At 47.7% G+C, this 114,658-nt stretch overlaps 1 protein-coding gene across 1 annotated transcript; it reads left to right on the plus strand.

Moving 5' to 3' along the window:
• Positions 1–35,568: 35,568 nt before the first annotated feature.
• Positions 35,569–77,277, plus strand: Ky (kyphoscoliosis peptidase). The gene is made up of 11 exons (XM_015997378.3): positions 35,569–35,833; positions 38,707–38,769; positions 42,906–42,968; positions 51,578–51,652; positions 53,620–53,682; positions 55,656–55,738; positions 56,947–57,055; positions 58,159–58,276; positions 68,998–69,186; positions 70,415–70,605; positions 73,089–77,277. The coding sequence occupies exons 1-11, from the start codon at positions 35,698–35,700 to the stop codon at positions 73,982–73,984; spliced, it is 1,986 nt and encodes a 661-aa protein (XP_015852864.3). The 5' UTR covers positions 35,569–35,697; the 3' UTR covers positions 73,985–77,277.
• The last annotated feature ends 37,381 nt before the right edge of the window (positions 77,278–114,658 follow it).

Here is a 114,658-nt window from a genome sequence, read left to right on the forward strand (position 1 = left end):
TCGGGGTGAGATAAGGGGATCTTGAAGGCCCAGAACAGACCCACATCCCCTGCCAGCTAGAAGCTCTTGGCAGATTAAGACCTGAGCCTGCCAAGGACACTGCTGACCCCAGCCCAGGTCAGAAGTGTGCTCACTTGAGCTTCAGAGCTTTCCAGCCTGTCCGACACAGAACATTGGGTGTATGAGTGTGCTCAGTAACTTGAGCCTACCTTTGGAGGCTTCAGAAATTGAGAGAGGACAGACAGCTCTTTCTTCAGACAACCACAACACCAATAAACAAGTTTTCAGGGAGACTGGGGCCAACTCCAGACTCAGCAGGGCTGGCTGTCCTTTTAGGGAGTCCTGAACCTATTTTCGGTAGAGGCAGCGGTGACAGCGGTGTTACCACCATTCCTGATGGGCCCATGAGCCAGCTCCTTCCCATTTCTCACTCTCACAGGAGCAGAGTGGTTGTTCAAAGTTCCAACACTGAGGTCAGATGTGCCCAGGCTGGGGCCTTGGCCCCACCACAGGCTTCCTGCTGACCTTGAGCAAGCTGGCTAATCTGGGCCTTTTGAGAAGTAAGTGGGGGATCTATGGTAACATTAGCAGCCCAGAGCTTGGCAAGGAGTAAGTATCAGCGAGTGACAGAGCATTGTCCCTCCCTGACCCACGAGGACACTGGAGCCCACTCTGGCCAAAATCACACTCTAATCCATCACCCCACCACCATCACAACCCTGCACTTCTCTCCTGCCCCTCCAGGGAAGCCTTAGAGCAGTGGTTCTCAACCTTCCTAATGCTGCAGCCCTTTAATACAGTTTCTCATGTTGTGGTGACCCCCAACCATAAAATTATTTCATTACTATTTCATAACCGTAATTGTACCAATGCTATGAATTGCAATGTAAATATCTGGTGTGCAATCAGTGTGGGGGTTGCGACACACAGGTTGAGAACTGCTGTCCTAAAGTGAGACACATATGTCGCTCTCTTTGTTCAACTGCCTATCCAAGCAATGTGCCTCAAAGAGTAAAAATTTCCCCTCAGGAATCCCGTGCTGAGAGCAAGGAAGGGCTGAAAGCTTGCCATTTGTCTCCCAGGAAGAGATTTCACACAGATCTGGAAGCTTCTCTCATAGTTAGATTAATATATGCACATTCACTGGCTTTTGTTTTGTCTACTCTGCCAAAGTATAACACTGCTACCAAAAAAAAATCAAAAGAAAACTAGATACCATTGTGTCCGGTTTAGCCAACCTGTAAATAAATCCATTTTCCTTTACTGATTTCCGTTCCCTAATGTCTGTGCTGCAGGTTTCCAAGCCCAAGTGCCCTGAAAGAGAAAAGTCCACAGTAGAAACTGGAGTAACCCTCTGCTCCAAGGATCCAGCCAAGACAAGGAAGGCACCAGCTATGACAGGGCAACAATGTCTGTCAGGCAAGCTCTTCCTTTTGGCCCCATCAAAGCAGAACATTCTCTCTGCATAGCTAAGGATGGCCTTGAGTTTCTGATCCTCCTTCCTATACCTCCAGAGTTCTGGGATTACAGGAGCATGCCACCATGCTTGTTTTTCAGTGTTGTGATCAATCCCGGAGCTTTGTACATGCTAAGCAAGTATTCTACCAACTGAGCTGTGTCCTCAGCCCAAGAGCATTCTTCAGAAAGGGCTAAAGATCTAAAGATGAGCCTGTAGAGATGCACCTTCGTGTTGTCTTATTCTAAACACAGACCAGAATCAATAGTCAGAGCCAGAGCTCACATGTCTGTGCCCAGACTCTGAGATAAAGAGTAAAGGTTAAAAAATAAATGAGAATACACACACGGGATGTGATGAGCACCCCAGAGGCCGCCCGGCAATGGGTACTCTCTGGGATGTTGTGCACTAATATGGTGCTACCCACAGCTATGTGTGTGTTCCAATGATCACAGCTCCCCAAACAAAACCTCAATGATGTCACTCACTGCTTTTTCTCGGCACAGTTTAAATTGGTATAAACACATTTATAAATAAACTGTTTGGCATGAAGCTATGAATTTACTTCATTCAGGCAAGTTTATACATAATGTTTACAGAATGATTTTGATTCACAAGGGTCTACTTAACCCACAATATGTTGGCAAGTCTGTCTTTTAGGGAAAAACATTTGTAATAGAACACATTACAACCCAAATAAACATAGTCTAAGGTCTGCCCAGCATCTGATCTCTCTTCCCGCCTCCATTCAGGCCATGAGACTGCAAGGACCAGTCCTAGAAGGTTGTGATTAGTAGGGCAATCATGATAAGCACATCTCTCAACAGTGTCATGCTCAGGGATAACATTGTCACCTGGTGTCACTGTGGACTCTTGAGGTCCAGGAACAGATGAGACCTAAGTTGGTTCTGTTAGACAGAGGATGAACATCCATTCATCCTGTGAATAAAAGAAAGATCTGCTTACTGTCTCACTTAAAAATAATATAGAAACACGCTGCCCCTGTTGCTGTCAGAGAACATCTTACATGCACAGCTGAGATCTGCCTGAAGATCATCTCCCTGGTAGATGATCAAAAGGCCAGGCAAGCCAATGGTGGCTGCACTGAACCACGACCTGCTCATTTCACCTCTGGACTTCCTGTTTTACAACATGATTAATCTGTGTTAAATGTGGAAGAGTTTTCTGTTATTCTAGGAAGAAGGAATCTGTTTTGCTGGCAGGAACGGAAGAGAAATGACTCCTGAGGTAACAGCCAGACACAGCAGTGCAGGACATAATCCCAGCACTGAATTAAGTCAGGGGAATGGTTAAGTTGGTGGCTATTATGGACCTATACAGTAAAAACCTAACTCAAAAAAAAATAAAGAGTGAAAGAAATTGAGTAGGTAATAGAAGAAGGCAGTAATGAAAGAGCCGATGCTTAAGCAATAAGGTCGTTTGCCTACAGCAATCATGAAAGAGAAAGCCTGTTGAAACAGAGATACTGGCTGCTGAACCACAAACTCAGCCCACAGCATCATGGTCCTCGTTGTTGAGAAACAGAGGCAGAAGGGGTCAAGACAAGTGAACTACGGGAGAAGATGCCTGGGGGACTGTGGTGAGCTGACCATGAGTACAGAAAGCTCATGAACTCAAAGCTCTCTAGAGTGTGAAAGAACTGCCTGGAGTCCCTAGAAATGAGTCCTTTTTGGAACTAAAGCCCTTGTAGGAAGCTTGCTTCCTCTCCCAGGAACTTCCTTCCAACCTCGGATGCACACTGATCTTTTTACTTTCTCCTCAAACTAATAGATGTTCTTAGTACTTCCTCCCGGTCTCAACTAATGTGGATCCCCTTCCACAACAAAATCCAAATGAGAAGGGAAAATGTCAAGACTGTGATCCTGAAACCTCATCACAGCACACATCTGTTGCCATCCATTCCTGCTTCTGGTAACAGCACCCATTATACCTGAGGCAATGTGGACTACAACGGTTCTGACTCTACCCCTGATCCACAGTAGCACGGAGCTCAAGTCTAACTAGTGTCGTTCCCTCATTATTTTAGATAGTTACATCTAGCTCGTTATGTACCATGAGGAAAGAGAGAGACAACACTTATGGGTCCCAAAGATTTTAATAATTCACTGCATAAGCGGGTCACTGATCGATCAGGGCTGCAGGAGAAAGTCTCAGGAGCCTTGTTTCTCCTGGCAGCCCTGAGCAGGAACAGAAAGCGGGGTTTATAAGCATAAAATTCACAAATATTTGTTGCCAAGTTACAGTTATAGTTTTCACCAATCAGGATTTAGAGATTAGGGGCTGTCGTGTGTGATCCATCACTGTCAACTGAAGTACAATAGAAGCCTTTCAGTCCAGCCAATCAGATTCATTTGTTCCTTCTGTGGTTAGGAACAGCAGTAATGTTTCTAGAGAGCCAAAGACGCATAATGACTATTTCTATGGTTTAGGGAGGAATGGTGGATCAGCCATTGGAAAGTTCTCAGCTCCCCTAGGGCTTGGGAACCTAAACTTTATTTCACCCTACAAGTAAAATGGAGTGTGAAGTCAAAGTGGCAGAACTTAGGCCAAAGTGCTTTTACCTGCTCCCTTCAATACAGAATATAGGCAGAGGAACCCCAACTAAGTCTAACAAAATGAATGAATTAGTTTTGGGGGATGGGGGACTAGGTTTGCCAAAAGCAGGAAGATGTGAGCCTTTGGGTAGTTACCGGGACCACGTTGGTAGTTTATGAGAAGAGCCTTTCTAATAATGAAGCAAAGTTAGAAAGGGGCAGGCAGAGTAAGAGAAAGACTGCCCTGCTCACATCATTTGAGCCCCATTCCCTTTGTCTAAATCCAGCACCCTGCATCTTTCACTTCGATGAATTGATGTATATATAATATAATTCTTGTCGCGACCACCTCGACCAGCAAGGAAAATGCGACACCGAGCTCTTCTTCAAGCTGTTTATTCAGGCCGTTAGCAAGCGTCTTCTACCCTGGAGGAGCTCCGTCCCAACCTTATATAGATCCTGCTCTACCAACCTCCTTGCGCCACGTGGGGCTATCGAATTGGTACACGTTTGCCTGAGCAAACCATGTCATAATGCCAAGCCAAATATGGAGTTGTTTTTCTCCAACTGTCCCGCCGGCGGGAAGGCGGGGACAGGATGTAAGCGCCATTTTGAGGTGTGGCTGCACGCAGCTCTCTACAAATTCTGACTTAACTGCTATGGTTGATTTTTCTATCACTTGTAACTGATGGAGTCTGGGTTAATAACAATTCTCAGTCTTATAAAAAACATGACATTCCCTCTCTCACTATTCTTGGTTTTATGTAAGAGACCTAGGTTGTTCCTAATGGACATAATTGTCTGACCTTGAACAAGCCACAACCCAGTGTTCTCAACAGCAAATGAGGATGCTCAATCTCCCAGGTTTTTTTCTGTCCTGAAATTGTGTACATCTATGAATAGTCTCTTAGCAACCTTCACCTTCACAGAATTAGATGCAAAGTGACTTTCTTCAAATAAATGGATTCACAATATTAAAATACAATTTTAGTAGTTTAATTACATGCCAGATTTGTAAACTATTGAAGGCCTTTTTGCTTTAGCAAGACACATAATAACTCCACACTCATGTCACACATATGTCATCTCTAATTTCTAATTTCTTATTCGTTTAAAGATTTTGTTTTTATTTTTAATTGTGGGGAGAAGGGCTGTGCACATGAGTGTGTGTACCCATGGAGGCCAAAAGAGACTGTCAAATTCCCAGGAACTGGAGTTACAGGCAATTGTGGGCTGCCTGATGTGGGTGCTGGGAACTAAACTCCGGTCTTCTGCAAGAGCAAGCTGTACTTTTAACCAGAGAAGCATCTCTCCTGGCCCTTGTCTCTCATTTCTGGTACCTGAAAACTTCCACCACCCCTGCCTACTTCTGATGGGCTAATCTTTCTTCTGGTTAACCTGTACACTTCCACATGGTATCGGTTGTCAGTAAACAGCAGAAGTGTCCCAGATAGAAAGTGAACGAGTCCTAAGAGACGACCTTCACACCTAGCTCACCTTCCTGCATCCCCGCCTACTTCTTAGTCCAATACTTAGCCCTTCTTTTGGGAGACTTGGCTATTATCCAACAGGACTGGGACACCTAGGCCATGTTATTTGCAGCTCTTGGTGTGAGTTTGCTCTTCTGGGCGTTTAATGTAAACTTCTCTCAACACAACCACAGATTCATTTCTCAGTACTCTATGTTTTAGACAAAAAGCACCAGGAGCGACCCAGGTGACTCAGAACTCACGTCTCTGGGGCACTCAGAAGTAGCATGATTGGGGAGCCGATTCTTCTGACCTGCTCTTAAATGAAACCAATTGATGCCTTGCCTGGCCCATTCATCAGATGTAATGAGTGAAAACTGGGATGAAACATCCTCTGTAGCATCACTCCAGGGACTTTTTCACAGAGGCCAGTCTACTTGGTCCATGCCCTCAGAGCACAGGATGCTCTCCAGCTGCAGAACAGGAGGAAGGGGCCAGGTGAACATCTACATGCCTTGAAGAGTATGACCCTGTGTGCTCCAGCATGGCAAGACACTGCTCCTGGAAGATCTCTGTGTGTGCTAGTTGGCTCTATACACATTTCTAATTGTGAGTCTCAATGTCTTCTAACGTAAAGTGGGGCCAGGAAACCTGTTGGAGTAACTATGAGATCCAACTGAGGTTATGGGTGTAAAACATCTGCCACATAGTCAAATTTTGGCAACTATACCAGCTTGAGTGTCTTCTAGCCTTGAGAGACGGTGCTGTGCTGGTCAGAAACCACACCAGTCCCAGCTGCCTTGCTCTCCCAGTCTACCCATGGGATAAATAAACTCCATGGAATTTTCACGATAGACCCCGCTGCCTCCCACCACAGCCTTTTCATAGTCCCACTCTTGAGAACTGGAAAGCAATCTCCCCTTAACTATTTTACCTCAGATTATGGCTTCCTTACATTCTTGGGGTCAGATTTATTTAAGAATCTAATGACAGCTCTGTCTCTCAACCTTATTTTTAAAAAAAAAAAAAGGAGCCACACGTTCCTTACAATTTTTCGTGGGACTCATGGATTCCCTGATTAAAATGTCGTCTACCTTAGCTGACCTTCAGCAGCTCCTGGCCATCCCATTTGTCCTCAGGCCAGTGTTCCTGTGGCTCACATGTTCATGGATCACCTGAAGGCACAGGGTAACAGTCCCTCACTTCACAGTTTATAAAGTGGCACAGAGCAAAGTGGCACACTCTTTCTTCAGCAGCAGCCAAAGCCAGTTCCATGCCCCTCAGCCTCCCTTTCCTGGCACCTTCTCAAAAGACATGGTCTCTTGGCTCTCTCAAAATTGGTGACCCCCCACAGAACAGGGGGTCCTGAAGAGGGTCTACTCCCCTACCTTCCCTTTGGGTTCTTTCCAGTCCTTGAGACATGTCCTGCTCCCAGGCCCGCCCCTCCGTGCCCTGAGTGCCACCTGTCCTGTGGCTTCACTAACAAGTGCCACACTCTCCTGTAAAGCTCTTCTGGGCTCAACCTCCAGGGCAAGAGGGGAGAATTAAGACACCAGAGTTGAAAGATGCTGGGCTCCAGAAGCGAGCACTAAGTAGACTTGAATAGCGGAGTGTTTCAAAGGCACCCATGGAAGTCCATGTCCAGCCTCTCTGGATCCCTTTCAGCACCCTGCTCACAGAGCCACTCGCTTTGGATCCTACAAATGAACCAGGGCCTCTATACTTCCACATTTCAATGGGAAAATGTTGCTGGGGACTTTGGGCCTGTCGAGCATACAGAGGTGTCTCCCCAAATCATGAAGCCAGAGATTCCCCTTGGGAAATGATGGCAATTTTGAGCTGGAAGATTAAAGTCATGTGATGCTGAGGGAACTGAGGCTTGGTAAAGTCTACTGCTTTTCCCAGACCCCATGCTGGTGTGGAAGCCAAGCTTTTACACCAAATATCCAGATAAACAGTCTCTTAACAGAAACACTCAGACTGTCCAGAGCTCTTCCTCCTTCATACATCTTATAAGAATGCACACAGGTCCCAACGGCTGACGCCAGTCCACAATGACACACCCATTTCCTCAACGGCTGTTTCTTGCATGGACTTGACAATGCTAAATGGCCCTCCCTCATGACCTCACATTGGCTTAATTCTATAAAGATTATTTCCAAATAAAGTCATATTCTGAGATAGTAGAGGCTTAAGACTTCAAAATATGAACTTGGTGGAGGGGATACATCCCAGCTCCCAACAGTTTGTATATTCACAAAAGAGAAAAATCATAACTCTCTTGGTGAGATAGCATGGGAGGATGGCCTGGTGAATAATTTTTCATAACCGTGTGGGACCAGCCCATCACACCGTGGTGAGGACAGCAGTCCTGTTATGGAGACTCCTCCGTACCAAGGCTGCTTCTGTTACCCGTCAGCAGAATGGGGTTCTGCTGGGTCTGTCCTATAGCACATGGTGTTTAAACACATCAAGCCAATACAGGAAACCCTCAGATAAGCCTAGGTCCTAATGAGCTCAGGGTAACTTACTGATGTCAACATTCAGTTTTCTTGTGCATAAAATGGGGCTAACCTATTCCAACACTTTACAGGAAAATAGGGACTGGAATATAAGACAAGTAATTGGCATTATGTGAACAGTAATTATGCCTAATAAATTAAAGATAGTAAAATGTTGCCCTTTCCTTTAAACAACCATGCCCCCATCTGCATGCACACATATGCACACAAATACAAGCATACAAGCACACAGCATGCCTACACATACACAAACACACAAGTATACACATACAAACATGAATACACACGTATAAACACAAACATGCATGTACACATACATAAATGCAAGCATGTGTACATACATGTGCATGCATAAACACACACACACACACACACACACACGCACATGCACACGCACGCACGCACGCACGCACGCACACCATTTCCAAAGACAGATATTAATAGCAGTGTTTCATAGTGGCCCATTAGATGTGGGCCACTAATTCTGGGTCACTAACTCTGTTTAGTTGAAATCTGAATGACCTTTGAATACAATACTCTTAATTCTGATGAACAGCACATGGAGAGGACTCCCTTGCCACTGCCAGGAGGCTCTGTGGGTCTTATAAGGAGGAAGGGCCTGAGTGGGGTCCTGAACAAGGTAGAGGCAATGGCTGGCCATTGGGTAAAGGGGATATTTGGGTGTGGCAGATCTGCAGAAGCACGGAAGTGTGGTGGTTGTGGGCCATGCTCCTAGAGCTGGGCTTGAATCCAGAGGCACAAACTTGAGGGAGTTACTTAGACTCATTGTACTGGTATCCTCGCCTGCAAAATGGAGCCAATTATGGTGCCAACTTCACAAATTCTGTTGTGGGCTTTATGTGGATTAATTTTTTAAAGAGGTCTTAGAATGATGTCTGGCATGTAGCAAGTTGCCTAAGGCTGTTAACCACTGTGGCTCCCCCAGTTCACTTATGAACATGAACTCATTAGCTGGTATATGCTGAATTCTATGTTAGTTGCACACACAGACCCTTGTCCCCACAGAAGCACACAACAGAGGTACAAAGCCCAGCCTCCCTAGTGTTTTAAGAAGAATTACAAAGACCAGCCCAGAAAATCATGGAAAGCAGCTAACTAGCACGTGATGTGACCTGGATGGAGACCATAGACATAGAGGCAGGTATCCAGGAAAGCACATCACAAGCTGGTTCAGTCTTAAACTAAGAGTAGGCATGTTTGGGGGAGAAAGTAGAAGAGATGTATATGTCTACAGAGGCTCCATGGCAACCAATAAGCCACTCTGGCTTGAAATAACACAGCATGAGCAGTGGGCATAGGAAATACATCTCAGAAGCAGGTGCAAGAGAGAACCTGGTGGCCCCGTGGTTTCTGCTAAGGACTTCAGCTGAATCCCTTATTGTCAGAATCAGAGAGGAGTATACTCAAATTTGTGTTTGAAGCCCAGGTTTGGTAATAGTTGTGAAGGGAGGGTAGAGGAGAACACTGGAGATAAGGTACTGGTCCATTAAGCTGACTGGCATGAGTGGCAATATGAAAGGGATACAGGGAGAGAAGTGGTGTTAGGGATGCTGAAGAGGGGACAGAGCATGACTAGGTGGCAGGATAACCATATGAAGAGTGAGAGGTATTGCAAATGTGAGTGACAGTGTCTACAGGTGCTTCTAAAAGAAAAGGGGGCGGAGGGTGCAACCTAACATTCCAACCATAGGAATTGGGCCACAAGTCCTCAGCAGCCCAAGGTGAGGGAACAGGGAAGAGCAGGGCAGAGCCCGGGGCCTGAGGACAAGTGTCCAGGGGTGACTAGAGAAAACAAGACCCACTGGGAAAGCCAAGGGACACCCAAAGAACTCAGCCACATGGAGTTAGGAATTAACCCTGTCTCCTACCTCAGAGGACCAGAACATGGAGCCCATGCATGCTATCTGGATTTAGCCACCAGGGGGCAATAGAGGGCCCAGGGATGATGGGGGCAAGAACATAGGGGAGGGTTAAGAGGGAGAAGGATGTCATAGAAACAGAAACAGTGGGCAAGGGCGGCCGTCCTTGGCCACTCTTTAGGAAATTGGAGTATCAAGGGGAAGGGAAGATGCATGAAGAAGGAGCCAATAGGCAGAGATGGAAATTCAAAAGGAAACAGTGCTGGCCCCGGGGTAAGTAACAGAATGTCTGCTCCTCTCCTCCCTAATCTGAGAAGCTAAGGTGTCAGGTTGCTTAACTGAAACATTTTGATGTAGCCTGACTTTTGGTAGAACCGGATATAGAGGCTCAGGAAGTAACGGAAGAGCCTCCATCTCATTCCACAAGTCCTGTCCTGATGCCTCACTGTAGATCCTGTTCTCAGAGAGACTCAGCAGTGTTCAGTATATTTCCAAAACGTGATGTTTTTATGATCTTAATGGGTGACTTTTTTCCACAGTTTTTAAAAACTATGTTTTCAAGGTCATGCATCTAGCACAAAATATTTCCAGCATCTCTCCAAAAACTTGCATATAGTAACAGTCACACCCTTATTTCTCTAGTCCCAAATTCTAATCTAACGTTTGATTTTGCACATTTTGAGTCTTTTATAGGAATCCTGCAATATGTTTTGTAACTGAATTCTTTCCACTCAGGATAATGCTTTCAATGTTCATGCATGTTGCAGCACCAGAACTCTGTTCCATTTTCCGCTGGCATAATAACCCATTGCATGGATATGCTGAGTTCTGCTTACTCCTACATTAATGGACATTTGGGGTCACTCTTAATCAAGACAACTATGAATAATGCTGCTACCCATATGTGCATTTTCATGCAAAGATATTTTTCAGTTCGTTTGGAATTATGGAGTCCCATGGTAGCTATATGTTTAACTTTTTAAAGAAAAAAAGTTCAAAGAAATTGTTTTCCCAAGTGGCTCTGCCCTTTTCCATTCCCACCTTCCATGAGTAGGGTTATAATTTTTTTACATCCTTGAAAAAACTTGCTATTGTGTGCCTTTAATTAGAGCCAAGTATTATGGTTTGGGTTTCCATTCCTCTAACGACCAATGTTGCCAAGCGACTTTTAATGTGCTTACTATTCATTGGCAGCACTTTTGAAGATGTGTGTATTCAAACCCTTTGCCTATTGTTTAATTGGGCTGTTCTTTCATTCTTGAGTTGTGTGAGTTCTTTACAGAGTCTACCCAGACATTCCTTAAGAAACAGATGATTTAAAATACTTTACTCCATTCCATGAGTTGTCTTTTCACTTTCTTGATGGTGTCTTCAGCCACACTGACATTTTTATCTTGAAAAAGCCCAGCTTACACACTTTTCTTTGGTTGTCTGGGAAATAATAGCAAACTCTGTGTCCTGGAGATTTATACCTGTGTTTTTTCTTCTAGAGATTTTGTAGTTTGGTTTCTCACATTGACTTCTATCACCCGTTTTAAGTTAATGTTTTGTTTACAGTGTGATACAGGAATCCAAATTTATTTTTTCCATGTGGTTTTCCAGTGAGCCCAGCACCATTTTTAGAAAACAATCTCTTTCCCTACCTTATTGTTTTGATGCTTGTCAAAGACTGAGTAACCATAGATTTATGAGTTTATTTCTAGATACTCAGTTCTACTCCACTGAAATATGTGTCTATCTTTATCCCAAACCACAAAATATTGATAACTGCAGCAATACACTAAGTTTTTAATTTGGAAAGTATGAGTTCTCCAACTTGATTGTTTTTTCCAAGATCATTTAGACTTCCTGGAATTTTTTACTACCATGTTAATTTTAGTCTTAGGTTGTCAATTTCCACCCAAAAAGGCAACTGGAATTTTGATATGGATTGTGTTAAGTATGGAGAACAATTTCAGGAACTTATTATTAAATCCTCTAGTGGATACAGGGTGTCTCTCCATTTTAAGGCCTTTAATTTCTTCAGTGTTTGTTGTTTTCATTGTCAAACTTTATTCTTAAGCATTTCATTCATCTTGATGCTGTTATAAATAGGATCATTTTCTTTATTTCATTTTTGGAATATTCACCCAAGGCTATAGAAATGTGGTTGACTTTTATGTTTTGATCATTATGTTGTTATCTTACTAACTCATTTATCAGATTAAATAGTTTTCTCAGAGACTGCTTGGGATTTTGCATATGTAAGGTCCTGTCACCTTCCAATAATTGGTTTTTGCTCTGGATGCCTTTTATTACTTTTTCTTGGCCAGTTTTCCTGAAGACTACTTCCAGGACAGTCCTGATAAGTGGGGAAGAGTAGATATTCTTTTCTTGTTCTAGACCAGTGATTCTTAACCTGTGTGTCACAACTTGGGGTCAAATGACATTTTCACAGGTGTCACATATCAGATACCCTGCATATCAGATATTTACATTAAGATTCATAACAGTAGCAAAATTAGTTATGAAATAGCAACAAAAACAGTTTTATGGTTGAAGGTCACCACAACATGAGGAACTGTATTAAAGAGTCATAGTATTAGGAAGTGAGAACCGCTGGTCTAGACCTTAGGGTTAACTTTCTGTCTTTAGCCATTAAGTTTATATTAACTGTCATATTTTCATGGATGTGCTTAATCAGGCTGGAAAAGCTTCCTTGTGTTTCTCATCTGTTGTGTATTTGTTGTTAATTAGTGTTGGATTTTTACCTAATTTTTCTTACTATATCATCTTGGGCCTTTCTCAGTAGGTCCTTGTCCTATTGATACAATGTATGACACTAGTCGCTTCCCTTGTATTGAACTAACCTTGCATTCCTAGACTAAACCTCACTTGGTCGTGTTTCATGCTTTCTCTCTATGGTTAGATTTGATTTGTCTGGTTTTGTTGTTATTTGTTTGCTTTAGTTTTGCTAACACAAGCTGTCTATAACAAACAAGGTTTTTCCAGTGAGAAAGAAAGAACATTTCATCCTAACATTATAGCAAAAGTCAGAACCTGACTCATACTGACCCTAAATAACTTATGTATCTCACCATAAACCAATTAATGTGGCCAATGGAATGAGGTTTGCTGATTAGTTTGGACCTGGGCATAGGATCAGTCCCCATAAAAGCTTGATCAGAGTGAGAGGTGGAATACCACCCCCCCCAGAAAAAAATGATAGGGCTTTAGTTTGCCAAAATGATGACTGATAGATGGTGAGTGGCAGAAAGTAATCTGTGTCCACCACAGAACGAAACTAGCCAGTTGAAGGGATGTCTTATGGGAGAAACAGAATGCTGAGTCTGTGCAAAAGTCTATGAGTGATAGACAGAAGAAATGGGAGATGATGTCCCCTGCTGGAGGGATAATGAGGAAAAGTTAAATGGAAAACACAGAAGGAAAGAAAAGATGTAGCTAGAAGGACACGGAAAGTAGAGAGGTGATCTCAGAAGGTCCTGGACCCAAACGTAGGTACTGGACCGTGCCTTGCTGTATCCCCCAGACTGGCTGCAACACTGGGGCTCCTGGGGATGGTGAAAGAGGAGTTTTAATGAAACCTGTGAGCTAGTAAAACAGCCAATCAAATAGGCCAGGAGACATTTTGTAGCCAGCAGAAAGCAGAAGTCACACAGAGCTGATTGACAGGCAGAGGGTGGGACTTTGGGGGTAGAAGTCTTAGGAAAGTCCAGGAGCATCATATGAGGTCAGGAGACATGTGGATGTTGAACTGTGCTGGAGACCTCAGAGGGAGGCTGTTCTAAGGAAGAATGAATGGAAACCACTGCAACTAACAGGGGCCAAGAATAATATAGTACACAATATATTAATAACAATTACTTAATGATGCAGTCTTCAGGTATGGGCAAAGGCAGGGATCTTGCTCCCAAAGATCTCTTGAAGAGTTATGGAGGGAGATGGTCAGCCTCACCAAGTACAGCTTGATCCAAGCACTGGGACAGGGCCTGGAAGGTCATGCCAAGGATTACAGCACCATCTTAAAAGTAGAGGGAAACTATTGGGCCTGTATAAGCCAGGACATGGCAGATTAGAGCTGCATTGCTAAAACACCCCTCCCTCCAAGGAGAATGCATTGGGGAGGAAGCTGCTACATCGTCCTGACAATGGTCAGTTGGAGACTTGAGCCAAATAAAGTATGAAGCACAGCCACAGAGGGCTTGAACGGGTGGGGAGCCAACACAGGAAAGGATACAGCAAGAAGAAGACTGAAAGCCGGTATGGGAGAAGGCAGGGGAAGGGTGATGTAATGGCTAGCATTAACTGTCGATATAATGAGACTTAGAATCATCCAGAAAACAAACCTCCAGGCCTGTCTGTGAGAGCATTTACAGAGGGGTTGAAATGAGGAGAGATGATCTACCCTAAATATAGGCAGCACCATCTCATAGGCTGGGGTCTCAGACTGAACAAAAGGTTAAAGCAAACTGAGTATCAGTACTATCTCTCTCTCTGCTTCTGGACTGTGGATGGAATGTAACCAACTGCCTCATATTCCCACTGCCATGCCTCCCCACCTCGATAAACCAAACCTCCCCTCCCTACAGCACAATGGCAATGGACTACACCCCCCACCATGATGGACTACAACCCCCACCACAACGGACTGCACCCTCCACCGTGATGGACTGCACCCCCTACCATGATGGACTACACCCTCTAATCATGAGCCACAGTCACCCCTTCCTTCCTTGTGTATTTGATACTTTCATCGGGTATTTGAACACAGCCATATGAAAAACAGCCAATCCAAGAAGAAAGAAAAGTATCTTAGGCAGCTCCCAAAATAAGGATGATTCAAAGAGGAGGGGTCTGGCAGTGTGGACAGCCATATTTTACCAGATTTCTGGTGGTCTGCCTTACCATTTTCTTCAAAGGCACAATTCGAAGAGTTAGTACATATCTAACTAGGAAAAAGTTGACATAATCATAATTTGGAATTTAGCAGCCACATCCCCCTTCGCCTTAATTTCAAGTCATACCTGTCATAAGATCTGAGCAACCAAAGGTTCCCTGTCACTCAGAGGTAACAGTGTTCACAGTCACAGTCAGCCAGCTAGAGAAGGCTTGCCCTGCGTCAGAGATGTGCTAAGCATTCCCTATGTGAAATCCCGGGTGTCCCTCAGAAGGGGGGAAAAGAAGAAAGACACTCTTACCATTACATGATTTTAGAGGCAGGAAGAACTCAGAGGTGACACCATAGACAGATGGGAGCTAGTGAGTGACAGTATAGACTGAACCTGATTCTAGTATACAACAATTTAGTCCCTTGTGTATACAGTAGGCTTGGGGCCTTAAGGGGGTAGAGGAATCATTTTCAAAAACGCCTTCTCTCTTTCCAATAAACTGCGGTGAAGGCAGAGCCTTACAGCTGCACAAGGTTCTGAGAAGTGACAGTTGTGTGCTCCAGAAATATTGCTGAAGTTGAGAGGTGGGGACCTTGTTAGAACTGGAAGGTAGGGAGAAGGGCTGCAAGATGCTTCCTCTGCACAGGCCACGGCCTTTGTGATGAACTCTCAACAGCTACAAGTGCCTGCACTGGACTGCATGAGAATGGGCCATTAGCAACCAGGCAAAGATGGAGAAGAAGCGTTGAGGCCCTATCCCTTATTGCTGAATTATTTCCTAAGGAGAGAGTCACAGAGAGAGAGGGAGTCTTGGCCTTCACCTCTGTACCCACTGGTGACCCCACCAGGCTCCAATAGATAATCCCAGTCCAACTGTTTCACAGAAGGCCTTGGTTAAACTAAAAGGATCGCATAACAAAACTAAAAGTCATGAATCTGGGGGAAAGACAGGAAGAGAGAAGGGGAGGGTGGTCGAGGCAGAAGGGAGATGGGAGAGTGGGGAAAGAAAGTAACAAGAATACAGTGTGTGTGAGTGTGTGTGTGTGTGTGTGTGTGTGTGTGTGTCTGTGTGTGTGTGTGTCTGTGTGTGTGTGTGTCTGTGTGTGTCTGTGTGTGTGTCTGTGTGTGTGTCTGTGTGTCTGTGTGTGTCTGTGTGTGTGTCTGTGTGTCTGTGTGTGTCTGTGTGTGTGTCTGTGTGTCTGTGTGTCTGTGTGTCTGTGTCTGTGTGTGTGTCTGTGTCTGTGTATGTCTGTCTGTCTGTGTGTGTGTGTATGTCTGTGTGTGTGTGTGTGTGTGTGTGTGTGTCTATGTGTAATTGTCAAAGAACTTACTTAATATAAAACAAAACCACTTCAGTGGTCCACACTACAGTTTTACTCACTTGACAAGCTGTCTGTCTTTGGAAGTATCTAGGGACATGTCTGACCAGCCAGGTCAGCACTCACCTGAGCAAGTCTGCATTCACAAACAACTTTCCGCAGAGGACAACAGCCCATTCCTCAGATTGCCAAAGATGGTAAACAACAGCATGGGGGAACAAGGGCCCCCCATATCCACAAGAACCAAGGCAAAGGCTCTCAGTTCCATTCCGGAAGCATATGCAAGCTCACTGTACACAGGAGACCCATGCTCAGCTTCTGCCTAAACACTCCCATGGAGGCAGGAGTCTAGATTTTCTTTTTCCTTTGCACACTTACCATTTTCATCATAAAATATTTCAAACACACCAAGAAGTACACTTGATAATATCACAAATACCCATGTGCCCACTGCTGGCATTGAACAAAGGTTAACCTTTTTTTCAATATTTGCTTCAGATCGTTTTTGGAGAAAGTAAAATATTACAGATGTATCGATGATCTCTATGAATCTCTTTTCAATTCCTCCCCTCTCCTTCACCCTCTCCCCAGAGGAATCACTACTTTGAAGTTGTTGCAGGAGATTTGTTTGTGTTGTCTCTCCAAGACCACCAATGGAGTGGACCATAGAGTTTTCTGAAGGACTCAGAGGAAGATAGAGGGACACAGAGATAATAAGGAAGGGCTTAAGGATATGAGGTCTTTTTTGGTCAGGGAAGGTGGAGAATAAGATTAGGTGATCATTTCTCCTTTGCTCTATGGATCAATCAGATTTATTCCCTAATATTTGACTCCTGGTCATTATTTATTAATAAAACAATAAAGGAAGCCACAATATGAAGTAGCATATTCCACTTATTTGTTTTAACTATTCTACAGGTATAAATATCTGTAGACCATGTATAGTATTGTTTTACATATTTTGAAATGTTTTCTAAGTAATATAACACTCCAACATGCTTTCTAACCCTAATTTATTCCTTCAATGTTATATGTTTACAAATATGGGTTCTGTAGATCTGGTTCATCCATGGTAAGTGCTTTATAGTATTCCCATATGGAAGGACACCATGACTTACATAATCACACTGTAATACCTGCTGGACTGTTTGGTTTTTTTTTAAACAACTTGTCACAAGTAGAGTTATCTGGGAAAAGGAACCTCAATTGAGAAAATGTCTCCATCAGATTGCCTATAGGGCATATTCTTGACTAATGATTGATGTGGGAGAGCTGAGCCAGCTGGAGGTGGTGTCACCCCTGAGCAGATGATCCCAGGGTATATAAGAAGGCTGAGCAAACCTGAGGAGCAAGCCAATGGGGAGCACTCCTCCATGCCTTTGCTTCAGTTTCTGAATCCATGTTCCTACATCCAGTCTTGGCCTCCTTCCACGGTGGACTGTGAAATGTAAGCCAAACAAACGCTTCCTGCCCGAGCTGGATTTGCTCAGTGACTTATCTCAGGAATGGAAAGCAAACTAAGACAGTTGTTTTCCAGTTTGTAATCTTCTCAGTTCCAACTTGGTACATGATCTGAGCTGGTAATGGGGTATGAGTGTCTCAACTTTGTTAAAGTTTACCAAATTGCTTTCAGAACTGTTGGTAATGTTCTTATGTTAGTTACTTTTCTCATTGCTTTGACCGTATGCCTGACAAAGGCAACTTCAGGAAGGAAGGGTTCATGTTGGCCCATGGTCTGAGAGTATGGTCCATCACTGCCAGGGTCTGGCGGCAGGAGCAGGAGGTGACTGTTTGCTGTAGGATGGTCTGTATGTCAAATTGCTCTGATTGGTCAATAAATAAAACACTGATTGGCCAGTGGCCAGGCAGGAAGTATAAGGCGGGACTAACAGAGAGGAGAATTGAGAGAAAAGGAAGGCAGAGGGAGACACTGCCAGCTGCCACCATGACAAGCAGCATGTGAAGATGCTGGTAAGCCACGAGCCATGTGGCAAGGTTTAGATTAATAGAAATGGCTTGATTTAAGATATAAGAACAGATAGCAAGAAGCCTGCCACGGTCATACAGTTTGTAAGCAATATAAGTCTCTGTGTTTACTTGGTTGGGTCTGAGCGGCTGTGGGACTGGTGGGTGACAGAGATTTGTCCTGACTGTGGGCCAGGCAGGAAAACTCTAGTTACAACTGCTCACTTTGCATCCAGAGTCAGGAAGCAGATAGAGACTGGTGCTGGTGCTCCATCCACTTTCTCCTTTTCTATCCAATCCAGGGCCAAAGCTATGGGATGGATGTAGCTGAAGTTTTCTCCAGTCCTGCTCAGACCCAAGTAAACACACAGAGACTTACATTACTTATAAACTGTATGGCCACGGCAGGCTTCTTGTTAGCTAGATTTTACATCTTAAATTAACTCATTTCTATTTATCTATAAGTTGCCACATGGCTTGTGGCTTACCGGTACTTTACATCTTACTTCTCATGGCGGCGGCTGGCAGTGTCTCCTGACTCAGCCTTCCACTTCCCAGCATTCTCCTCTCTCTTTGTCCTGCCTATACTTCCTGCCTGGCTACTGGGCAATCAGCACTTTATTTATTAACCAATCAGAGCAACACATTCACCGCATACAGATTTCCACAGCAGATGGGGAAAGTGCCACCTACAATCATGGGTTTTCCTCCTCCTAGGTGATTGCAAACACTGAAGTTTAGCCAACACGACCATCTACTCCCATCAGTCAGATATAGGCAGTCCATTCACCGGTAACAAGCCAAAGTTCACTATCCTGTGAGCTGTGGGAACTTGCTTGTTTCCAACAGCCCCAGCTCTGGTTCCAGGGCCGAGAGTGTCAGGAGTTTTCCTGCACAGGTGAACACTGCCTTGCACTCCCCACTTATCCACACTCTGCTTTCTTCAAATCGGGGGCACAGAAGTGACCATCTAAGATTGGATTTGGGGAGGAGCATGTACATATGAAAAGAAAACAAACCCCGAGATTGCCAGTGCAAATAGCTCCAAGAGTCTGAAAAGTCATATTTGATTAAGATTTTTATCTCAGTTTAGGCTACCATAATACATAACTGTAGACTGGGTGGTTTATAAACAACAGAGGTTTATTTCTCACAGTTCTGAAGGAAGGAAGTCCACAGTTTGACCGACGAGAAATCCAAGACCCAACCTATCTGGGCTCTAATGAGGGCTTCCTTCCAGACTGCAGGCTGCCAGCTTCTCCCTATATTCCTACACAGCAGAAGGAGGCAAGAGATCTTGGGGTTCCTTTTTATAAGAGCACTAATCTCATTGATGACAAATTATCTCCTAAAGCCCCCCATGTCTCTCACACTTTATGACTGTAATGTATGTATGTTACAGGAACGTGATTGGTCTGTCTATAGCAATCATCTTGTTGGTGATTGTTGAAAACCTTTTCTTGTGTTCAGAAATAATTCTCCAGATCCCAAATCCCGTCTTTTTAACAAACACTGGTTCTATTTTTAGCGTAGAGGTTTTTTTTTATTCAATTCTCCAGGCAATTTAACCCCCAGAAGCCACAGAACAATGACTAAGGAACCTTACTTAGCCTTACTGAAATCATCAACCTCATCAATAAGTAACACAAACTGAGTCACAGTTCACCTGGCATAGCTTTGGTGTTATGAGAAATATTTAATCGTCCACATTACACAGAAGCTGATCCATCAGAACAGCACCTGTCAGCAGCCTAGGACAGCTAAACCATGGCAGTCTGATGAAATGCTACCTGGCCGGAGGGCCTGCTGGTTATTGCCACACTGTCAGACAGTGGGATTGTGTGTGCTCAAAGTGTCAGGGCTGGAACAAGTAGAATGTCCAGTTAGGATATCGCCCCAATATGGTGTTTGACCAGAGCCCCAAAAACAGACTGACAAAAAAGAGGGAAGAGGACTTCCCCAAACCTGTGACCCTGTTCCTTTGCCCACACCACTCTGCATCACTTTGTTTCTCACTGTTTGGGTATGGAGGACAAATTGTTTTGGGGTGCAGGTAGTAGGGGTGAGGTGAAGATGACAGAGACGGTACAGGTAGAGGAGATGAAGGTGTTGGTGGTGACAGCAATGGAAGCAGTGGACATGAGTGTCCTGGATAGTTCTATGTCACCTTGACACAAGCTAGAGTCATCTGAATTACCTCCATAAGACTGAGCTGTAGGAAAGCCTGGAGGGTATTTTCTTAATTGGTTGATGGGGGAGGGCCCAGCCCATTGTGGATGGTGCCATCCCTGGTCTGGTGGTCCTGGATTCTATAAGAAAGTAGGCTGAACAAGCCATGGGGAGCAAGCCAGTAAGCAGCACCTCTATATGGCCCCTGCATCAGTTCCTGCCCCCAGGTTCCTGCCCTGTGTGAGCTCCTGTCCTGACTTCCCCTGATGATGAACTGTGATGCAGAAGTATCAGCTAAATAAACCCTTTCCTCCCCAAATTACTTTGGTCATGGTGTTTCATCACAGCAATAGAAACAATGCATCGTAAGTTGTTTTTTGTTGTTGTTGTTGTTGTTGTTTTTCTGGAAACCATCACGTGTAGAGGAAACAGCCTTCCCCCTTAAAGCTGTGGTGAACTTTAGCTCAATACTATGTCTCCTGCTATCTACTTAGTGCCTCATATCCACTGAAAGACAGTTTGTCTGTCTGTCTGTCTGTCTCTGTATCTCTCTGTCTGCCTCTATCTCTGTCTCTATATCTCTCTGTCTGTCTCTGTCTCTGTCTGTCTCTGTCTCTCTCTGTCTCTCTCTGTCTATGTCTCTGTCTATGTCTCTGTCTCTCTCTGTCTCTCTCTGTCTCTCTCTCTCTCTCTCTCTCTCTCTCTGTCTCTCTCTCTCTTCCAGAAGACAGCATCCATCCCTCCATTTCTCTCAGAAAGTTAAGCATAGGAATCTGCCTCAGGGCCTAATGAGGAGGATACCTACAATGTCTAACATCCAGCGGCTCGCAGAACAACTTTAGCGGGGGATTAACAGGAAGGTGACTGCCTGGTCACGATAGCTGGGATTTGGTTCCTAGCCTGGGGTGCAACAGAGCCACTTACAGAGAGACAGAGAAGGGGAAGGGAGCACAGACTTTAGGGTGAGGCGGACCTGAATGCTGCTATTCACTTTCTATGCAATCTTGGACATGTTGCTGGTGATCACTGGACATCATTGCTTCACCTCTAAGATTGAATCAATAACCATCCTTGATCTGCTTAAGAGAATGAAACAAAACAACATTCAGCAGAGCCCAGCAAACATGTGCTATCACTGACCTACTCTGTTCACTGAGGCCCCTCAACTGTACATAGTCCTGGACTGGGTCAAGCCCTCTAAGGCACTGCACCATCTGCCTGTGGGCAGAGAAAGCACCCCCAATCCATTCTGGTGGTTTCAGGCTAATGGAACAAATGATGTAGGAAGCTTCCCAGTGCATAGAGGAAGTGTGGTCAGAAGCCTCATTGCCCTGGCTCCGGCCCGATCCCTCACTACGCAGGGGCCTCACAGAACGGGATGAGAAGGCTAGAGAGAGGAAGAGCCAATGCTGGTGAGCCAGTGAAGTGTGTCTGTGACTGGTGCTATCCCTCCTATAAACCTGCTGGGAACATGTCAGGCATGCAGGATCCTGCCCTTGGCCTGACTGGAGAGTCGGGTTCTAGAACACAGCATGGACACTAGGATAACCCCACAGTGCTGCTGCTGCTGCCCACTGACACCTGACAGCCCCTGCCTGGATGCTGGAGCCACAGGCACAGGAGCCCATGTGACATCTTCCCTCAGGGTCAGGCAGAAGGGATCATCCTTTCCACCAGGGGGCCATGCTGAGAACAGGGCTTTTACCCAGCCCACCCCAGAATGCAGCCCACTGTCTGGTCACCTGTCTCAGAGGATCCTTGGCCTCTCAGTCCTCACTGCCTCCACCTCTCATTCTTAAGACTCTCCCCTAGCTCCATCACCCTCTGTCTCCATGTCTCATTCTCTGATTCTGTCTATCTCTCTCCTTACTCCTCTCTCGGGGACACTATCTCCTCTTTCTCCTCCTGTCTGCTCTCTCTCTCTCTCTCTCTCTCTCTCTCTCTCTCTCTCTCTCTCTCTCATCTTCCTGACCCTATCCATGGATCCGTCTCTCCGCTCTGTGTCTGTCTCTCTCCCTGTGTCCCTGCATCTGCCTCTCTGTCCGTTCCCTGTCTCCTTCCCTGAAGGTTTCCAGGCTGGCAGCTGGGAACAGATGGCTATTAAGCTTTGGCCAGAGACCCGTGTCATCACTGAGGCTCCTCCCTCGGTGGCAGCTTGTCAGAGACCACCTGGGGAGTGCAAACTGTCCTGCCACAAACAAGTCACTGTCACCAGTGATTCAGGGCCTGGCCCTGTCTAATCTGGACCTGCCTCAGGTCACCCTGGGAGCGGCCAGCTCCCTGCCTTAGCTTGCGCAATGGCTGCTTCTGGGGCCAGAAGCCAGGAGTGGGCTAAAGAAGGCCAGTGGGGAGACTTGCACCCAGTAGGCCTTGCCAGGCCCAGAGGAAGCACCTGGAGGCATTGGTCTCTGTGACCTATGGTCACAGTCACTGAGAGGTCCTGGGCCTATATTCTAATGTCACCCTCCCATACCAGAAGATAGAAGTTGAAACCAGGCTGCTCAAAGTACCCTGAGCTCCTGCCTGACTTCTCCTGGACCTGCATGGTGGAGCCAGAGTGGTTTTGTTTAGGTGCCCTGAGGGCAAGCCCAAAAGAGCATTCCAGTGTCCAATGAGAAGCAGATATTCCCACATCCCATGGCCCTACTGAGCCCCACCATTCACCTTCCCTTCCTCCCTCCTTCTGAGGGTCATACCTCAGGCAGCCTGAGGGCATCTCTGCAGTGGGTGAGGTATCCTGGCATCCTTTATTTACTATGTGGGCCACAATCCACACCAGGCCAGAATGAATGTATCGACTTTTCCCCAAGGAAATGTGGGTCCAGAGAAGTAAGATGACTCTTCTAACATTTCAAGCACTCAAAGGACGCTGAAGTTCAGGTAGCCTAACTACACCTGTGTAGGTACACACACACACACACACACACACACACACACACACACACACACACATCACGTGTGCATGCATACACATACATACTCCACAGATGAATGCCCATAAAGCAATACCTAATACATACCAGAAAGTTTTTCTCTAAGACATAAACAGACAGGATAACTTCCAGAAAGCTCCTGGCACAAATACCTGGCACACACTCCTGCACCCTAGTACACCTGAGATACCAATGTGAGATGCTTGTGTGCGGCCTAATTTCATCCCTGCTCTTCCCATGTGGACACAATAGATGCTCTGAGGGTGAGATGAGCAGCTGTAGCTACATACCTGCAGCCTGCCCCAGTTCAGGGACCATCTGATGCTGCCTGTGCCCTATGCAGTACAGAGCAGATGCTCCATGGCCTCCTCTGCCGACTGTCTAGGCAGAGGGTAAGATGGGGAGGCTGAGGCTGAGCCTGGAAGTGCAGGCTCTTCCATCTTGTCATTCCTGGATCATCTTTTAGGTTACAAAGAAAAAAAAACCCTACCGCGAGCCCCCTGATACAGATGAGCAAATGGCTTAGTCAAGAGAACTGGGATGACCCAGCCTTGCAAGTGTGAGTTGCAGGAGGCCAAGCAGGCCAGTATGCAGGCTCCGGAGGGAAGGCTTGAGTCCCACAGCTGCCATGCACCCGCACCCTACAGGCTGCCTGCTCTACAGCAGCCAGAAGCAGTTGGTCCCGGGAGCTCTTCCCAAGCCCTGTCCTCCCCTGTCCCCACCCCGGCCCGCCCCCACCCCTCCTGCTTGGAGGAAGGACAGGATGGCAGGATGCAGTGGGTGCAAGCCCGGCTCATGTTTCCCTCCTCTCTTCCTGGCAGGGATTACATGGTGAGCAAGGAGGACAGCTGAGCTGGCAGGTGGGTGGCCGGCCATGGTGAGGGGCAAGCTGGGGAGGAAGGGCAGGACGGCTGAGGTAACTCAGGCCTGAAGCAGCTTCTCTCCCCGTTCCCACATCTTCCCTCCTGGCTACCCAGAGGGTATTGTACATCAGGGATGAGTCCAAAGATCAAGCACCTGCTTGTGCACAGGGCCCCTCTCTTGCTTTACCCTGGATTCTGCTCCCTGAATAGGGAAACACAAACTACATGGTTTTGTTTTGTTTTGTTTTGTTTTGTTTTGTTTTGTTTTGTTTTGTTTTGTTTTTTTAACAGTCAGGCCTGACCTCAAGAATTGGAGACCCACGAGTTGGAGATGGGTAATAGCAGGCCTGGAGTGGGTGAGAGGTATGGAATTCTAGAATCTCTAGTTAGCATTGACCCTCCTACCTCTCCTAGCCTCTACCATCTGTGCAGCTGTCAGAAGACATCTGTCTGTATAAATGCAGCTGTGCCTCATCCCAGCATGGCCTTCACCCTGCTATGGTCCCAAAGTCCGGAGTACCTGACCATTTGGAAGTACTCAGCTTTAGGACAGAGGTTGTCAACCGATGGCCCTTAGATACTTCCTAGAATGCCTGGAGACAGTGTGGTGGGATCAAGCAATGGAAAATCGCTGTGGACCTAGAAAATACAGGAATGGTGTGTCAGCAGAAAACAGTGACCTGGGCTCAGGTCTGGGTGGAGCCCTGAGGGAAGGCTGAGTGGGTGGGAGGTAGGAGGTGAATCTGTCCTTCTCGTTCCCACCTCACCCACAGGAGGACATCCTAGCAAGGCTGGATATCAAAGCTATTGCATGGACACCCCCAGATCTGCCCCAACATCAGCTGGTAAATTCCAGCCAGAGAGAGTCTAGCTGATCCCTGGAGCTAATGCAACCACCAAGGGGTGCTCCAACGCCATGGCCAACAGGTACAATCTGGCACCAGCCTCCAAGTGCTCTCTAACCTCCCTCTCACACAGTGGTGCCTGACTCTGGGGTTCCTTTCTGCATCTACCTCTGGGCAGCACAGTCCAGATGTTCCTGTTAGGTAGCATTGTTCCATCGGCCCTAGATCCATTTGTTTCAAGCCCTCATTCTGGTATCCTGTATTAGCAAGCCTGTTCAACCCAGTGCTGTTCTTCATACTTTCTGTGTGTGTTTTCCACAGGTGACTTCTCTGACCCCTGGTTCCATGAGTGCACTAAGGTAGCTACATGGAAAGTTTGTTGAAATGATCAACACCACTAAAAGCACCTAGCACAGGGCTCAGCATAGAGTGAGCCCTGGGACATATTTTCTTGTCTTCTATGTTAGTCCATTCTGGCAGCTATAACAAAATACCATTAACTGGGTAGTTTATACATTGGAAGAAAATTCTCATAGTTCTAGAAACTGAGAAGTCAAAGATCAAGACCCCAGAAAATTTAGTATCTGGAAGACCTACTTCTTAGTTTGGAGCTGGTACTTTCTTCCTATGTCCTTATGCAGTCGTCTGAGATAGTTTTATAAAGATGCTAATACCATTCATAACCTAATTACCTCTCAAAGACCCACTTCCTATTACTATCACAATGAAGATTAGGATTTCAATATACGATTAGGGGTGGGAGGAACACAAAAGACCAGGCCATAACTGACACTCTTCCCAAACCTGCCTGCCTGCCTGCCTGACTTTCTCCCTGCATCTCAATCCTTCCAGAGAGTCCCAAGCATCCTAATAGATCTGCATTCATCTCCCTCTGTTTCACTTCTCAGTGAGCCTCTGAGGTTCCTCTAAACTCTGTGGCCTTCCTAAGTGGATCTGCACACGATTTTCTAGGTCAGTTACACAGAGGAACTCATTCATCTTTTGCTCCCACAGCATCCAACACAGGCCTAGAACACAGTGTCCGGTTCCAGATGGAGTAAAGGGGTTATGATTGGGGGGATGGGGGACAGAGGGATGGATGATGAATGGGTAGGTGAATGGACCGTGTGAGAGAGAATGGATGGAAGAGTGGGACTGGCAGATGGGTTGAGAATCAATGTCTATGTAGAGATGCAGGGATGGGTGGATAAACCGCTAAGTGAAATGGATAGCTGTGAATATGTGGTACTCAAGTACTGAAGAGGATAGATAGGCGGATGTACAAACAGATGGCTGCAGTCACATGCCAAGTTGGCTTGGGACCAAGACAAGAAGGCTGCAAGGAACTCTCTTCAGTACTTTCACCCCAATTATTGTTCACATCCTGTCTGCCATTGCTGTCAAACCACAAACATGGGTGGTGGTGACCGGTGTGGTAGTGAGGGCTGAATGTTGCCTCCATTAGCAGTTTCGCCCAAGCCCCAGGCTCATGCACCACCAAGCTCAGAGTGAAGGCATGGGTGGAGAGCACACTGGCCCTTCCCTGGCCACCTGCCCAGCCTCGCCCTCAGAAGTTGCCACGGAGAAGGAGAACTGACCGTACCAGCAGAGATTTTGCTGTCCTCACGCTCGACACCAAAGTCTGGATGCCAGCCAGCCACTCTCCTCCCAGGGCAAGCTTGCGTTCCAGCCACATGGAGGTTCAGCTGGGCTGACACTTCCATGCGGCCCTCAGTAAATCCAGAGCTCCTTGACAGCAGGAGTGGAATCATCCTCACTGCCCAGTCCAATCATACAGCCCTTGACATCAATTTGGCAGAGGAGATGTTTGTAGGCTCGAGAAAATGAACAGGCATCCTAGACACAGCTGGCTGTTGCTATGAGAAAGCAGTGGTAGGCGCCCATCCACACTGAGAAGGTGCACACTAGCTCTGCCTCTGCCCAGATGGGTGACCTTACCCAGTCCCTGGACCTCTTTGACCCCATCTCTTCATCTGTAAACTCACAGTAACGGATGATACCACTCAGCTATTGCTTGTGCTTATTGGAATCACGCCGGGAACTTCTGATGTTGGCCTTTAGAAGGATCCTAGCCTGAACCAACGACCTCCAATAGTTCCTACCCCAGCTCTTCCCAACCAGGGCAGAGCAGCACCTGTATGGATGGGGCTGGTTGGTTGCAGGCAGTGAGCATGCCCCGTTTCCAGGTTTCTGCATCCAGGGCTAGCTATCATCACCCTGACCCCAATCTTTCCATGTGAATTATGTAAAGAGAGTTCTCGAAAAAGCAAGGCCTATGAAAAGTTCCAGTATTCCCTTTCCACCCCTCATGTCAGCTTTCCCAACTTAATAAGGACCATGGCTTATTAGCTGTTCCCATCCAGTTCCTCCTGTCCTGCGCCTGCACACGTGAGACTAAAAATACCCAGGGCTCCTATTAGACACTCTGCCCCAGGGACAGGCCAAGCCTGAGTCTGCACGGACACCGAAAGCTGGCTCTCTCACAGCCCTGGGATCCAGGCCACTGGGCTGTTTTCTCCAGTAGCACCCTCCTGACGGGCCCCTGGGGGTCGGCAGAATTGATCCAAAGGCTGCTGTGGGTTTGTCTGTAGCTCTGTGCGGACTCTCCAAAGCCTTTTCCTCTGCCTGATTCATCCTCCTGTTAGACAACTTCACCCTGCCCAGAAAATGGTTCTTTCTCAAGGAACTGTTGTTACTCTCGGCATTCCCCCAGGCCTAACAGATGTCAGTCTAAACCTCAGCCTTCCCCTGGAAAAGACACGGGGCCCTCTTTTCACTAACAGCATGCAAGAGCAAGCGTGTTTGGCTTAATGGGAAAACCAGGCTTCCCCAGAAGCCATGGAGGAGACCCAAGCTTGCCTCCCTCTCTGTCTCTGTCTCCATCTCTGTGTGTGTGTGTGTGTGTGTGTGTGTGTGTGTGTGTGTGTGTGTGTGTGTGTGTTATATGTGGTTACATGTTGGTGAATGTGTCTACATGTGCATATAGGTGCACATGCATGTTGTGTGCTCATGATTTCTGGAGGTCAGGGGTCAAATCCAGTTGTCTTCCTCATGCCCGTACAGCAAAAACTTTACTGACTGAGCCATCTCCCCAGTCCCCTGAACCAATCTCTTCATCCTTCCTTTTCCTCCCAATAAAATGGACACAAATCCATCAGTCCAAGCGAGACAGGATGGATCCATGGAAATAAGAGCACAAGATCTGAGCTCTAACACAGACCTGATGCTGACACAGGAACAAAGGGTGGATGAGGTCCCTTACTCGCAAGGAACATGCAAGGGACATGTCAATAACTTGGTGATGCATGCTTGGCAAGGCTGGAGAGGTAATCTCTTCTCCGGCTTTCATGTGCTACTGGATCTCTCTCTTGGCATCGACCAAGATATTTTGGAAATGGTGGTGAGAGACAAATTGATTTTCATCGTCTCCATCCCCGGGAAAAGGCCAAGACTGTCACAGAACAGGACTCCAGCAGTCAACGTACTTGAAGTTTGGACCAGAGTGCTTCCCGCATTTGCCCATGAGTGTGTGCAACAAGAGAGGGCTTTCAAGAGCTATGGACAGAAAAAAATACAGAAAGCCAATGAAGGGGTCACGAAAAGTTAGGCTGACATGAGAAGTGGCTAATGGCAGGTGGGGGAGGCAAAAACCAGAAAGGGCCAGAGTGGCAACTAAAAAAAAAAATCCTGCTTGGCTCTTGGCTGCAGCAAGGTGGGGGTGTCTGCAGAGGACTAAGCAGTTCTCTGAATGAAGCTCTCCTCAATCTGTGCTCCAGAAGGTTCTGCCAGCAGCCAAGGAAGGCACCTTTAGAGTCGCCCGTCCTCATTTAACCTCCCTCCCTGTGCCCTGAAGGTCTGTGAGAACGAAGCGGAGGAGCCACTGCTCCGGGAGGCTCGGTGACATCTCCAAGCCGAAGGAGATGGGTCAACTTGTCGGAAGCCCTCGTTCTGGCCAATTTGACTCAAACATTTACTGAGCACCGCCTGCGTGGGGAAAGCAGAAGGCTGAGGAGTGAGTGAGGCAATGGCCTGGTTCTCAGAGAGCTTAAAGGGCTCGGAGGTTTGGCAGGGGCTTCACCAGAGAGTCTACTGTTAAAAAAAGAAAGGGTTTGTGCAGAAGGAAGAGTGTTCTTCCTTCCAACTAGTGTTTCAATGTCTGTGCCATTACAGTAGAAAATAGAAGGAAGAAGATAAGCCTTGAAGTCAATCACACACACACATAAAGCTGGGCTGGGGAGATGGCTCAGCTGGGAAACCTTGCAACAGAGGACTTGAGTTCAATCCTCCGACCTATGTAAAAAAGCTGAGCAAGGTGGCTCAGGCTTGTCAGCGCTGCCCTGAAGAGGCAGGGATGGGTTTGCCAGCTATCTAGCCTGCCTACTTGGTGAGTTCCAGGCCAACGGGAGATTCTATCTCAAAAAACGGAAAAGAAAAAAATGGCCATCCTCTGGCCTCCACATGCATGCCCATAGGCAAGGGTGCACGCACATGCACCTGCACATAAATACACACATGTATGCACATATACAAAGTTTGTTCTTAGAGGTAATAAAAATTCAATTAAAATCTATAACATGCATTAGTTATCCTAATGTTAAAGGCTTATGTAATGACAGCATCCAATGCGTGTGACAGGTGACCGGAGGTTGGCATACACGGCTAGTGAGTTTGTAAGTAGACACAATCTCTTTGGAAAGTCATTTGACATTGTATATACCTCAAGCCTTAAAATAGTCATAACCTTTTGAGTCAGTCATCCCGCTTCCTGGACTCTATTCTAAGGAAGTGGCCAGCTGTGTGGCCAGAGGTGTAGGCACACAGACATTCACCATGGCATCCCTCGGGGGAGAGGCTAATGTGAAACAAAACGAGCTCTTAACACTGGGCCAAGCGGAGACAGTGGTAGTCACCGATTAGCCTTTTAATTGGTTTTGAGGAGGTTCATTGTGTGTCCTGAAGGAGGAAAAATCAAGATACCAAACTACATGATACCAGCCTGCTGTTACTTTTAAGGGGTTTATACTCAATATATTTTATGTTGCCACAATAGCAGCAGAAACACTAAATTACAGAACGCATAAAAGTGATCATGCCTAAATAACAGTATTAGGTGATGAGGTCTCTTTCTTGTCTGGTCTTCTGAATTTTCCATCCATGTCATGAGTTTGGCAGAACTCATGGGCTTTCTGTTGCTAGAAGAGGGGTCGCCTTGCTCTAAGGATTTGGCCTGGTCACCTTGCCTGCTTCCTCTCACTTCCTGTTGCCCTTCCCTGATCCATCCATGGAGACAAGCATGCTGTACTCACAGGTTCCCTGTTAAAAGCCTGCACTGTACCAACTTGTGCCTGAGATCTCTGGGGAAGAGAGAAGTTTTCCTCTTGGAAACCCAAGAGAAGTAAAGGGGTTCAAACTGGAAGACCTAAAGAACTCCTCTTTCTAAGGACAAAGAGCAGCAGTGTGAGGCAGGACATAAGGAAACACTCGTCTCAGGCTGTATGAGAATCTATGGCCAGGAGTAAGCCCCCCACCCCGACTCCCTCTCCAAGGCAGCAGCCCCAGCTCGGAGCCTGGAACTCAGCAGACAACTGACAAATCCACCTTGAAGCAAAGGGGTGGAGGCAGTGTGGGTGACAGCTGGCCATGCCTGTGTGCCAAACTGGGGAAATAAAGTTGACAAGGCTACAGTCATGCATTGTTTGTCACGAGCGCTGTGGTCCGAGAAATAGATTATTAAGTGATTTCATCATTGTATGAGCATCATGCCGCATATTTAACAAACCTAGCTGGAAAAACATTACAAGGCTTCTAAACACTTTCCTCTTGTGACCTCTTTTCATCCAAAAAAAGTTTTGTGCAATTGCAGGTATATAAGTATATAAAATAATACAAGTCAAGCATTCACTGATAATAAACCGTAAAGAAATTTACTTTAAAACAATTCATTGCTATATGTACAATTTTGCCATTTGTTGAAGATGAAGGCAAATTTGTATACTAACAACATGATTGTTATTTATTTTCACATAAAAAATTAAATTGTGTCTGAGTATTTGATACTGCAGGGCCATCTTTAGTGTTTTTCAGAGATGACCAGTGTTTGGGTTTTATAATCATAAATGCTGAGATCACAGCTTTCTTTAAACAGGAAGGACCAAAGAGCAGAAGAACATTTAGGGTTAATTCAGAAATTGCTGGAAAATTTACCCTAATCCCAAACCAAAATTCATTGAGTCATTGTTTAAATAAAATTCATGTCAGCAACCCGAGCAGCAATTTTTAGAATCAAATATTCTGACACAATGCAGTAGAAAGGTAAACTAATTTGATGCTTATGTCCCGGGAGAGAATAGTAAGAAAATATTTTAAAGTTTTTATTTTCCATAAATAAACTGTTATGCTTCTATATGCGCTGACGCTTTCGTACGTACAGTGAAATACTGCAGTTTATAAAGGACAGTGTAGCCTTGGATCTGAGCCAAGGTGTCTAGGACAGCACTGGTGGTGTCTCGTGGTGTGGCAGCATGCACAGGGCTAAGTGTGCATGTCGTGTGTCCAGAACCAAGGCTGCAGTGGAGTCCCACAATGCTTTAAGGGTGAGCACTGCCAGAAACAGCTCAGACTAATTACACATTTGATTTTGAGTTAATTTGGGGTCATTGTGCATTTAGAAACGTTTTCTTGTTGCCAAATTTTTTACAACTCACACATTTGTGGGCTCACCGCCCACTTAAGAAGCTTCAGTGTAGCCTGCTACCTCTTTCAGCTAGATGATATTAATAAACAGATCTGTAAATGCACGAGACTTAGAAAGAGGTACAGGTACATATACAGAGTAGCCTGATGCCTCTAGGGTCGTGGTGAACAAATGAACACAAGGTTGAATCAAACACAGAAAGGAAAAAACGATACAATCAGAAAACATGGTAACGGAGCAAGAATGTTTTGCTTTTTAAAAAAGTATTTACATTAGCATATATAAGATAGCATTATGGCATTTTCAAACAAAGTCGGATTTCTTTTATAGCAAACTCTTTTATATGAATAAGAGTACAGCCTAACAAGAAAAGTATAGTGTAGGGAAGAAAGAGGGTAAGTATAGTGTAAATACATGAATGAGTAAAATGGTTGCCTGCTATCATCAAGTATGTACTTTGCATAAGTATATTGCTATGGTTACTGGCAGATAATAGGTTTGTCTACAGCAGCATCCATAGGAACACGTGTGTGCTGTGCTGTGTCACAGTTATTATAATAGTGATCATGTCCCTAGGGCAGTAGGAGTTTTTCAGCTCCATCATAACCTCTTGAAACCTCCCTCACACATGTGGTTCATCATTCTACAGAAACATTGCTTATTCAATGCGTACTGAATTCTGACTGCTCTGTGCCATTCGAATTCTGAAATTTCCAATTCACTGTAATTGAAATAATTAAGGATTTACCCAAAAACGGAAGTAATCTCTATCTTGCCAGTCCTAAGACAAAAGCATGGATTCACTAGTTAGACTGGAATAAAAATCTCTGGATCGCATAATTCAATATGGTATCTGGATGGATGGGGTACCTTGTAGAGGAAAACCTAATAGCAGAAAGGCCAGGAGTGTTTGAACCTTGTCGGCAATGGTCTGGGCTGCAGTATAGGTGTATATGGCAAGAGGCTGGTCCAAGGTGTGAATTGCAGGCTGGCTTCTTTTGTCTCGAAGGTTCAACTGGAGTCGGGATTGGAGCAGATGGAGTAGAACCCCTGCCTAAGTACTGTGTTGGTAGTTTCAGTCCTTCTCTTCCACTCTCCTCACCCCGTACCCCTCCCCTGATTGATACATCCCAGTGTCTCAGCCACCTCAACTTCTCTATGTGTCCTCCCTCTCTCTCCAAGAACAGGTCACCAGAAAAGGGAACACAATGGAGTCAACCCGGGCCAAGGGATGGGATTCAAGCAGGGAGAGAGAAAAGAACACTTCAGTCCTTCCTCCAAGCTCCAGGCAGGGAGCAGCTTTGCAGCCTACAGGAGCTGGGTCTTGGCACTAAGAACCATGAGGATAGGTCCAAGTGCCTGGTAGCATTGGGATCCAGAGTCAAGGTGACCCTATTTCAGGAGTTCAAGCAAGACTCTCGCTGCGGTTCTGGAAACATTTGTTGATATCTGGATACATTCTAGGCCACCAAGATTGGGGAGGAGATGCTACTGGCATCTCATAGGATGCCTCGAAGTATCCTACAATACATAGGATGGCTTCCTACAGCAAAAAAGTATATGGCCCAAATCTCTAGTCATGAGGGTGAAAGGCAAGCCCTGCTCCAAAGACTTGGATTTCACACACAGACAGCAAGAACACACACACACACACACACACACACACACACACACACGCACGCACGCACGCACGCACGCACGCACGCACGCACACACGCACACACTACCTGGACCTCTGGCTGGTATACTTCAGCTAACCATTCTCCCCAGAAATGGCTCTGGAAGGAGTCATTAAGCTGTGTCCTTAAGAGTAACACTTTGCAGCTTGACAGTGAGGATGTGGTGTGAGAATGTAACCCTAAGCAAAGGGGCTGCAGCATCTCTGTGTCATGCCACTGAACCCCTCTAGCAACAAGGGGAGCTGCTATGAGGGTCTACTCTCAGACAGTACACCTGCAGTAGCTACTTTTCTCATCTCTGGGACAAAATACCTGGCAGAGGCAGTCTAGGGGAAGAAGGATTTGGTTTTGCTCAGTTTCCCGGTGGGAAAAGGATAGCAGAGTTCCCAGCGGTAGGAGGGGCTTCCGCCCCTGGTGTTTAGAGTGTGGCAGCTTGCTCACAGCTCAGTGGCCAAGCGGGACGCTGAGTCTGAGAACTCAGACTGGAAGCAGAGCTGGTTCCAACCAGAGACCTACTTCATCCCCGCCTCCGGAAGGTTCCACAACCTCCTCAAACAGCATCACCTGAGGACCAAGTCTCTCAATGAGCAGGTGGGAGAAGGGGGTGAGTGCAGATCTTCAGGTCCTCGAGTCTGTCTGAACAACTTCCAAGACCCAGACGGTTTGCATAATTCAGTCCTTTCTTCTCCAACGTGTTCTCTCGCTCTCACTCTCTCGCTCTCTCTCTCTCTCTCTCTCTCTCTCTCTCTCTCTCTCTCTCGCTCTCTCGCTCTCTCGCTCTCTCGCTCTCGCTTTCGCTCTGTGTGTATGTGTGTGTGTTGACACACATATAATCAGGAACAGGACTCACTTTAGCAGAATGAAACCTGCCTTGAGCATCATCTATCTCCCCTGCCCATCAAGAGACTCAGCTGTCTAGCAGCACCAGTTCAGCATTGTTGGAAGCTGATGACAAGACACCTAGTTGAAGAGGGGGCAGCGGTGACCCAGTGGGGCATCAACCTCCATACACACCAAACCGTGAGTCACAGACATTGGGGAAGACCTTCAAATTCTAAGGCTGTGACTATATGCTCCCCACAGCACTCTACCTGTGTTTTTCCCCTCCCTTTAGAATGGGATAAGAATGACAGCTCTCATTTGCAGACCGCTTACCGTGTGTCAGGAACCTTCCAGGAACATCATTCTCACAGAAGCCCTGTGAGGCTTTCTATTACCCCAATGACACCCTGGTGGTGAGAAAATGGAGGGAAATGGCTGGTCTAAGGTCACATGGCTAGCAAGAGATGGCACTGCAGCTGGAACACTGCTTGTATGACCGTGGCCTTTGCAAGGACAAGGTGAAGAGGCAAGGCAGGGTTACAGAGCAAGACCTCCCTGCAGAGGTGGCATCTATCACCTGTAGAAACAAAAATTAGGGAATTGTCTCCCACCTGGTCGAAGCACAGTTCCAAAGGCTCCCAGGCAGAAGCCCATGTAAACACTCCTCAGACCTCCAGCCAAACACCCTGTCGCTCTTGGCTGGGCAGGGCAGGCCTGGCTAAAAATAGAAGGGGTTCTCAGGTCCAATTCCCTAACAACCGCAGGCAGCTCCCAGTTCCCTGGCCTCTTCTCTCTCTCTCTCTCTCTCTCTCTCTCTCTCTCTCTCTCTCTCTCTCTCTCTCTCTCTCATTCTCTTTCTTTCTCTCTCTCTTCCTCCTCCTCCTCTTCCTCCTCCTCCTTTCTTCCCCTCAGGCAAGAGCTAGTCTTCCTGAAGGTATGGAGATTTTTAAGACCTCCATCTCAGGCAAAATATGATTGTTAGTTTGATGCCCAGTGGACATGACCTATGAAACAGCCATCAGTGGAAGATGGGGGCCTCATCATAGCACCTCAGCCTATGAAAAGAACTATCAACGTCTGTAGCCCACCCAAGGGAACAAAAGGGGTCAAGGCTAAAAGCGTGGCCAACATCTGCACACCCTGCGATTCAGCCTTCAGCTCTTTGTCTTTCTTTTCCAAAACTAAACCAGTTCTGATTTGAAGTTTCAGGGTTAGCCAGTGGCTTCTCTTAGATGGCGGAGATGAAACAGCACCCGGCCCAGGTGAAGGGAGAACTTTGCTGGAGCCCAGGGCCCGCACTGCCTTTGCTCAGGGAGGGAGGGTCAGAAAGCCTGCGAAGTGTGGCCTGGGTGCATTTCAGGGCCCGGCCCGGGGATTTCCTTTCAAAGGTGACTTAGAGGCACTTCAGGAGGGTAGCGCCCTCCCGGGCGGGTCCTAATGGTAAATTTGGCAGAGTCAGCGAAACGCGGCTCCGGGCGGACCTGGCGGCGGCGGGGCAGCGCCCTCTCCCGCGCCCTCGCCCTCTCCCGCGCCAGGCAGCGGCGAGCACTGGGCCATTTGCAGCGCAGGCAGCCTCGCGAGCAGCCGCGGCGCCGAGCCGGGAGGGAGGCGGCACCATGGAGCTGAAGAAGGACAGCAATGCCGTGGCCATCGACATGCTGCTCATCGTGCACTCCGAGAAGCGGCGCGCGGCCCAAGCCACGCACTTGGACTCTCAGGCGGACCCGGGCGCGCTGCTGCAAAACCGAGGAGGTAACGCGCGCCTGGCCCAGGTCCTCGGGATCCCGGGGCACCTCAGCCACCAAGCCCCGGGGTCTGCCCGCCGGGGGGCGCCCCGAACGAGACCAGCCCAACCCTCTCCCCCACCGCTGCTTGTGCCTGGGCGCCGCAGCACCCGTGTCCCTTGGCAACGCGCAGCGCAGTAGTTGTCCCAGATTGACTCCCCATGCAGGCCTATGGGTGCTCTGTCATATCGGAAGCCCGAGTCCTCCCGTTATTCCCTGAGGGATGCAAAACACGTTGGAAAACGCTCTGCAGGAAGAAGTCAGGGCTTTAGACTGATCACATGCAGCAGAGGCCTAGTTCCCACGCAGCATGCTGCACTCCATAGAGCACCAGGGACCCCCCAGGATCTTTGTATTGAGTCAGACTTTGAGATAACCCAGAACCTCAGTTTCCCTTCTGGCTCCTCTCTTCCAGCCTCCAACAAATATAAGACATGAATGGGTAAAGGGAACATGGGCTGGGGTGTGGTGGAGTGGGGTTTGAAGTCTGACCACACTCGAATTTAGCTTCAATTTTACTTGTTCTGCAGACTTGATGGGAAAATGAAAACCTCCAAATGAATAGAGGCGGAAGGCAGGATCCGCCTCTATTCACCATAGACACAGCTTCAATACGAGTATAAATGGTGACAAATGGAGGTTCAGGAAATCCCTGAGAAGTGTGGGGACCTCACGGTGCTGGTCTTGGGGGAAGCCTCCGACGCTGATTTAAGGGTCTCCGAGGCGAACCCTCCCTTAGGAGAGATGCATGATAGCGATGCAGAGAAAGATGGCCGCGGCCTCAGACTCTCCCTGCAGTCCTGGAGTTCCTCGGGACCCCTGCTGCCTCGTCTTGGCTTTTCTGCCCACAAAGCCACACCACCCACTGTCCATCCACCTGCCCTCCTAGGACGGTGGCTCCGTGGACAGCCTTGACCCACCAGCCCCACAGGCTGGAGCAGTGGCGTGGCTCCTGGGGAGCTGGAGAAGAGGCGCTTAGGAGGAGAAAGGCTGGAGGGTTGAGAGTGTCCTTAGCAGTTAGTGTTTAGTAGAGACTATGGGGACATTAGCTGTTTAGGGTGATCGAATCTATACTTCTTTGTGCTGCCGCGGGAGAAAGGGATAAGACCCACTTAGGGTCTTTGGAGGAGAAGGAAAATGTCCTAGGCTTCTTGATGGAAATGAGATGGCTGCTGTCGCATGTAACACAATCCAAAAGACCGCTCCCCGTGTGCAGCGAGTGAGGCCCACTTCCAAGTCAAGGTAGTCCCCACTGCCCAGTAGAGTCCCTTTGCATCACATCTGTCCTAAAGTCACCAGAGAGTACAGAGAGAAGCCCTGAAGTGTTGGATATCAAAACTGCCCTCCAGGTACCCAAAGCCTATGAAAAACGCCCTTGACTCCAGATCAGTATACATACTTTGGCCCTGACTCAGGAGTAAAGCGCCCCTACTTGAAAGGCACTGGTGTTTTTCAACAAACATTTTCCCAGTGAAGGTTTCTTGAAGATGCTGTGCAGTGGAGAGAGCCTTGTCCCCTATTCCACACCCAAGTGGAAAAGGGTGACGGTGTATAGTCTCCAGGGTCTGCGCCCATGGGAACCCTGGGCTGTACTGACCAGTGTGCACCCACACTTTGGGATACAGCCTGAGGAAGAAAAGTACCAAGTCACACTGCTTGTTCGGAGGCCTTGCACAAATGTACAAGAACCCAAAAGGGCCCTGCATCAGAAGAGATGTCTTTCAGGTGTCTCTTCCTAGCCCCAGCAATCTAGTTCCCCTCTGAGGAGCAGCTGAAGGAAGGCCTGTGCCCTGCATCAGAAGAGAATAAAGCTCAATTATTGTCACAAGGCAGACACGGTGGCCTTGTGGCAGAGAAGAGTCAGAGGGATGCAAAGGCGAGGAGAGTCGCTGAGGATTTAAGGTGCAAGGCTGGCAGTCTCTCTTCTTTTCTCTGGGATTCCAGAATTTTCCCACCTATGTCCTTAAAACAGTACTTCCCACGAAGCAGACTGTGGGGAGACTTTTGTGGAAAAGATCGGGGGAGGGGGGAGACTGAGGAAGACTTGGGGGCTTCTGAGTGGGTGAAAGGTTAGAGAACCAGACTGGAGACTGAGCTTCTGGGAACCCTGCCATCAAGTGTGGCATGGAGCTGGTCTTGTAATGCCACCTCTGCAGCCATCGAGGTGCATCAGACACTCTTCCTACACCAGAAATTTGTTTTTATGGCAGTGGTCCCCACTGCCTGGACATACATCACTTCTGTGTCAGGAACTCGCCTCCCAACTAGCATTTCCAGGCACTGCCAGGGAGAGCGCTTCCCTTCCCTTCTGACTGCATCATCACCAGAGCGGAACACAGGTGCATCAGACGGGCCATGGCTAGACCATCCAGGCCCAAACTCTAGCTGCGAGGGAGGCTGGGAAAGTAGGCAGCTGTCCCTTTCCATTCCCACAGGGACAGGCAGTCTTTGTTCCATGCTCTCTTGCCCCACTTCAAGACTCCTCACATACAGAAATGGGCAGGCAAAACTGAAAACAATGCTTTCGTATTTATGTGTTGGAGATATGGGAATGGGTATTGGGCATCTGTATAGCAAAAATTCCTTCTGGAAAATCCTGATAGCCAATCCCATCACCACTAATAACCGTCATTCTAACATTTTAAAAATATTTTTAGTTTAGGAGTTGCGTCCATTTCCTCAAACGTGTCACGTTCAAGGGCAGCCTATCTCAGATCCTGAGAGAACAGGTTCCCAGCAGCCTTGTTTAAGACAGATGGGTCTGGAAGTGGTACAGTGGTGCGTGGCACTCGCCCTAGGGCTCCCTGCACAAAGACGCTCACGCCAGTCCTTATCTCACAGGATTCCAAGGTGTCCGAAATGGAATCCGGAAATGGCAAGAACTGGAAAGAAACGGCTTTCAGGGTAAATCTCTTTTCCTTTCTATTGTCTGTTCAGTCTCTGTAGTTCAATACCGTGATAAGTAACTGGAAGAGCTGGGGTTGTGTTCATTGGGAAATTGGCCCGAACATCTAATCAGTGAGCAAGCATGGCTGCTTGTGGCTCAGCCAGGCCTTTAGGCCACTGTGAGCCTGGGAAGCATTCCCTGGCATCAGGGATCCTGCTCTTCTGGAGGCTGAAGCTGGGGAACAACGCGGTGAACTTCGGCACCCATTTGTTTGCTGCCTGGGCTATCAGAGAGAACTTAGCTTCGCTTGGGGTAGTGAGGGTTATGTGTGTTCCCACCAGAGGCAGGGTTGTGTGTGTGCATGTGCTCCCACCAGAGGCAGGGTTGTGTGTGGTGTTCCCACCAGAGGCAGGTTTGTGTGTGTGGTGTTCCCACCAGAGGCCGGGTTGTGTGTGTGTGTTCCCACCAGAGGCAGGGTTGTGTGTGTGTGGGGGGGGGTGTTCCCACCAGAGGCCAGGTTGTGTGTGTGTGTGTTTCCACCAGAGGCAGGGTTGTGTGTGTGTGGTGTTCCCACCAGAGGCCGGCTTGTGTGTGTGTTCCCACCAGAGGCCAGGTTGTGTGTGTGTGTATTCCCACCAGAGGCAGGGTTGTGTGTGTGTGTTCCCACCAGAAGCAGGGTTGTGTGTGTGTTCCCACCAGAGGCAGGGTTGTGTGTGTTCCCACCAGAGGCAGGGTTATGTGTGTGTGTTCCCACCAGAGGCAGGGTTGTGTGTGTGTGTTCCCACCAGAGGCAGGGTTGTGTGTGTGTTCCCACCAGAGGCAGGGTTATGTGTGTGTGTTCCCACCAGAGGCAGGGTTGTTCATGTCACAAAGACTACCCAGCTTTAAAATGTTTTTTGTTTGTTTGTTTTTGTTTTTTCTGAACAGACTAGGATAGTGGTCTGCCTATCAAGTAATAACTTGAGGCCTGGGCAGAGTCAGTCAAGGGTGCTGTAGACCCCTACGGCCCTGAGCTCTAGAATACAATAAAAAGTTCTTTTCCAAGGCCTCTTCTGTCTGGGTCCAGGCTGTGCTCTTTCCTGATGGCCCAGAACCTCTCTGCACCATGAAGGATGGGCCAAATATAGTGGGCCTTGTTTTGTGTTCCTCTGAGATTGATTACCACGGCTCTGAGGTCAGGGGTGAGGGGACTATCAATGGTGATGTGCATGATGGGAACACAGAATTCTCACAGGACTGAGAGCTCCACTCCAGACCGTGGTTAGGGAGCTCCATCAGACCCCAGCCATGTGAACCATGGAATCAAATGCGTGAGCCTCTACAAATGGGAAAACAAGAGTACAACTAAGAGGGAATAACTCTGCTTTGCCAGCCCTCAGACAATGGCAAAAAGGAAAATAAAAAACCAAAAACTAAACTCATCCATGTTTATTCCTTCAACAACTATCTTTAGCATTTACTTTGTGCCAGGCACACGTTTAAGTGCTGGAGATTAAACATTTAACAAGCGGGTCAAGAACCCTGTCCTTGTGGGACTGTGTTCAAATGATTGCAATTTCCCTGTGTCCCTTGCCTTGGTCATGGGAAGCAGTCATCTTCGAGATGCATACACACCCACTAAGGAACTCATCCTCCTGTGTCCTGGCTAATGGATCCATGCAAAGGCTTCCTTAATTCAAGCTGCGCTGTAGGGAAAGACTACACTCGGGGCAGTGAAGGTCGACATCATATCTAGCAAAGTTAGGCTGTGGGCCAATGAGAAGCCTAAGAGTGAGACTCCCGAAGCTTTCGGCCATAGGAATGACCACTCAGAGCACGTGTGTACACATGCTGGGTCCGTGTGTGAGTACGGGAGTGAGCAAAGCGAGCCGTGGGTGGGTGCAGAGTGTAAGTAACCTTGTGCGTTTCAGCTTTCTCTTTCTCTCTTGCCTTGCATGAGTCCTCTGGTAACCGTTTTAGGGCCTTTCAGGAAACACTGAGGTCGTTCCACTTTGAGCATCTTCACAGTCAGATGGGAGGTTAGTGAAAAGACACGGCAAAACAGAAAGCAATGTGGTAACTCTCAAGACAGTTACAGAAGACACCGGGGTTCTTAGTATTAGTCCACAGAGGGTGATTTAAATAGTCTTTGCAAAAAAAAAAAAAAAAAAAACTCAGGATTGAATATTTGGTATAAATACAGAGCTGCTGAGAGTGTCTATGGAAGTCCTAAATCCAGGACACATAATGGTACCGCCATCCCACCAATATGTGCAGTTTTAGTGGAACACTTCATCTACTTTTTAAATGGCGTGCATGCATGGGGGAAATAGACCTGCTTCTTTCCATGTTTTTGGATGCCAGGAGTCAGGACACTAGTGTCGAAACTGACCTTGCTTCATATGTGCCTTGTTGGTACTCCAGTCACCCAGTCCTGGTAACCAACAGGCTGCCCAGCCCTGGCAGCTGGAGGAACTTCATCTCAGAAGGAAGTGGCCCAGTGGTATGTGCTGACAGAGTGTGCGCAAATGTGAGCGAGCGTGGTGTTGATCCAAAAGGGCACATTTGTCCTCTTGTTGCTACTCTGCATACTCCTTGGGCTTGGGTGTTGGTGAGAGGAAGGGTGGGGACCCTGGAACACTCCAAACTTTTGGAAGCAGCAGGTGTTTGGGCTGAGCCACCCCTCTCCATAGCTTGCCCAGCAACGGGCTTCCCCTGCTGTGATTGGCTGCTCTCCTTGGTCCTGGCTGAAGTCTGCCTAGCAGCACAGTGTCTGGTGCCCTACAGCAAGAGAGAAACCACTTGTGCAGCCCTGACTATAAATACCCCCACAGGAGCTGTGCCAGCCAATCACCCTCCTTGAGGATTCCCTTCCCAGCTCCTGTTTCCTCATGGAGGTACAGCCAGCCGTGCCCACAGAAGGCAGCCTGCCTGTCCTCGCCTAAGTGGCCTGGAGCTCTAGCCCAGCAATGCCACATCACCCCATGTTGGCATACAATGACAGTGGATCTGGCCTCAGCTAGTCAACCGTATTCCGGAAGCCTTGGGGACCTGGCTCAACCTGTTCACGGGAGAAAGCTGGAGAATGAGGGGTCTCCGAGGCAAGTCCCTACTATGTGGATCCCAAGTCTAGCCCAGCTCAGCGCCTCACCTACCCACCTTGGCCAGCTTCTGCTAGGAACAGGCATGGGAAGCACTGAGTGGCCTAGATGACTGGCTACACTGTAGAGGACAGCAACCCTAGAGCTATGCTAGTTCCCAGGCTGAGCCACTGGTTCCCCTGAATGAGGCTCACAGTAGGCCACATGGAGATGATGAAGGGTAAGGGGAATGATGGCAGGAACTTCCTTCTGCCATAATCCTGGCCCTGCCCCAGATTCTCCCTACATCCATGAAGAGGAGGTTCAGGGGCCGCCACAGTAAGGACAGTCCACAGCCACAGAGCAGCCATAAAGCAGAAATGAATGCATGCCTCATGAATACAAGAGGCAGAAAAGACCACGGGTCCTCATGATGGCCTGTAGCAAGAACTAGGCCTCTCTCTCCTGTAATCTAACCCTACTGGGCTCTAAGGACATGTAAATAACCCCAGTGGGTACAGAGAACTCACACATGTTGAGTGTCCTGTCATGTTGGTGAAACTAAAGCAAACTGAGTTTCCTCCCATCTTCAAGGCTCGAGGCAGGCTGCTGCCTTTGCTCCTCAGAAGGAAGAAGGAAGATAAGCTGGGAGTTGGGGAACTTAGAGTCCAAGTACCATGCTGGAACCTCCCAGCCCACTCCACAGAAAGGTGTGGCGATCAGTCAGGCCGCTAGCTGTGTGTGAGAAAGTGTTTTTGCAAATTGTGTCCGAAAGTCTGGCGTGGTCGTTTCATAGACCACTGGAGTGAATCCCAGCCTGGACAGGTTTCTGTTGCAGGGGTGTGTACTTGTGGACTCCCAGGAATATGGTTGTGTTAGCTCACAGATGTGCACACCATGGCAGTATGCTCACAGATGTGCACACCATGGCAGTATGCGTGAGTGTGCACCATTGGACCAGGCCTGTAGATATGCTCAGCCCCCACCAGCATACAGCTATCTCAGGTGCAACCAGCTCCCTCTGTCGCCTGACCAGGGAACATTTTACCATGGTCGCGGTGGTCACTGACACCTTTTTTGTCTTTCTTAAACAGGAAACTTGCCAGAGAAGCAGTGCCTTCAGCCGCCACAGGTCATCACTTCCTATGACAACCAAGGTAAGAGACGCATTGCTAACTGCCATGTCACCCGTGGCTGTGTGCCTGGCTCTGCCGCCCCAGCCAGAGAGCACAGGGTATGGAGATCAGGCTATAGGGAGCAGTTCCTCTCTGATCCATGGAGACTGGAGCATCCTTTCATCTCCTAGCATCCCAGAGGAAGAACTGAGAAGCTGTGTGGTCCAAGTCTGCCTTTCCCCTAGTCCCCAATCAAGAAATGAAGCTCCTGGGGTCATGGAACCCCATCATTACCAATATCATTGTCACCGCTACAGCTAACACTCACTGAGCACAAAGCATGTACCTGGGACTCGGCCAGCCCATATACACACTGAACTATCAAAGCAATCCTAACTGGGTGGTAGTCTCACTGCTTTACAGATGAGGAGAGCAAGGCTTGGGGTGGTTATCCAGCAAGAGTCAAGGCCAGCTCTCTGGTACCCTACCCTCCAACCCCAGCAAGGTCTTAGCCATTACCCTTCACACGGCTGGAAACTGATCTCCTGCTGGCTCACAGTGTCCAAGTGCTCCCATGTCCTGAGTCACAAAGGTTCCATGACCTCTGCTGAAGCTGAGCCTACTGAAACATGCCCCTTAGTGCTGAGGCTGCTGCGGCAAGGTGAAGCACCCTGGTCCTTCCTTGAGAGTCCTCGCTTTCCCAGTACCGCTCTGGGTGCTTGGAAATGACAGGCAAGGGTACCACTGGCCAGGCTGAGTCTGCCGTTGTCTGGATCTGAGAGGAACAGGAGATGGAAGTGAGGGGTCCAAAACTATGGCTGGAAAGAGAGCCTAATTAGAGGACTCCACCATGGCTCTTCACCAGATGCCTGGGAGAGGGGGGGGGTGTCTCGGGCTCCGCCCAAAGAATTGACTGCCATTGCTGATGCCATAACATAAAAGGAAACTATACCATGCTACCCAAGGGATGCAGACATGCTGCCTCCTGAAGCACAAGTACCATGCTAGATCTCTGAAACTGACTTGGCTGCACAAGGCTCATGATGGCGATACCTTGCAAAAAGATCATGAATGGGTGGCCATTCTCTCACGTGCGGAACAAAACCAAGGCTCCTGCCTGCAGGGCTGAGTCCTAGTGAGAGGGAAAGACTGAAGGAAAAATTAAAGCAGGAGGGATGGTGGGGGCAAGGCGGTAGATCAGTCTCCTGTAGCCCATTGGCTAAGAACAGCAAGAAGATTTTTGCCTTAAGCTTCTGGGAGTCCGAAGTCCGAAGTCAGCTCCCCTGGGTAAAAGGCAGGTGTCAGCAGGCTGGAGCCTTTGAAGCTCTGGGAGGGAATCCATCCTTGCCTCCTGCTCCGACAGGCTGCCAGCATTCCTTAGCTTTATGACTGTGTCGTTCCAGTCTCTGCTTCCATTATCACATCAGCTTCTCTCCTTATAAGTAGGCAGTTCTCCCTCTTATAAAGTTTTATGTGGTCACATTTAAGGCCCAACCAGAGAGCCCAGAATAATCACTCTGAGATCTATAGTCACGGCGCATCTGCAAAATCTCCCTTGCAGTCAGAGATCCTGCATGGATATCCTGAAAATGCATGATAAGAACCAATTGTAAACAGAATAGATGGGGCTGGGCGTAGCTTAGCGCTTCGAGTAGCATCCGTGAGGATTGTTGGTCTCATCTCCAGCATCCCCACACACACACCCTGAGGAAAAAAGAGCAGGTGAGCCATATCTGAGACATCTCATCTGAATGAGAGAAGAGGGAGTGGGGGAAACGCAGGGGCGTCGGGGTCGGGGGAGAGCTTTTAGCCGGGAGCCATGGCACGAAGGCACCACCAGGCTGGCATGTGTCTGGTGGGTGTGGAGAGCGAGTGGCTGGGGCCAAGGGAAAGAGGAAAACGCCATTAAGGGGAAGGCCCTGTCAGCCCCACAACAGCTTTCTTGGCAAGTACAATCACAGCATAGACCCGAGGCAGAACACGAGGTGTGCGCCCGCTGTGAAGTCAGGTGTGTTTCATGGCTCCTCATTTCTTCCCCTCAGCCATGATCTGTGGAAAGTTACCATCTCTCAAAAGTGAGATCCACTTTATGGGTGGAAAACTAGAGAAACTGAGGCACAGAGACATCCAAACATCTTGCCTCAAGTTATGCGACTTAGAAGGAGTCCGACACAGGAGTTGAACATGTCTGTCTACCTCTCAAAGCCAAGAGGGCATAACTTCTGTACCACACTGGCCCCCAAAGGACACGGACCTCTCTAGTAGGTTGAATACAACTTCCCTGTCCCACCCCAGTAAGAAATCCAAGGCTCTGGTTCAGAATGGTTCAGCTTTTCCCCTCCTCAGCAACTTGTTCAGTGGTAGATTGTATACAGTGAGTGGTACAAAGCACCTTGGAAACATGGATCTTAGTACAAAGGGGTTCTGGAAGATGGCTCCACAGTGGGCATTTGAGTTGAATGACAGGAAGGAGATTGCTAAGAGACACTGTGACTTCAGGCCCTCAGGGCTGTGGCTGAGGAGTCGTTTTTGAAATCACACCCATTATGCTTGTTCCCAGTTTGCATAGCTGACTGATCACCAACTACTGCATCCTGGATGCATACAGCATGTGTCTTTGAAAATGTAGCTGTGCATGGTTCGTTTGAGAGCGCCTTTAAGATGATGAATGCTTTAACTAAGATAAAACTGTATGTCCAGGCTGTTAAGTGGATCGGCATGTATAAAAAGACTCTTTAAGTCAATGGTGCCGAGTGTCTACATAAGTCCTGAGATAACTCCGCACATCTGTCTACCACCGTGTGCGTGCATACTCACACCCATGCACACATGCTCGCCTGGCAGTATTTGTTAATTGATCGATGCTCCAGGCAACCACTTCCAATCAGTCAGAGTTAATGAACAACACAAAACCCACTTGCCATGCCCACATTAGGTATTCTGAGTAAATTAAGCCTTTAGACAAATACCGATTGAAACCAGGAGCCATTAGGAGAGGTGTCATGTGGGAAATGTCACCTGACTGGGTAAATGGCGGGCCCAGGACAGTGCCCACATAGACTTGGTACCCTGTAAGCATCTCTGCTTTTAAGAGAGAATAGAAGGAGAGTCGGCAGTGTTTAGAAAAGGACCAGACAGACAGCCACTTCATAGGGCTGGCAAGAAATAATCCCGAAAATGCCTTCACTAAATGACCAAGTTTGCAGTTTCAGAAGATTATTGGGATGGCAAATGAATTGCTGGGGAAGGGTGCATTGAGGGAGGCTAGCCAGGCCACCTGAAGTCCCAGGAAGGATCTTGTCAGTTGTTTGGGGTTTCCGGTCGGCTGCTTGGTGGTCAAGGTCAGTGTGACTGGCATCTGCTTGTGATTTAGCTGACTTGAATTTTATCCTAGACCATGCCTCAATGATGAGAGTTGAGACAGGTTAGTGCTTTTTATTAAAATCTGAGTTTTATTTGATCTAAAAGTGAGGTTGGTGCACTGTCTTCCTCTCTAGTGAATGCTGTCCATATAGACACAGGGTGGAGACCCCAGGCCATTTCTGAGTATCCAGGAATGTCTCTCAATCTCTGGAGGAGCGCATGACTCCAGAATAGGGGTGAAACTTGACTGCATTTGGAATAAGACAGCAGCATAGCCTGGGGATGGCCAGGTCCTGGGCAGGACATAGAGTGAAGATTTGCAGGGAGGAGAGAGGGGGTCGAAATGGTGACAGAGAGAGCTGCTGGGCTACAGCTCCCCCATCAATATGAGGCCACCTCCCTGTCAGGCCCAGGAGGGCCACAACAGTGGTCTCTTTCTCAGCCTCATCATTCTTAACAAAGAAACATGGCTAGTGGGGGAGTGGCTGGGTGTACCTAAATTAGGAGAAATATGAGGGAGAGGTTCATTGTTGAGCTACAGGCCAGCAAGCTGTTCACCTTCACAGCTCCTATAAAGTTACAGAGGTCATTTCAGCCCAGCAATCTCCAAACTGGGTTTGGGAGAAAAAAAAAACCCACACTGGTCAGAAAGATCCATTTATTGTGGGACTGAAAGCATTTTGGGTTACAACCCACAAAAGAAAGAGCATGTGGGGGAGCGGTTCACACTTCATCTTTCCCAAAGCATCTTGTGGCCACACATCACTTTGGAAAAACACTTCAGAAAGAGTTGCAGGAGAAAGTGAAGAGGCCATACTGACCAGGCCTGCAAGGGGACTACACTATGGATGACAGTGGCACCAATCCTCTGATCAGAACAGACTGGTGCCCTGAATTCTGAAATACCCAGCATCATTGTCACAAGCTCACGGGGCTGGTGTTCACTGGCAGTGGATGTGCTAGATATTACACTTGAAGATGAGTGTGGGGCTAGAGAGATGGCTCTTGGTGGCTAAGAGCATTTGTTCCACAATCATGAGGGCTAGAGTTCAGATCACGGCACCCACTGTAACAAGCAGGCATCCTCTCAAATGCCTGTAACCCAGCTCCGAGACTAGCAGAGAGCAGAGCTCTCTGGGACTTGCTGCCTTCCAGCCTAGCTAAAACACAAGCCTCAGGTTCAGAGAGAGGCCCTGCCTCAAAGAAATAGGTGGAAAAAGATAAAGGACATCCGATGTCCCCTTTAGACCTTTGTACATACACACATACACATACACACACACAGATACACACATTAGCTAACTGATTAATTAATTAATAATTAAATATTTTAAATAAATATTAAGCCTTGGTCTGGGGAGAACACATTCTATTTTTTGTCTCTTTGGCATGCAAAACAGGTTTTAAGAGCACATAAGGAAATCAATATTGTTTTTCTACAAAGGAAAATAATTGCAATATATTTAACAAAGGATTAATAAAAGGAACTCTTTCTTACAAAATCATTGAGGCAAACATAATAAATGTATGTGTATATATATATACATATATATATACACACACACATATATAGTCAGCACACAAAATACAAATTTACATAGCAAATAAAATATAAAAAACCCTCTACACTAAAAATTAAAGAAATACATAAAACAATAAGGTACCCTTCGTTAATAAAAATTTAAAGGATTTATGAAAGCAGGTGCCAGTGAGCTTAGCAGACATGTTTGTGTTGTCCACCACCACAGGGCTCAGCTGCTAGCAGCACTGGTACCTTCCAAGCCTGCAGGTCTGCTGGACGATCACTGTCCACGCCATTCCCAGCTGATCTGGGCTCTTGGCTGGGCTGGAGCATGTGCTGGCTGTCAGCTGGTGGGCTGGCTGGAGACCAGCTGGTTTCAGATAGCCTCACCTGAGCAGCCCTGCTCTGCTCCCTGTGGTCTCTCACCCACAGTCTTGTGCACACGCAGCACTCTGGCAGGGATGCCGAGAGTGCAAGCAAGCATTGCAAAGCCTCTCCAGGGCTAAACTCAAACCTTGAATCAGAACACGGCTTCTGCCACAGGCTAATTGGCCATGCGAACTCTTGAGGTCTGCCCACATTCAAGGGGTAAAACAAAACACTTCTCATTGGGAAAATGACGAAGTATGAACACTTTTGCAATCAACCACAGCAAGAATGCAGGGATGGATAAAGCATCACACACACACCCCACCCCATTGGTGGAGTCATAAACCAAGGAACTATTTTGGGAAAGTTGGCCAGTGTCAAATAAAAGCTTTACAAAATCCCCGTTCCCTTCAATCAGTGTTGAAGAATTCACTCACAGGAACTGATTTGAAAAGTGTTGAACATGTCTTTATCCTGATGTTTACCACATGGTTGTTTATCATAGCAAAGCACGTGGGAAGTACAGGGTATCCACCACACACAGGGAGTCTTAGTGAATGCCCTGTGAACACGTGACATGATGTGTATTCCACTGCCTTCCACTACCACTGGGTGACATTCTCTACATCACCAGAGGCCATGCCAGCTAACGGTGTCTTTTAATATTTCTCTACAGTGGCTGATTTCCATTTTATCAGTCCCTTCAGTCACTGAGAGCAGAGTGCTGAAACCTCTGACTATAATGTATATTTGTCCGTTCTTTATAATTCTGTGGGTTTTATTTCACTATTTTAAACCTTTGTATTCAGGTGAATATGTATTTAATATCGTCACATCTTGATAAGCTAACTTTTTTTCACTCCTTTATAATACTTCTCTATCTCTGATGTTTTCCTGACTCTGAGTGGGTCTCCTATTGAGCAAATAACTTGGTCTTGGATTCACTGTATCTGAAAATGTCTTTATTTCATTCTCACGTGTTATTTTTATTGGACAGAGACAGTTAATTCCTTTCAGAATTTTTTAAAGATTCCATATCCTTCTGACATCGCTTCTGATGAGACACCTGTAGCAATCCAATATGTAATGTGTCACTTATCCTCAGAGCTTTCAGGGAGTTTTTCTTGCAGTGATGTGATTACATCATGTCTGGGCTTGGAGCTTCCTTTATTTATCCTGTTTGGGACACATTAAACTTGAGTCCATATGTGTGTCTTTTGTCAAATTTGAGTAGTTTGTTATTTCTTCAGATACTTTTCTGTCCATGATTGAGATGTCAGTGCCATGAACAATAGACTTCTAACTATGGTCCTCTGGTCCCTCAAGTGCTCTGACTTTCGTGTTATTCAGAGTGGACCATGTGTACTCTTCTCTGGGTCTCTCCTTTGTTGCAGAGAACATTGTAACCTGTCTTCTTTTTCAGTGTGGAAATCTTCACTTGGTTCTTTACGTCTTCTGTTTCTTTGCTGAGTTTTGTGTCTTTCCATTTATTTCAGATACCTTACGTTTCATAGCATGGCTTTTGTGTTGTTTTAACATCTTTGAGTTAAATGTGGGTTGTCATGGGACTCACATCAGTTATTATCTCTTCTTTCTCAAATTGAGACCTTCCCGGGTGTTCTGCTAAGTAGTTTTGGGTGGTTTCTTTTGCAGGGCCTGCTGTCTGTGTGTGATGCAGTGGCCTTTGCAGGGCCTGCTGTCTGTGTGCCATTCAGTGGCCTTTGCAGGGCCTGCTGTCTGTGTGTGCCATGCAATGGCCTTTGCAGGGCCTGCTGTCTGTGTGAGCCATGCAGTGGCCTTTGCAGGGCCTGCTGTGTGTGTGTGCCATGCAGTGGCCTTTGCAGGGCCTGCTGTGTGTGTGTGCCATGCAGTGGCCTTTGCAGGGCCTGCTGTCTGTGTGTGCCATGCAGTGGCCTTTGCAGGGCCTGCTGTCTGTGTGTGCCATGCAGTGGCCTTTGCAGGGCCTGCTGTCTGTGTGTGCCATGCAGTGGCCTTTGCAGGGCCTGCTGTCTGTGTGTGCCATGCAGTGGCCTTTGCAGGGCCTGCTGTCTGTGTGTGCCATGCAGTGGCTTTTGCAGGGCCTGTCTGCCTGCATACGCCATACTGTGGCCAGTTCAGAGTGAGGACATTGGTCTTCCCCAGTGTTTAGTATTCAGACTATGGTATAGTGCATGGGGTGAGACCTGTGATGTACAGCTCAGAGGTGATCATGGGAGCTTATCTGTAACTTTAGGGAATTACACCCTGCAGTCTGCCTTTATCACCTACTTCCTATTCCTCTGGCCAAAAAGCTGGAGCTTTGGTCTTTTCATTCTGTCACATACTTTTTATAACTGTGTCTGGGAACATTCAGCAGGAGAGATGGAGAGGGAGGGAGGGAGGGAAAGAGACAGAGGGACAAAGAGATAGACAGAAAGAGACAGAGAGAGGGAGGGAGGGAGCGAGGGAGGGAGGGAGGGAGGGAAACTATGCATGCCATGTATGCCTGGCCATTAACCTCACAGCTGCTCATTTACTTGTTTATGGGCTGAATCAGGAGAATATAGGATAAGGGAAAACACAGCACAGGATGTCCCAACTCCCTGTGACAATTAGGGGTCCCGTTCTCACTCTTTGAGTAGAAACTGATTTTTTTTTCTTGAGTGCTGTTTTTCATCCACTGTGCACTTCTGGGTTAGGATGCCTTTGACCAACTCTAGGAGATGGCAGAGGGAGAAGGAGAAGGCTAAACTCCATAGTGATGTCTCACTCCATGTCTTAGTTAGGGTTTCTATTGCTGTGAAGAGACACCATGACCACAGCAACTCTTATGAAGGAAAGCATTTAATTGAGGTGGCTCACTTACAGTTCAGGGGTTCCATCCATTATCATCATGGCAGGAAGCATGGCAGCATGCAGCAGACATGGTGTTGAAGGAGAAGGAGCAGAATTCTACATCTTGCACAGGCAACAGGAAGTGGTCTATCTCACTGGGCGTGGCCTGAGCATATGAGACCTCAAAGGCCACCTCCACACTGACACACTTCCTCCAACAAGACCACACCTACCCCAACAAAGCCACACCTCCTAGCAGTGCCACTCCCTTTGAGGGCCATTTTCTTTCAAACCACCACACACCCCATCATTACCTTCCCACCCCACCCCATTCTTTTGAATCACTGACTTCCCCAGATCTGCAGGTGTTTTTTCCTATGTATTCTATTTAAGGTGATGGCTGCATTAGAAGGAGTAGAGAGTGACTGTGTTCCTTGTTTGAGTTATTCTGAAAGTCCCGTATTATCTGCATAGTCAACAGAAAGATCTAAAATGAAGCATGTTCTGTTGTTTCAACATCTGTCATGAGTGGTGCGCCCTTCCTGGCAGCATTTGGTTAAAGATGTCACCTTCCCCTTTGCAGGTACTCAGCTGACCGTAGAAATCCACCCGCAAGATGCCATGCCCCAGCTGCTCAAGAAGTTCTCTTTGGCGAAACGTACGTATGTGTATGGGGCTGCTCAATAGAGGGCTGGCAGGGAGAGTGAGTGAGTCAGATTCCAGCCTGGATATCTTCTGAAAAAAAATCAAAGAGGGGCTTGAGCCTGCAGCCTGGGAAAAGCGTGACTCTCCTATCCATGTGCATTGCGTTGGTTCCTCTTCTTATTGCTGTGACCACCTGACAAGAATCAACTTGAGGGAAGAAGGATTGATTTGGGCTCCTCGTTTGAGAAGACACAGCCCACAGTGACAGAGAAGACTTGGCAGCAGGAAGCTCCATGATGGCAGGAGAGTGCAGCTGGACTCCTTACCGTGCGCCTGGCATGGTGATCAAACAGGAAGCAGAAAGCAGACAGGAAGTAGAGCTAGGCTAGAGAGACTCAAGACCTGCCCATCAGTTACCCACTTCCTCCAGAGAGGCATCACCTCCTAAAGTTTCTACATCCTTCCCAAACTGAAATCTGGGGGCCAGGTGTCCAAACACATAAGTCTACGGGGCATTTCACAGTCAAAGCGCAACCTCAGCCCTGCTCTTCCGTGTCTCCGCCATGAGGCCCAGGTGATGTGGCATGTAACCAAGGGTGCATTCCCTCACCAGACTGTTGCTACCAGTGCTTTAAGATGCCATCTGTGGACTGCCCAAATTGTGGCATGCACAGCACTAAGTACTTTCCATGCCTCGGCTTTGTGACCTTTACATGTAGATGCTAGTATTTGCCCCATGTTTTTCAAGCCAGCAAATTGGGGCTTGGAAAGGAGATTTGACTGTACAAGAAAGCTACCCAACCAAGAGAGAAAAACTCAGGTCCAAATCTGAAGCCAAATGTGACCATTGTCAGCATGTGTAGGCAGGCAGGAACACAGCAGCCCTCCATCCCTGCTCTGTCTTCACCCCGGCCTGCCTCTTGGGCTGATGGGGACCTCATAAGGAAAGCGGGGGGAGCACTGCAAGAACAGCCAAGCTCAAGTCCCTCCCATGTCCACTCAATGAACCAAAACCTCCCTAGGCTATCCTGGCAATCCTCAGCCATCAGGGCCCCAGGAAGGCAGTCTGGCATGGCTCTGGATTCCACTATGTGGTTTCACTTAACCTTCTTTTGGATTTTTTTTTTTTCATATAAAAAAGGAAGGTAATAAGTGAATCTCCCTTGCAGGATTGTTCTAAGTTCCCAGTAAAGTACTAGCTACTCTGAAGATGGGGGAGGAAGGGAAAGTCCAAGGAAAAACAAGAACCTATTTCTGGGAATGGCAAGCACCTTCTCAACTTTCAGTTCTTATATTTACAGCCTTAAGTGGCTTCTAGGGGCATGAGACACCTGCCTTGGTGAGCCCACCCCCAACCTCATATGGCTTCATTAGAGACGGCGTCCTCCTGACCTGGCTTGGAACCAGCAGCAAAGGCTCTTTGCTTCTTCCCCCAGGGACTCTCCTGTTGGCTGCCTTAACCATTCCACCTTAACCTCCCAGAATTCACAGCATCAGGCCACTTCCTCCGAGGGATACATGACCTTCTGGGTCCTGAGGTCCATGCACATTTCCTTCTGTGCCTCTATTATCATTCTTAACCCATAGTCAGTTCCTGTCTTGGGGTGATCTGGAAGGAGCTGGTTTGTACTCTCAGTGCCTGCAGCTATGTCCCAAGATGGCAGAACATGGGGGAGGGGTAGACCACTGGACCACAGCTCCATGTGGGCCTGAGGAAGGGTAGAAAGCACTGAGATCAAAGACCACTTGGTTTGGCTCAAGGACCATAGATCCCTTTCCTGTCCTTCAGTCCCTGTTTCCAGCTGCTCCTCTGCCCCAGCGGGCCTCATGGAAGGTCTGGCCACGATGCAGTGGTGGGTGGGGATGGGGATGTGAGGGAAAGCGTGACGCGGTTGGGCAGCTAGGACCGCCACCTAGAGAATCGGCAGAGCTTGCTTTTCTGTTCCTTCTGAAGTATCTCTGACCTTTGGGCTATTACAGGTTTACAAGGTGACAAAAATGGAAACATGAGACCCCGGCAGCCTGGAGGGAAAGACGCCCATGGTGAGTCCCAGGCCTTCTCTGGGGCCTCTGGAGAAAGCAGTGAGTTGGTCTCATGGTCCAGTCTCCAGTCAATTGGTACTGGCTGACTGGAACATCAAGTGTCTGAAACAATCCATGAATTTGGGAGAAAGAGTGTCATGAACGACTAGTAATGTCTTGCCATGGACACAAGTGTAGAAGGAAAAGCTGTAATGACAGATTTCATCCAATGCTAAACATTAACCCCTTCTGATTACAGAACAGTCCACTACAAAAGACACTAAAATCAGAATTTAGAGTGATGAGAATTGGGAGCTGAAAATGTAGCTCAGGTGGTAGGATGTCTACCTAGCATGTATGAAACTCGGGGTTCAGTCCTCAGAACCAGATCAACTGGGTATGCTGACATACTCCTGTAATCCTAGCACTCGGAGGTGGAGGCAGGAAGATCAGAAGTTCAAGGTCACCCTCTGCTACACAGAGAAAACAAGCCTGAACTAGAGATCCTGTCTCCAAAAGAAAAAGAAGAAAAAAAATTTAACCTTAGATGGAAGACTTGAAATAAAGCTCAGTGGAAGAAAACTTATCTACCATGTGCAAGGTTCTGGGTTCAATACCCACCATCACAAAAAAATGTAAATAAGTAAATAAAATAGAATGCCAAATGTCCATAAATGGGGATCATGTGAGTAGCAGGTTAAGGCAGAGAAACACTGAATGAGGTAATAGGAGGTGATAGGTGGTCTGGCTTGGAATCCTGCTTTTTCCCCTAATTTGTTTTCTCTAGGCCTCAGTTTCCCCCTTGGTAGGCCAGATGCCGTCTATGGCTCCATGCACATCTGCCTATTTTGCTTTAGAATTTGAATAAGTTAATTAACGCTACTGGTGTTTTAAATGTCTTCATACAAAATCCTATTTTCCTATTTGAATCTTATATAATCTGCTCAGAAGGTAGGTTTAATGAGGCATGAATCATCGTGGGTATTTTGAATATAAAATATCAAATATTGTAAAAATGGAACCAGGAAAGAAGGAACTAATACAATAGAATTTTTAACCCCATTTTAGAAATGCCATCCTCAACAGGAGCGAGGAAGAGCTAAACTGAGTGGAAGCCTGGGTGGCGTGAAAGTCCGCTCGACACTCACTTGTCACTCAAGTGCTGCTGTCGGGCAGTGATGGGAGCCACTCTGATGAGAACTCTGAAAAGCGGGGCACTCAGCAGGAGCTGGCCAGTTATCCCCCACTCTGATGGGAGTGGCTGCCTTTGGACCACACTACCTGGGTTCATGGTTATCTGCATTAAGATATTCCAGCTCCAACTCCATGGGTAAACATGAGCCCAGATGATATCAGCCCCCAAGTCCCAGATCTGCCTCCCAACACTGACTGACGCTCTCCTGTGTCCAGTGGGAAAGCCTAGGTAGATGCTAGCCGTAAACCAACATCAGTGTTCAGTTTTTTTTTTTCTTCCTTTCTACACTTGTGGCCTGATTCCTACACAAGGAGCCTCCTATGGGACCCAAGTGGCCAGCTTTGCCAGGCTTTCTTATACCCAGCATGCCTTGAGGTACCTTACAGCAAGCACATGGCCATGGGACCCTCCCTGATTGAGAATGCCAGGGTCCAACAACACTGCTTAAATGTTTCTTACAGAAAAAAAAAAATTAAAAAAAAAAAACACTAAATGCCAGAGAGAGAAAGATTCCATCAGTAATTACCTGGTCACAACTGTGTTAGCCAAGGTCTTTAGTGCTGAATTTCAGGGTCTTTAAAATAGTCTCAAGTGTGGATCTTCTAGATGACTGTAGGGGTCGTCACAGTTCCCAAACCACTTTGTCCAAAGGAACCCTTCTAGAAGGTACAGCTCTCAGAATGAGTGTTTCGGTGTCAGAAAGGTTAAACAGCCACGGAGCCTCCAAGGCATCACAAGGCTTGGGCTCCCAACCCTCCTCAGTGGGTGCCCTGCTCACCTGGTTTCCCTGTGTTTCCAGCCTACCCCTGGGACAGGTCCAGCTTGAAATCCATGCCCCTGGACCTGCGGCACTTTGAGAAACTTGATGCCTCTGCCTCACAGGTAGGAGAACTGGCCCCCTAGCTAAGGGCCCCAAAGGTGACTTAGCCCTCCCTAAGTCAGGATAACCGACCTAGCTCCAGGCCCCTCTTGAACATACCTGGAGTAAACCAGATGGCTAGCCTAGGACTGTCCTTTCACAGCGTACATTTGTTCCTTTCCTGTGGCTGTGATCGAATAACTGACAAGAGGCAGGTGGATGGAGGAAGGGTTTGCTTGGGCTCATAGTTCAAGGAGTTACGGTCCATCGGGGCAGGGAGGCCATTGGCATTGCGAGCACGGGGCAGCTAGACACATTGCAACCCCAGGCAGGAAGAGAACAGACAGGAAATGGAGCTGGCCCTAAAACCTGCCCTCCAATGACCTACTTCCTCCTGCAAGACTCTGCCTCCTAAAAGTCCCACAACCTGGGGACCACCATCTGGGGACCAAGGGTTCAGATACATGAGCCTAGGGAGGACATTTCACATTTAAACCACAACAGTATGGCTGAGGAACAGAAGGCCCAAGGGTTGTGTTTAAATGCATAGGAGGTGTCTCAGCTCCTTTTCTGTTGCTGCGATGAAACACCATGACCAAAAGCACCTTGGGGAGAAAAGGGTTTGTTTCATCTTAAAACTTGGAGTCCATCATCCAGGGACAGCGGGGCAGGACCTCAAAACAGGCAGCCGGGAAGCAGGAGCTGATGCGGAGGGCGTGGAGAACACCACTTACTGGCTTGCTCCCCATGGCTTGCTCAGCTTGCTTTCTTGTAGCAACCAGGACCACCAGCCCAGAGGTGGCACTGCCCACAGAAAGCTGGGTCCTCCCACATCAATCATCAATTAAGAAAATGCACCCCAAGCTTGTCCATAGGCCAATCTGGGAGGGGTATTTTCTCAGTCAAGGTTTCCTCTTCCCAAATGATTCTAGCTTGTGTCAAGTTGACATAAAACAGGCCAGCACAGATGTTTTAGTAAATATTAACCATGACCACAGGCTGCTATAGCTACCCAGATGCCCACCTGGCTGGCCCCAGATGAAGGAGAAACGCTGAGATGGCTCTAGGGCCTGAGATTCAACTGGCCAGCACATTTACCCCCTGACAGCCTCTGCCCTCCTGGGCTCTGCTCCAGCTTCCGGCCTGGGGGAAGAGTGACTGGCCACAGGGGGCAGATGTTAGATTCCCACACTCCCTGGGCTCCAGTGCACTCTGCTCTTTCTGCTCACAGGTGACAGTCAAGAGTGGCCTAGAGGAGCTGGTGAGTGACTTGCTCCAGGAAGCCCACAGCGACCTGGAAAGGGTCCGAGCCATCTGGATCTGGATCTGCCACCACATAGGTACACCACCAGGGGGCAGCACTGGAACCCCCCACCCCCCCCCACCCCCCAGACTCCTGTTTCTGTTGTCTGCTCAGTGTGAGGAGTGAGTTAGGTCAGAGAGAAGGGTTCCCTAGTGCCTGAAGTTACCAAAAACTAACAAAGGAAGATAAATCTACCCTCCAGACCTGGGTCTTCACCCTGAAGCTGCCTTCCCTGGGTCCTGGATTCCTGGTGAGCCTGTTCTACAAAGAGAACCCAAGAAGGGTGGCCTCAGGCTGGGGACAGCACAGCTGTCTGAAGAGCAGCAACAATACCAGAAGGTCCTAAACCAGTGCCAGGAAGGGCAGGTGCTCGCCTCCCTGCCTCCTAATGTCACACCCATGTCCTCGGCCACTGGCTTCCACCTACTCCCAGGGTTTTCAGAGCTCTTGTAGGGACCTAGGCCCGAGCAGCTGGCCACTGCTCTCCATAGGACAGACTTGGGACTCTCACCAGGTCCTGACAAGCCATAGAGGAGGCTAGCAAGGACCTGCTACCCCTTGCTGAGGTCCTCAAATGGGGAGATGGTGACCTATCAAGTAGTGGGGTGACCCTTAGTCCTTTGACATAAAGAACAGCCAGTGTCCCACCCTGATTCCCTGAGGCTTGTTTGTCCTCCAGGTACAGCTTAGAAAATGTACTCACCTACCTAAGGTCTGAACCTGAGGGAGGCTACCACTTCCTCCCCTACACCACCATCAGCTTTTTTATTTTTTTCAGATAAGGTCTTATTATGCAACCCTGACTAGTCTGGAACTTACTCTGTAGACCAGGCTGGCCTTGAACTCACAGAGATCAGCCCACCCCTGCCTTCTGAGTGCTGGGATTAAAGATGCTCACTGTGAGGGCCTGGTGGTCCTCCCTGCTTCGGCCTCGGTCTCCCTTTTGCCCCCTACACCAAAGGTGACATGTCCCCTCTCTGGCTAGGTTGGGGTTCTGTTCCCATTCATGCCACTGTTTGCTACTAAGCGCAGCGGGGGTGGAGGCCATGCTGTGGGCTCTGTGGCTTTCCCTTCCTCTCTAAGCCGGCCTCAGCCACCTGGGAGCCCTGCATGCTCACAGCCCCTTCCTCTGTCCCCCAGAGTACGACATGGAGGCCGCCCAGGAGAAGGACCACCAAGCCTTCAAACCCACTGACATCCTGAGGACCCAGAAGACCAACTGTGATGGCTACGCTGGCCTCTTCGAACGGATGTGCAGGTATGAAAGGCCGCCTGTGATAGGCTGGAGTCCCGGGGCTGTCACCCGACTGCGTCCTTCTTTTCCTTCTGAAGTCCTCTGTGCCTCTGCCCCCATGCCAGGCCTGGAGCTTGAGTTTGCAAACTCTGCTTAGGAATCCAAGTGAGTCCTGAAAAGGTCAATTTCTCCCTTTTTAACACCAGTGTAATTGACTTTGGACCATCTGCCGGGCTTCGCCATGCATTAACATAATGGCAGATGAATGCACAGAGATAATTTGGTTATAAAAGGCCCCTTTTCTGCCTTCTCCCTTCACTCTACAGCTGAAGGTTAAAAAAAATGGCAGGTTTGGAAGCAAGAGGACAGTGGCTGCTGATACCGAAGGGACATTGTGAAAGGCTGTCCTTTGGGGTCGGGGAGGGACCTCTACGTGAGGATACCAAAAGTCTACCTGGAGTGACCCAGTGATAGGAAAGCTTGGTACCCAGGGGTGGTTCTCTGTCCTTGGGCCCCCTTCTCAGAGCTATGGGCTGAGCATATGGCACAGCCGCAGGCCTAGGAGAGAGAATGGGCCACGCTACTTTCCAGTATCTTCTAGACAGTCTCAAGGCTGGAGGAGCCATACTGATCCCTACATCGCCCTCTGCTGCCTTTTCTGAAGTCTCCTGGGTTCCTCTAGGGAACAAGCAGGAAGTCCTGGGGGTCACCAGCAAGTCCCCTCCCCAGAAAGGGAGTGAATGGCTGTGTCTCCTAACTTGTGTGTGTTATATATATATCAGGCTTTCATTTCATAGCTTTTTATTGTGGGTGATGCTGAGGAATTGAATCCAGGGCCTTTCCCAGGGAAAGCAAATCATCTACCACTAATCTCCTATGGTGTCTGAAACAGAGTCTAGCTGTGTAGCTCAGGCTGGCTTTGAACTCGCTATGTGGCCCAGGCTGGCCTAAGTGCTGGGATTATATGAATACCTCAGCTGTTCTGATAATAACTTTAAAAAAAACACTACTATATTTATTTACATCTCTATCTCAAGGTAGGACACTACTATATTTATTTACATCTCTATCTTGAGGTGGAGGGGCACATATACATGCCATAGCATTCATGTGAAAGTCAGAGGTCAACTTTCAGGAGTCAGTTCTCTCCTTGTAACATAGGGTACTGAACTCAGGTCATCGGGCTTGGTGGCAAGTGCTTTTTTTTTTTTTTTAACCCATTCAGCCATCTTACCAGCCCACTAGTAACTTTTTTGTGAATTTAAAAAAATGCTCACTGTACAATAATCTGCAAAACTGTACAAAGCAAAGAAAACTAAGTGGCCCGAATCCTCCACCTGACGGTCGCAATAGCGACGACGTCCTTGTCCCTTCCCAGGCTTGTTCTCAGCACAGTGGTTCTCTGGGCTCCTTTCTTTCTGCCTGTGTCTTTCCACCTCCCTTTCTGCCTCTCCGTGAATGCCCGGCTCCGAACGCCCACACAGTAGGCCCTCAACAGGCCTTTACAGAGTGGCGAGGAGAGGCGGGATGTGCCTGGCAGACGTGTGTGTGTTTTCTTCTAAATAACAGAACCCCACCAGGATGCTTTCAGCGCCCGCCTGGCATGTTTCAGAATGTGGTTGTTTTCATAGGAATTTGTAGATTTGAAAACAGTTGGGGTTGTGTGTTTAATGTATTCATCCTTTCACAATTTCATACATACAGGATGTCCTTTGATCGGATCTCCCATAGTCCTCTCTTATCCTCCTCCCCCTCCCTCAAACTTCTTCCCCACAGGCCCCCCTCCTACTTTCACATCTTGGGGGGCCACTGTATCTAATTAGGGCTCTCTGCATGAGTGGGAGTTACCTAGTTAAACAAGGGCGATTGACCACTGAAAAACAGGACTCTCCCTCCCCCAGCAACCATTAACTACCTATAGCTTCTCAGAGAGGGGTGGGGCCTCGTGAGCTCCTCCCTGATCCTTGATGGACATGTCAGGGGCCCGGTCCAGCAGCGGAATGGGCCCTACTCCTGCAGGTAGCCGAGCTGCTGAGCATCCTGATAAGCACTTCTGTGTTTCGCCAAAGCCTAGGGGCTCACTGTAGAAGTGCTTCTTGCACAGCCAGATAGACCTGGGTTCCCATCCCTGACTGACCACTCACGGGTTTTCGGGGCCTCGGTTTCCTCATCTGTGTGGCAACAGGACAGCTGGGAAGAGGGAATTTGGCATTTGGAGGTGTCGCTCAGCTGACTTTGGAATTGCTGTGTTTTTTGTTTGTTTGTTTGTTTTTGTTTTTGTTTTAAACTTGCCCCGTCTTTCCTAAGCATAGGAGCATTTTTGCGGAACTTTCCTGCAGACTCTGCCAGCCCACCCACATAGATTCAGAAAACTGACTCTTGTCTTGATTGAAACTGTCAGCTCTCTGACCGGGTCCAGATGCTTAACGATGGCCACATCCTGCCCTGCAGCTCATCATTAAAATACACCCCAACATTTTACATCCGTTAAAGACTCAACTGAGCAGTGACCGTGCACAAAACCCCTTGCGCTGGGGGGATGCTTAACAATAGCTCCCAGTTCTGTGAATCCCTTAACTGTTGCTTTAAAGATCCCTAACCCATTCATGTATGGCTTCCCTAAACCCCTTCGCCCCTGAAATGACGGCCAAACGTTTGGCAAATTCATTAGCTGAGTCCTTAATAACTGCAGACATGCAATGCACACTTGCTGATTTAGGCTGCTGGGCTGTCAGGGTGGCCTCCTAGAGAGAGCTGTTCTCAGAGACCAGCACTGCTTCCTGCCCAATCTTCGGCCTCCTTGCAAAAGGCCTCATTAAAGACGGATTTAATAAAGTGGTTTGGTAAGGACTTGGATATTTTCAGGCATTTTTCGCTTCCCCCTTTTCTTTCCTGAGTTTCCAATGTGACGTGTTTTGTGAGTCCTGCCCCTCGCCTGTATAACTGCTGGGCCAGTTTCTTTCTGACTTCTATCATTGAGCATTAAGTCTCTCTTTAGCCTCCATTGCCCACAGCCTTAATTGATTCTGCCTAATCTCCTTGCAGGGGCCAAGGTTAATTCCCCAGGCTCCTGCCACAGAGGCGGCCGGCAGTAAATTCTCTCCCCCCTGTAATCACAGCCCTAGCACCACCAGCTAGCAGATTTTCCAGAGATGTGAGATAACCAGGAGTTTATTACCAGTCTGAGGCTTTGACACTGAGCAGGCTGGTTGTCACCAATCATATGTCAACAGCATTTCCGCCCATCCATCTTCTAGTGTCGCACAGAGCAAGGACAGAGGCATGCCTGCTTAGATGGCAGCTGCTGGTCAATATGACGACAGTGGTCGCCCAAGCCTCTTGGGAAATGTGGATTCTCCGGGAGCTGAGTAGTCTTTTTCATCTTTTTCATCAGAGTCGGAGACTGAACCCAGAGTCTTGTGCATGTTAACCGGCTGAGAACTCTATCACTGAGCTGTACCCCCAATCCTCTATTAAGTTTTTATTTTAAGACAGCATCTCTGTGATCTGCCCAGGCCGACCTTCAAATCACTCTGTAACTCGGGCAGTTTTCCTACCTCAGTCTTCTGAGGAGCTAGGACTGAAGGCCTGCACCCCCAGGCCTGGCTTGAACAATTCAGTCATTGCCAGCTCCGACTTTGTCACATAACCACCTTTGAAAGGGACATCAAAACTCCCCTTCCTTACAGACACACTGGTGGAGGACGAGAACTTGAATTCTATTCCTGTAGCAAACCGTCTTTTAATTTTGCTGAAAAGCCTTACAAATTAAAGCAGAATCTTGGTCTACAAAAGTTCTGGTGTGATTCAAAAGCTCTCAGACTGTGCCTCAGGATTGCTACACCCCAGCTTCACGTTAGCCCTTAGCTGGCTGTGTGTCCCCAAGTCAGGGAGCCTCTTTCTCTGAACCACCATTAGATGAGGAACCTCTGGGATAGAAAGAAACATAAGTTTATAAGAAGTCAAGAACATACATTGTGAGAGAGGCCATTGCTTATGCCCTTCTGCAGCATAGAAGCCACACTTTTTCAACAGGACAGTGAAAGAAAAGCATGTTTCAGTCACCGTGCTCAGAAGCTGCTGTGTGCAGAGTGTCCCTGCCTGCCAAGCCCTTCATCCACACTACCAGTAGGGCTGGCCACCCACAGGCTATAGCTTCATCACACAGTTCCTGTGGCAGGGCCTGGACCATGTCTGTATCAAAGGACCATCACGGTCTTGACCCACCACATCTTCAGTCAGTAGCCAGGGACACACCCCAGCAAGCCATGGGGACACACCCCAGCAAGCTGGTATGCTCAAAACTTTGGTGACAAGAATGCATTCATGGGAGCTAAGGCAGCTACAGAAGCCAGCCAGGGTCACAGGTGACGTTCCTTTCCATTTGCCTGCTCAGTGTATGTTCTTCAGGCCCCAGGGGATGGCCAAGTGTGCTACTGAAACCTCACAGCATCAGCTGGGTCTCTGAGCCCTGGCCCTGCCTGGGGATGGGCTACAGCTTTCTGTCCCCGCCTGGAGAACCAACCTCTAGACAGCCCACGGCTTGAAAGGAATTCGTGGCATTGGTGTATACTAAGACTTTTCTTTTTTATTTAAATATTTTTATTTTATAATTAATTTAATTTTACATGTCAGCCACAAATTCCCCTGTCCTCCCTCCTCCCACCCCCCAGCCTTTCCCCCCAATCCACCCTCCATTCCCACCTCCTCCAAGGTAAGGTCTCCCTTGGGGAGTCAGCCCAGCCTGGTAGATTCAGTTGAGGCAGGTCCAGTCCCCTCCTCCTTGCACCAAGGCTGAGCAAAGTGTCTCAGCATAGGCCCTAGGTTCCAAAAAGCCAGCTCATGCACCAATGACAGGTCCCGGTCCCACTGCCTGGGGGCCTCCTAAACAGTTCAAGCTCATCAACTGTCTCATTTATCCAGAGGGCCTGGTCCAGTTCCATGGGGGCTCCTCAGCTATTGAGCAAACTGGGGGTGAGAGGGGATAATGGAGGGCAAGGGTCAGGGGAAAGAGAGCTTAGGGGAGCAGGGGTCCCAGCTGGATCAGGAACAGAGTGGGAGAACAAGGAAAGATATACCATGATAAATGAAGACCTCATGGGAATAGGAAGGAGCAGAGCGCTAGAGAGGTCCCCAGAAATCCACAAAGATACCTCCACTATTGACTACTGGCAATGGTCTAGAGAAAGCCTGAGCTGACCTACTCTGGTGATCAGATGGCCGAACAACCTAACTGTCATGATATAACTCTCATCCAGTGACTGGTGGAAGCAGATGCAGAGATCCACGGCCAAACTCCAGATGGAGCTCCAGGAGAGTCCAATCGGCGAAAGAGAGGAGGGATTATATGAGCAAGAGATATTGAGACCATGATTGGAAAAAGCACAGGGACAAATAGCCAAACTAGTGGAAACACATACTTTTCTATTAGGGGGTTAGGGAAAAAGACACTCACACTCTCTCATGATGGTTTCCTTCTTTATTCTCCTCTGCTCTGTATTCTTTCTGTGTTCTCTCTACTGCATACTTTTTTTTTTCTACAGCTATATACCCCAACAAAGTTTTTCAGGCAATATAGGAATCACAATGTGGCTACATTCCATTTTTCAAGTGAATGATTACAATGAATACAAAACAAACAGTAAAAAACAGCATGTTTTCCATATCCCTTACATGATTAAACATTTTATGTATTACAGGTGAAAAACAAATTATCCCAAGAACCCACATACATTCATACACAAGCAACTTGTTATAGATCAACTGCGTGGGCAAGCAAGGTGTTCTTCTCAGTCGGGTCTTTTACTGGCAGGCTGCATTTTCTTTGCAGTTACAAAGAAAGAGCCAATTACTTTATTACTCATCTTGAAAGGTAATCTTATAGGGAATCTTAAAGGAATCACAAATCTAAACTTTTATATATGAAAAAGAATCAGTCAGCTCTACTTTAAATCTTTAGGGTGCATACCCACTCATCAATAGCTTTTTATATCAGGAGACTGAGGGGGAAAATGGGTACAAGGAATTAATCAGCACCTTTGGTGATTAACCAGTTCAGCAAGAAAAGTGTGTCAGCTAGTAATAATTGGGCTCCTTTGTTCTTGTTCCTTGACCTTAGAGTCCCTCACTCAGCTATGTGCCTTTCTAAAACTTTAGATTATCTTCTTGGGCTTTTCATCTCAAAGCTTTTTGACAAAAACATCTTAGTCTAACTTAGTTATTTTCAAAGGTTTTTTTCAGGTGTGATGCACTCCAAAACCTGTGAACACATCTTCCAACATTAAGGTTAAAAGAATTAAAAGCTAGCTGGGCTACTGGGACTCAGTTGTTTTTCTTAATCATTAACTTGAGCTGTGAACTAATGCAGCTCCTTAGCGGGAACTAATAGGCCCTAACTGTGTAACATTTCCTTGTATTTACTTTTATTTATCAAAATTCTGTATAAGCTATCATTATTATTATCAATTAGACAGTACAATTTAGGGAAGAATCATCTTCATGACAATCCACAGATAAAATTGCCCTATAGAGCAGGATGATTCCATGAGATAAACACACTACATTACAGGCAGTGGGGATCTCCGCACACCCATTCACGCCATGCCAGACACCAGAGAAAGATGGCAGCAGCAAACATGTAAAGGCACAGCAGAAGCAAAAGACATTCTGGGGTCTGGGGTCTTGGAGCCTTGCCTAACCAAGGTTGACCCATCAGACAGTTTCCTCCTGGTGAGCTGACACCTTGAACTTCAATTGCCACCTGCTGCTCCTCTGACATGGCCAACGGCAGCTTTCTCCTGGTATTCTGGGTGTCTCAGGAGACTTGCTCATGAGTCCTGCATGCAAGTTGGCTTTGCAAATTCAGATGCACAACACCCCACCCCACCCCCGTGCTGACGATGCACTGACACTGGTACTGTCAGGACTGTCCAAAGGGAAAGGTTCTACAGCCTGAGGTGGTGAGAGAGATGGCCTTGGGCCACATTTGGTGTTGGCAAATCAAGCTATTCTGCAGGGGGAAACCTTTCTCAGCCTTGATGCCTTCTTCAACAGTTCTCCCAACTCCTATCCCAGAGTTCCCAGCGCTTTGCTTTCAGTCTGGTGTCTCAGTGACAGTTCACAGAGCCTCCTGCCTTACAAACATGAGCATTTCCAAGGCAGCCACAGAGCCTCATCTTGGAACAGTCTTTTATTGGGTTTGTTGTGTGTCTTGTGCTGTGCCCCAGTACCCACTCTTGGGCTTGGCACACCATTTATATAGTCAGTGGTCTTTCAGTGATATGAAAGGGTTGCGGATCATGATCTGACCAGCAACCAGAGAGGCTGGGTGCAAAACTACTAGGTCTACAATCCTTGTTTTATACATATGAGTTCTCTTACTTCATATAAAAGCTATGGATTATTGACAACACTTTACATTGTGACTTCTGTCCAATTCATCTTGCACATGGCTGCCAGATAATAAAATATCCTCATGCCATACTCCAGCAATGCATAAACTTACAGCTGAGTTCATTTTTCATCTTAGTGCTGCCACTGGCATTCCCCACAGCCCTTCCTCCTTCTCCTCAGCCTGTCAGAGGAGAATCGCCCCCTGGAGATCACTTAATGCCAACCATTCTTTTTGCCCATAATGAGCCTAGCAAGGTCACTGCAGGTGACTGTAGAGGTAGGAATAGAGTCCTGATTTCCTGGCTGCACCCTGTAGCCACCCACGCCAGCTTGGAACAATACAGGTACATGTCACTGTGGTCCTTTCTCCCTCCTGGGCTGGCCTTTCCTGCTATTCCTCACTTGCTTCTTCAGGTCTTCTCTCCCCTTCTTCTTCTGGTGGAAGAATATCCCCCAGCATGCTGTTTAAAACAGGCTTCTCCCAGGAAGAGGTCCAGACTGCCTACATGGGTTCCCAGTTTACTCCAGCACCCAGAGATGGTGTGGATGCTAAACGCTCCCTTCTTTCCTTCTTTCCTTTCTCTCTTCCTTCCTTTCTTGATCTCCATGCTCTGAGCAGAAAGAGCAAGCACCATCAAACAGCCCAGAGCCCAGCAGTTCCACTCACCACTTGCCCCTCCTGTGAAATGAGCCATTTCAAACATGATGGTTCTCAGGACTTCCCTTTGCCTCCACAGCAGACTAAAATTTATATACACAACATTCTGAGCAACCGTGAGAAATTATCCACTGAAGGATATAACTTAAGTTGTGTGTATAGATTTTCCCACTTCTAAAGGTAACACATACTCATTGTTTTAAAAGGGTGTTGTGCTCCCCCCTCCCCCGTTTTTGGTACGGTACTGGAGATTAAATCTTGGACTTCATGCATGCAAGGCAAGGACTCTGCCCCTGAGCTACAGCATGCCCCCCCCCAAAAAAACAAACAACTAAGTGCAGAGGAATTTAAAGAAATAAAACCAGCCATAATCCCACTGCCAAGAGATCAAGAATCCCTCCCACTCTCTGCCCTCATTCTCCACACATACACACATTTCACTCAGAGAGACTGTCTGCAGTGGCTTCCTGCCCCGGGAACCTTCTGCTCTAGGACTCATTTTGGACCATCACCAGCAGAAAATCCTGCCATCAGGGTCTAGCTACTCTTGGTGTCTGTCAACAGGCTGTCCCCAAGTGCTCCTAAAGTATTTTTTACAGGGCTCAGCTGCTATCATCTCATGAGACTGCCTGGGAATCCCCGGGGACCCAAACCCTTCTTTGACACTGTGGGCAGAAGGACAGGAACCACCGAATGTCATCCCCTGCAAGGAGTCTCAGTGTGGGTGGTCTCAGCATGGCTCTGCAGGTAGAGGAAGGCTAAATCGGACATGGCAACACATCATCTTCATCTGCATGTGGGCAATGTGAGAAAGGAGAAGCTCTTCAGTTTCATGATACCACATCTGCCCCCATAACTCAACAACGATGTATTAAGTGTAGATCAATATTCAGTGCGCCATTCTCCTAAATACTAGCTAAATATTCATCTTCACGGGGAAACCTCTCCCTATCCTCACAGAAAATGCATGATCATCTTACCCCATTACTCTAAGACCTCTTTGTGTAAAGTGATCATGGGGCATTCAGACAGGATGCATGCAGAGAGTGCCCCTCTGAACCGGCTCTGCTCCCTGAAGCAGGCATCAGAGAGATGCTCAGGGTCAGCTCTGGTTGCAAGGGCGGGAGGGGGGGGGTTGGTGCAAAGGGGTTCCATGAAGAGTCACTTTGGATATCCAGGACTCCACAGGCCTGTGAATTTATTGTACTGGTTTTGGGGGGAATGCAAGAAAAGTGTTGGGGCAGTACAACTTTTCCTAATTCACAGAAGCAGCACCAGGGTACTGGCAGCACCAGGGCCAGCAGCCTCCAGTGGGTCAGGCTGGCACTGTCCGTTCTTCCATCGCCATGGTGGGGGAGGAGCTGTGGAGGAGGAGGGCCAGTGGGTGCTGGAGCCTTGCTGATTCAGCCTTCAGGAGCCTTGCTGATTCAGCCTTCAGGAGCCTTGCTGATTCAGCCTTCAGGAGCCTTGCTGATTCAGCCTTCAGGAGCCTTGCTGATTCAGCCTTCAGGAGCCTTGCTGATTCAGGCCGCGAGTGTTGGCCACAGCCCAGGCCTGGTTTTATGTCTCTAAAAGTGACTGGCACCCATCTCCCTCAGTCCAAGTTCCCCAAAAGTGGTGCCTGCTTTGCCCTTAACAAAAGGGATACACTGTCAAAAAGACCCCAAAGCCAGGGCCAGCCAGTCAATGTTTCCACTCATCACAGAACAGATAGAGACTTCAAAACGGTGACTTAGTTTCTATGGCTGTGATGAAACACCATGACCAAAGCAACTCAGGGAGGAAAGGGCTTATTTGGCTTACACTTCCACATCACAGTTTATCACCAAAGTAAGTCAGGACAGGAACTCACACAGGACAGGAACCTGGAGGCAGGAGCTAATGCAGAGGCCCTGGAGGGTGCTACTTACTGGCTTGCTCTCCAAGACTTACTCAGCCTGCTTTCAGATAGAACCCAGGACCACCAGCTCAGGGGTGTTCCCACCCACAATGGCCGGGACCCTCCCCCTATCGATCACTAATTAAGAAAATGCCCTACAGACTTCCCTGCAGCCCAATCTTGTGGAGACATATTCTCACCTGAGGCTCCCGCCTCTGATGACTCCAGTTTGCGTCAAGCTGCCATGAAACTAGCCAGTACAGTGGCCCAGGCAAGCAGGCAGTGAAAGACATTAATGCAGCATGGTGCTTTCTGTTCCCTATTCAAGAAAGGCAAAACTGATGGTCAGGTATCCCGGCAGCCACTCCACTCTCCCTAGGTCTGGACACACCAGCATGCCTGCCCTTCCCGTCCCCATGCAGGTATGCTTGGGAGAGCATAGGCAGGAGTCGGGTCTCAGCTCCCCCGCGCCCCCACCTCCTGCACCCTCCTGAGGTGTCCTGGCTTTCCCAGCCTCTGTGCACAGCTCTTTTGTGTTGGTTTTCTTCCAAGAGCATCTTGGTTTCCCTGCTCCCTGTGTTCTGGAGGCCACCCTCACGCTTGTCCTCATTTTTCCTCCTGAGGAACGGTGCAGCGGATCATGTCAAGCAGGCCCTGGGGAGACACTTCAGAAGTGAGTTGAAGCGTCTCAGGGGAGTAGCAAACAGCAGGGCTGCAGCCGGTCTGCACAGGCAGGGCCTGCCAGCACCATGGCTTCCTGTCCCCACCCTCAGCACTCCAGCCCCGTCTCAGACCCATGTCCCCCCCCTCCCCCAGGATCGCTGGTGTACACTGTGTCACCGTGCCTGGCTACTCCAAGGGCTTTGGCTACCAGACCGGACAAAGCTTCTCTGGAGAGTTCGACCATGCCTGGAATGCTGTGTACCTCGAGGGCCATTGGCACCTGCTGGACAGCACCTGGGGTAGTGGCCTGGTGGACACTACCACCTCCAAATTTACATTTCTGTAAGTACGAGGCTCCCCTGTGCCAAGTGTCTGGTCTGTGTGTAGGGTGGGGGGACACAGGTCGAAGGAGGGAGGCATCTGGGGGGAAGGAAGAGCCAAGTGGGAGAGGAAGGCTGGACAGCCTTGCCTAGGTACAGTTGCCTTCCCCAAAGCTGGTTCTGGATCACTTATGAGGAGCTGGAGCTTCTCACCTTTCCACGACTAGATCTCTCCTCGGACTCCCCATGGTGCCCCTTCCAGCTAAACCCAGGAGCCCCTCGGGTTTGACCTAGGCCATGTGTGAGAAGGGGCAGGTCCTAAGGAGCCTCACTGCCAGCAGCTATATGCTCAGATTCTCCATCTTCTCCTCCCACTTGCTGTTCTCTGAAGAGGAAGGAGGAAGAAGAATGAGGCTGGAGGAAAGGAGAGCTCTAGGTGGGGCTGAGTCACCCTGGGCCCCCATGGTACATCCTTCAAGGCTCGGCCAACCCTGGACTTAACCTACAGCCCAGCATGACATTCTCATGGGTTGTGTTGTTCCTAGGCAGCCTTGATCACCTTGATTTGGGAAATTGACTGTTCTCTCGGATGGGTGCAGTGAAACCTTGGCACTGCCACGCTTACCCTACATACATCTGTTACCCTCAAGAGTGCCTCCTGAGGCAGAACAAAGCCTCCCCAAGCCCAGGCTGAATCTCTCCTTCCTTCTCTTTGTTTCCATCTCCGACCAATCCCAAGGGGCCACGGAAGTTCCCCCACTGCACAGCCCCCCCCCAGACACAGGGACAAGAAGGGTCCAGTGGAACTGGAACACTGGCCCCTTGCCTCCCCACCTCTCCATGCCCTCGCTGCCCACACCTGCTCTAAGGGTCACGCTTTTGCTCCATTCAAATTCCTTTCGGGCATTAAACACAGAGGGGGGCCATCCTTTCTGACCCACCCTACCCCTAACATCCTAAGGCTCTGAGAGTAGGTCACAAGTTCATGCTGTGGCCTTCTCGAAGAAGGAGCCTCGGATCCCGTGTGGCCCCAGGGTCTGGACACGGCCACTGAAAAGAGTCTGCAGTGCCCACCTTAGGACCACAGATGGTACCACTTCCACTCAGTTGCCAGCAATACCACCCCCCCAGTGGTTGCGTCAACTGAATAAAGGTGTCCCAAAGCTCCCCTGTGAGATGCCCAGATGTGAGTGAAGGTGGTCAGGCCTACTCCTACACAGGGCTCCTAACCACACCTTCCTCCACTCCAGCTACAACGAATTCTACTTCCTCACCCACCCCGCCCTGTTCATTGAGGACCACTTCCCAGACAACAAAAACTGGCAACTGCTGAAGCCGCCTCAGTCTCTGAGGCAGTTTGAGAACAACATGTACCACAAGAGTGAATTCTACAACAAGGGCATGCTGAGTGCCCACCCTGAGACGTCCATGATCCGAACAGGTAAGGAGAGGCAGGTGCACAGGTCGGGCACCAGTAATGACTGGAGCCACTCCCACTAGAGTGAACCAAGAAAAGCAGACCACCAGACTTAGTTCTCTCCCACGGCTGGCCTGAACTGACACTTGTCATCCCCTGACACACCATGGGGACCATGGCAGGGGGGTGTTTGCACACTCTGAAAGGCAAGACCTGATCCCAGAATCAGTCGTGGGTCTCAAAGGGCTCTCCCTAGAGGACTGTTTCCCCTGACTCTCTGAGAATCCAGAGCCTGGTCCAGCTCTTGGCACACAGTGGGATGCAGGAAGGCTGGTCAGTCCACTTCCCCCTTCTCATCAGAGCCATACCCTATCCATCAGCACCAGCTCTGCCACCAGGGGGCCTCCATGCATCCCAGACAGAGGCCTGAACTCCTAGAGGCAACCAGGTAGGGTGTGGCCTGAGGAATGATGGCATTGACCCCACCCTCCACTGCAGGGTGATGGAGGAAGGGGATGGGGCAAAGGGTGCAGCCAGGGGCCAGCCAGAGAGCAGGTAACTCTTGCCCCTTGCACTTCCCTGTGGATTTCATGACCTGGATACAGAGCCTCCGTGGCCTGTGGCAAGTAACAGACTTGTGGCCGCTCCGGGTGCAGAAGCCACAGGCGCGGCTGCTCAGGCTACTCGCTTTGAATCTCATTTCCTGCACCTGGGGCTGCTAGAGGTCTGTGGTCTCTAGTGTGAGACATTAAACCGCAAGAAAGACTCCAGCAGACCACAACAATGTCGCAGTCATGTCGCTGAGTTGAGTTTGCCTTTTTTGGGAGACATAAAAATGTAAACACCAGATTTCTTAATTTATACTAATCTAAAACTCAATTCCATATGCATGCTACAGATTGGAGGAATTTTTCTTGGTGGTTGAGAGTTGCCTTAAGAATAGGGATGGGAGAAAAAAAAAGAATAGGGATGGGAGAGAAGCAAGAGAGGGAGGCTGAGGGAGGGAGCAAAAGGGAAGAGAAGGAAGAGAGTCTGGAGATGGGGGCGTGGTCAGTGGGCGCAGGAGGGAAGGGAGAAGCAGGAAGGATGGAGGGGTACCTGGGATGCCTCCTCCAGAAGGCCTTTGGGGTCCCCAGTGCTTCACCTCCTCCGAGATGCTCAGCACACTTCTGCCAAGGGTTCTCTGAGACAGGCACGGAGCTCTTCCCACGAAGCCCGCAGCCCTGGCAAAGGCAGAGTGTAGAAAAGTACCCCCATAAGTCACTCTGAAAATGGTGGGTTCTCTGAAAGAGCCCTCCAGTATCCCTCCAGCATGTCCGGCTCACCTGAGGGCTGGGCCAGGCTCTCTGAGGCCAAGTCTTCAGGGTGAGTCCTTGCCAGGTATGGAGGATTAATAGTGAACACCAACCAGACAGCCTTCTCTTTTGCCAGCCTCCGCCCATGAACAGGGCTGGAGAAGTGGCTGGGGCAAGGGATGGGGTGGCCAGCTTCTAACAGAAGGCCGAGCTCTGAGAGCGGGCACTGTCCTGGGGAGCCAGGGAAGCCCCAATAGAAAAAAGCCCTCATGAGCTGCAAAAGCCAGGTGGAAGACAACGACCTAGCTAAAAGTACACACAAGTGCCGGTCAAGGTGGGCCTGGAGTGAGAGGGGATGGACTTGCCAAAGCCCGATCCAGAAACACGGCTATGGCACTCCTATGTGAGAAGCCAGTATGGGGAGGGGAAAACAGAAAAATGCCCTACTAACGCTCCTGGGTACCGATCCCTGGAGGGAAGGCCTTCCCACTGCTTAAGGTAATGCGTTCATATGACAGCTGTTGACACCAGAAAGAATCACCACTGTGGAGGGATATGAGAGTAATACCTAAGAGTTGCAGGGGCTGGAGAGATATCACTGTGTTTAAGAGAGCTTGGTGCTCAGCCAGAGGACCTGAGTTCTGTTCCCAGCACCCACATCCTTTAGTCAGCTCACTATCACTTGTAACTCCAGCTCCAGAGGATCCAGCGCCCTCTTCTGGCCCCCACAGGCCCCCACACACATATGACATTCACACAAAGACATACAAACATGCACATAAAAATAAATCTTGAGAGAGAAAGAGACAGAGAGAGAGAGCTGAGGGACATGGCACTCTTTCTGCCCTTTGAGCCCCTCCCTGCTCTGGAGTCAGGTAAAATATCCAGACAGGCTACACCTGATGTAAAGCAAATGGGAAAGGAACACATATGGCCGGGGCAGGGTTTTTCTTTGGCCCCTTCCCCCCACACAGACACCCCCACCCCCACACCCCACCCCCCGTTATCAGCTCTTTCAAAAATATTCACCTAAATGAAGCAGAATACCATATTCAGTGACATCACATTGGTAAAATCAAACTTGCTAGGAACATTTATACCACAGACACGGACACACCCTGTAAATCACATCTTCCCCCTGAGATCTAGTTGTTAAGCATTCACCAGCACATACTGGACCCATCTCACCTGACCCGGACTTCCTCTCCACAGTGAATGGGAAAGCCACGGTCACCATTGAGAGCTGTGCCCCGACACTGTTCATGTTCATGCTCAATGGCAAACAGGAGCATGGGTTACTGAGCCTCAGGAAGAATGGGATGAAGTTGGAGGTGTACCCTCCAACCATGGGTACCCACAAGCTGCAGATCTTCGCCAAAGGCAACTCTGACATCTACAGCTCAGTGCTAGAGTACACACTCAAGTGCAACTACGTAGACCTGTCTGTCCGGCTGCCCGCTGAGCTTCACCAGCCCGTGGGCCCCAGCTGGTTCTCCGAGCAGATGGGCATCACGAAGCCCTCCCACCCTGACCCCATCATCCACACCAGTGATGGTCGCTGTTCCGTCAGCTTTGGCGTGGAGGAGGGCATCAGTGTCCTGGCATCCCTCCACGGAGATGACGGCCCCATCACCGAGGAGACGCAACGGCGGTACATCTTCCAGTTGAACCGGGAGAAGAGGACAGAGCTGAAAGTCCAGCTGCCCCACGCTGGCAAGTTTGCCCTTAAAATCTTTGTGAAGAAGAGGCAGGAGCAAGGCAATTTCGTCTTTGTCTTCAACTACCTCCTGTGCTGCGCCAACACCAAGGTGAACTGGCCGATGTTCCCTGAGAGCTTCGGCAACTGGGGGCAGGGCAATGAGCTGCTGGAGCCTCTCTCCGGTGTGCTTCCGGCCAATCGCAACATACCCTTCAAACTGAAGCTGCACGGCATTGCCAAAGCCCTGGTGAAAGGGCAGGACACGTGGCCCCTGACCCTTAACCCCGAGGGCTACTGGGAGGGCAGCTGCAACACCGCTGGCTGCCAAGAAGTCTACGTCATGGTGCTAGAGAATGCCAACCACAACTTCTACTCCTACATCCTGAAATACAAAGTGAACGACCAGTGAGGGGCGGCATACCCACAGCCTCCCAGGGCTGAGGCCAGCCCTGCCCAGGGAGGGCCCAAGTGAAGTGCAGAGAGCCTGGGACACCGCTGATCTGCATGAAATGACTTCTAGGCTTCTGCCTCCGTCTCCCGGCTCTGTCCCGGGCACTGAGGAATTTGTGCTGCTGGGGGCTTCCACTCAGTGTGATGGTGGATGGAGGGACAGAGGCAAAGGCCCTTTAGAAGAAAAAGGTGCTATGTAAACCCAAGGTATTGTGAAGTGTATGCCCGTGCCTAGGCCTGCTCATCATGTGTTAGTGCTATGCTGTAGAGCTGGGTGGGAAAGCAGAGATGTCGCCCATGTTGAAAGATCTCCATACCATGCCTAGAGAATGATGTCTGAGGCTGAATCTATCGGAGAGGCCAGCCACCCAAGTCATACAGTGTTCCTCCACTGCTTCTGGGGATGCTGGGCCTGCCCATCTTCCGTTTGCCTAGAGCCTCTCCATTAACCCTTTCGTACTCTTCAAGAGCTTGCAGAAAGGGAGATGTGGAAAAGAAGCCAGCTGACCGTCAGCCAACTAGAGGCTGTTATCTCCCAACCCCTGTGAGTCTCTGGGATGGGGCAAGGGCAGAAAACAGCTGTGTGCACACAGGGATGTTCTGGGTGGGGACCAGGGCTGGAGTGGTGCCTTTGGAAGTCCAGCAACGCACACTTAAGGGTGAAGCTCCTTAGTCCATGTGCCTACCAGAGTTCAGCTCAGGGCCTAGGGCTGACCTCCCCGCCTGAGCCCAGGCCCATCGTCAGTTTTTCCACTGGAACCTCAAAGGCCTACACGACCAGTCAGGAGCCTGGCTGGTGACCTGCGGCTTCCAGGGTCCCTTACAAGCAAAACCAGGCTGAAGGGACCCCCGCACGCCCCTGGAGAGAATGTTTGTCCCTGTCTCTGAGAAAAGCCCTCTCATAGCCATTTTCCCCTCCTGTCTTTCTCTGAAATGACAGCTCCTGCCCTGAGTTCAGCCTTCTGTTGGGAACAGCCGAGGGCCTCTTACTTGCTCAGGCCTGTCCTAAAAGACCTCAGCTGCCTAGCTGGCCCTCAGCAGCACCTGAGGCTGGTGTTTCCATGGCAACGGCCGAGGGACCGGCAGTCTGTAGCAGGCAGCAGGCAGGGAAGGCCTGAGAAAGGCCCCAAGAGGCCGCTACAATACAGTCCCAGTGCACAGATGCACTCCAGCCTGGTCCCCACCAAACTTCTGGGTTCGAGGGGTCTGCCCGCTCTGCCTATCTCAGGACCCCCATCCTTCACTTCTGAGAGCCACCCCACCTGTCCTTAGGCCATGTGGATGCAGCCAGAGCCAGCCTGGGATCCTCATAGCCTCCTTCTCTTCAGGGCCCCGTGTTGGATTCTGGGACTGTAGAGGTTAACAGGAAGGACTCAGCCATAGCCATCCAGACCTCTGGGTGGGTGGTCTGCCGGGGGAGGGGGGGCGCGATCTGAGGATCCAGAATCCCAGAACCTCAGTCCTTCACCCCCTTCAGCTCCTTTCCCACAGTACCCCACTGCCACTCACCTGGTACCAGATACCCACCCTCCACCAAGCTGGGCAGCCTCACTAGTTATGAGCATGGCCACTGGGGGCTGAGCTGCCTTGGCTTGTGTGCTGGGTCCTCTGGCCGTCTTCAGCTGTCCACCTCTTGTCATTCACTCCGGAAAAGGCACAAAGACCCCGGAAGCATCACCACTGCACACCACTACGAGGTGGAGTGGAAACGGTGGAGTTTGCCCAGCCTGGAAACAGCCTTTCCTCACCCCTTTTATTTTACGAGCAGGAAGAAGTGTGCTATGTGCTAACAAAGTAAGTGCTTCTGTGATTCCTGCCACACACACACACACACTAGACACAGCCCTGACGGCCACTGCTAGCCCTGCAGAAGATGATACCCATGTTTTTCAAAACCGCATGATGAGTCCACCCGGGAGCTTGTAGAGCTTGCTACCCCCCACAAAACAGGAGCTGTCCTCAGCACCAGAGACCCAGGCCGGCCTCTCCCAGCGCGGCGTGGGTCATCCGCGCACGCCCCTGACTCCTCATTTAACCAGGCAGCCCCCCTTTGTCAAGGCAGCTGTAGGAGCACTCAGAAAAACGCCTGCATTTCTTTCCACGGAAGTAAAGATACATGAAACTAAATCCAATCTTCATGAATTTTTACACGCATGCTGCTCAGGCTGGAAATTTGGAGGTTGCGTTTTGAAGGCTTTTTATTCAAATCCCCCTCTTTGTCTCCCGGTCCACGAGTCCCAGTGGCCGATCGAATGGCACGAGCGCCCCCTGGTGGTCAATGTGCGAAGTTGCCACCGCTGCAAACATCCGACTGGATCTATGATTGTTAAAAAATCACTAGGTGCTTTCTTGTCCCTCGTGGATACGCCGAGGTCAGCGTTGCCATGCAGACTGTGAGAAGAGCCTGGGGAGACTTCCTGGCTGGCGTGGTGAGAAAACACAGAATGTGATAAGAATTAAGAGTGTTTTGCCCAGAAATCTTTTTCCTGAGACAGAAACCCTGGACACAAGCCTGCCTGGCCGAGGTCGCTTTGATCACACTCATTGCTATGCCAATGACAGGCTGAAACTGATCAAACTCAGCATTTTGCCAGGCAAGCCCCAGGATGGGTGCCAGGATGCAGAAGGATGGGGCGTGGTGGGCCAAAAGGGAGCAATTAACCTCTTTTCCGTTGGCTCCAGAAGTGCCCCCGTCTCAGCTGGACTGCTCTCTGTCTGATTGTGAGTATTTTGAGTTCTCCATATGTTTCATTGTCCCACCAGGATGGACTTCTCAAGGCCCGCTGAGATTAAAGAGACGTAAATAGATTAACTGAAGCATGAAGGATTTGAGCTAGATATAAAGAGCCGTTTCCTGTCGTGTAGCAGGAGGGACACGTTGCCAATAAAGTCTGTGAAATTCTCAAAGGACTTGAAAAGGAGAAAAGTCTCCCCAGTGTTCTGGAGTTTTCTTTGCCATGCTTGCTGAAGCGGTTGGGTTCTCTCTCCACTAATTCTTGGACTACACTGGTTGACCTGCAGTAAACGTGGGGTTAACGGTGTGACCGCACGGCTCACGACTGTCAGATTTCTAAGGTACTTCATCTGAAGTCTGTCATTTCTTTTCATTTGGAGTACGTAGCCAGAGCTGCAGAGGTGACTGTTTCTTCTAAGGTGTGGGCTGAATTGTGTGAGTCGCTGGCTGTTGAAGATGCTCTCTCCTCACTTCGTTGCTGGGGTTGTTTTTCAATAAAATTTATATTCATTTTTATCCAACAATGTAATTATCGATCCATCCTTATCGCTGCTTTCACAAGGAGGAAAGAAAAAAAAACAAGAAAAAAAAACACTTTCATGTTCAAAGGATGCTTTTAAAAAAGAAATCAATGTCCCCGCCATTTGAATGTGATGGCGAGATGCAAATGGGGTGTTGGGCAAATAGCTATTCCACATTAAAGAAAACATAATTAGGTCAGCCCCAGCCCTCTGCGGCTCACGTGCCTTTGAAGAATCGGAAGGCCGTGTTTCTTTCATTGAATCTTGTTTAACTTGAACATTTTAAAGTCAGTCCAAATTTCTTTTTATAGTGGGAGAAGAAAAATGTGCCAAAAATTTGCCTGTCAACCTACTTTTGGGGTTTTGAATATATAATATGTTTCTTGATATTCATATACATACAAGGAACTTTCCAGGTTGCCTAAACTGATTACTCATAAATTAGACATTTAGGGGACTAAAGGGAAAAAAATGAAAATCCAGACACCTCTGAGAAACTGCTGTAACCATGGAAACCATTCTCATAGCTGTAGTGTGAAGGGCAAAAAGATTTGTGTTCCCAAATCTGGGCTTATCATGTCCCTCATTGCTAGACACAAAATCAAGACGTGTTGCACTTCATCCTTGGGGTGGGGGTCCACGGGTGAACCAACTCTTTAATGACAAGCCAAGCAGAAGTCAGAACAAAGAGTCTTCAGGTCTTCCAGTCGGTAGGACTAACCCTTGAATTATTGCAACATGCTGGAAGTTCCCACCCAGGGGCTGGAAGAGATTGACCTCCAACGTTCCTTCCAGTCCAGAGACTTTCTGAAGCTGTGTCTCTGTGAACGGATGGTGGCAGGCACCAGCCTGGGGTTGTCAGTTAAGCAATATCCGAAGGGCCCTGCTGTGTTAAGAGCCTGCCCTCTAAGCCCTTGGCACACTGCACCGCAGGGCTTTCTCTTTCCTGAGGGCAAGGGGATGCACCAAGCCCGGCAGATGGACCACAGGGAAACAGCAGCCCCAACAGATGTCGGTTCTCTATGATTTGCAAACAAAACTGAAGAAAACTAAGGCCCCCCTGGAAAGTCCTCCCTTGGACATGTCCCTAGGTGTCTCCATGGAGGCTCTTTCCTTCCACCTTGTTCTCAGACCTCAGTTCAGAAAAAAAACTATTCCTAAACCACCGGAATTCCCAAGGAAGATGCACGAGGATGTTCCGTGACCCCTCATCCTCCAGGATGAGATCAGGTCCATCTGGAGGCTCCTCGGGTCTTATCTCATCTGCCTTTGCATCCACTGTGAGTGTTCAGGCCCCCACACTCCCTCAGCACCACTATTTGGTCCTCTGTGTGCCAAGATGAGCTCTGCCTATGCCATGATTGTCCACACTGGCCTGGAATCTGAACACTGACCCCACTGAGTGGTGTCAAGACAAAGTGGTTTTCATGAGAACCTTCCCAAGAAGGCTCAATGTCCCTGGAGAAGGCACTGGTGGGCAAGGGGAGTTTTCCAACAACAACAAAAAAAATGGTTTCAAGTCTGCCCTCCTACTGCCTTGAACACACTTGATCCCACATGATCTCAGAAGCTAAGCTGGGCCAGACCTGGATGGGAAACAAAGGCTGATTTTAATAGAGAATCAAGCGAGTGCCCAGTCACCCTGTTACCCTCTAGAGAGAGTGTGGCGAGTGCTTCACTCCCAGGTCAGAGCAAAAATAGCTCTTCTCACCACAGTCAGAGAGAGGCTGACGAGGGCCCATAGAGAGACTCTCCCCACAGCCGAAAAAGCAGTGAGCAGCACCCATAGATCAGGCCACATAGCAGTGGCTCCCAGGCTGCCTCCCTGTGGTCCCCCTGGACCAGCAACAACACTGATCACATCTTTAGGAACACCAGTTAGAGCCAGCACAGAGCATTAAGAATTCAGTGTCCTGGAGGCGATGCCCGAGCAACACAAAAGGCCAGCCATCCGGACCAGGTAGACAGCCAGCACTTCAGCCTGAGGTGGGATGCGGCAGGAAGCTCCAGAGCACAGGTCTCCTAGAGAGTGTCCAGATGCCGGCCAGGGCTGCGGCAATAGTCCTTAGGATAATCAACAGGCGACATCACAATCCACGGGCCCTCTGGCCACCCTGCTTTTGTCCCTGCTGTTCCCTGTTGTGCTAACACTCTCCCCTCCCTCTCTCCTGGAAAAGCCTTGCCTGGTCCTCAGCCATCCTCTGTGTTCACACCACATTTGTGACTCAGAACTCCGCATGACTCAGTGATGAGAGAGTATCGGAGGTTCCAGTGGGCTGCAAATTCATTTTTTCTCATACATTTTTATTGAAAAAATATTTTTTCATACAATATATTCTGGTTACAGTTTCCCCTCCTCCCAGATCCTTCCAACCTCCCCATCCACTCACTTCCACACCCCCTTTTTTTCTTACTTTTTAGAAAGCAAAATGGCAAAAATAAATAAATAATTAAAAAAGGAACACGCACAAACAATGAAAATACAAAATTGGAAACCATGATATACAAGCAGACCAGTAAGACAAAAAAAAAAAAAGAAAGAAAGGAGAGAGAGAGAGAGAGAGAGAGAGAGAGAGAGAGAGAGAGAGAGAGAGAGAGAGATTGAGAGAGAGAAATATCCAAAGCAAGATGAGACAAAATGTCTACAAAAATACCATTGAGTTTGCTTTGTGTTGGCCATCTACTGTTGGGCATGGGGCCTACTCTTAAGTGTGGTTAATGCACCCAGTAGGGTTCCATTGGAGAACATGAATTTTTCTTTTGCAAGAGGATATCAATTGAAGGTGGCTTCTTGGTTGGGTATAGGAGCCCTTATCCATTTCCCCTCCTCAGTACTGTGGATTCTTAGAACACACACTTTGCTTCTGGTTTTGGGCACCGATTAGGTGTTGGATAAATGCTCAGTAAGTGTTTCCTTGGGAAAACCGAGAGGGGATGTGAAAGCAGGTGGGCAGCCACCAAGCTGCCAGCAGCCATTCCCACAGCATTGGTAGGAGAGTTTTCATTTTCCCGGGACTGGCCCTCGTGGCTTTACTCAGCTCTGCCTGCCACAGCCTGGAGAGTGAGAAAGAGAACCCAAGATTCTCAGGAAAGGATCCCAGACCAGGGAAGGGGAACAGCTGACTTGGGGACCACTGAGGGGTGGTGACCTTCACAGACATGAGTGACCCTTTTACCAACACCAACCTCAGTTTATCCTTGAGGCTCTTTAGAGGCATACACCGAGCCTGATCTACAGAGCAACCGCCAAGGCTGCACAAAAAAAAACCCTGTCTCTGGAGAAAAAAGAAAAGAAAAAGGAGGGTGTATGCTACATCTGTAGAATGTCACTTGAATGCAAAATTTCTATGTGACAAGAGAAAGGTGATCACCATCCTGGTGACGGCAGGCTCAAGGACTCCTCAGCTGTGAATGAAGTTGCTGTTCCCAGATCTAACTGTGGCTCTGGTCTGTTTAAAGGAGATCTGTAACATGAGCTTAATGCTCCTGTTTGACCCAAAGTAACACAAACACACTAAGGCACCCCCCCCCCATTAATTGCATCCTCACCCACTCAAACAGAGCTCAACCCACAAACCTAACTTCAGGAGCATCTCTCAGGCCCCAGGAGAACCTATTATCTTGTGGAAAAGCTGCAAAATGGCAAGTTTTACTAATTGGGACTAAACAGCACAATGTTTTCTACTGGCAAAACAGGAATGTGCTGGACTGTCACAGAAAAAAACTCATTATCCCTCTGCCTGTCCCCACTCCATATCCCTCTCTGCATATGTATGCAGCATGCATTTGTGTATGCATGTTTGCATGTGTGGGGACATGTGTGTACATGCATGTGGAGGCCCCAAGTGAATGTCTCCCTCAATCACTTTCCACTTTATTGAGGCAGGGTCTCTCAATAAAGAGCTCACTGATCAGCTATTGTAGATAGCCAGCTTGCCCTGTGGGTCCCCCAGCCCTCTCTCCCCACTTCAGGGACTGCAGGTACCTGCTCAGCTTTTTTACAAGAGTAATCGAACTCCAATCTTCAAGCTCGTACTTTGTCCATGGAGCTGTCTCCTCATCCTGCTCATGGATTTTTTGAAAAAAAGGGTTGCTCTTGGGGTTGAGTGGGACATGAACAGAAAGCTTGGTTGATTTTGTGGCCAAGGTCAGCAGTGAGGGTCTGGATGTGAAAAGGAGACCTGAACAGGTACACAAAGACATTCCACCTGTCTGGGACTCGGGAGACGGCTCAGTGAAGTGTTTGCTATGCAAACATGAGGAGTTTGATCCCCAACATGCATGGAAAAGGCCAGGTGAGGGGCACCAGGGAGGTAGAGATGGGCGGAGCTCTGGAGCTTACCAGCCAGTGAGCCTAGCCCAGCTGGCAAGCCTCAGTCCCAGGGAGAGACCTTGTCTTAACAAAAAGGTAGATGGCACTTAAGGTTGACTTCCTGGTACATGCATGTCCAGACACTCACATGGGTCATGTACATACGCAAACACACACACACACACACACACACACACACACACACACACACACACACACACATTTCCTCTCTCAAGCAGACTGTAGACATTTGAACATCACTGCCTGGACTAGGTTTATGAGGACTCTGAGGTCTCCTCTGAGCTTGTAGGAAAAACCTCGTGGTGACCGGGATCACAGATCCTGAATGGGAAGGGCTGTTTGCACATACCCACCAACCCTGAATAATAGCCAGCAGGAGCCAGGACCAAGAGAGTGAAGGAAATTATTCAGTGTCATGGGGGATGCTGGCTCCCACTAAGTCAACCCACTGCCTGAGAACCAGCTAGAAACCAAACAGTAGGTCCCTCGATGCTCTGGCGGGCTCTTCATAGCCCTGGGCTCTGGGAAAGATCCATGTGGCCTCCCCATTTATGGTACATCACTCCAAAGAGATATTGGAATGCTCAAACCAAACTCACTGGCTATCGTATCTCAGATTAAGCATTGCCCTATATTCAGAGTGTGCAGCGATCTGAAGTGAGTGTTGAATGGTCATTTCAAAATGAAATAACAGATTACTGTGTTGTTTACATGGTTGTTGTCCAAAAAGGCTGTTACAACATCCTAAATAGTCATTTCCTCCTTGCTCCCAAGTAAGTCGAGGAGCAGATGCACAGCCTTGCCCTGTGCTGCTCCCTTGGGAATTGAGAGAGAGCTTGCCACCTGGCTCATGGTGCTTACCTCCAAGAAACAAGTCAGGGCTTGGGCAACTGATCGATGGATCCCAGGGAGCCCTCCTTCTCAGGGAATTCACCTGTCTGGAGCTTTGCTGACATTGCCAGATGACCGCCTCCATGACACAAGGAATCAGCCATCATGTTACCCTGGCTGTGCTGGGGCCCTGGCAGTGATAACCCCTGCAGCGTAGTGGAATTGTAGAGAGGCTTAGGGGAGAGGGACAGAAAGGCAGCCACAGCTAGAATGGCCAAGAACAGCTGCGCTAAGTGACCAAGGACAGCAAACACCAGGAGAGAGGTGCCTGTGTAGCCTTGCTGTGGCAGAGGGTGGTGGTAAGAGTGAATGAGGAGGGTTTTATTTAGTTGCTGTGGAATAATCCTCTTGTACACTGTATAGATTTGTCACTCAAAATGGTTTAATAAAATGCTGATTGGCCAGTAGCCAGGCAGGAAGCATAGGTGGGGCGACCAAACTAAGGATGATGGGAAGGAGAAGGGCAGAGTCAGGAGTCACCAGCCAGATGCAGAGGGAGCAAGAGATGAATATGCCATGCTAATAAAGGTACCGCCACATGGCAAAGCATAAATAGAAATATGGGTTAATTTAAGTGTAAGAGTTAGCTAGTAACCAGCCTGAGCTATTAGCCAAGCATTTATAAGTAATATTAAGCCTCTGAGTGATTATTTGGGACCAGGTGGTAGGGACAGGAAACATCTGTTAACAGAATGTGACAGCACATACTGTAATCCCAGCACTGTAGAGAGAGAGGTGGAGACAGAAGGAGTTGGGGGCCAGCCTGGACTAACTTCACAGACAAATAGCCAGGGATGCGGAGAGGGGAAAGGTGGCTGCAGGATAGCAAATTGCCCCCTGAACACTTTGCCAATATATTTTCATGTATGTGAACACCAAAGAAACCTGAAAACTGGTGTTGACCATTTTGTTACCTAATAAAAAATGAACTGGAGGGCCAGCAAGATGGGTCGGTGGGCAAAAGTGATTTCTGTGCCAGCCTGGTGACATGAGTTCAATCCCTAGAATCCTCATGGCAGAAGGAGAGAACCAACACCTGATAGTTATCTTTAAACCTGCACGTGCATGCTGTGGCCTGTCCACCTGAACTCACACACTTCATAAACACACACAATAGTAATCTATTACTATTAGATAGATTAATCAATAGATAAAATCTTAAATGGAATGAAGCCATTCCCCTGGAGGCCACTCACATTCCTCCGTGACCTCGGTAGCCCCTTCCTGGAGAGTGCATGTGTAGGTACCACGCCTCCTTTATACACAGTGTCATGAGATCAAATGGCATGCCACACCTCCCAGGAGGAACACCAGGAGCAAAGTGGTGTTAACCTGTTGTGGGAGTAATCCCCTCAGGTGATAAAAGCTCCACTTGACGTTTTTTAAAGCTCAGCGAGAATGTGAAAGTCCATTTTGAAAAGACGCCAATGATCGTCTTTCCAGGAAGATGGCCTCTTAGCTCTCGGTCTCGCCTGACTGAAAGCCTCCTTGCGCCATCAGGAGCCATTAGCAGATGATTGAAGCCTCGGGTATCCCTCTATAAACATTGATTTAACTCAGTGAAGAGTTTTTGGTTCCCCCCTTATCCAGCACTCGCTGGCCTGGGCTGTGGCCAGATTCTGTTTGCCAACAGGCAGGAATGCATGAAGGTGAAGGGTGTGCACCCCAAAGTGGGTTATTCGGCCCCTGCCACCAGCCCAGCCAACTCCCACCTGGCCTGGCAAGATCCAGACCCTCCCTAGCTGTTTTCTCCTCAGAGAAGTGAGGAAAATCATTGCACCTACTCGACTGTATATAAGTTCTCAGCAGGAGTGAATGAGTCAACAACTCAGGAAATGGCCAGCAAATCCCTAGCATAGTGAGTATGTGGGTCCCTAACATAGTCAGGGTTTCTATTGCTGTGATGAAACACCATGACCAAGAGCAAGTTGGGATGGAAAGGGCTTATTCAGCTTATGCTTCCACATCACAGTTCATCACCAAAGGAAGTGAGGACAGGAACTCACACAGGGCAGGAACCTGGAGGCTGGAGCTGAGGCAGAGGCCATGGAGGGGTGCTGTTTACTGGTTTTCTCATCATGGCTTGCTCAGACTGATTTCTGATAGAACCCAGGACCACCAGCCCAGGGACGGCACCACCTACAATGGGCTGGCCCTCCCCTATCAATCACCAATTAAGAAATGCCCTCCAGGCTTGCCTGCAGCCTGGTCTTATGGTGGCATCCCTTAATTGAGGTTCCCTCCTCTGATGGCTTCAGCTGGTGTCAGGTTGGCATAAAACTCTCCAGCACAACTGACCCCTTGTCGTCTTGACACATGAACACATCACCATCAAGTCACAGTTTTTCTTTCCCATTCATCCCCAAGATCTCACATTTAAAACATAAATTAACTTTAAAAGTTCCACAGTCTTGACAAATTCAAACACATTAAAAGTTCAGTTCCTTTAAAATGTCTAGTCTCTTTTAAAAAAATCCAAAATCTCTTTCAAAAGTTTGAAATCTCTCAATTACGGGCTCCTGTAAAAATCAAAATTAAGTTAAATACTTCCTTACTTCAGGAGGGAAGAACCAGGGCACAGTCACAATCTGGGCAAAGCAAAACCAAACTCCAGTAATGCAAATAACCCAGTGTCCAATATCTGGGATCCTCTCACCATCTTCTGGGCTCCTCCAAGGGGCTTGGGTCACTTCTCTGGCTCCGCCCTCTGCAGCACACACAGCTTGTCTTCCAGGTTCAGGCCGGCTCCACTCCACATCTGCTGCTGTCCTTGGCAGCCATCCCACGGAACTGGCATCTCCAAAATGCTGGGGGCCCTCGCTGTCACTGGACTGCACTTTCACCAATAGCCTCTCGGAGGCGCTCTCCAGGGACTGCAGCCCTGCCACACAGTGCCAAGCCTCAGCTGTTCTCCATGACCCCCTCATGCCTTCCAAACCAGCACTACCTGGGTGACTCTTTCACACTCAATTTTGCTTCTAGTACAAGGTCCAACCTTGGCCACCTCTGGAACACTGCCTCTGCGTGCTGACCCTGAGAAAACACTTTCCAGAAGATTTCACCTCCATGATAGCGGTCTCTTCTTAATCACAGCTGATTTCTTCAGCCCCAGCTCGCCAGAGTCACAGATGTTTAACTCAAATGGCCCCGTGGAGTCTTTGCTTCCCACTGAAACTTCACAAGCCGGGCCTCCATCATTTGTACAGATCTCGACGTTCGTGTCTTCCAAGAGCCTACAGAACGTCCCGCTGAGCTGTCAACACAAACGGCTTGTGTAGCCTAAAGTACTAAAGTCCTTTCATAAGCCTCCCAAACGCATGGTCGGGTCTGTCTCAGCAATACTCCACTGTGCTGGTACCAACTTATCTTAGTTAGGGTTTCTATTGCTGTGATGAAACACCATGACCAAGAGCAGGCTGGGGAGGAAAGGGTTTATTCAGCTTATACTTTCACATCACAGTTCATCGTCAAAGGAAGTCAGGACAGAAAATCAAGCAGGGCAGGAACTCAGAGGCAGGAGCTGATGCAGAGGCCATGGAGGGGTGCTGCTTACTGGCTTGTTTCCCATGGCTTGTTTAGCCTGCTTTCTTACAGATCCCAGGACCACCAGCCCAGGGATGGCTCCACCTACATTGGGCTGGACCCTTCCCCATCAATCACTGATTAAGAAAATGTCCTACAGGTTTGCCCTACAACCTATCTCTTTTTTTTTCCCCTCAATTATTTTATTGATTCTCTATGGATTTCCCATCATGCATCTGAATCCCACTTATCTTCCCCACCCCCTCACTTCCTCCCTCTGCCCACAGAAGCTCCCCCTCAAATTAAAGTAAAATGAAGGGGAAGATTCTCATCGTGGAAGCTGTAATGTGGCCCGGTGATTCACACAGTTTACCCTTTAGTCCATACATCTTTACTTGTAAGTGTTCATTGCTATGACTCATTGGTCTGGTTTGAGGCCTCTGGCTTCAGCTACACTATTGATAACGGGCTCTCTCTGGGGCCCCTCTTGGATATCCTGTCGTTGTCCTGTGTTGTGGAGACCCTGCTGCTTTGGAACTGTCGATTTGTCCCCTTCACATGCTCCAGCAGTTCCAAGATGTGGTAGATGTTGGGGTGGGCCAACTCCTAGCCCTGGTTCTGGGTCCCAGTGGTAGCTGGGTTGGTCAGCTGGCCAGCTCTCCCTCATCATCATGCCAGAGAGAGCTCTCCAGCACAGCCTCAGCTGGCTTCCCCAATACAGGCTGCAGCAAGGGGTGGGGCCAGATCTCCAGATTCAGGCCACTCACACTCACACCACTAGGGTCAATTCTACTGTTTTGCTCAGGTGAGGTGCAGGGCTGTCTCTCCCAGCTGCTGCAGTGGGTATATGAGGTTCGAGATGCCGGGAAGGATCAGCTCTCCTGCTCTCACACCAGCAGGGCTGGCTCATCTGCACCCCAGACAACAGGGTCAGCTCTAGTGTGCTGTCCAGGCAGGATGCAGGGCCCACACTCCTTCCTGTGTGCTGCAGCTGGTGGGGAGCAGGGCGACCCTCTCATTCTTATGATCCTAAGGCCATCTCTCTCATCTGCCAAAGATAGCAAGGGGCTGAGTGGGGAAGGACATCTTTCCCTCGCCCATGCCACCACGTGGCAGACGAGGGAGGTGGGGTCAGCTCTCATGCCCTCAGAGTTGGCTCACCTGCATATGGATGATAGGTTCGTCTCTAGTGTGCTGCCCTGGTGAGTTGCACACCTATGATGTGGGGTGGGGCCATCTTTCCCCAGTGTGTGTCTGGGGAGCAGCTCTCCTGCTGCAGTATCCAGAAAGAGGCAGGACCATCCATCCCAGAGCCATCAAATGGGTAGGGCTGGCTTAGCACCACCCTTGGATCTCCACTCGTGAGGTTCCTATGACACCCCCCGCCCTGTGCTAAAACTGGCCATGAGCATTATCATAGTCCCCAGCTGCAGCAGGACCATGAACCTAGATATGGCCCTTGGCAATAGCTCGGGCCCAGAGGTCACCATGGCCCTAGTAGCAGCACAGGCCATTCAGATCAGTATGGCCCTGGACATCACCTCATCAGGTATGCCTCTCTCCCCAGCCCATCAACAGTTCTGCCTCTCTCTTCCATTTCCCCACCCTGTACTTGCTCACCATAGTGGTCCCCTGATGCCTGATGGGCTCCCGGTTGAGTCATAGGTGGCACTTGATTGAGTCCTGCCCACCCCAACCGCAAGGCATGGTGCACAGATGTTGCTTTCCATCTCCCAAGTGCCAGGGCCTAGAAACCACAGGCTTGGTATGCTGGCTCCTGAATAGTTGTGGTCCCCCCAGACCACGAGGTTGGTGGAGAGCCATGTGTGTCCTCTGCCACACAGGCCTGGAAAGTGCCAAGCAGGGAATGCCTACAGCCCAATTTTATGGAGGCAATTTCTTAATTGAAGTTCCCTCCGATGACTTTAGCTTGCATCAAGCTGACCTAAAACTATCCTGCACACGTAGTAAGTATGAAGTATGTCAGACAGTTCTGCGATGACATCACAGTTGTCACATGATTGCTAACAAGATGGCTTTGCAGGGTCTACTCTCCCCAGAACCTGCATGAGAGGAGAGAACCAATTCCTACAAGTTGTCCTCTGCATGTCCTCTATATCGTGAGTGTGCTCTCACACACATACACACATGCACATGTATACACACACATTAAATGAACATATGCAATCAATGCTTTAGGTAATTTCATTTTTTCAAAAACCCCAAGGTCTGTTGTCCCTCAAAAGAATCATAGCACTCAGAGGTCAGGGAGACAGCTCAGTTGGTAAACAGTTTGCAATGCAAACCAGAGGACCCAAGTTTGGGTCCCCAGCACCCACGCAAAAAGCTGGATATGGCAGCCATCTATAACCCCAATGCTGGAGAGGTAGAGACAGAAGGTTCCCAGGGCTCACTGGCTAACAGATCTAGCCAATCAGTGAGCCCAGTCCCAGTGAGAGACCCTGTCTCAAAAAATAAGGTGAAGAGCGATTGAGGAAAGTGGTTGATATCAATCTAACTCCCACATGCGTGGACACACTCAACAGCACTTCCTCGAAGCACAGCACTGAGCCGACCAGCTCTGGAGGCTCATTTGTCACACTGCAGTGCCACCACATTCCAGGTGCCCCCAAGTCACCTCTTCAACTGTGACTGTAGTCCGAGGGTCCTGGAGCCTGGGGGAAGCAACTGTAGTTACTCAGACAAGAGGGCCAAGGAGCAGAAGGAAAGAGAAAAGGAAGCTCCCATTCGGCCTACAAACCAACTCTTGAAAGCACATGAAGGTCTGGGGCTATAACATGGTGACAGAGCATTTGCCTCACATGCATGACACCCTACATCCAACCCCAGGACTGTCAAAGGAAAAGGGAGGGAAGGAAACAACATGATAAAATTACTACCCAAAGATTAATCGATGGCCAAATAATCATGACCTGATTCTAGAAGGAGAGATCACCCAGATCTCTGATGCCACTTAACTCCCCAAATCTGGCCACCTGGTTTATATCTTCCTTACAAAAACTAGACTCCTGTTTGAGAACACGGACCACCCTAAGAAAAGGTGTACATGTACTCTCTGTGAGTCCTAAAGGGGAGGACTGAGTACCTCTGGGAAGCCTACACTCACACACACATTCACATGTACATTCACACACACATTCACCTGTACATTCTACATACATACATTCACAAACACCTACTCACATGTACTCAAATTCACATATAAACACACACTCAGACATACACATACATATATACAGACTCAAAAACATTCACATTCAAAATCTCATGGTTTATAAAAATGGTGTTTGGAGTTGTTTAAAAAAATATTTTTTGCCAGGCAGTGGTGGCACATGCCTTTAATCCCAGCACTTGGGAGGCAGAGCCAGGTGGATCTCTGTGAGTTCGAGGCCAGCCTGGTCTACAGAGTGAGATCCAGGACAGGCACCAAAACTACACAGAGAAACCCTGTCTTGAAAAACCAAATAATAATAATAATAATAATGATGATGATGATGATGATTGATTAATTAATTAAAATAAAACTATTTTTCATGAATTCTTTGGTCCTTCTAATGTTCAAGTGATAGAGCCTGGGGGCTGAAGTGATAGCCCAGTTGGTTTATAAAATGCTTTCCCTGAGAGCATGAAGCCTGAGTTCAATCACGAAGTACGCACATTAGGGGAAAAGAAAGAAGGAGGAGAAGAAGAAAAAGGAGAAGCTGAGAGCAGTTGTGTGTGCTTATCATGGAAGTACCACAGAGGTGGAGACAGCAGACCCCTGGGGCTCATTGACCAGCCAACCTGACCTGATCAGAGAGGTCCAGACCAATGAGAGACGGACACACAAAAAGCAAGGTGGCCAGTGTCTGAGGAATGACAGCCAAGGTTGACCTCTGGCTTTCCCACGCATATGTGCACATGCCCCCCCCAAACACAGAGAGAGAGACAGAGACAGAGAGAGACTTCAATCCCCATGCTCTTAAGTGGGCACTATATACATAAGGATTCTCTTCCAACAAAAATGTGGCAGAAAGCTAATATGGGACACTCAAGATTGAGACTCGTGAGAGCTTCCTCCTGCTTCTCTCTCCTATATCTTTCCCCCAAGCAAATAGGCAGCACGTTGTAAAGCCCCTCAAGCAGTCCTGTGAACAGGGTCAGGAACTGGGCTCTCCTTCCAGCGCCACCTCACACATCCTCCTCAGAGTCCACTGCTCTAGAGCTTCCTAAAGGCACCTCATGAAGGATGCTGAGTCAGAGCCACCAATTCCTCCAGTTGCTCCATTCCTGGCTCTTAAAAATCACGAGGTGGGGCAGGAGAGATGAGTCAGTGGTTAAAAGCACTGGCTGCCCTTCCAGAGGACCTAAGTTCAGCACCTACATGGCAGCTCACGACCATCTGCAAGTCCTTGTTCCAGGGGATCTGATGCCCTCTTGTGGCCCCCGTGGGCACTACACACACAAGGTGCACCTCCGTATAGATAAAACACACATGTATGTGGAATAAAAATTAAATCTTTAAAAGCTCATGTGGTGGCCAAAGTTTATTGTTTGAATACAATAAGTTTGGGGAGGGTTTGTTACACAGCCGTAGATAACCAATACAGTACTTTCACAAATGAAAGACCCCCTCAAGAGCCCCAGACATGAAAAAAATGTCTGACTTAACAGGAGTTTAAATTCCCTATGATATTTGAGTATGGTGGTGCATGCTTGTAATCCCATTGCTGGGAGGTGGGTACAAGAAGGATAAGTTCAAAGCCAGCCTAGGCTATATAGTGAGACAGTATCTCAAATGAACAGTGACAAATACCCTGTGGCACACAGAGAGCAGCAGTGAACACAGACCCATTCAAAATTCCTAAGGATGAGTGCCAGATCACCAAAGACAAACCAGGCCTCCCAAGAAGCAATAGGACCAGCTCTCTGGGAAGGACCAGGAATGGAACAGCTTCATGCTTCACAGCTTGCCGGAAGTAAGAGGACCGTGGTCTCTGCCTTCGGTGCTGCCGGAAAATGATATCCAACCTGGACATGCAGCTGAAATCCAATCAAAGATGAGACTAGGATTAAAAACATTTAGAAACATTCAAAGTCTCTAAGAAAACTGACCTCACTTGAGCCATTTCTCTGATGGAGTGCTTCATCCTGAAAACTGAAAGGAGGGACGCCAGGAATTCCTGGGACTCTGGCAATGAGAAATCTGAAGTTGAGGGGAGTGTGGCTCACAGGCCAGGGACAGGAAGATAGTCTGGGAGATGCATCACCACTATATGGAAAGGGGTCCTTAAAGAGGCTTCCTGATACAGTGGACAATACTGAGAGGCTATGGAGTGCTATTGAGTTTGGGGGACTGATTTGTGAAAGATATGCAGAAAACTAAACCAATACTAACTCAGCAAGGAAAATAGGAACCAGAAACTGAATGTCATCACAATGCACAATATGTCAATGTTTACATTATAGTAATGTAAATGCTGTACGCTGATGTGTTAGATAATTTGGATGTCTGGTAACCCTCCCAGCCCCATTCTTCTTTCCCCCATCTCATCTCTGAAGGGTACAGATCTCCACTTCCCATGGAAACAGTAGGTCACAGTAGTAGGGTGTGTGGCTTACTAAGCGTTTCTGGGTGTGTATTGCTATAGTTTAGATGCTCTGGTAAATGGTCTCGACCTTTATGTTGGTTTTCTCATTGTTTGTTTCTAGTCTGTAAAATGCATTTATTCTTGTGAATGGACTTTATATCCAGTGAGCTTCCTAAATGACCTTCTCAAGTGTCCACAGGTCCATAAGGAGGTGTGCCTTTTGTGCACACAGCCTCACTTTGCCTAAGAAGAACTTCTTCTTCCTTCTCCTCTCATTCTTTTGTTTCTTCCCCTGTCTGATCATTCCAGGTAGATGTGATGAAGGCAGTAGGTGTCTGTCTCACACTTCCTATCTCAGTGTGTTTTAAAATGAAGCAATGCAAAACTTGTACATATAGAATAAATTCAGCCAGGTCACACTATACCATTGTTCTTATACATCACAGTTTGGTTTAGTTTTGAGACAGGGTCTCACTCTGTAGCTTTGACTAGCCTGGAGATCACTATGTCAACCAAGTTGGCCTTGAGCTCACAGCAATCCTCCTGCCTCTGCCTCTTAAGTACTACGAGTGCAGTCTTAGGCCACCATGACTGTCTTCTATCATGGGATCTGATTTGTTGATGATTCAATTAGGATTTTTTTTTGTTGTTGTTGTTGTTGTTGTTGTTTTGTTTTGTTTTTTGAGACAGGGTTTCTCTGTGTAGCTTTGTGCCTTTCTTGGAACTCACTTGGTAGCCCAGGCTGGCCTTGAACTCACAGAGATCTGCCTGGCTCTGCCTCCCGAGTGCTGGGATTAAAGGCGTGCGCCGCCGCCCAGCTTTCAATTAGAATTTTTAATCTACACTCACAGGAAAGATTGGCTCACAGTTGTCCATTTGCAAGGCCCTTGTTGGACTCTGAGGAGGTTACAGTCACCTTGAAAGTGACTAGAGAATTGCTGCAGAGCCCATGAGGGCTTTTTCCCTCCTTAAATGTTTGGAAGCATTTGTTGGTGAAGCCACTGGAACCTGTGGCTTTCCTTGTGGGGAGATTTTTCAATTACAAATCAACGTCTCTAAATTACAGAAGACCTTTGGCATCCTCTTTCTCTATGTGTCTGTTTTGATATGCTGTGTTTTTGAAGATCATCCATTGGGCTTCAATTGTTCTATTAATTACACTAATTCTTTGTTCGTTTTTGTTAGTGTCCATAGGATCAGACCCAATCAGAGTTATTATTGTTGTTATTATTATTATTACTTCAGATATTGCTGATTTGTGCTTTTTTTTTTCCTATTTGCTCTTCATTGGTCTGACCAAAGTTTAGCCAATTGCTCCACAACTAAACATGGGGTGCAAACACCACCACTAAACGCCAGCTTTCATTCCTTCTGGGGTACACCCAAGAGAGCTCTAGCTAGATCATATGATAGTTGTGTTTTAGTGTTTTGTTTGCTTTTATTTTGCTTTGGGGCTGGGGGTTTTCTTGTGTTTCTGTATGTGTTATGTGTGTGTGCGTGTGTGTGAGTCAGGGTGGGTGGGTACCACAGCTCGTGTGCTAGGATCAGAGGACCACCTCAGGTGTCCGTCCTTGCTGCCACCTTGTTTGAGCCAGGGTCTCTTTGATGTTACTTCATGCTCCAGGCTGGCTGCTCTGTGAGTTCCTGAGGAGTCTCTGTCTCTGCCCCACCCTCCCCAGTAGGAATGCCGGGTAATAGACACACCCTGCTACTCCTGGCTTCGCGGGTTCTGGGCATCCAAACTTAGGTCCTCACGCTATCATGTCAAGCGCTTTACCAATGAGCCACCTCTCCAGACCCCTCTTAGTGTTTTTGAGACAGGGTCTGGCTGATTACCTAGGTTGGTCTCAAATTCACAGTCCGCCAGCGTCAGCCTCCCACGTGATGGGATTTTCACCACTCCTCTGCAGTGCGCCAGGAACAGGCTGTAGTTGAGCGTTCTGAGGAAACTCCATACTATTCCCATGGGGACTGTGCTCTTCTATTTTCCCGCCAGCTGTGTGCAGGGTTGTTTCCGCCTGAATCCCACTGGGGTTTATTGTGTCCTTGATGACGGCCTCTGGCTGGGGTCAGTTCGAATATCACTGTGCCTTAGCAATTCTCTAATGGCTGGAGAGATTAAACATCCGTCCATATCTATAAATACATTTACATGCATGGATATACGTGTGTGTGTGTGTGTGTGTGTGTGTGTGTGTGTGTGTGTGTGTGTGTGTGTGTACTTTATATACTGGGCTTTTTGAGCCTTTTAGGAAGTTGTCTGTTTGGTTCTTTTTTCTTGAGACAGTTTTTGAGTTCCTGGTAAATTCTGGATGTTCCTCTTCTGCCAGATGACTAACCAACAGAGATTTTAGTCCATCTTCGAAGCTCTCTCCACTCTTCTGTTCCCTTTGCTGAGCCCAGCTTTTTACTCTGATGAGATCTCACTTCTCCGTTCTTTTTATTACTTCCTGAGCTCTCGGGGTCCTATTCGGTTGAGTTGGTGCCTGTAATTATACCTCCAAGTTTCCCCAGAGCTTTCTTCTAGTACTTTCAATGCTCCCATCTTACATTAAGGCTTGGGTTAAACCTGAGAATCACGAGGAGAAAAGAGAAAAAAAAAATCCACAATTGCCCAATTAAAGCAAGCTGTATTTTGGGGTGCACCTCGGACTGGCCAACTGGCTGTCTCACCCCAAGTCTGGATTTGAGAGAGCAGCCCCTGCCAGCCTCTTGAGGCTCTTTATATAGGAGAGATAGGGGTTCACAGAGGGAGACAGTTGACTGTTACACATTGTTAGAAAAATAGAATGAAAGGGAAGGATCAAGGGTAAGGATATATGTCATGTGAAGGGAGTCCCAAGCAGTTTACATCAGAGCTAAGGAACAGGAGCTTATTCTTAATTACAAATAGAAGCCTTACCTTGCAAGAACTTAACATAGGACAAACAGGAACTTATCCTTTAACTACAAACAGAACCCTTAACCTGCACAGGACAGACAGGAGCTTATTCTTAACTGTCTTAACTGCAAACAGAACCCTTAACCTGCAGGGTCTATTTCTTCTGTTTTGGTCTCCCCCGTTAACTTGCAAGGTGTATTGTTCTGATTTTGGCCTCACACTTGGATGTTTTTAGTTGGCTTTGGGGCAGGGTGAGAGATAGGATAATTTCAACTATCCAAATGCAGATATCCAGTTTTCATAGCACCCTTTGTTGAACAGGCTGTCTCCCCCACAACATGGGTTTTCAGTATCTTCGTCACGGATCAGATGGCTGTGGCTACGTGGGTTGATTTCTGGTTCGTCCATTCTATTTTGGCGGGCTGCGTGCTGGCGTTTGCGCTGGCACCACACTGCTTTTGTTGCTGTGGCTCTACACCAAAGAGTCTACAGTACTGCAACACACACACCCCAGAGTTGCTCTTTTCACACAGAACTGCCATGGTGGTCTGTGCAGTTTGTGGTCTTCTGTGCTTCCCTGAGACTCCAAGGAATACTTTCTAGCCTGTGAATAACTGCATTGGTACTTTGAATAGGGATTATTGAATCTGGAGACTCCTTTTAGGAATATGGCCATCTTAACACTTTTAATTCTGCTGGCCCCTCTGCTCGGGTGATTGCTCCATCTTCTGTCGGCCTTTTCCGTCCCTCTCTCAGTCGTTTTTAAAGTTTCATCATAAGGTTGTTCACTTCCACATGCTTAGGCTTATTCCTGGCTCTGTCCTTGTTTGTTTAAGGCTATTCCTAATGGAATTGTCTTCTTGATTTCATTCTCCAAGAGCTCATTCGATTGATGATTGATTGGTTTGATTGATTGATTCTTTGTTGTCATGTGCATATGAAGGGTGTGCTTTTTTCTTTTCTTTCTTTTTTTTTTCTTTTTGATAGCATCTTTCTATGTAGGCTGTCTTGGAACTCGCAATGTAGACCAGGCTGACCTTGAACTCACAAAAATCCTCCTGCCTTTGCCTTAGGAGTGATGGGATTAAAGGTGGGCACCACCATGTCCAGCCTATCAGCTATCTTTTCCCCGGAGCCTTCAACTTTGTTTTCTGAGATAGGGTCTCTCATTGGAACCTGGGGCTTACAGATTAGGCTAGAGTGGCTGCAGCTACCCATCGGGGTCATCCCGTCTCCACTCCCCTAGTACTAGGATTACAAACACATGCCCACATGCTTTTTCTATGTTTGGGGGTGGGTGGGAGAGAGCATTCATCATGCAGCAAGAACTTTACTGACTAAGCCATGTCCCAAGCTAGTGATTTGTGTGTGTTTGTGCACACGCATCCTGATGCTTTCTGACTTTGACAGATCTAAACGATTTCTAGTGAAGCCTAAGCGGAAGCGGATAATGGTATCATCTACAGCAGATGATTTCTTTTCTATTTGTATCCCTTTTTCTTTTACTTGTTTGATTGTTCTAGCTTAAATTTCAAGTGCTGCACTGAGCAAGTGTGGTGAGAGGGGGAAACCTTATCTTCTGTCACATTTAAGAGGAAATTGATTCAGATTTTCCCTGTTCAGTCAGATGTTGACTATGGGTTTGTAATGGAGATTTTAGTATGTAGAGTCATGATCTACCTATTGGTGTAGGACTTTTATCAGGAAAAGATGTTAAATTTTGACAAAGACTTTTCTGCATCCATTGGGATGATCACATGAGTTTGTCCTTAACTTCCCTCAAATAACTATGGTTGATGTATCTTACATATTCTGCTATGCCGTATCTAATTTTCATTCATTTTAGGACCTTGAAAAATCCCTTCCCTGATTTCCCTAGTCACTGCTTATTCATAACTGTACTGTTTGGGGTCCATGTGTGCTATAGACTCCTTTCCTCTCTCTTGCTGATGATTTCTGGTTTCACTCCAATCACATCCGATAAAGAAATGCTTTGGGGCAAAGGACCCATTCCCCCACCCCTCGGTGGAAGGGAAGGAGTACAAGAGAGTCCAGATGAGAGCCATCCTTCAGCTTAGTGCTGCCCTTACCATGGGCAGAGATGCTTCTGTTTCCAGTGGGCAGTAGTTAATGCATAACTGACCAAAGTGCTGAGAATAAATGACCACTGAGTATTCAGCTTTAAACGAAACATCTAGAACACCCTCTCCAAAACCCAGGGAACCTGACAGAAGAGAGCTCAGGAAGAATGGAAGAGTCTGGAAATGAGAAGGAACACCATGAAAAACTGTCTTCTAGACACAGCATGAGTGTTTCACTCAGGAACTCACAACAGCAGTGTTTGTCTGCACAAGACCAGATGACACTGGGCCCAACAATGTCGCATCGTACATGGAGGCGGGACTAGAGGTGATTAGTGGTTACTGGAGGAGGAACCACAGCCTTCGTTGATGTATCTGCTAGTAAGTTGTCCTAATTCAGGTAAATAACCACTGCCGCCACCATGTTTATGTCGGCAACCCTAACTGAATGCATCAAAAGGCATGGAAATAGAAGACTGACTTGCAGAGAAGACGGGCTTCAGAGAGCAGGAGGAAATAAAAGAGGATTATGTGGGGATTTTAATCAAAGTACAAAATATATGTATGAAATTGTGAAGCTTTAAAAAATTATTTCAAGTGTTTAGGGTTGTTTCTATATTTGCTAAATTTTGCTTTAGAACTTAAAATATCTGTTTGGGAGTAAGTTATGTGAGTAGCTGAAAAGAATGTGTCTCTGTCTCAGTTGTTGTATGGGATGATTTATAGCTGTCTGACCACTTGATCTACAGTATACTTTAACCCTGACATTTCCTTGCTGATTTGGGAGATATTGGAGATACCCATTATTAACATACATCATGCCCAATAGTGTTCATAAAATTGAGTGCACCAACAATCAATGTATAAAAATATTATATATATACACATGTATATACATAATTATTATAGTGTCCTAGTGGATTCTTCATTTTATCACCATGTGGTGACTTTCTTTGTCTCTCCTCACTAATTCTGGCTTGAGTTATACTTGGTCAGATATGACAATAGCCACTCCTGCTTGCTTTTAGGTTCCCCTTGCTTGGAATGTCATATTCCCTCCCAAACTCTCAGTCAGTGTGTCTATGTCATCACTATAAAGTAAGTTTCTTGCAGACAGCAACTACTTGGATTTTTTTTTAATTCAGTCAACTAGTCTATGTCTTTCAATTGGAGAATTAAGACCACTTACATTTACAGTTATTATTGAAAGGTATGCATGAGTTTGTGTAATTTTGTTCTTCTAACTGTAGAGAATATTCTAATGCTCTTATATTTCACCCTATTCACCTTAGACTCGTGTTTACTACATCAATAATCTTTGATTCCTTCGATTCTTATCTGTTTATCTACTCTTCTAGTGAGATTTCTCCTTTACTGAGATCTCATGTCTTCTATCTGTATGTGGGATTAAGTATCTTATACTTAATTAACTAAATTAAGTATCTTATACTGAAATCATATACTAATGACCTAATGGTCATGAATTCTTTTAGTGTGCACTGATCTTTGACAGTCTCCATTTCTCAATTGATCCTTAAGGATAAGTTTCCTGGACATGGCTAAGTTAGTAGTTGTTTTTTCCTAAGGCCTGAAAGATCATTCCATGCATTCCCACTAGACCTTTACAGTGTATGCTAAGGAGTCTTTACCATCTCTCCTGCACATTTCAGGGTTTTTTTCTTTGTTCTTGACAGTTTAACTATGATATGATGTGAAGAGGCCCTTTTTTTTAAAAGGGAGGGGGCTATTAAATCAATACTATCAATTGCTTAACTACATCTACAGGACTGAAAGTAAGAAATCTACCCAAACGCTCAGTCATGAAGCTGAAAATCCCCGCTCATTTCCAGACAGACTCATGAAGTTCATTCCCAGCTGCCAGCAAGAGGGGCCAGCACTCCCCAGTGTATCCAGTGTGGCTGAGAAGTGAATGCAATCTCGAGCTTGCTTCATCTCCTGCTTCCAGTGAAGAACATGATCAGAAAAAAAATAAGTGGCTCCTGTCAGTGTCTTTCTTAGACGACAGATCTTGGCTGAGGAGTACAGTAGGCTGCTCCTCATGTCCTCCGTTCACAGCGGAATCAGAGCCTTCAGTCCAGCTGTGGCCCGCTGTGGGATCAGAGCCTTCAGTCCAGCTGTGGCCCGCTGTGGGATCAGAGCCTTCAGTCCAGCTGTGGCCCGCTGTTGGTTCAAGGGAAGGTACTGGTGGCTCTTCTGCAATCTTCAGGCCATACTGATCAGCTGTGTTTGGCTTCTCTGTCATTTGGATCAAAATACCAGGAGAACGTGAGCTCCAACAGGAGACAGGACCAATCAATCCTATATACTAACAAGTTAGACACTGAGGGAGTCATTAAGATGGTCACATCCTGCCTCTCCTCAGTGGCCTTCTGGAAGTTGAGGATCTCAAGCCCTGTATACACTGGCCACCAGGTGGTGAGTAGCACTTGAACCTCTCCATACATCTCACTATACTGGCCTGTCTGCCAACAGCTTCATGTTTTATACATCCACAGCAGAACATGCTCATCATAGCTCCCATAGCTAGAATATGCTCCCATGGGGCTGCTCTGGATGCTACTCACATCCATGGAATGTCTATAGGCAAAGGGAGGTCCTCAGGCAGAATCAAAGGGGCTATGCCCAAGCTCTGCGTCCAGGGCCAGCTGCCTTTCACTAGTGGAAACAGACACGCCAAGCATCCTGCTGCCCAGCCTCTCAGAAGGCTATTACTTCCCCCTTGCATTCCACCCAGCAGAGCAGCCTACAGCTCCACCGGCATTTGCCAAGCCTATAAAATCATGGCCAGCCACTGGGCTGTGGCATTTCATGTCCAGGATGGCAGAAGTATCCTTTTTTTGGATCTCAGTCAATGGATTGGCAGTACTGTCATAATTGAAACTCTACAGGTAGACTTAAATTTATTGGTAGACTTAAGTTGTTAATATTTCATTACTGGCTTTTGCATTTACATTCTTCTTTATTTGTTCATTTTTATTTTATTTAAAAGGATTTTTATTTAAAAGGATTCTTTCTTGTTTTCTAAAAGTATTGCATTATGGTTGGTATTTTTGAGTGTTTTAAAAAGGTTTTCTGAGATATAAATTATAGAACATAACATTTACTTTATATATGCATACCCTTTGCCATTTTTATAAGTTCTGTAGAGTTTCTCCACCATCCACTTTTAACACATGCCACTTACCCTGTAAAACGTCCCCAGACTCATCTCTTACTCCAGACAACTCCTAATTTAGAGATTTACTCTCTAGAAATTGTACACATAGACTCATGTTATCCATGACTTTCAGCTTCTGTTGCTTATTTAGTACGGATTTTCTTAGGTTTATCCATGCTGCAAAGTGAACCATCAGTTTGCTGCTCTGCATGGCCCTACAGTATTATCCTGGCTGAATATAGTATGCATTTAATTCACCAGTGGATGGATGCTTAGATTGTCTCCGGGTTTGGGCTATTGTGAATACAGTTACAGACATTCAATGTCTTTACTTTACCAATATACATATAGAGATCCATGTTTCCATTTAAATTTGCAGGTTCCTAGAAGTAGAATTGCTGTATTGAATACCTAAAGACCTTTACTCCTTCTTAATAAGGAAACAAGCAACCCAATTTTAAAAATGCACGGAAGTTTTAAATATACATTGCATCAAAGAAACTAGAGCATGAACATAGCTAATAAACCTGTAAAACTGTACTTAACATCTTTAGTCATTAGTAAAATGCAAATTAATATCATAACATGTGTTAGCTTTCCACTACTATAACAAAATACCTAAGATGAACAGCTGTAAGGGGAGAGGGGAGAGTTCATTTGTGCTCAGAAGTTTCCACATGTGGTAGATCAGCTCTGTAGCTCTGAGACTATGGTGAGGCAGAGCTGGTGGGGAGCAGATCGTTGATCAAAATTTCTCACTTCATCATAGCTGAGAAGCCAAGAAAGAAGGACTACAGTCTTAATATACCCTTCAAGGGCTCATCGCCATGACCCAACTCCCTCAACTAGTCCACACCTCGTGAAGGTTCCACCACCCACTAACAGCAGTGAGGCTGGGAAACAAGGTTTTAACACCTGAACCCTTGCAAACATTTCTGATCCAAAGGATGGCAAAGAGTTACCATGCTACACACACACACATTATGATGCCTGTAATCAGGAAGACTGGTGATATTCAAGGTTTGGTGAGGATGGGGTTAAACTGGAACCCTCAAATGTTAGTGGTGGGCAAGTAAAATGGCTTAGCCATTTTTGAAAACAGCTTGGTATTTGAAAAGGCTAAACATAAACCTGGCAATTCAACTTGTCATTCTAGGGAAAGCACAGAAACGAAATCTGTTTGAACCCAACCCAACCCCAGGACCCAGGAGTGACCTTGGCAGCTGCAGGTTTCACGTGTAGTGTAGTTGTTTTTACCTCTATTGACACATAGAGTTATGCAGCTTGTGGCTGTGATGTGTGAACACCTTCCTCACCACAGCAGGTGCTTCTGAAGACAGAAGAGGACTTAGAAAGGCCACAAGCAAGTTTATGTTAATTTTTTATTCTGTGTTTCGAGCGTATGATAAAATGGTGACATTTAAGTCCAGGGAGAGGACGCATCTGTGCCTCTATCTTAAAGAACCTGCCTAATTCAAAAGAACAAAGTTTTTCTCGTTTTTTTTTTTCCTATAAGTTTTATAACTGCGGTTTGCCGGGAGGGGGGAGGGGCAGGGATCGTGTGTGGGTTTGTGTGTATGTACCCATGTATGTGGAAGCCGGAAGTCAACGTTAATGTGTTGTAGAATATTATTTTAAGGTATGTTACCTTTGTTTATGTTGCATTTGTTTAACTCTGTGAAGCTGTGTTACTGTGTCTGTCTAAAACACCTGATGGTCTAATAAAGAGCTGAACGGCCAATAGTGAGGCAGGAGAAAAAAATAGGCTGGGCTGGCAGGAAAAGAGGATAAATAGAAGGAGAAATCTCGGAGAAGGAACAAGGGACAACTAGCCAGGGAAGGAGGAGGACATCAGGGGCCAGCCACTCAGCTGCACAGCAAGCCACAGACTAAGAGTAAGATTTACAGAAGTAAGAGAATGGGGAAGCCCAGAGGCAAAAGGTAGACAGGCTAATATTAGTTAAGGAAATCTGGCAAGAAACTAAGCCAAGCTAAGGCAGGGCACTCATAATTAAGACTAAGCCTCCATGTGTGATTTATGTGGGAGCTGGGTGATGGGCCCCCAAAAAGAGCAAAAAACACAACGTCTTCCTCAATCTCTCTCCACTTTATTTTTGAAACAGTCTCCCTGTACTTGGAGTCAAATTAGACAGGTGGCCAATAAGCTCAAGGAATCCTCCTGCACCTACCTCCCCAGTGCTAGGATTACAGGCATGCAGCATGAAAAAGACCTGGCCTTTTGGCGGGGGGGGGGGGGGGGGGGGGGGGGGGGGGGGGGGGGAGCAAACCCAGGTTCTCATACTTGTGCGGTAAGCACATTACCAACTGAGCCATCTCCTTAGCCCCTAGCTTTTCGGGTTGGTTTCATTTTTTGAGATGGGACCTTACTATGTAGCTCAGATTGGCTTTCAACTCCTGCCTCAACCTCCCAAGTAGTGGGATTTCAATCATGTGCCACCATGGCTAGTTGCCTTAGCTCTTAAAGGAGGTCACTGTATTGTGAAATAAGCCCCATTCTTCCTGGAGGATTGAATGAGCATGTGGTAAATGACTAGATCCTGTGGCTTCAGTGTCCCCTGCCCCCGAAGCACTGTGAGCAAAAGAAGTGGCCTCCCCTGCTGTCTCTATTCTCCCTTCTCTGGGGTCCTTACCTGTGCTGCAGGCTTATGGTCCCAAACCACTTATTGCTGCATTAGGACTCTTCAGGCAGAGAGTGAAACCCCTACTTCTTAGTGATGTTAACTGGTATCAACATTTAAAAATAAGGAATATGGCTTAAAATCTGACTGGCCATCTCTTCCTGAGGAGCTTGTGAACATCTCTGTGGGGAATCCAATTGTGCTGTCACCATCTGGCTGATCTGGCTCTGTGGGGCACCTCATCCCTGTCCTTCTGAAGGTCTCCCAGACCATGCAGCTGGTCAGCTGTCTGAACTGGTGATTCCTGCAGCTGCTATCTCTCCGATTGATGTTCCCTGCAGGGTCTCATCCTCAGCTCTCCAGTTCCTATCCCTATTCAGCATCTCACGCAGCCTGTGACAGGCTTGATGAGTTAGGATCACAGTATGCATTCTGAATATGAAGATTCTGCCCAAGGGCATGCAGCTGCTAAGTGGGGAGCTGGCTTTGAGGCCCTCTCTCTGCTCCCAGATTCATTTCGCTGGGCCCGAACCCTGAGCCTGGGGGCTGTCCTCAAGCATTGTTGACATAAACTGCTGAGGGCGCAGGTGTATCATGAGTGCCGCCATGCACACTTGTCAGAGGTTCTAGGAGCAGTAGAGGAACTGGCATCTACATTTCCTGTGTTGGCATCTTCAGAGGCACTCATCTTCCAAGATGAGGGCTGTTTCATTAATGTTTGGAGGAACAATTAATAAATGGGTGAACTGTCATTTGGGCGGCTCTCATATGGATAGTCATTAATCAAAACAGATTCAACCACAGAAACAATTTGGCTGAGGCATAAAGGAAGAGGAGGGCTGACCAACCAAACCAGAGCCCGTGGTCTTACCATCACAGTCATGTCTTCTGATGGCTGCACACTGAAGGGAGAGCCTTCTGTAAAAAGCCTAAAGAATGTTTGAACAGCCATCAGAGGTGAATCTTCTGCAGAGAACTGGAGGAGACCTGTGGTGCTTTGAATGAGAAATGTTCCTGCAGGCTTGAATATTTGAATACTTGGTCCCCAGCAGGTTGCTCTGGATAGTTTTTATCAATTTAAAACACACTCAAGTCAACTGAGAAGACAGCCCCTCAACTGAGAAATCACCTTGAGCAGACTGGCCTGTAGGCATTCCTGTGGGGCATTTTCTTGATTAATAGTTAACGAGGGAGAGTCCAGCCCACTGTGGGCAGTACCACCCTTAGCCAGGTGGCCTAAGCTTGTATAAAAAAGGTAGTTGAGCTGGGTAGTGGCACATGCCTTTAATCCCAGCACTCGGGAAGCAGAGGCAGGCAGATCTCTGTGAGTTTGAGGCCAGCCTAGACTACAGAGCTAGTTCTAGGACAGCTGGGGCTGTTACACAGAGAAGCCTTGTCTCAAAAAAACAAAAAAAAAGGTAGCTGAGTGTGGGGCGTTTACCCACCACCCCCACAGCTTCCCAGAGTTTTCTTGAGTGCGAGCAGCAGGAAATATTAGATAGAAGGATTTATAGCGGAGAATCTTGCGGAGATAAACAGATAGAAAATAAAGGATAGCCTCGAGAGGGCCTGGAACCTATTCCAACGGGCCCGGACTGTCTCTGGTCCAGGGTTTTTATAGAGACGCCAAGGGGTGGAGCAAAAGACCTCCTCCCCCAGGACAGCCAAGTGCAGGCCATCTCAGACACCTGCACTCAGGCCCGTGGTCCTGATCATCCTCTATTCGGACCTGCTGGGTAAAGCCACAAGGAACCCCAGAACGGGCTCCCACAGCTGAGCAAGGCATGGGGGCCAGTGAGTAGCACTCCTCCATGGCCCCTGCTCCATTTCCTTCTTCCCGGTTCCTGACTTGAGTTCCTGCCTTGGTTTTTCTTGATGATAGACCGTAACCTGTAACCTGTAACCAGAAACAAATTCTTTCCTACTGCAAGTTGTTGTCAGTTAGTGCTTCATTAGAGCACCAGAGAATCAAACTAGGATAGTGGTTTCATTCGGGGAGGTTATGGAACCTTTAGGACAGATTTGCTGGGGGCAGGCTTTGAGGGTTTAGAACCCTGTCCTACTTTATGCTTCCTACATGTGCCTAAAGTTGTGACCTGCCTGCTGCCATGCCTCCTCCACCGTTATGAGCTCTCCTTCTGAAACTGTAAACCAAGATAAATTAATCCATGAATCACTTCTGATCATGGTATTTTATCACAACAATAAACAGTACCTAACACAAAATCCACATGAGCTACAGTGTAAACATGGTTTATCCCCTTGAAACTCAATTGAGGGTCATAGCGACAGCTCAAGTACCACGTGATCCCCACTCAAGCATGCAAACCTGAGTTCAGATCTCCAGCTTCCCTGTTAAAAGGGGGGTGCTGCAATGCACATCTGTAACCTCACACCGGGTAGACAGAGACAGGAGGATACTCAGTGCTCACTGGCCAGCCAGTCTAGCCAAAATGGTAGGCTCTTGGTTCAGTGAGAGACCCTGTCTCAAATAATAAGGTGGAAAATGATAAAGAAGACAACCCTGTGTCAATCTCTAGCCTCCCCACACCTATTGTCATGCCCAGATCATAACCCCCAGAGAGACCACCAAGGACGAGCATACCAGAATGCAAAAGCAAGGTTTATCTGTTACAAGTCATGACAGGGAACTCAACTCAAGCCATCTCAAGTGAGGCAGAGAAGAGTTATTCTTTCTTGGGGAAGTTAGTTTTTATAGGCAAAACCCATAAAATTTCTTAGAGGGGAGGGGGTTAGTACGGGTCCATCCTTGATTGGTCCAGTTTTTCCCGGGCCTGGACTTTATCTTATTCTAGCTTATCTGTTTGCCCTGTCAGGAGTTTTACAACTCCTCTCCGGGGTCTGGTCATGTTATCTCCGGAGAGGGGCATCTCGTGGTTAATTGGTTACCATCAGACATCCTGACTCTGTTCTTTTGTTCCTGGGGCTGGCGCCATCATTTCTGGGGACTTGAAACTGGCCTGGGTCTATCTATATTGAGATATCTTTGTCTAAGGCCCCCTTTTTGAGACAATAGAGTGAGGGTCTTGTGCCTAGATCATGTCCCCAAAGCCGCCACTGGAGACTTTAGGTACAGAATGCAAAAGTAAGGTGTTTTCTAAGTATACAAGCCTCCAGGGAGGCTCTTCCAAATCTCTCACTCACAGCAGGGAGGTTAGAAGGAGCACTCCCCTTTCTTTGTGAGGCTAGTTCTTAAAGACACAGACCATATAATTTATTTTAACCCGCCTCCCTTTTTAGTCTTTTGGTCGAATTTCCTGACTGTGTTTTCCAAAGTCCCTGTAGTCACCTGGGGAAAAGGGGTCTAAGTTTTTATCTACACTTAGGAATCCTGGTTTAAGCTTCTCTTTGTCTGTAGGGGATAGAGTGGGGGGCGTTTACTGAGGTATCACACTATCACATACACACACACTAACAAACAATGCATGCAAACATCACGCACACACACAAAAAGAAAAAGTCATATTGAATTTTGTCATTAGTGGTGTTGGAAGGCCTTTAATAAGTGATTAGGTCGTTGAACATAATGCCATTCTCAGATTGGATTAATTCTAAATTCTGGAGAGATGGCAAGCTCTAAACTCTCATGAGGCTGCATCAGTTGAGTGGAGTAATTCTAAGGCAAGGCTGCCCCATGTTTATCTCCTTCTCATGCAATCACTTCTTCCATCTCCCTGCTTTGCTCTGACAGTACCAGAAGGTTCTTGTGGGTTGTACTTATCCAATCATGGATACTCAGCTTTCAGAACCACAAGCTTAATGAAGCCTGTTCCTTTATAAATGACCTTGGGTGGTAGTTTGAGCAAGAGATGTCCCTCATAGGCTCATGTAGTTGGGCTGCTGTTTGAGGAGATTATAGAACCTTTGGAAGTTGTACTAGTTAGTTGGGTTTTGGTTTGTTTGTTTTGCCAACTTGACACAAGCTAGAGTTATTTGGGAAGAGGAACCTCAATTGAGAAAATGCCTTCATCAGATTGTCGGTAGGGCATTTTCTTGATTGATGATTGATGTGCCACAGTAGGGCAGTGCACCTCTGGGCAAGTGGCCCTGGGCTGTAATAAGAAAGCAGACAGAGCAAATCACCAGGAGCAAGCCAGTAAGTAGCACTTCTCCAGGGCTTCTGCTGCAGTTCCTGCCTCCAGGTTCCTGTCTTGAGTTGCTGCCCTGACTTCCTGATTTCTCTCAGTGATAGGAGTGTGACCTGAGAGTTGTAAGATGAAATAAACCCTGTGTTGGTTTGCATGAGAATGGCCTCCATAGGCTCATGCCTTTGAATACTTGGTCCCTGGTTGGTAGAAGTATTTGGGAAGGATTAGGAGTGGCCTTGTTAGGTGTGTCACTGGGGCTAGGCTTTGAAGTTTCAAAAGGCCACACCATTCCCAATCTCTCTCCCTCCCTACCTCTCTCTCTGCCTTGTGCTTGTAGATTGAGATGTGGGAACTCTAAGCTACTTCTCCAGTGATCCGTCTGTCTGTCTGCCTGCTGTCATGTTCCCCACCATAATGAGCATGGACTCTAATCCTCCTGAACCATGAGCTCCAAACTAAACTTTCTTTTATGAAGTTGCTCTTGATCATGGTGTTTTATCTCAGCAAAAGAAACCCTACGGCAGGAGGGGAAGACTTGTATGCCACTGGGGGCTTTGAGACTTTATGGCCTCACCATACTTTCTGTCATCTCAAGGCTTCCTGTATGTGGACAAATATGTGGCTGGCCAGCTTCCTGCTCCCACCTGCCACAATGGCATGCCTCCCTTGCTATGAGACACTCTATCCTTCTGGAGCCATAAGCCAAAATAAACTCTTAAGCTGCCTTTGGCCATGGTATTTATCACAACAATAAGAAAGTAGCTAATGCACTTTGCTCCAGGAATTCTGATATGTTGTCAGAAAATAGACTGAGACAGTAGGAGACAAATTTCATTACATTTTCTCTGAAATGTGTAATTACAATGAAAAATCCACAGAAGAGGAAAGGTATGTAGTTTATATGAAACCTTTCAATGGAATCTTTGAAAGTTTTTTTTTTAATAAAAACCCTGACCTTTCTTGAATTACTTTTTATATTAGGATTTATGTTTGAGACAATACACAATCCCTGTCGAGATATTTTTAGTGACAGCGTCTTTAAATTTTTCATAGACCACATTGATGAGACAAAAAAGTGTTAATTTTCTGTGCAATATTCACTCAGAAATCTTAACAATATAGACTGTACACAAAAATGCAATAATTGAGATTCTTCCTCTTTTTTACCAAGTTTATTTCTGAACTTTTAATAATATTATGCATATATTATTAATACAATCAAATATTTTTTTAGACCTAATGTTTAAAAAAAAACAGATGCCATGATGAAACCTATGGTGGTATTTTATTTGTACTGAAATGTGATTTTAATTGTATGTTAATAAATAAAGTTGCCCAGGGGGTCAGAGCTATTAGCATCATAGCAAGAGCGGGCGGTGGTGGTGCATGCCTTTAATCCCAGCGCTTGGTAGACAGAGCTAGATAGATCTCTGTGTGTTCAGGGATACAGCCAGCATTGGAAACATAGGCCTTTAAGACCTGGAGGGCTGTACTTACAGGCAGTGACGAGGCAGTCATGTGTTTGGGTTTACAACCAATGAGAAGGCAGAACAGAAAGACTATTTAAAGACATACACACAAGAAGTAGGTCTCTTTCGGAGAGCTAGGAGCACCGCAGGAAGGGTAAGGTTTTTGCTCTGAGCTCTGACCTCTTGGCTTTCTTTTTTACATTGGTTCTGTGTTTCTTATTTAATAAGACGGTTGGTTACATCTACAGAAACACATTATCTTGTAAGCTAATCTTAAATATTAGTGACAAACGCTAATTTGAAGAACTTGTTTCTTGTGAGGGAACAGACACCCTGGGCTTGGGGTAGCTAAGGACACCAGCAACAGACAGGAAGAATTATCTGATTCATGTTAAACAAGCTCTTAGCCTTGCTTGTAGAGGCTGCATAAAGATTCAGAAACCTGTGTGCAAAGGCAGATTTGGGACCACTGCCTACACCCACCCAGGCTGTGCCTTGTCTCACTGTGCCAACCTTTCCCTTGCCTCCCCTGCCTCAGTGCCCAAGGGAATGCACTTGGGCATTGCACAGTTCTCTTGGGGGCCCACAGAGCAAGCACCAGCCTTTCCAATCATGCTATGTGCTCCTTGTCCACAGTACACAGTAGACCACTCAGCTATTCTGTCAAAACAGATGACCAGGGGTCCAGCCTGCCCAAGAAGTCACTTGCTGGGCATGTGGCCCACAAGGACTTGAGTTGTTTAGCCACACCTAACTTCTTCCAAAAAGACCCTGGAGAGGAGTTCCAGCTCCCTGGGGTTGGACCTGGCTACTGATACCCTTAAGCCTTGTGAGGCCTTGGAATCATCTGAAATCCAGACAGGATGCTCCATCCCACCAGATGCAGGACATTTCTCTCAGAAGCTCAAATGTGCTGCCTTGAATTTTTAAAAAGTACTGTTGCTTTGACAAGTTGGTTTGTTATCTCAGCCCATTTGAGAACTTGTTCTTTTTTTAATAAATATTTTTATTTTATAATTAATTTAATTTTACATATCAGCCACAAATTCCCCTGTCCTCCCATACCCCAGCCTTCCCCCCCAATCTACCCCCCATTCTCAACTCCTCCAAGGCAAGGTCTCCCCTGGGGATTCAGCCCAGCCTGGTAGATTCAGTTGAGACAAGTCCAGTCCCCTCCTCCTTGCACCAAGGCTGAGCAAAGTGTCTCAGCATAGGTTCCCTATGTTCCAAAAAGCCAGCTCATGCACCGAGGACAGGTCTCAGTCCCACTGCCTGGGGGCCTCTTAAACAGTTCAAGCTCATCAGCTGTCTCACTTATCCAGAGGGCCTGGTCCAGTTCCATGGGGGCTCCTCAGCTATTGGTTCAGTTCATGTGTTTCATTCCGAATGAGGTAACCCAGACTCAGAAAGACTCACTCATAAGTGGATACTAGATGTAAAGCAAAGGATAATCTGACTGCAACTTACAACTCCAGGGAGGCTAGCAAGGAGAACCCTGAGAAAGACACAGGGATCACCCAGCAATGGAGAAATGAATGAGATCTACATGAGCAAACTGGGGGGGGGGGTAATGGAGGGCAAGGGTCAGGGGAAAGCGAGCTTAGGAGATCGGGAGGTCCCAGCTGGATCAGGAACAGAGAACTTTTTCTTAAGAGAGATGGCTGTGGTGGTTTGAAAGAAAATGGCCCCCCAAGGGTGTGGCACTATTAGGAGATGTGGCCTTTGGAGTAGGTGTGGTCTTGTTGGGGGAACTGTGTCACCTGGAGGTGGGCTTTGAGGTCTCCTATATGCTCAAGTCACACCCAGTGAGATAGTTCACTTCCTGTTGCCTTTGGATCAAGATGTCGAATTCTCCAGCACCATTATCTGCCTGCACACTGCCATATTCCCAGCTGCCATGCTCCCAGCCAAGAAGATAATGGACTAAACCTCTGAGATTGTAAGCCACTACCTCAATTAAATGTTTTCCTTTCTAAGAGTTGCCGTGGTCATGATGTCTCTTCACAGCAATAGAAACCCTAACTAAGTCATGGCTCAGAGGTTAAGAGTACTGGCTGCTCTTCCAGAGGACCCAGGTTCAATTCCTAGCACCCATGTGGTAGCTTACAATCATCTTAACTCCGGTTTCAGGGCACTAGGCATACACATGGTACACACACACACATTCAGGCAAAACACTCATATACATAAAATGCATTTTTAAAAGGTTTTAAGTACAAATACTATCCCCCTCTAAACAAGTGAAATGTCTCCAAGGAGCCAGAGTGAGTGAAATATGGGTAAGTCTCTGAAATCTTAATCTGGAGGCCACAGACTGCCCCAGGAGCCTAGAACCAGAACTCAGTCTAGAGCCCCATGAACTTGGGCCTTCTACCTGAAATGTGCTGTTTCTTCCACTGTGACTAGAGACCATAACCCACAGTGGTGCTGCACTACCTGTAGCTTTAATTCCAACAGAAATCACAGATGTTCCCAAGGCTCATTAGAATTGCTGCAAACATCCCAGAACATCCTATGCACGCATGGCTCCTTCAAGGCATGGTGGGTGATAGACCTGCCATTAGGCCTTGTTATTTAATGAGTTAATAGAGAAGCACACAGAAGACAGTATCACAAATTTGCTTTTCTTGCATTTTGGTAGCTCAGTGTCAATGTAATAGCAATAGTTCTCTTTAATGCTATGCACTTTATTTCTTGCACTAAATTAGAGACGTTCTAAGGCTTCACTACAATGCAGGCAGAATCCTTAGTACCAAGGCTACCAGCCCTCAATCCATTTGGGAAGCAATGAGGAAGGTTAGGGAGGGGCATCCAGGCCAGTGGGAGGGGCTGACCTGCACCTGGGCTATCTTGTAATGCTTCCCATCCTGGTTTGGCACTTTCTTTGTCTGTACACATGTGTGTGTTCATGTGTGTGGGTGTGTGCACAGATGTGTGTGTGTGCTAGAGGCACATGCTCAGCAAGCGCTTTACACTGCATTGTCTTTTCCTACCTTGCCCAGTTGGGCTCAGAAATATCAGAGGGGCTTGCCAAGCAGTCTGAGAGCATGGCTCCCCCATTTTCAGGAAGTGGTCTGCACCCCTCTGACTAGTAAAAGCAGTTGTCTATCCATGAGGCTAATGCCATGTGCTCTGTAGCCAAGAAACCACCTGGCAGATCTGCAGCAGCTCCTTCTGTACCCTGGAAACTGCTCCTCCCGGGGGGGGGGGGGGGGGGGGAGCAGCACCAAGACCACACCCACTGCAGAGCTGGGGCCGCCCAAAGACCACACCCACTGCAGAGCTGGGGCCGCCCAAAGACCACACCCACTGCAGAGCTGGGGCCGCCCAAGGACCACACCCACTGCAGAGCTGGGGCTGCCCAAGGACCACACCCACTGCAGAGCTGGGGCTGCCCAAAGACCACACCCACTGCAGAGCTGGGCCTGCCCAGTCCATAGGTGCCTGGCAAATAAATCCCTCTGAGCCACACTACCTCATCTGCTGATAAGCAACCACAGAAGCAACCACTCCTGAAGTTCTACCATCCACATTCTTTGAAAGGGTGTCACTGCTCCACAATATGAGCCAGAGCAGGAAATGTCAAACTAATTTCACCATAGCATGTACCAGAGTTTCCAGAATATAAACTTGATTTTATCTTTTTCAGTGTTGTGTTGAATCAGGAGTTTTGTGGGGAGGAAGTTACAGATTAAGATAAAATTCAGAATATTAGTGACCCATACCAAGTATCCCCAGCACTTCAGAGGCTGAAGCAGGATTGCCATGAGATCAAGGCCAGCCTGGACTACATAGTGAGTTCCAGGCCAGCCTGGGCTGCAGAGTGAGATATCTAAAAAAATAAAATAAAATAAAAAAATGAAATTCACACATCATAAAATTCAGCCATTTGGGAAGGGTCACCAGAGTTCACCCCTCCGTGAAGCTATATGGGCAGTTAATGGTTGATGGGGGAAGGGAAGAGTCATATTCCTCAGTGACGTAGTCACGGGTAAGCTCAAGCAGACAGCTCTCTACCCATGTTCATCCAGGCAACTCTAAGTGCAGTAGACACACACACACACACACACACACACACTCTCTCTCTCTCTCTCTCTCTCTCTCTCTCTCTCTCTCTCTCTCACACACACACACACACACACACACACACTTTCACACACACACAGTAGAAAGAGGATTTGTGAAGGGGTTCAGTGGTAGGGGAAGGGAATAAAATAGTGTGTGTGTATGGGGGGACTATTATCAAAGTACATCATACATATGTATGAAATTGTGAAAGAATTTTTAAAAACTCACCCATCTGAAGCATGCAAATCCACTGTTAGTTGTGCTGTGCTCAGGGTGGGACAATGGTCAGTGCCATGAGCTTTAGAATATTTGTAATCCGAAGATAAATTCCACATTCTTCAGTTAGTTCTCCATGCCCCAACTCCCACCAAGCCCTCAGCAACTCCTGGTATACTTCCCGCCTGTGCGGATTTGTCTGATCTGGGCACTTCATATAAAGAATCACACTTTTTGTGATATTCTGTAGCTGGCTCCCTGTTAGCCTGGTGTTTTCCAGATACTTCCTTGTTGCCTAAGGTGCCTTCTGATTGGTTTAATACAGAGCTAAATGACCAATAGCTAGACAGTAGAGAGTAGGCGGGACTTCAGGGGAGAAAGCGGACTCTGGGAGGAAGAGAGGCAGAGATGCCAGCGAGAGGCAGAGCAAGTCGGACATACAGAATGGAAGAGAGGTAAAAGTCATGTGGCAGAATACAGATTAATAGAAGCAAGTTAATTTAAGAGCTAGTTGGGAACAAGTCTAAGCTAAACGTCATGCTTTCATAATTAATAATAAGTCTCCATGTCATTATTTTCAGGCTGGTGGTCCAAGAAAGTCCAATGAGAAAGCTTACTACACTTCCTTTTCATCGCCAGTACACTCCAATGCATGGCTAGCCGCATGCTGCACATACACTCTTCAATTGTAGACATCTAGGTTGCTTCCACTGTGGAGTTGTTGTGAAAAATGCTACTGTGAACATGTGTGACTAGCTTTTTGCATGACTTGTTTTCATTCCCTTGAGCATGCCTGGGGCTGATGTTGCTGTTCCACAGGCAACTCAACACTTACTTCCTGAAGAACCATCATCATCTGCTTCCCATTGTCTGCACCATCCTTCAGTTCCATAGCAACACGAGTACCCCATTTTCCTTACTGCATCATCAGCACTAATCAGTGCCCATCTTTTTCAGTGGCTATACAGTGGTATCTCAATGTGGGTTTTAATCTCATTTCCTGGGAGCCAGTGGCTGAGTATCTTTTATGTGTTTTATTACATATCTGTAATATATTTTCTTTAGAAAAAGATCCTTTGCTGATGTCATTTTTGTATGTGTATGGTTGTTGTGAGCCTCCGACTCATACACTCTTCAGATGCAGACGTCTTGTCTCAACTGAGTACTGAGATGATGTGCATGCACCACTATGCTAGTTACTTTGCTTATTTTTAATAGTTTGGGTATCTTTTTATTACTGAATAGTTTTTAATTCCCTACTATACTTTAAAACTTAACCCAGTAAGGAGGATTTATGTCTCTCACCAGGAAATAAGGTATTACCCCAGGGGCACTTAGTTCTGAAACTGTGGCTCTTAAATCTCTTTGGTTCACAGATATCTTTAAGAATCTTAACAAAAACCAAATTCCCTGGCAGAAAAACACATGTGTACATGTCTCTTTTTTCATATGATACCTAAGAGTTTCTGGGTTTTCCATTGTTCAACCATCACCTGGACTGGGTGCTTTCTTTTTCCAATTAGATTGTAAACCCACTTTTGATTAACTGTCAAGGGAGGCTGCTGTGGGATGGTCTTTTTGTATGCTGTGAATATGTGTTGTTCTCATTGGTTGATAAATAAAGCTGTTTGGCCAATGGCAAGGCAGAATAAGGTTGGACAGTACTATCAAACTGAAGACAGAGATGAAGAAGGGCAGAGTTGGGACAGATGCCATCAGACACCGAAGGAACAAGATGCCAAGCACCAGTAAGCCATGGGCCACATGGTGATATAAAGATGAATAGGAATGGGTTAACTTAAATGTAAGAGCTAGTTAGTAATAAGCCTGAGCCATCAGCCAAACATTTATAATTAATATAAGCCTCAGAGTGATTATTTGAAAACTGCTACGGGACAGGGCAGGACAGAGTAAAGCCTCCGTTCTTGTGGAGTTAAGTGTCAGCAGTGTGTTGATAGATATATAAAACGATCAACATTTCTCTTAGAACAGCATTTACAGTGGGCTGCTCTAAAGTCTGAAGGCCATCACCCTACCCACACCCAGATTTCCTCTTTGGTCCAGCTTCATACCCTCATGCCCAGGACCCTCTCAGAACCAGTTCTGATCACACTTCATCCCTATGCCTTCAACCTGCAACTGTAAGGACGCAAAGCAGATTCTTTATCAGTTAGGAGAATAGTATAATCTCCCCCCAACACCTGTCACCCAAACAAATGTTCACCAGGCCCCGGGCAAGCTCAACTTCTCTTAAGGCAGGCATCTGCTTCAACCTCAGAGGCACCAGAAGCCTTTAGAGTGTTTTCTCCTCTGCCTTTGCTGACAACTCCCTTCTCTTGTCTCTGTCCTGTGCTTCAATGCTCTTCATGACTGTTTGTGTCACCCATGTCCTCGGTGATG

This window comes from Peromyscus maniculatus, chromosome 7 (genome assembly GCF_049852395.1).
Source record: "Peromyscus maniculatus bairdii isolate BWxNUB_F1_BW_parent chromosome 7, HU_Pman_BW_mat_3.1, whole genome shotgun sequence".
NCBI classification, from domain to species: domain Eukaryota; kingdom Metazoa; phylum Chordata; class Mammalia; order Rodentia; family Cricetidae; genus Peromyscus; species Peromyscus maniculatus.

Bases quoted from the DNA above. Each gene is read 5' to 3' on its own strand.
- Ky (XM_015997378.3), top strand. From the start codon at position 35,698: ATGGAGCTGAAGAAGGACAGCAATGCCGTGGCCATCGACATGCTGCTC. The intron at 35,834-38,706 runs GTAACGCGCGCC...CTTATCTCACAG, and splicing joins GCTGCTGCAAAACCGAGGAG to GATTCCAAGGTGTCCGAAAT. The intron at 69,187-70,414 runs GTAAGTACGAGG...CCTCCACTCCAG, and splicing joins ACCTCCAAATTTACATTTCT to CTACAACGAATTCTACTTCC.